At 37.4% G+C, this 144,179-nt stretch overlaps 6 protein-coding genes across 7 annotated transcripts; 1 reads left to right on the forward strand and 5 right to left on the reverse strand.

The window, feature by feature from the left end:
• Positions 1 to 14,325: 14,325 nt before the first annotated feature.
• LOC138335671 (protein lifeguard 1-like) lies at positions 14,326 to 18,260 on the reverse strand. Its single transcript, XM_069284832.1, has 2 exons — positions 18,242 to 18,260; positions 14,326 to 14,651 (listed from the first exon to the last, which is right to left on the reverse strand). The coding sequence occupies exons 1-2, from the start codon at positions 18,258 to 18,260 to the stop codon at positions 14,326 to 14,328; spliced, it is 345 nt and encodes a 114-aa protein (XP_069140933.1).
• A 21,931-nt stretch (positions 18,261 to 40,191) lies between these two features.
• On the reverse strand, positions 40,192 to 49,625 carry LOC138334301 (U4/U6.U5 small nuclear ribonucleoprotein 27 kDa protein-like). Its single transcript, XM_069282940.1, has 7 exons — positions 49,460 to 49,625; positions 44,732 to 44,758; positions 43,816 to 43,903; positions 42,773 to 42,846; positions 42,307 to 42,455; positions 41,312 to 41,373; positions 40,192 to 40,873 (listed from the first exon to the last, which is right to left on the reverse strand). Exons 1-7 carry the CDS (start codon positions 49,491 to 49,493, stop codon positions 40,819 to 40,821), a joined length of 489 nt encoding a protein of 162 aa, XP_069139041.1. The 5' UTR covers positions 49,494 to 49,625; the 3' UTR covers positions 40,192 to 40,818.
• Positions 49,626 to 51,091: 1,466 nt separating this feature from the next.
• LOC138334302 (probable ATP-dependent RNA helicase DDX41) lies at positions 51,092 to 74,084 on the reverse strand. The gene is made up of 12 exons (XM_069282941.1): positions 73,994 to 74,084; positions 71,626 to 71,715; positions 67,449 to 67,668; positions 66,507 to 66,581; positions 65,625 to 65,685; positions 63,866 to 64,075; positions 60,668 to 60,821; positions 56,659 to 56,795; positions 56,041 to 56,203; positions 55,119 to 55,322; positions 54,598 to 54,694; positions 51,092 to 52,238 (listed from the first exon to the last, which is right to left on the reverse strand). Exons 1-12 carry the CDS (start codon positions 74,012 to 74,014, stop codon positions 51,769 to 51,771), a joined length of 1,902 nt encoding a protein of 633 aa, XP_069139042.1. The 5' UTR covers positions 74,015 to 74,084; the 3' UTR covers positions 51,092 to 51,768.
• Positions 74,085 to 89,570: 15,486 nt separating this feature from the next.
• On the reverse strand, positions 89,571 to 92,747 carry LOC138334303 (fatty acid desaturase 6-like). The gene has a single exon (XM_069282942.1). It carries the CDS (start codon positions 92,066 to 92,068, stop codon positions 91,022 to 91,024), a length of 1,047 nt encoding a protein of 348 aa, XP_069139043.1. The 5' UTR covers positions 92,069 to 92,747; the 3' UTR covers positions 89,571 to 91,021.
• An 8,718-nt stretch (positions 92,748 to 101,465) lies between these two features.
• LOC138334304 (E3 ubiquitin-protein ligase RMND5A-like) lies at positions 101,466 to 121,265 on the forward strand. Of its 2 annotated transcripts, none has more exons than XM_069282943.1 (9): positions 101,466 to 101,638; positions 103,803 to 103,939; positions 105,950 to 106,087; positions 109,509 to 109,609; positions 110,738 to 110,904; positions 111,213 to 111,378; positions 116,422 to 116,524; positions 118,099 to 118,253; positions 119,182 to 121,265. In XM_069282943.1, exons 1-9 carry the CDS (start codon positions 101,503 to 101,505, stop codon positions 119,243 to 119,245), a joined length of 1,167 nt encoding a protein of 388 aa, XP_069139044.1. In that variant the 5' UTR covers positions 101,466 to 101,502; the 3' UTR covers positions 119,246 to 121,265. The 2 variants fall into 2 exon arrangements, with proteins under 2 accessions (XP_069139044.1, XP_069139045.1); XM_069282944.1 differs by lacking the exon at positions 101,466 to 101,638 and adding an exon at positions 102,751 to 102,790.
• A 640-nt stretch (positions 121,266 to 121,905) lies between these two features.
• On the reverse strand, positions 121,906 to 132,350 carry LOC138334306 (WD repeat-containing protein 54-like). The gene is made up of 9 exons (XM_069282945.1): positions 132,041 to 132,350; positions 130,071 to 130,133; positions 129,386 to 129,458; positions 128,814 to 128,870; positions 128,505 to 128,582; positions 127,783 to 127,915; positions 127,091 to 127,253; positions 125,629 to 125,694; positions 121,906 to 124,791 (listed from the first exon to the last, which is right to left on the reverse strand). Exons 1-9 carry the CDS (start codon positions 132,266 to 132,268, stop codon positions 124,660 to 124,662), a joined length of 993 nt encoding a protein of 330 aa, XP_069139046.1. The 5' UTR covers positions 132,269 to 132,350; the 3' UTR covers positions 121,906 to 124,659.
• Positions 132,351 to 144,179: the final 11,829 nt, after the last annotated feature.

Consider the following 144,179-nt stretch of genomic DNA (forward strand, 5'->3'; position numbering starts at 1 on the left):
GCATGCGAAGCAAATATGGCTTCGAAAGCTCCGCTTCGAGTGTCAACAGCACAGGGACTTGTAACGTAAGTTGTGAGAAAGTCTGTTGTGTATACATGTGTACTAGGCCTATATACTATATAAAAGGACAAGGGAACCAACGGCTCGCTTGGAAGAGGTACACCTGCCTCTACAAAAGTCGCCGGTATTCCGTCAAACATTGATAAATATGTATATATTTAATACTAATATATTCTTAAATAAATTTTCGATACGGAAAACACAACTTCAGACACGAAATAATAAATTAACATACCTTTATTTCATTATGAACGTGGAAAATGCAGTCAGATATCCTCACTGTCGTTACGATGTAACAAACCCCTGTGGTCTTAGCCATGTTCCATACCCTACAGCTATGCACGGACGCAGGTTGATAACAAAATATTAACTCGCGCACGTGCTCGTAACAGGTTAGTATTCAAATACTTTTAATTATCTGTGCTCGTGCATAGCAACGGGCAATACATTCAATGATAACCCCAATCAAACAAAGGAACTATGCCTTAAAGGGCCACTACCTTTCCGAAACGGCTTTTAATTTTTGAAATAGGAATGTAAAACGAGATCAATAATTTTGTAGAGTCGGAGGATTTATTAACTATACGTTTACTAGCACACTTATCATCACCTTCAGAACTGTTTAATTAGAATAAATAAAATGTTTATTTTCATAACGCGGGTCGTTTTATGTTTCCCGCCGTCGTCCTAAATGCCGCGCGGTAGTTGATTATCACTGCGGTAGACGGCAAAACAGCGAAATGAATCTCCACTGTTATCGTACATTAGACAGGAAATCTTGCATATGTTTCGTGTTGTAACCTCATCTTAAGCCATCGATATATATTTTCTTTTGTTATTAATGTTTTTAAGAAACCTTTAAATTTTGCCCCAATCAAACAAAGGAACTATGCCTTAAGTTCAAGTTATCGGCACCCTTGTCTAAGTGAAACCAACAAAAAACTATACAATCTCGGTCGAGACATTGGGTCTCATAACATTATATATGTAATGTTATGTAAATAGACGCCACCTATCTTATATATATGTCCTCAATTAGGACGAGGCCCTGTGGTCGGGATATGCACTCAAGCATGACACAGGTATAAAAGTCAGGCTTCACGTGCACAGAGACGGGACAGTGCTGTAGCAGACGACTATTTTGAGCTGAGAAACAGGTATATTATATCGAACATGTATAATAAACAAACTTAGTAACTCAAGAATTCAGCGTATGGAACTCTATCTTAATGCATCACACACAAACGTCGTTTATGATTTAATAAAACAGAAATCATCAAAATATATTCAGTAAGGTGAATGATCGAATTACCAGAACATTAAACTAACCAATTATGCAAAACGATAAAAACACAACATCGATTTTATGGATGATTACATTTGTTTTTTGTTTGATTGATTAAATTAATGGCTTATTAATGTTAGAGCCATGGTCATGTATGGGGTGTGTAGCGTGTATGAAGTGCGGGGGGGGGGGGGGGGGATTCCAAAAATGGAACATACAAAGTATCTGCTACAGCTAGGTTCATTGTTTGTTGGACCAAAACTAGTTTATCTTACCCATCTGTTATAATAACAGCATTAGTTCTTGTAAAATAACATGGTAGTAAAATAATAGAAAATACGAGTTTAGTAGTCAAACACTAAAATTCATCATACCAAAACTGGTGGTGTCCACCACTACGCATACCAATGATTGCGTACACCGAAATAAAACGCTCGGTTCTGTGAATTCAGTCATTTCTCACAATGGAAACAGGGCAAACATTGTTGTATAGGGTATTTTACAGGATTCTGTCTATCATACGGCTGTTCTAACGAACTACAATTTCACATTCAGCCAAAAAAAGTCCTGTACCATACCCAGGTGCTGTTTTTAGCGTGAAAATCGCGTGTTTTTTCTTCAATATATTTTTGTTTAAGTGAGGACAGTAATTATATGTTTCATTTTTAGAAACTGCAATCATTTTGTCACCGAAACACAACATCTATAAGAGTGTTGCATGAATACGGTGGCTGGGAGCGGACATGAAATAAATAAAATTATTGCGTGGGAACGAAATATTATTGCGTGGGAACGAAATACTATTGCGTTCGAACGAAATATTATTGCGTGGGAACGAAATATTATTGCGTTCGAACGAAATATTATTGCGTGGGAACGAAATACTATTGCGTTCGAACGAAATATTATTGCGTGGGAACGAAATATTATTGCGTGGGAACGAAATATTATTGCGTGGGAACGAAATACTATTGCGTTCGAACGAAATATTATTGCGTGGCGAACGAAATATTATTGCGTTCGAACGAAATATTATTGCGTTATTGCGTGGGAACGAAATATTATTGCGTTCGAACGAAATATTATTGCGTGCGAACGAAATACTATTGCGTTCGAACGAAATATTATTGCGTGGGAACGAAATATTATTGCGTTCGAACGAAAATATTATTGCGTGCGAACGAAATATATTGCGTTCGAACGAAATATTATTGCGTGCGAACGAAATAATTATTTCGTGCGAACGAAATAATTATTGCGTGGGAACGAAATATCAACGGTTTACCTTTGGCTATTTCAAATGTGGCAGTCTGCAATTTCATATCAATATTCTTTGTAATTGGTCATTTAAAGTGGTTTTGTGTAAACCTTCTTAATAAGGTATATTTTATAAAGTATATTTTGCTTCGAAACCATTAATTTAAAGTTTATTGCATGTATTATTTGGATTTGTATTCTATTTCAGTATTTGCCTTCAATGATTTGCATTAAAATTGTAGAGAAAGTCATGTAAATTCATTGTTTTACTTTTTAAAATAGTTGACTAAGTATTGATACAAAACAACGTTCGTTGTAACACAATTGCACACATTCAAATCGAAATATTGAAGCATAATGTATTAAAGTCATATACACAGTAATATAAAAGCACATATAATGCTTTTATTTACGGCAGCGTGTTAGGACCAATATATAGTTTTATTTATCATGTCCATACAGATTATTATCTTGTACGTTTAACTTAGTATCTTTTTAGTATCTATTGTTACAGTATCGTGTACATTTGTACGTACGTATGCACAAACACTTATCTTGTACGTCTGTACGTACATCGTTGTATCATGTACGTACAACATAGTATCTTGTACCAACAAATTATCATCTTGTACGTACAACTTCATATCTTACAAATTATTACAGTATCTTGTACGTACAAGTTTATGTACTAAGTTGTTCATATGTACAAGATACTATATATATAAATGCTGTACGTACAAGATAGATACAATTATAGACATGTATAGTGTCCCCTGTACGTCATCATAGGTACGTGTATTTCATTAGATATATAAAGTATAATACAATAAACAAGACTTTAAATCGTTAAAAATAAGGAAAACATCTTTTTAGATAAGGTGCCGTTTCATAAGTTGTAGGCCATATCTTAATCATATTACTACGGTGGCATGATTACTGTCATATCATCCATGTATGATAATGAGTTCAATAGTTATTTCGTTTGAACGCAATAATTATTTCGTTCGCACGCAATAATTATTTCGTTCCCACGCAATAATTATTTCGTTCGAACGCAATAATATTTCGTTCGCACGCAATAGTATTTCGTTCCCACGCAATAATATTTCGTTCCCACGCAATAGTATTTCGTTCCCACGCAATAATATTTCGTTCCCACGCAATAATATTTCGTTCGAACGCAATAGTATTTCGTTCCCACGCAATAATATTTCGTTCGAACGCAATAATATTTCGTTCGAACGCAATAGTATTTCGTTCCCACGCAATAGTATTTCGTTCGAACGCAATAATATTTCGTTCGAACGCAATAGTATTTCGTTCCCACGCAATAATATTTCGTTCGAACGCAATAATTTTATTTATTTCATGTCCGCTCCCAGCCACCGTACATGAAGCATAGAAGCGACATGAGTGATTTCCCAGTCACTGTTGACACTCGAAGCGGAGCTTTCGACGCCATATTTGCTTCGCATACCAAATTACACCTTCGCATACAAAGACACGTTCGACCCCCTGTATATATATATATAGGGAGATAGAAATACATGTATGAGCGCAGCCTAGCGGAGAGAATTGGTACTGAAGCAGGTAATCCAGTCTACTTTTCATTTCAGTCAGCCAACGAGAAAAGACGAAAAGACGAGAATTAAGATATTCAATTTTCGGGACGAAAAGACTAATTTTAAGACGAAATGGCATCCATCAGTCACCGTATGATTTATTGGGTAACTGCACTTGTATTAAACACAATGGCAGTAGTGTTGTTGATTATGTTTTAACTAGTACAAGCCTGCTTTCCTCAGTAAACTATTTCGTTGTAGAAGAACCAACTTACTTGTCAGATCATGTACAAACAGTAATTTTCTTAGATTTTGAAATAGTCAAAAATCCGAGGGTGATATTGCCTTCTTAAATCCATTGTAAAATTCTGCAAAATGGCTCTTGGTGATGGAAAGTATGCAGTGAATATAGCTTCCAGTGCTGAATTAGGACAGTTTTAAGCTATTTAAAGTGTACAAACGGAATGGTTTGGTATATAAGGCTTGATAAATGTGTCATTGTATAAAATTTAGAATGGAGAAAGTACGAGTTTCATAGCGAATACGGTATTAAAGATAATGCGACTTTTCTCTAGAACACACCTGAAGCCCCAAGCCATTGACCCCGATTCGGGACCCCTGACCTGTGACGTCACGAGGACAACGGGACCTACTCTTCTCGCATAAGATAGAGTGGCGATTTTCTGCGTCTGCAATCTAATATAAACTATCTGCTTGTAAATATCGATCTTTACAGACACAAATACATGTGTACATGTCCGCAAGGATTTATCAGTGAGACATATACGTCCTTGATGTCCAATACCTATTTAATATTATCCTCAATCACAGATATGAGTTTGGAATACGCTTGAAAATAGGGATTTATACCATGCATATATTGATGTACCTGTCGTAGATAAATGAACATTTCTGCGCGATTTCTGCACAATTATACACAATATAATGTGTATAATAATCCACGTACGTTGTAAATCTACGGTATTTTGAACCACATATACATGAATATTATGTAAAGGATTCTTGACTATGTTATCCAAAACCCGACTCGGGTCGTTGTACTGGTCAAACCCGCTTTACAAATTTCTGACTTTTTCATATAACCTACCCATACGAATTAAATTATGATTCTAAGCAGAATTTTTTGCATATATGTAAATGCATCTACTAATTGCGTTATATCTCAAATCGATCCATTTTTCATATAATACAGTACATCCGACGACTTGTTGATATTTCGCTCAATTTCATTTATTAGTGTCTTTAATTGAAAAAATAAATCATGCACGAGTCAGACGAAAAAATGAATGAAGATGTCTATGTCTAATCCAAGTTACAGATATCAAGTACAGAACAAAATCAGAACTGTACTTCCGAATAGCCAATGTCGTGCTGCGTTTATCTCTTTACCTGTATACTGCAGTAACTAAAACGCGTGGTCAACCGAGATTAATGAGGGGGCTAATAACCAGATTACGTAAGAAAGGCGTTTAGTGACCTGTCACGCTTCGTTGATTAGCTCACGTCAGGTGTCAAAAGTAAGATCACAGGTAAGTTAGCGATGGACCATCATTTTATTGATGTATAATGTCATATTTGTTTACACTTATAAATACTTGGTTTACAGTAAAATATACCGTTCGAACATAACTTATAACAAGTGTTTAAATCACTAGATGTATACATAATTGTATATTTCAGAATGACCAATGTATACATTTGTCTCGTATATATATTTCTAGTTATATGTATATGTATTTTTATAACAGAGACTACAAAATTATTTATAAATGGCATGTCGAGAAAGAACAATGCAAATATGATGCACAATGTCATAATTTTGATATTTCTGGTAGTTGCTAGATTTTGGATATCCAATTCTTTGTGAATTTTGGTCAATATCGATCATTATATAATACTAATAATGATAATCTATATGACCAATAAATGTACTGTTGAATATTGTTAAAATAACACATGTTCTCATACATGTTCATGTACAAGAATGTACATGTAGCTATAAAAGGAAGATAGACTTGTTACATCTATAAATGAATTATGTATTTTAAATTCAATTTCTCAAGTGGTTTATTATTTTTTTACCCCCCTCCCAATTTATGTCTATGATATTTGCGTGTATTGAACTATGAAATACATTTAACACCTTTTCTTTTTGTTATGATGATTCTTGAAATCCATAGGCCAAGTGAATTTTTATTTATTCAGAAACATATTCAAATGGATAATTATATGAACATCATTTTTCGAATTCGTCTCTTTTTAAATGACATTATTAAAATTGAATATTCCCCAGGTTTGATAATTTAGTAAGCTGTTTAAAACAGAGATAAGATCTCTACTTAAAAGTTTTTACACAAGGTACACCTGGCTTATACCAGAAACATAAATAACTTATAATTTCCGCTAATCTACTTATGTATTTAGCATGATTTCAGTTGCAATATTTCCTATTTTATATATAATTAAATCGTCACCATAACTGTATACTGTATATATATCTGTAAAATTCTCGTAACCCCATTTTAGGAGTACATATATGTCCACCTTTGTGCTATAACCCCACTACCAAACACCTCACTGCCGTTGTCCTCGTGACGTCACATCCGGTTATTCCCCAAATCAGCATGAGCGGCCGATTCCCTGATTAGCAGTTGATATACAGGTAAAAATCGAGCACTTCGGAAGGCAGTATCTCGGTACTGAAGCGGCCGATTTTGATGCGGTTTTCAACATTCTTGTCAGGAGATCAAACAGAATAACATATCTAAATATCATTTTCCATTCCGTGTACACTTTAAGAAGGATTTCACAAAAAGACATCAATGTCCTACCGACTGCCAGTAAAAATATACATGCAAATGGAACGTATTCTTGGTTTTTTATGTTTCGAATATTGTAAAGGAAAATAAATTTTATTATAACTTTGAAAATGACATATTACCTGGACACGATGTCCATCTGCAGTGGACACCGTGTTCACACGTAGTGCACTCCATGACTACCTGTAGTCTAAACCTCGTGCACTCCGTGTCCACTCGTACTTTAAGTCTACTACCAACTGTACGTGCTTTGTGCATCAGTCACTTTCCTCCGTAACCGACTCAATCCAATTAAAATTAGAACCTCTATGTCGCTCTGCGTACCGGCCGCTCGTAGCGACGGTACGGATAGCGACATAGAGGTTCTAAATTTAATTAGATTGTAACCTACTGGACGGAGCTACGTCTTATAGCGATCTAAAATGACTCATATTCATGCGCTAAATGTGCGACCACGTTGCATCACTCATGCCCATCAAGCCTTCCCTTCCGATAGCAAAATTAACCAATATAATGGTTCATGTCTTCATAAGTGACATTAAAACTAGTTTTAGATACGCTATTCGTACGCAATACATGCTTATTCGCCGATATCCGCAACTGACATGGTATTACGGCTTGTACAATGTGTAAAATATATACCGTACCTATAACATAATGAATTATGGTAATTTGTAGCGAATGCAAACTGAACAAAGAGATTGTGTTACGTCTGTTTTGCATTTGCTTTGCGAATAAATTAGGAATGTATAACAAACACGTCACGTAAACAAAAACTTCTCTATATGAATGGCAGAAATCGACATCTCTGTCTGTCATTTTCAGCCTGTCGAGAAGTACAAATACATATGCACTTATACCAATGGTATGCAACAATAGTCCAATCAACTTGACCAAGTCATGCCATTGTTCCAGAGACAGAGAAGAACGCAGAAACCTGCCTGTTTGAGATCACGGAATTGTAGAAGATTCATGTGCCTTTCAAATCTTCATAAGAATGCTTCACCCATCTGACTTCCTCCCATCCAAGCTGACCGAAGATCAAACCTAATTCAGAATAACACGAAGCCTTGTTTCTAGGTCTCAGTAACTCTGCGCCACTGAACCCCGGTACAAATACAGAATATAGTATGCATGGATGGAGGACGCCATTCAGCAAATTGTCATAGTATAGTAAGAGTAAGATGATGAGCAGGTGACTTGTCTTGCTACTGAAGGATGACAGCAAATTGCCGATGACTGGTTGTTAGGTTCATTGCAACTTGCCTAGACCTTATGCAGCTTCACATACCAAGTATAAACACTCTCCGTCTGACTTGTAGAAGATTCCAGCTTCCACCCATTCTCTTTTCATGAGGCTTTCTTACTGTTCTTAAACAGTGTGTGATAGTTTCTCCATCATTTCCCTTTAGTCATCCGAACGCATCGTTCTTTGGTGCTCGTAGGAAAGTTTCTTCATGGGATAATCTCTATTGTTGGTTTATTTCGTTCTCTTTGCACTTCCCTCTCCCTTTCTTAATAGCAGAAAGTGTTTCCGGTCCAGTGGCGGTGTCACTTGGACCAGAAATGACCTCCATTTCCTCCTCTTCGACAACAATAGCTTCAGGTGGTGGAATGAGCGAACTGGCGACAACGATTTGGGTCGGCAGCAGACCTGAAGTCTGTATCTGGAGAAGGTAGGATGGGGGATGCATTGCGGTCGTAAAAGAAGCGCGCTCGAGCTTTTCAGTGTCACTATTCACAACAACACCACAGCAACAACATGTCAAAGAAGCAGCAGAAGAAAGGTGATTACTGATGTTGATGCAGAAGAGCGGGCTGTATCTACCATATCTTTCCGTTGTTACTGCTACACATGCGCAATGTGTTCTCAATACATCGGTAACGTTCCACGTAACATTCTCAATGCTTCTGATCTGTTTCCTCAATACATACATGTATGTTTTATCCGCAATGTTGGATAGTTTCACCGATTGAACCTCTCACGCCAGGGAACCCGTTATCGAATTAGCTTTTATTCGTGAAATATCCGCCTTTGTTTGTAATTAATTGATAGATACTTTATAAATATATCCGTAATTCATACTGAAATTTTGTTTTATTTTTTTGGTTAATTTTGTTGCGGATGACAACGAATGGCCGAAAATTGTAAACTTAATTAATCCGCTCTTCAGTGGGACCGGACTTTAACAGCACATTACATTAAATGCTGACAATACAAGTTAAAAGGCATGCATTTAAGATTGAAAAAAATGAGACAACCCCCAATTATGACTTTCGTTTCGAAAGAAGGTAGCCATTTTTCCTCTGCTCTGGTTGGTTACCTTCCGGTCGGGTACTAAATGGAGCCTATGTCCTAGTGGATCACTGCCTCAGAAAATCACAGGGACACAGTTTTCTGTTTTTGTAGATTTCCAATTATTTTATAATACATGCATTTAGATATATTTTTGTCCAAAACAAACATAACGACCATTCTTCTACCTACCGTACCGCTCAGAAGACGTCAAATTCACAATATGTAGACTTGCCGTAAAAGACCTTCATACAGTGTTTATATGTGAAAAATAATGTCTCGCTATGAATTTGATATTTTATATGGTTCAGTTTTATTGCCTAGTAGGTACGAGATATAAAACAAGTAAGATGAAATGCCAGCAAATGTATTAATGATAGTTTCCATAATCATTACCTTGATCAATTAGCAGTAATAGGCACCAAATGTAGCTCTAAAGACGACACCAATATCTGTCTAATCTGTTGGGGAAAACCACTAACTTGCGTATTATACGCAAATGTTTTTACAAATCGCATTTATTTAACTATGAAACAGTACACAAATGCAAAAATTAGATTCATTTGCATGTCGGAAAGTATTGAAAATAGATACAATACTTTGAGAAAAGTTGTATCAAGTTCCTAAGTAACAAACACAGCGAGTTTGGCTATTTTTAGTGACAAACCCATACTCAAATACGCTAGTTGGTGGTTTCCCCGACCTGCTTATAGTCTTTTTAGCTACAGATATTGCAGCTAGGTTACCTTACGGGCCAGCCCCCTTTGATAAAGCACGGGACTTGGCACACGTGCGTCTTGTCTCTGTTCGCATTCCAGTGCTATTGCAAATAACATTGTCAAACTGAAAACAAAAACTGCACTCACCTGACAAGGTTTCATTGAAGTGTTATTGTCAGCTAAATCCCAAAATACGTCAAATACGAGCTAATAAAACGCTTCTATATACACTAGGTTCTTCACGTACATATCATGTACACGTGTGTGCCCTTGGCAGAGTCGCTCGTTCGGAACAGGTGGTCACGTGCACGTGGCCAGTCGAGTGCATATCGAGTACGATGATATACATGGTGATATGTAGACGGATTATTATTTGTATTTCTATTCACTTGTGCGTACATTTTATTTTGAGAAACATCCAAATCATATCTTAGAGAAATTGACATGTTCTTTGTTTGTTTTTTTGTTTTGTTTTACGGCCCATCGACAACTAAGGTCATTTAGGGCCAATTGACTACAGAGATCTAAGAATTAGTTACAGAATATATAATCATGAACCCACCAGATTGCCCTAAGACTACTTTTAGACGTTGTTGAGGTGGGGCTTCAAAGTCTCACATACAGGAGGAAATAAAAAAAGAACACTGGTGTCTTGTGATAAGGAAATCACGTCATCTTGAAGTGCAATAGGTGACTATGTACAATGTTGTCGTCAGTGGACATTGATTTAGGTAAGTAGATAATTTGCATAGAACATGTCTTCAATTTATTGTCTTTTTATTTTAGAAAACACGCAACAACCCCAGCTAACCATAATCATTTGTACGTCAATCTCGGTAGGAAATATTGGCTCAGTGAAACACGAGATACCGAGATAAGGTAGATACGTATACAGATATACCCTTTTATAGCTTTTCGAGATTATGAGCACGTTATGGGTGGCGGCAGTTCCATATATATAAGTAACTTTTTGGCGCTCTTTAGGCCGCAACTTCACTCAAAAATTCTTTTCGATAAATAATTTGGGTAAAGTCAAAATAAATATTTTCGGCCGCCTTCATAAAAGGTATGCCAGTTATCTGCCAAAAATCCTTGTTGCGTTGTTTATTCTTGATTATTCATTTTGAGTAAACAGAGCTTGCTGCTTTAATAATAGAGCATACATAATTGAGGGATACAAAGAAGTGGTCTTTCGATGTTTGTATACGAATAAGGGGAAAAATCAAAAGTCTATGCAATTGACGACTTTTTTCACAATTCGTATTTCCCGCTTTAGGTTTTATGCTTTGGTTATTTCATTGGTCAGTTTATATCACGTGATCGTCATATACGTAACGGTCGTGCGCATATATCATTCTTCGCTGACAGAGAAAATTGTAAGACGCCATTTTGTAAGACAAGAAATTTGGGAATTTCCCACCCTAATCCACTTCCCTGTTGCTCGATATGTTATGTACCAATAAACTATGTTCTAATGATAGCCATTTGAATGTGTGCCAACTTTAAAATATCTTTTTTTTTTACATTATGGTCCATCCTTGCTCATTATGTTATGTGCCAATACACTATGTTCTACTAATAGCCATATGAGTGTGTGCCAACTTTAAAGTATCTTTTTTGCATTATTGTCCTACCTTGCTCAATATGTTATGTAAACATATGTACTATTTGCGGCGCTTTTTAGGGCGCACCTTCACTCAAAATTCTTTTCGATGAATAATTTGGGTTAAGTCAAAATAAATATTTTCGGCCGCCTTCATAAAAGGTGAGCCAGTTTTCTACCAAAAATCCTTGTTGCGTTGTTTATTCTTGATTATTCATTTTGAGTAAACAGAGCTTGCTGCTTTAAAAATAAAGCATACATAATTGAGGGATACAAAGAAGTGGTTTTTAGATGTTTGTATACGAATAAGGGGGAAAATAATGATTGCGAGGAAGAAAGAACCTTATCAGCATACTCTTGGATGACCATGTCGCTCGAAATTGTATGCTAATAGTATTAGCAATATCAAATAGTGATAATGTATGTGTTTTGACTGTAGTCTTAGATACAGTCGAATGTCGAAGATAATAAATATTGCGTTAATGTCAAATACAGATTAAGGTTTTGTTGAAATTGAAGCGTTGTCAGTTACAGAAATATCGGTACACGGAAACAGATTCCGTCTGGCCAAGGTAAACAAACTTATAGATCAACAGGTAAATACAATTAACTAAGTATTAACAATTACTTAATTGGTGGACCAAGTGGAAGTGGGTGAACCGTTGGGACGCATGGTCTTATCCTGTTTTACTTACTGTCATTGTTCTTCCGTAAATGACCATTCTAATGGCGTTCAACACGGATAAACCCAATCAGTAATGATTCTTGGTTATACAAAGCTTTGGCTCGAATTCTTTGGTCGTCATTATCGTAATATCCGCTCTTTGGATATGTCAATTTGTTTTTGTATAGTGGCCAATAATTTGTTGTGTCATTTTTCAGCTTTCTGTCATTGAAATAGGCTTTAGCATTGAACATACAAAGGTAAGTGAAAACATATCTGTTCACTTTATTGTCTCACCAAGAAACAACCCGAACTACATAACTCTAAGAAAATATTTAATAGCTATAATATAAAAAGTTCAAGTTTTTTTTAAAAGAATGTATTGCTTAATATAAAATAAGGTAAAAACCATATATACATTTGTATGGTACATATTTGTGTATTCTGATATACAGCCGTTAAGCCCCCTTATAAACACAGTGTGTTTGCATGGCACAGTTAGAAAATACTTCTCGACAATACATCGGTTGCATACATTCAAATTATAATAATAAAAAATTCGTTTTACAGGTTTGCATATCATAGAGTTATCTGCCCTTTAGAGCAGGTATGGAGTTATCTGCCCTTTGGAACATGTATAGATTGAGACGAAACTCTGGTTTTCTCGACCACTCATTTGAGATGTCAGCAATAAAGAGATTAGAAGAGATTGGATATATCATCTGACGAAATATGATCCTATGCTGACACACACGCATGACATCAAAATATACCCCTACCCAAAAGGGCAGATAACTCTCCATTATGCTATTCTGTCATTGTTTGAAATGGTTTCATCTTCCAAGATTTACTGTCAGTGATCCAAGTTGAAAATTCTTTGATATCGACGTCAGTGTAATAGAGTGGTAAGATAAAGAGGCTTTACTATAGGGCGTAACATAAGGAAAGTAGTAATAAAAACAATTGAGAAGGTTAGTGAAACATTGATGGACTACACAACATCTAAAAAGATATATGAAAATAAAAACATGATAGTAAATATAAATTTCAGTAAAAACGTTACAGTTTTGCCAGTTATTTTTTGGGTTTATAATTTAAAGATGACAATGTCAGATTTTAACGATTTTTTTGCGTCTCAAATTTTCTAAATCATATCATGATCAATGTACCAAAAAATAAAAAAAAATGTGCATACGATAACAAACGGTTGCATGACAAATTAAGAAATATAATGTTACGTAAAACCAAGATTACATTCACAAATATTTTGTTACATGATGTTAAACATTTTCAGATATATTATCATTTGAAAAAATGTAAACAATTTTCAGATAGCAAAATAGAAAATTAATGTTTCAGGAACCATATCATATTTTGTTTAACGTACGACAATAAAAGATTGTGCATTGTAATTTTAACAGGAAAACAAATGTAGATCTATATACTATGAGGTAAAAAGAAAAAAAAAAACACCTTACATTAGTAGTAGCATTCTGTATACGGTCGCGTTATATTTGATGGTTTCTGGTTATTAAGGTTCTGAATTCTCTTGTGGTGTGTTATCCTTGATATTAGGCTATTTTATAGAAGGCCATGATAAATAGGTAAAGTTTGAATCGCTGGTAACTAGGTAACCTACGTAAACAACGTACACAGACCTTCTTAGTAACATTGTCCATGTGAAGGGGCCATAGGAAACCATTTGAAAAATAAAAAAAATAACCGACAAGAATGTTTTGTCAGCATTATCAGCCTAAAGTTTGTTACTACTGAATATTGGTAAGTTTTGAAAGTCTTAAATAACAATATACAAAGGGGCATACATAATTTAGTTGTCTTTTTTTCATTGATAAAATATTAGCACATTTTTTAAGGTTAAGCTATAGCATTTCGGGGCTCATATCGATTTTGCGAAAGTCGTATATATATGTCATATACTCTATGCTAAGAGTTACAAGAGCACTCCGGTAAAGTCCACTGGAACCCCATTCACGGCTCTTGTCATACGAAATATGGTTATAACAAAATTCTTTCTTCTTCTATTGTTTTTCTGGGTTGAGAGACTCATAGGAAGGAGGGGGCTGGAAGCCTGGATTCACCGTACCACCGCCTGCCATCGGGGCCGTGTTAGGGTCATAGGCTGGGGACTGTTGGGGGAACGGCTGTGTTCCCGTGGGGTAGGGCTGTGGCGCAGTGGGGTAGGGCTGCTGAGGCTGAGTTGGGTAGGATCCGGCGGGATATTGTGCCGTGGCTATGGTAGGGTAACCCGCCTGCCCTGCCGCAGGGTAACCGTTCTGTCCAACTGGGGGCTGAGGGTAGCCTGCCTGTCCGGCAGGGTACGTTGTAGTTCCATTCTGTTGGGTGACTGAACACAGAAATAAGATCAATATATGGTCAGGTTCATGTCAATAAAGGCCATATAACATTTGTAGATAGAACCACTGGTCAGTCAGTCTAAACCAAGCCAGGTGATCAGAACAAATAAGAACAAAATCTGTAACATAAGGAAGCTTTTTTAGATTTCCTTATAGCAACCACCATGGTGGTTAATAATATGAATTAGCCTAAATAATAACAGGAGGTAAAAATAAGCATGGATGCCACTATTTTTAACATCGCCGGGTTAATCAAAAACCTTTCCTTCGCAAACGTTTGTAAGAATTATCTCTTTAATAATATTAAGCATCCTATTTTTGATAAGAAACTTTCTTCAGGAAAACATGAAGGAATATGATGTAAATAAACTGTGTGTCTGCGTACAGTATGACGTAAATAAACTGTGTGTCTGCGTACAGTATGACGTAAATAAACTGTGTGTCTGCGTACAGTATGACGTAAATAAACTGTGTGTCTGCGTACAGTATGACGTAAATAAACTGTGTGTCTGCGTACAGTATGACGTAAATAAACTGTGTGTCTGCGTACAGTATGACGTAAATACACTGCGTGTCTGCGTACAGTATGACGTAAATACACTGCGTGTCTGCGTACAGTATGACGTAAATACACTGTGTATCTGCGGACAGTATGACGTAAATAAACTGTGTGTCTGCGGATAGTATCACGTAAATAAACTGTGTATCTGCGTACAGTATCACGTAAATAAACTGTGTATCTGCGTACAGTATGACGTAAATAAACTGTGTCTGCGTACAGTATGACGTAAATAACTGTGTGTCTGCGTACAGTATGACGTAAATAAACTGTGTGTCTGCGTACAGTATGACGTACAAACTAAATACACTGCGTGTCTGCGTACAGTATGACGTAAATACACTGTGTGTCTGCGTACAGTATGACGTAAATAAACTGTGTGTCTGCGTACAGTATGACGTAAATACACTGTGTGTCTGCGTACAGTATGACGTAAATACACTGTGTGTCTGCGTACAGTATGACGTAAATAAACTGTGTGTCTGCGTACAGTATGACGTAAATAAACTGTGTGTCTGCGTACAGTATGACGTAAATAAACTGTGTGTCTGCGTACAGTATGACGTAAATAAACTGTGTGTCTGCGTACAGTATGACGTAAATACACTGTGTGTCTGCGTACAGTATGACGTAAATAAACTGTGTGTCTGCGTACAGTATGACGTAAATAAACTGTGTGTCTGCGTACAGTATGACGTAAATAAACTGTGTGTCTGCGTACAGTATGACGTAAATAAACTGTGTGTCTGCGTACAGTATGACGTAAATACACTTGTGTGTCTGCGTACAGTATGACGTAAAATAAACTGTGTGTCTGCGTACAGTATGACGTAAATAAACTGTGTGTCTGCGTACAGTATGACGTAAATAAACTGTGTGTCTGCGTACAGTATGACGTAAATAAACTGTGTGTCTGCGTACAGTATGACGTAAATACACTGTGTGTCTGCGTACAGTATGACGTAAATAACACTGTGTGTCTGCGTACAGTATGACGTAAATAAACTGTGTGTCTGCGTACAGTATGACGTAAATAAACTGTGTGTCTGCGTACAGTATGACGTAAATAACACTGTGTGTCTGCGTACAGTATGACGTAAATACACTGTGTGTCTGCGTACAGTATGACGTAAATAAACTGTGTGTCTGCGTACAGTATGACGTAAATAAACTGTGTGTCTGCGTACAGTATACGTAAATAAACTGTGTGTCTGCGTACAGTACACGTAAATAAACTGTGTGTCTGCGTACAGTAGCACTATACCACCACTGTCATAGCTGTAACAAAAGGACAGGTAATTCAAAGGACGTGTCACGTGTATGTCTCAGTCTGTCCTCCACAACCCCGCCTACTATACCACCACTGTCATAGCTGTAACAAAAGGACAGGTAATTCACGTGTATGTCTCAGTCTGTCCTCTCACAACCCCACCTACTATACCACCACTGTCATAGCTGTAACAAAAGGACAGGTAATTCACGTGTATGTCTCAGTCTGTCCTCCCACAACCCCGCCTACTATACCACCACTGTCATAGCTGTAACAAAAGGACAGGTAATTCACGTGTATGTCTCAGTCTGTCCTCCCACAACCCCGCCTACTATACCACCACTGTCATAGCTGTAACAAAAGGACAGGTAATTCACGTGTATGTCTCAGTCTGTCCTCCCACAACCCCACCTACATGTACTATACCACCACTGTCATAGCTGTAACAAAAGGACAGGTAATTCACGTGTATGTCTCAGTCTGTCCTCTCACAACCCCACCTACTATACCACCACTGTCATAGCTGTAACAAAAGGACAGGTAATTCACGTGTATGTCTCAGTCTGTCCTCTCACAACCCCACCTACTATACCACCACTGTCATAGCTGTAACAAAAGGACAGGTAATTCACGTGTATGTCTCAGTCTGTCCTACCACAACCCCACCTACTATACCACCACTGTCATAGCTGTAACAAAAGGACAGGTAATTCACGTGTATGTCTCAGTCTGTCCTCCCACAACCCCACCTACTATACCACCACTGTCATAGCTGTAACAAAAGGACAGGTAATTCACGTGTATGTCTCAGTCTGTCCTCTCACAACCCCACCTACTATACCACCACTGTCATAGCTGTAACAAAAGGACAGGTAATTCACGTGTATGTCTCAGTCTGTCCTCCCACAACCCCACCTACTATACCACCACTGTCATAGCTGTAACAAAAGGACAGGTAATTCACGTGTATGTCTCAGTCTGTCCTCTCACAACCCCGCCTACTATACCACCACTGTCATAGCTGTAACAAAAGGACAGGTAATTCACGTGTATGTCTCAGTCTGTCCTCTCACAACCCCACCTACTATACCACCACTGTCATAGCTGTAACAAAAGGACAGGTAATTCACGTGTATGTCTCAGTCTGTCCTCCCACAACCCCACCTACTATACCACCACTGTCATAGCTGTAACAAAAGGACAGGTAATTCACGTGTATGTCTCAGTCTGTCCTCCACAACCCCACCTACTATACCACCACTGTCATAGCTGTAACAAAAGGACAGGTAATTCACGTGTATGTCTCAGTCTGTCCTCCCACAACCCCACCTACTATACCACCACTGTCATAGCTGTAACAAAAGGACAGGTAATTCACGTGTATGTCTCAGTCTGTCCTCCCACAACCCCACCTACTATACCACCACTGTCATAGCTGTAACAAAAGGACAGGTAATTCACGTGTATGTCTCAGTCTGTCCTCTCACAACCCCACCTACTACTATACCACCACTGTCATAGCTGTAACAAAAGGACAGGTAATTCACGTGTATGTCTCAGTCTGTCCTCCCACAACCCCACCTACTATACCACCACTGTCATAGCTGTAACAAAAGGACAGGTAATTCACGTGTATGTCTCAGTCTGTCCTCCCACAACCCCACCTACTATACCACCACTGTCATAGCTGTAACAAAAGGACAGGTAATTCACGTGTATGTCTCAGTCTGTCCTCTCACAACCCCACCTACTATATACCACCACTGTCATAGCTGTAACAAAAGGACAGGTAATTCACGTGTATGTCTCAGTCTGTCCTCTCACAACCCACCTACTATACCACCACTGTCATAGCTGTAACAAAAGGACAGGTAATTCACGTGTATGTCTCAGTCTGTCCTCTCACAACCCCACCTACTATACCACCACTGTCATAGCTGTAACAAAAGGACAGGTAATTCACGTGTATGTCTCAGTCTGTCCTCCCACAACCCCACCTACTATACCACCACTGTCATAGCTGTAACAAAAGGACAGGTAATTCACGTGTATGTCTCAGTCTGTCCTCCACAACCCCACCTACTATACCACCACTGTCATAGCTGTAACAAAAGGACAGGTAATTCACGTGTATGTCTCCGTCTGTCCTCTCACAACCCCGCCTACTATACCACCACTGTCATAGCTGTAACAAAAGGACAGGTAATTCACGTGTATGTCTCAGTCTGTCCTCTCACAACCCCGCCTACTATACCACCACTGTCATAGCTGTAACAAAAGGACAGGTAATTCACGTGTATGTCTCAGTCTGTCCTCCCACAACCCAACCTACTATACCACCACTGTCATAGCTGTAACAAAAGGACAGGTAATTCACGTGTATGTCTCAGTCTGTCCTCCACAACAACCCCACCTACTATACCACCACTGTCATAGCTGTAACAAAAGGACAGGTAATTCACGTGTATGTCTCAGTCTGTCCTCCACAACCCCACCTACTATACCACCACTGTCATAGCTGTAACAAAAGGACAGGTAATTCACGTGTATGTCTCAGTCTGTCCCTCACAACCCCGCCTACTATACCACCACTGTCATAGCTGTAACAAAAGGACAGGTAATTCACGTGTATGTCTCAGTCTGTCCTCCCACAACCCCACCTACTATACCACCACTGTCATAGCTGTAAAAAAAGGACAGGTAATTCACGTGTATGTCTCAGTCTGTCCTCACAACCCCGCACACTATACCACCGCTGTCATAGCTGTAGCAAAAGGACGGGTAATTCACGTGTATGTCTCAGTCTGTCCTCCCACAACCCCACCTACTATACCACCACTGTCATAGCTGTAACAAAAGGACAGGTAATTCACGTGTATGTCTCAGTCTGTCCTCCACAACCCCACCTACTATACCACCACTGTCATAGCTGTAACAAAAGGACAGGTAATTCACGTGTATGTCTCAGTCTGTCTGTCCTCCCACAACCCCACCTACTATACCACCACTGTCATAGCTGTAACAAAAGGACAGGTAATTCACGTGTATGTCTCAGTCTGTCCTCTCACAACCCCACCCTACTATACCACCACTGTCATAGCTGTAACAAAAGGACAGGTAATTCACGTGTATGTCTCAGTCTGTCCTCTCACAACCCCACCTACTATACCACCACTGTCATAGCTGTAACAAAAGGACAGGTAATTCACGTGTATGTCTCAGTCTGTCCTCTCACAACCCCGCCTACTATACCACCACTGTCATAGCTGTAACAAAAGGACAGGTAATTCACGTGTATGTCTCAGTCTGTCCTCTCACAACCCCCCACCTACTATACCACCACTGTCATAGCTGTAACAAAAGGACAGGTAATTCACGTGTATGTCTCCGTCTGTCCTCTCACAACCCCGCCTACTATACCACCACTGTCATAGCTGTAACAAAAGGACAGGTAATTCACGTGTATGTCTCAGTCTGTCCTCTCACAACCCCTACTACTATACCACCACTTTCATATAGTTGTAACAAAAGGACAGGTAATTCACGTGTATGTCTCAGTCTGTCCTCTCACAACCCCACCTACATGTACTATACCACCACTGTTATAGTTGTAACAAAAGGACAGGTAATTCACGTGTATGTCTCAGTCTGTCCTCTCACAACCCCGCCTACTATACCACCACTGTCATAGCTGTAACAAAAGGACAGGTAATTCACGTGTATGTCTCAGTCTGTCCTCTCACAACCCCACCTACTATACCACCACTGTCATAGCTGTAACAAAAGGACAGGTAATTCACGTGTATGTCTCAGTCTGTCCTCTCACAACCCCACCTACTATACCACCACTGTCATAGCTGTAACAAAAGGACAGGTAATTCACGTGTATGTCTCAGTCTGTCCTCTCACAACCCCGCCTACTATACCACCACTGTCATAGCTGTAACAAAAGGACAGGTAATTCACGTGTATGTCTCAGTCTGTCCTCCCACAACCCCACCTACTATACCACCACTGTCATAGCTGTAACAAAAGGACAGGTAATTCACGTGTATGTCTCAGTCTGTCCTATCACAACCCCACCTACATGTACTATACCACCACTGTCATAGCTGTAACAAAAGGACAGGTAATTCACGTGTATGTCTCAGTCTGTCCTCTCACAACCCCGCCCACTATACCACCACTGTCATAGCTGTAACAAAAGGACAGGTAATTCACGTGTATGTCTCAGTCTGTCCTCTCACAACCCCCACCTACTATACCACCACTGTCATAGCTGTAACAAAAGGACAGGTAATTCACGTGTATGTCTCAGTCTGTCCTCTCACAACCCCACCTACTATACCACCACTGTCATAGCTGTAACAAAAGGACAGGTAATTCACGTGTATGTCTCAGTCTGTCCTCCACAACCCCCCCTACTATACCACCACTGTCATAGCTGTAACAAAAGGACAGGTAATTCACGTGTATGTCTCAGTCTGTCCTCCTCACAACCCCACCTACTATACCACCACTGTCATAGCTGTAACAAAAGGACAGGTAATTCACGTGTATGTCTCAGTCTGTCCTCTCACAACCCCCACCTACTATACCACCACTGTCATAGCTGTAACAAAAGGACAGGTAATTCACGTGTATGTCTCAGTCTGTCCTCCACAACCCCACCACCTACTATACCACCACTGTCATAGCTGTAACAAAAGGACAGGTAATTCACGTGTATGTCTCAGTCTGTCCTCTCACAACCCCACCCCACCTACTATACCACCACTGTCATAGCTGTAACAAAAGGACAGGTAATTCACGTGTATGTCTCAGTCTGTCCTCTCACAACCCCACCTACTATACCACCACTGTCATAGCTGTAACAAAAGGACAGGTAATTCACGTGTATGTCTCAGTCTGTCCTCCACAACCCCACCTACTATACCACCACTGTCATAGCTGTAACAAAAGGACAGGTAATTCACGTGTATGTCTCAGTCTGTCTCCTCTCACAACCCCACCTACTATACCACCACTGTCATAGCTGTAACAAAAGGACAGGTAATTCACGTGTATGTCTCAGTCTGTCCTCCCACAACCCCACCTACTATACCACCACTGTCATAGCTGTAACAAAAGGACAGGTAATTCACGTGTATGTCTCAGTCTGTCCTCTCACAACCCCCCACCTACTATACCACCACTGTCATAGCTGTAACAAAAGGACAGGTAATTCACGTGTATGTCTCAGTCTGTCCTCTCACAACCCCACCTACTATACCACCACTGTCATAGCTGTAACAAAAGGACAGGTAATTCACGTGTATGTCTCAGTCTGTCCTCCCACAACCCCCCACCTACTATACCACCACTGTCATAGCTGTAACAAAAGGACAGGTAATTCACGTGTATGTCTCAGTCTGTCCTCCCACAACCCCACCTACTATACCACCACTGTCATAGCTGTAACAAAAGGACAGGTAATTCACGTGTATGTCTCAGTCTGTCCTCCCACAACCCCACCTACTATACCACCACTGTCATAGCTGTAACAAAAGGACAGGTAATTCACGTGTATGTCTCAGTCTGTCCTCTCACAACCCCGCCTACTATACCACCACTGTCATAGCTGTAACAAAAGGACAGGTAATTCACGTGTATGTCTCAGTCTGTCCTCCCACAACCCCACCTACTATACCACCACTGTCATAGCTGTAACAAAAGGACAGGTAATTCACGTGTATGTCTCAGTCTGTCCTCTCACAACCCCACCTACTATACCACCACTGTCATAGCTGTAACAAAAGGACAGGTAATTCACGTGTATGTCTCAGTCTGTCCTCTCACAACCCCACCCTACTATACCACCACTGTCATAGCTGTAACAAAAGGACAGGTAATTCACGTGTATGTCTCAGTCTGTCCTCTCACAACCCCACCTACTATACCACCACTGTCATAGCTGTAACAAAAGGACAGGTAATTCACGTGTATGTCTCAGTCTGTCCTCTCACAACCCCACCTACTATACCACCACTGTCATAGCTGTAACAAAAGGACAGGTAATTCACGTGTATGTCTCAGTCTGTCCTCCCACAACCCCACCTACTATACCACCACTGTCATAGCTGTAACAAAAGGACAGGTAATTCACGTGTATGTCTCAGTCTGTCCTCCACAACCCCACCTACTATACCACCACTGTCATAGCTGTAACAAAAGGACAGGTAATTCACGTGTATGTCTCAGTCTGTCCTCTCACAACCCCACCTACTATACCACCACTGTCATAGCTGTAACAAAAGGACAGGTAATTCACGTGTATGTCTCAGTCTGTCCTCTCACAACCCCCCACCTACTATACCACCACTGTCATAGCTGTAACAAAAGGACAGGTAATTCACGTGTATGTCTCAGTCTGTCCTCTCACAACCCCACCTACTATACCACCACTGTCATAGCTGTAACAAAAGGACAGGTAATTCACGTGTATGTCTCAGTCTGTCCTCCCACAACCCCACCTACTATACCACCACTGTCATAGCTGTAACAAAAGGACAGGTAATTCACGTGTATGTCTCAGTCTGTCCTCTCACAACCCCACCTACTATACCACCACTGTCATAGCTGTAACAAAAGGACAGGTAATTCACGTGTATGTCTCAGTCTGTCCTCTCACAAACCCCACCTACTATACCACCACTGTCATAGCTGTAACAAAAGGACAGGTAATTCACGTGTATGTCTCAGTCTGTCCTCCCACAACCCCACCCATGTACTATACCACCACTGTCATAGCTGTAACAAAAGGACAGGTAATTCACGTGTATGTCTCAGTCTGTCCTCCCACAACCCCACCTACTATACCACCACTGTCATAGCTGTAACAAAAGGACAGGTAATTCACGTGTATGTCTCAGTCTGTCCTCCCACAACCCCGCCCACTATACCACCACTGTCATAGCTGTAACAAAAGGACAGGTAATTCACGTGTATGTCTCAGTCTGTCCTCTCACAACCCCACCTACTATACCACCACTGTCATAGCTGTAACAAAAGGACAGGTAATTCACGTGTATGTCTCAGTCTGTCCTCCACAACCCCACCTACTATACCACCACTGTCATAGCTGTAACAAAAGGACAGGTAATTCACGTGTATGTCTCAGTCTGTCCTCTCACAACCCCGCCTACTATACCACCACTGTCATAGCTGTAACAAAAGGACAGGTAATTCACGTGTATGTCTCAGTCTGTCCTCCCACAACCCCGCCCACTATACCACCACTGTCATAGCTGTAACAAAAGGACAGGTAATTCACGTGTATGTCTCAGTCTGTCCTCTCACAACCAACCCCACCTACTATACCACCACTGTCATAGCTGTAACAAAAGGACAGGTAATTCACGTGTATGTCTCAGTCTGTCCTCTCACAACCCCACCTACTATACCACCACTGTCATAGCTGTAACAAAAGGACAGGTAATTCACGTGTATGTCTCAGTCTGTCCTCCCACAACCCCACCTACTATACCACCACTGTCATAGCTGTAACAAAAGGACAGGTAATTCACGTGTATGTCTCAGTCTGTCCTCTCACAACCCCACCTACTATACCACCACTGTCATAGCTGTAACAAAAGGACAGGTAATTCACGTGTATGTCTCAGTCTGTCCTCTCACAACCCCGCCTACTATACCACCACTGTCATAGCTGTAACAAAAGGACAGGTAATTCACGTGTATGTCTCAGTCTGTCCTCTCACAACCCCACCTACTATACCACCACTGTCATAGCTGTAACAAAAGGACAGGTAATTCACGTGTATGTCTCAGTCTGTCCTCTCACAACCCCACCTACTATACCACCACTGTCATAGCTGTAACAAAAGGACAGGTAATTCACGTGTATGTCTCCGTCTGTCCTCTCACAACCCCACCTACTATACCACCACTGTCATAGCTGTAACAAAAGGACAGGTAATTCACGTGTATGTCTCAGTCTGTCCTCTCACAACCCCACCTACTATACCACCACTGTCATAGCTGTAACAAAAGGACAGGTAATTCACGTGTATGTCTCAGTCTGTCCTCTCACAACCCCACCTACTATACCACCACTGTCATAGCTGTAACAAAAGGACAGGTAATTCACGTGTATGTCTCAGTCTGTCCTCTCACAACCCCACCTACTATACCACCACTGTCATAGCTGTAACAAAAGGACAGGTAATTCACGTGTATGTCTCAGTCTGTCCTCTCACAACCCCACCTACTATACCACCACTGTCATAGCTGTAACAAAAGGACAGGTAATTCACGTGTATGTCTCAGTCTGTCCTCCAACAACCCCACCTACTATACCACCACTGTCATAGCTGTAACAAAAGGACAGGTAATTCACGTGTATGTCTCAGTCTGTCCTCTCACAACCCACCTACTATACCACCACTGTCATAGCTGTAACAAAAGGACAGGTAATTCACGTGTATGTCTGTTATAATAGTCAGTGTACTTACTAATAGTAGTTATAATAGTCGGTTTACTTACTAATAGTAGTATAATAGTCGGTGTACTTACTAATAGTAGTTATAATAGTCGGTTTACTAACTAATAGTAGTTATAATAGTCGGTTTACTTACTAATAGTAGTTATAATAGTCGGTTTACTTACTAATAGTAGTTATAATAGTCGGTTTACTAACTAATAGTAGTTATAATAGTCGGTTTACTTACTAATAGTAGTTATAATAGTCGGTTTACTTACTAATAGTAGTTATAATAGTCGGTTTACTTACTAATAGTAGTTATAATAGTCGGTTTACTTACTAATAGTAGTTATAATAGTCGGTTTACTTACTAATAGTAGTTATAATAGTCGGTTTACTTACTAATAGTAGTTATAATAGTCGGTTTACTTACTAATAGTAGTTATAATAGTCGGTTTACTTACTAATAGTAGTTATAATAGTCGGTTTACTTACTAATAGTACTTACTAATAGTAATAGTCGGTTACTTACTAATAGTAGTTATAATAGTCGGTTTACTTACTAATAGTAGTTATAATAGTCGGTGTACTTACTAATAGTAGTTATAATAGTCGGTTTACTTATTAATAGTAGTTATAATAGTCAGTTTACTTACTAATAGTAGTTATAATAGTCGGTTTACTTACTAATAGTAGTTATAATAGTCGGTTTACTATACTAATAGTAATAGTTATAATAGTCGGTTTACTTACTAATAGTAGTTATAATAGTCGGTTTACTTACTAATAGTAGTTATAATAGTCGGTTTACTTACTAATAGTAGTTATAATAGTCGGTTTACTTACTAATAGTAGTTATAATAGTCGGTGTACTTACTAATAGTAGTTATAATAGTCGGTTTACTTACTAATAGTAGTTATAATAGTCGGTTTACTTACTAATAGTAGTTATAATAGTCGGTTTACTTACTAATAGTAGTTATAATAGTCGGTTTACTTACTAATAGTAGTTATAATAGTCGGTTTACTTACTAATAGTAGTTATAATAGTCGGTTTACTTACTAATAGTAGTTATAATAGTCGGTTTACTTACTAATAGTAGTTTATAATAGTCGGTTTACTTACTAATAGTAGTTATAATAGTCGGTTTACTTACTAATAGTAGTTATAATAGTCGGTTTACTTACTAATAGTAGTTATAATAGTCGGTTTACTTACTAATAGTAGTTATAATAGTCGGTTTACTTACTAATAGTAGTTATATTAGTCGGTTTACTTACTAATAGTAGTTTATAATAGTCGGTTTTACTTACTAATAGTAGTTATAATAGTCGGTTTACTTACTAATAGTAGTTATAATAGTCGGTTTACTTACTAATAGTAGTTATAATAGTCGGTTTACTTACTAATAGTAGTTATAATAGTCGGTTTACTTACTAATAGTAGTTATAATAGTCGGTTTACTTACTAATAGTAGTTATAATAGTCGGTTTACTTACTAATAGTAGTTATAATAGTCGGTTTACTTACTAATAGTAGTTATAATAGTCGGTTTACTTACTAATAGTAGTTATAATAGTCGGTTTACTTACTAATAGTAGTTATAATAGTCGGTTTACTTACTAATAGTAGTTATAATAGTCGGTTTACTTACTAATAGTAGTTATAATAGTCGGTTTACTTACTAATAGTAGTTATAATAGTCGGTTACTTACTAATAGTAGTTATAATAGTCGGTTTACTTACTAAAGTAGTTATAATAGTCGGTTTACTTACTAATAGTAGTTATAATAGTCGGTTTACTAACTAATAGTAGTTTATAATAGTCGGTTTACTTACTAATAGTAGTTATAATAGTCGGTTTACTTACTAATAGTAGTTATAATAGTCGGTTTACTTACTAATAGTAGTTATAATAGTCGGTTTACTTACTAATAGTAGTTATAATAGTCGGTTTACTTACTAATAGTAGTTATAATAGTCGGTTTACTTACTAATAGTAGTTATAATAGTCGGTTTACTTACTAATAGTAGTTATAATAGTCGGTTTACTTACTAATAGTAGTTATAATAGTCGGTTTACTTACTTACTAATAGTAGTTATAATAGTCGGTTTACTTACTAATAGTAGTTATAATAGTCGGTTTACTTACTAATAGTAGTTATAATAGTCGGTTTACTTACTAATAGTAGTTATAATAGTCGGTTTACTTATATAATAGTAGTTATAATAGTCGGTTTACTTACTAATAGTAGTTATAATAGTCGGTTACTTACTAATAGTAGTTATAATAGTCGTTTACTTACTAATAGTAGTTATAATAGTCGGTTTACTTATTAATAGTAGTTATAATAGTCGGTTTACTTACTAATAGTAGTTATAATAGTCGGTTTACTTACTAATAGTAGTTATAATAGTCGGTTTACTTACTAATAGTAGTTATAATAGTCGGTTTACTTACTAATAGTAGTTATAATAGTCGGTTTACTTACTAATAGTAGTTATAATAGTCGGTTTACTTACTAATAGTAGTTATAATAGTCGGTTTACTTACTAATAGTAGTTATAATAGTCTTACTAATAGTAGTTATAATAGTCGGTTTACTTACTAATAGTAGTTATAATAGTCGGTTTACTTACTAATAGTAGTTATAATAGTCGGTTTACTTACTAATAGTAGTTATAATAGTCGGTGTACTTACTAATAGTAGTTATAATAGTCGGTTTACTTACTAATAGTTATAATAGTCGGTTACTTACTAATAGTAGTTATAATAGTCGGTTTACTTACTAATAGTAGTTATAATAGTCGGTGTTCTTACTAATAGTAGCTATAATAGTCGGTTTACTTACTAATAGTAGTTATAATAGTCGGTTTACTTACTAATAGTAGTTATAATAGTCAGTGTACTTACTAATAGTAGTTATAATAATCGGTTTACTTACTTAGAGTAGTTATAATAGTCGGTTTACTTACTAATAGTAGTTATAATAGTCGGTTTACTTATTAATAGTAGTTATAATAGTCGGTTGACTTACTAATAGTAGTTATAATAGTCGGTTTACTTACTAATAGTAGTTATAATAGTCGGTTTACTTACTAATAGTAGTTATAATAGTCGGTTTTCTTACTAATAGTAGCTATTATAGTAGGTTTAGTTACTAATAGTAGTTATAATAGTCGGTGTACTTACCAGTAGTATTATAATAGTTGGCTTCTTACTAGAGTATTATAATAAACGGTTTACTTACTAGTAGTAGTTATAGTAACTGTAATAGTCCGAGCAGTAGTAGTAGATTTCGTAGTAGTAGTTGTAACACGTGTCAGCCTCGGCACCTATAACAACAAAGCATCTCAACAGATTACTCCTAGATAAACGTACTATTAAACAATTATACTATATTACAGTATAATTAATGTTCTACTATTCTAACATCGTAGCTGGGATCCTGGATTATCCTAGCACTAGACCCGAACTAACAATATCCACCAAACCAATACCCGCCATCCAGATTCACCCCTCCCGCGTGCACTACCGGCTCTTGTGCATCAGGCCTATTCTCTTTCTACTACGTAGGGAAAAAATCGGACTTAATACCCTTGGCTAGCGAAGTTGGTGCATCTGTTCTCGGCTTCATTCATAGGCTATCGTCAAAATCACATATGCCTTATAGTCTCTTTAATAAAGTGATTTTCGTCATTGTTCAATGTCTGAATATTTTACAGCACCCGTTTCGTTTTGTCTTGAAAAAAAAATAAATATGAAGACAACTGCGTTACTGAGTCAACTATATGTAATGGTAGCTTTATAATACGGTGTCCCCTTCCCTATACTAATGTGTATTTACGGTAGTGTTACCTGTCGTGATAATTACAGGTACTGTAGCATGACGACATACCGGACGGATCTAATGATCTAGCTATATATACCTGTCGTGATATTACAGGTACTGTAGCATGACGACATACCGGACGGATCTAATGATCTAGCTATATATACCTGTCATGATAATTACAGGTACTGTAGCATGACGACATACCGGACGGATCTAATGATCTAGCTATATATACCTGTCGTGATAATTACAGGTACTGTAGCATGACGACATACCGGACGGATCTAATGATCTAGCTATATGTACCTGTCGTGATAATTACAGGTACTGTAGCATGACGACATACCGGACGGATCTAATGATCTATATATACCTGTATCATGATAATTACAGGTACTGACATGACGACATACCGGACGGATCTAATGATCTAGCTATATATACCTGTCGTGATAATTACAGGTACTGTAGCATGACGACATACCGGACGGATCTAATGATCTAGCTATATATACCTGTCATGATAATTACAGGTACTGTACATGACGACATACCGGAGATCTAATGATCTAGCTATATATACCTGTCATGATAATTACAGGTACTGTAGCATGACGACATACCGGACGGATCTAATGATCTAGCTATATATACCTGTCATGATAATTACAGGTACTGTAGCATGACGACATACCGGACGGATCTAATGATCTAGCTATATATACCTGTCATGATAATTACAGGTAACGTGTAACTATGACGACATACCGGACGGATCTAATGATCTAGCTATATATACCTGTCATGATAATTACAGGTACTGTAACATGACGACATACCGGACGGATCTAATGATAGCTATATTACCTGTCATGATATACAGTACTGTAACATGACGACATACCGGACGGATCTAATGATCTACTATATACCTGTCATGATAATTACAGGTACTGTAACATGACGACATACCGGACGGATCTAATGATCTAGCTATATTACCTGTCATGATAATTACAGGTACTGTAACATGACGACTACCGACGGATCTAATGATCTAGCTATATGTACCTGTCATGATAATTACAGGTACTGTACATGACGACATACCGGACGGATCTAATGATCTAGCTATATATACCTGTCGTGATAATTACAGGTACTGTAGCATGACGACATACCGGATGAATCTAATGATCTTCCAGCCATAGCAATACCGCACCCGTGTATGAGTCATGGCAATACGTACTCTTTCTTTCTCACATGCAAACTGTACTACGTTCCGGTATCATCAATTCAGACAAATAGAATATCAAACATAAAAGCTGTTATCCTTTTTAAGAATCTCCGTGACAACCGACTAGTACAGTTCTAGCGTATGTTTCGTTCCTTAAAGCATAAACAATATTTTATTGTATATTGATAATTTACTAACACACGTAAATATTCCGCAAGTTTTGTTATATGATTATATAAGATTCCTCAATTTTAACGTTAATATTTAATATGGTAATATGGAAAGTTGACGGACGGGTATTCCTGAGTGTCCAGTACTCAATGTGTTCTGTACAGAGTCTAGGGCCTAAGTGATTTACGATAAAACATTTCATGGTTAAATACATATACATAGAGTATAAATCGCTTATTGTGAGATTAATGAGTCTATCTCAATGCTATACAATTAGGATGGCTGTGACGCAATGGAATGGACAATACAATCTTTCATCAAAGGTATATTGTACATTAATTGTATCGGTAAAATACCAGAGGATATACACAATTTCACACATGAGATTTTATCTCAAACGTTTGTTTGTTTGTTTTAGTTTTACGGCCCATCGACAACTAAGGTCATTTAGGGCCATATCTCAAACGTCACACGTCACAAAGTATGTATATGTGGAATATATATAACCAAATCAAAGGAATGACGAATTTTCTCAAAATAAAGAGGCAATAAATTAAAATTTGTTTAATGGACACTAGTTCAAAGCATCACAAAATTGTTTGCGATACATAAATACTTCTTAATGTCTTAATTCTGATTTGCGGAGAAAAGCGTGCGTCGAGTTTTAAAACGCATGTAATGTAATTAAATTTGCAGGAGCAAAATAATCCATATATCTATCGATTCCCAACACATGGAGAGCTGGCAACACGTGTTTATTTTATAGCATAGGGACAGGCAGGAAACTTCTGGTTATAATCGAGGCATTATATTTGCGTCGTTTTGGTGTCAGTACATTTAATGAAAAATCTTATACTTAATGACCAAAACATGAATGATTCTTGCAAAATTATAATCAGGCCTTAAAACGATTCAAATACATCTATCAATATATATAAGCACTTAATATGGTAGGGTATGTTACATATGGACACTGACATAGTCTCGGGTCCCTGTGAATGATATTACATCACGTTCTATATTGCCCCTGTAAACGGTGTTACGGTGACACTCAACTGTAAGGTAAACATATATATATATAGTTGGCCATGTAACACTTTGAATAGTAGAGCATGTTTAGTAGAAATTTGAATAATACAGTACCACCTTGATCATTCGGTCAAAACACAGACAATTCATAAGTTCTTCAATTAAATCTTAACAAAATGTCGAAAAGAAGCAAATGAAAAATTCATATCATTGTAGTGAAATACTTGATTCCAGTAGTATTTTGAACCTAAATAAGTCGGGTTTCTTTCGTCCCGAGGCCGGTAACCAGTGCGATGGTAAACTTGATACACTACCTATATAATCAAGGTGTTCTAATGTCTTTATACTTACCGACAAACAGTGTAGCCAAAAGTAAAACTGCACTGAACACCGCCATTTTAATGTCCACCAGGAAGTTTCTTCAAATAAACACACCACACCTGGGTATAGGTTATATTTAGTAACCGTCTTGCTTGACTAGGTTATGTAGCCATTGTGTTCTCCTGTCTTTCATAACTACAAACTGCGTCGCTCAAATGGTATTTAACGTATTGATGTAGTGGTTTGTCGAGTAAACACAGTAGTATGCACAATGTTGTCCAATGTTCCGCCTTGTTCTGAGATGTTGGTACTTATATATGTACATTTGTTTGTGGTACATTGTATCATCGGTCTGTTTCTTCCTTTCGCTGAATTTTTGGAGCAACAGACAAAGCTGGAATTCTAGCTGTATTTTGGAACGTCTTGGAAATCTGTCGATTGTTTTCTAGTAAGGATTTCCCTTCCGATTTCTCCCGAAGTATCATCATATTGACGCATTATAAAATTGGTGATGATATTAAACTCTTTGGCAAATAAGCCTCTTGTGGGTTTTGAAATTCCTGTCAATGGTGTTTTGAGCTATTTTCCCTTGATATTTCTATATCCGTGTCTTGGTATCAGATCAATCTGAAGTGAGTGTAATATTGTCATGCAGGGAGATTTCTATACCATCTCTCATCATAGATGAATAAATAAATAATAATCCAGTTAAGGAAACAATTCCACATCTTATCGTTACCGTTTTATGGACAAACCATGCATGACCACCATCAAATAAAAGTAGCTACTGTTGTAGCGGAAAAGATATCACCTTCTGACTGACTTTTCCAGGTAAGGTAACATCTTTTCCGCGTCAACAGTAGCTACAGACAAAAGAAGCGTGTAGCTTCACAGTATTTCAACCTTTCCGAAACGGCTTTTAATTTTTAAAATGGGAATGTAAAACAAGATCGATATTTTTGTAGAGTCTTAAAAATTATTAACTTACCGTTAATACTACATTTATCATCACCTTCTGAACGATTTGATTAAAATAAATAAAATGTTAATTTTCATAACGCGGGTCGTATTATGTTTCCCGTCGTCGTCCTAAATACCGCGTGGTAGTTGACTATCACTACGCCAGACGGCAAAACAGCGAATTGTCTCTCCACTGTTTTCATTTACGCAGGAAATCTTGCATATGTTTGGTGTCGTAACCTTATTTTAGGTCATCAATATGCATTTTCTGATGTTATTAATGTTTTTAAGAAACCTTTATATTTTGCTCCGGAAAGGTAATGGGCCTTTAAACCTTTTTATAACCAGCACCGTTATGTAGAACGCTTCATGAGACAAGAATGGTAATTTGTTAATAAACGGATTTCAAATTCGTTTTTCAGTGGACCTTAACTATAACTGTTTGTAAGACGAAAATGTCCCAGTATCTGTATTTCAAAACGGGGGAACAAGATATGACACGACAGAGCAAGGCACATTGGGTAGTACTACTCCAACAATGTTAGAGGTAAAGCACGACGTTGGGTAGTACTACTCCAACAATGTTAGAGGTAAAGCACGACGTTGGGTAGTAGTACTACTCCAACAATGTTAGAGGTAAAGCACGACGTTGGGTAGTACTACTCCAACAATGTTAGAGGTAAAGCACGACGTTGGGTAGTACTACTCCAACAATGTTAGAGGTAAAGCACGACGTTGGGTAGTACTACTCCAACAATGTTAGAGGTAAAGCACGACGTTGGGGTAGTACTACTCCAACAATGTTAGAGGTAAAGCACGACGTTGGAAGTAGTACTACTCCAACAATGTTAGAGGTAAAGCACGACGTTGGGTAGTACTACTCCAACAATGTTAGAGGTAAAGCACGACGTTGGGAAGTAGTACTACTCCAACAATGTTAGAGGTAAAGCACGACGTTGGGTAGTACTACTCCAACAATGTTAGAGGTAAAGCACGACGTTGGGTAGTGTACTACTCCAACAATGTTAGAGGTAAAGCACGACGTTGGAGTAGTACTACTCCAACAATGTTAGAGGTAAAGCACGACGTTGGGTAGTACTACTCCAACAATGTTAGAGGTAAAGCACGACGTTGGGTAGTAGTACTACTCCAACAATGTTAGAGGTAAAGCACGACGTTGGGTAGTAGTACTACTCCAACAATGTTAGAGGTAAAGCACGACGTTGGGTAGTACTACTCCAACAATGTTAGAGGTAAAGCACGACGTTGGGTAGTACTACTCCAACAATGTTAGAGGTAAAGCACGACGTTGGGTAGTACTACTCCAACAATGTTAGAGGTAAAGCACGACGTTGGGTAGTACTACTCCAACAATGTTAGAGGTAAAGCACGACGTTGGGAAGTAGTACTACTCCAACAATGTTAGAGGTAAAGCACGACGTTGGGTAGTACTACTCCAACAATGTTAGAGGTAAAGCACGACGTTGGGTAGTACTACTCCAACAATGTTAGAGGTAAAGCACGACGTTGGGTAGTAGTACTACTCCAACAATGTTAGAGGTAAAGCACGACGTTGGGTAGTACTACTCCAACAATGTTAGAGGTAAAGCACGACGTTGGGAAGTAGTACTACTCCAACAATGTTAGAGGTAAAGCACGACGTTGGAAGTAGTACTACTCCAACAATGTTAGAGGTAAAGCACGACGTTGGGAAGTAGTACTACTCCAACAATGTTAGAGGTAAAGCACGACGTTGGGAAGTAGTACTACTCCAACAATGTTAGAGGTAAAGCACGACGTTGGGTAGTAGTACTACTCCAACAATGTTAGAGGTAAAGCACGACGTTGGGAAGTAGTACTACTCCAACAATGTTAGAGGTAAAGCACGACGTTGGGAGTAGTACTACTCCAACAATGTTAGAGGTAAAGCACGACGTTGGAGTAGTACTACTCCAACAATGTTAGAGGTAAAGCACGACGTTGGAGTAGTACTACTCCAACAATGTTAGAGGTAAAGCACGACGTTGGGTAGTACTACTCCAACAATGTTAGAGGTAAAGCACGACGTTGGAGTAGTACTACTCCAACAATGTTAGAGGTAAAGCACGACGTTGGGTAGTACTACTCCAACAATGTTAGAGGTAAAGCACGACGTTGGGTAGTACTACTCCAACAATGTTAGAGGTAAAGCACGACGTTGGGTAGTACTACTCCAACAATGTTAGAGGTAAAGCACGACGTTGGGTAGTACTACTCCAACAATGTTAGAGGTAAAGCACGACGTTGGGTAGTACTACTCCAACAATGTTAGAGGTAAAGCACGACGTTGGGTAGTACTACTCCAACAATGTTAGAGGTAAAGCACGACGTTGGGTTAGTACTACTCCAACAATGTTAGAGGTAAAGCACGACGTTGGGTAGTACTACTCCAACAATGTTAGAGGTAAAGCACGACGTTGGGGGTAGTACTACTCCAACAATGTTAGAGGTAAAGCACGACGTTGGGTAGTACTACTCCAACAATGTTAGAGGTAAAGCACGACGTTGGGGTAGTACTACTCCAACAATGTTAGAGGTAAAGCACGACGTTGGGTAGTACTACTCCAACAATGTTAGAGGTAAAGCACGACGTTGGGTAGTACTACTCCAACAATGTTAGAGGTAAAGCACGACGTTGGGTAGTACTACTCCAACAATGTTAGAGGTAAAGCACGACGTTGGGTAGTACTACTCCAACAATGTTAGAGGTAAAGCACGACGTTGGGGTAGTACTACTCCAACAATGTTAGAGGTAAAGCACGACGTTGGGTAGTACTACTCCAACAATGTTAGAGGTAAAGCACGACGTTGGGTAGTACTACTCCAACAATGTTAGAGGTAAAGCACGACGTTGGGTAGTACTACTCCAACAATGTTAGAGGTAAAGCACGACGTTGGGTAGTACTACTCCAACAATGTTAGAGGTAAAGCACGACGTTGGGTAGTACTACTCCAACAATGTTAGAGGTAAAGCACGACGTTGGGTAGTACTACTCCAACAATGTTAGAGGTAAAGCACGACGTTGGGTAGTACTACTCCAACAATGTTAGAGGTAAAGCACGACGTTGGGTAGTACTACTCCAACAATGTTAGAGGTAAAGCACGACGTTGGGTAGTACTACTCCAACAATGTTAGAGGTAAAGCACGACGTTTGGGTAGTACTACTCCAACAATGTTAGAGGTAAAGCACGACGTTGGGTAGTACTACTCCAACAATGTTAGAGGTAAAGCACGACGTTGGGTAGTACTACTCCAACAATGTTAGAGGTAAAGCACGACGTTGGGTAGTACTACTCCAACAATGTTAGAGGTAAAGCACGACGTTGGGTAGTACTACTCCAACAATGTTAGAGGTAAAGCACGACGTTGGGTAGTACTACTCCAACAATGTTAGAGGTATAGCACGACGTTGGGTAGTAGTACTACTCCAACAATGTTAGAGGTAAAGCACGACGTTGGGTAGTACTACTCCAACAATGTTAGAGGTAAAGCACGACGTTGGGTAGTACTACTCCAACAATGTTAGAGGTAAAGCACGACGTTGGGTAGTACTACTCCAACAATGTTAGAGGTAAAGCACGACGTTGGGTAGTACTACTCCAACAATGTTAGAGGTAAAGCACGACGTTGGGTAGTACTACTCCAACAATGTTAGAGGTAAAGCACGACGTTGGGTAGTACTACTCCAACAATGTTAGAGGTAAAGCACGACGTTGGGTAGTACTACTCCAACAATGTTAGAGGTAAAGCACGACGTTGGGTAGTACTACTCCAACAATGTTAGAGGTAAAGCACGACGTTGGGTAGTACTACTCCAACAATGTTAGAGGTAAAGCACGACGTTGGGTAGTACTACTCCAACAATGTTAGAGGTAAAGCACGACGTTGGGTAGTACTACTCCAACAATGTTAGAGGTAAAGCACGACGTTGGGTAGTACTACTCCAACAATGTTAGAGGTAAAGCACGACGTTGGTAGTACTACTACTCCAACAATGTTAGAGGTAAAGCACGACGTTGGGTAGTACTACTCCAACAATGTTAGAGGTAAAGCACGACGTTGGGGTAGTACTACTCCAACAATGTTAGAGGTAAAGCACGACGTTGGGTAGTACTACTCCAACAATGTTAGAGGTAAAGCACGACGTTGGGAGTAGTACTACTCCAACAATGTTAGAGGTAAAGCACGACGTTGGGTAGTACTACTCCAACAATGTTAGAGGTAAAGCACGACGTTGGGTAGTACTACTCCAACAATGTTAGAGGTAAAGCACGACGTTGGGTAGTACTACTCCAACAATGTTAGAGGTAAAGCACGACGTTGGGTAGTACTACTCCAACAATGTTAGAGGTAAAGCACGACGTTGGGTAGTACTACTCCAACAATGTTAGAGGTAAAGCACGACGTTGGGAAGTACTACTCCAACAATGTTAGAGGTAAAGCAGCACGACGTTGGGTAGTACTACTCCAACAATGTTAGAGGTAAAGCACGACGTTGGGTAGTACTACTCCAACAATGTTAGAGGTAAAGCACGACGTTGGGTAGTACTACTCCAACAATGTTAGAGGTAAAGCACGACGTTGGGTAGTACTACTCCAACAATGTTAGAGGTAAAGCACGACGTTGGGTAGTACTACTCCAACAATGTTAGAGGTAAAGCACGACGTTGGGTAGTACTACTCCAACAATGTTAGAGGTAAGCACGACGTTGGGTAGTACTACTCCAACAATGTTAGAGGTAAAGCACGACGTTGGGTAGTACTACTCCAACAATGTTAGAGGTAAAGCACGACGTTGGGTAGTACTACTCCAACAATGTTAGAGGTAAAGCACGACGTTGGGTAGTACTACTCCAACAATGTTAGAGGTAAAGCACGACGTTGGGGTAGTACTACTCCAACAATGTTAGAGGTAAAGCACGACGTTGGGTAGTACTACTCCAACAATGTTAGAGGTAAAGCACGACGTTGGGTAGTACTACTCCAACAATGTTAGAGGTAAAGCACGACGTTGGGTAGTACTACTCCAACAATGTTAGAGGTAAAGCACGACGTTGGGTAGTACTACTCCAACAATGTTAGAGGTAAAGCACGACGTTGGGTAGTACTACTCCAACAATGTTAGAGGTAAAGCACGACGTTGGGTAGTACTACTCCAACAATGTTAGAGGTAAAGCACGACGTTGGGTAGTACTACTCCAACAATGTTAGAGGTAAAGCACGACGTTGGGTAGTACTACTCCAACAATGTTAGAGGTAAAGCACGACGTTGGGTAGTACTACTCCAACAATGTTAGAGGTAAAGCACGACGTTGGGTAGTACTACTCCAACAATGTTAGAGGTAAAGCACGACGTTGGGTAGTAGTACTCCAACAATGTTAGAGGTAAAGCACGACGTTGGGTAGTACTACTCCAACAATGTTAGAGGTAAAGCACGACGTTGGGTAGTACTACTCCAACAATGTTAGAGGTAAAGCACGACGTTGGGTAGTACTACTCCAACAATGTTAGAGGTAAAGCACGACGTTGGGTAGTACTACTCCAACAATGTTAGAGGTAAAGCACGACGTTGGGAAGTAGTACTACTCCAACAATGTTAGAGGTAAAGCACGACGTTGGGTAGTACTACTCCAACAATGTTAGAGGTAAAGCACGACGTTGGGTAGTACTACTCCAACAATGTTAGAGGTAAAGCACGACGTTGGGTAGTACTACTCCAACAATGTTAGAGGTAAAGCACGACGTTGGGTAGTACTACTCCAACAATGTTAGAGGTAAAGCACGATGAGACACCTTTGATCATTACGTCGTATTGCACATCAAAAGTTTCTCAATATGGAGATCTAATATTATTGGATTAGGTAGTACCAACCATTTTACGGTTGGTAAAAAGAAAGCATACAAATATCGTCCAAACAGTTTGATATCTGTCGCGAGTAAAATTCTACCACCGACATGGACAGAGATGGTCTACAAGTATATGATCGACGTCATTTAGTTTGGATATAGATCTACAATAGTGAGACAGATACCTATACCTAACATTCAAACTTATAACGTAGAATTACCGAGACACGTTTTGTGTATTGTCTCGTTAGTAGGAAAGATTAAGTAATGCAAGATTATTCGTATTTACCGCATAGTGTAGAGTAGGTAATCTTATTCCATCACCTTCGCTCTGACCGAAAATGATACAACACATGAATCAACAAGAGATCCCAGACGGATCTTGGCGCCCACCGAAGAATGATCTACGGCTGACAATGGAAAGGGGATATTTTCTCTGCTTTTCAAACTTTTACCACATATTACTACATATGAAATTTGAGAAAGATCCTTTCAGTACTCTCCGAGTTATATAACACTATCAAACTTCAATTGTCAAAATCCAAGATGGCGACCTGTCGACCATCTTGTTTACCGGTCAGTTCCAAAATGCAATATGCACAACTAAGGCCCTAGGAAAACCTACATGTGAAATTTGAGCGAAATCCCTTCGGTACTTTCATAGAAATAGCAGTAACAAACTTAAAACTATCAAAATGCCAGATGACTACCTTGTGGCCATCTTGTTGACCGATCGGTCCCAAAATGCAAATGCACAACTAGGGCCCTAGGGGAACCTACATGTGAAATTTGAGAGATATCCCTTCAGTATTTTCGAAGAAATAGCGGTAACAAATTTTAACTATCAATATCCAAGAGCGCGGCCTGGCGGTCATCCTGTTGACCAAACGGTCCCAAAATGCAATATGCACAACTAGGGTCCTTGGGGAACCTACATATGAAATTTGAGAGATATCCCTTCAGTATTTTCGATGAAATAGCGGTAACAAACTTTAACAATCAAAATCCAAGCTTGCTGCCTGGCGGCCTACTTGTCGACCAATCGGTCCCAAAATGCAATATGCACAACTAGGGCCCTAGGGGATCCTACATGTGAAATTTGATAGAGATCCCTTCAGTACTTTTGGTGGAATAACGTAACAAACTTAACTATCAAAATCCAAGATGGCTGCCTGGCGGCCATCTTGTTTACCGGTCAATCCCAAAATGCAATATGCACAACTAGGGCCCTAGGGGAACCTACATATGTAATTTGAGAAAGATCCCTCAGCCCTTTTTGTGAAATAGCGGTAACAAGAATGTTAACGGACAGAAGGACGGACTACGGACGAAAAGCGATTTGAATTGCCCACAATCTAATTCAACCTCCTACAGATATAACCTTTTAGGTAATGCCCATCCCTCAACACCGCCTAGTCAACCAAGAGAAACTGCTGGTTGTCAATGACTTTTCTCCACAAACCTCAGTCTTCATGTGCCATCAATGTCAATTGCTATGGATAACGGTTTTTTCAACTTTTGAACCAAAACCTTAAGCTTAGATTTAATTGGGTCTCTTGAAATTTTCAATATCCAGCATATTTTTCTTTAAAATGATAGTTCATATCCATCACAACACTTGTAATCCTGCATTAATAAAGAAATAAATGATAACAGTTTTTTAACACTTGCACCAAACCTTAATCTGTGATATCCAACACTGACGCCAATGCCAGAGTGATTCCATAAGCCCCCTCTCTTCAAGAGGCAAGCTAAAAATGATCAAGTACACCAGACTTGTTTTCAATGCCAAATTTTATTTCTTACTATTACATTTAAACAAAGATTGCACTTTCAAAACATCCTATGAAGAGAAACACTATATTTGTATTTGTTTCTTTTTTTTTTAGCCAAACAAATCGTATCTATATTCCTATTGACATCTGATGATTTTTTTTTAATATACACATGTAATGTAGTAGGATATACAAAGTACAATCAAAAAGATGGAATTATACAAACAATGTTACATTAATTTTAAATACAGACATTCAGAGAGGCATTAGACTTTCGCTTTTTTAATACTGTAACTTTCAGATACAAGAGATATTGTTTATGTTTGATAACCAGATCTCACATAATTCTTCAAATGTTTAAAAAAAAACCAACAACATCTGCTCACTACTTCATCACAATTCTTATCATTGAGGTACAGTTCCAGTTTAACATATCTTTTTATGTCAAAAACTGAGTTAAACAATTTGTAAAATCTCTAAAACTCACAAAAGGACACTGAATCTGTTTGTTTGTAAAACAAAGAATTAGGTGGATGATTATACCACCAGAATGTTGAATCTCTGCCACACGACCTCACACAAAACCTTCCATACTGATGTACACACAAACTAAACACGTCTGTATAAATCATGCAATAAAATCCAGCGGCCTATTGAATCCTCCTCGTCTGTTCATGTATTGTCTGTAAAAGAAAGAAACTCAAACCTCAAATATGCTTTCACAAAAAATAACAAAACTAGAGAACATCCTTAACCATTCATATGGTGTTTACCAGAGCAAAAAATAACTGATATTTCTGTTATATCAAGGGGAAGATAATGTGCTTTTGAGGTGATTGTAACACCATTCATACTTTTTTTAATGTACAGTAAAAATGCTTTGATTCTACGAAAGAAGTAATTTTTGTATTTAATGTCTATCAATATTGTCTAGGTCTCTTAAGTTTGTCTCATTGCATGTTAGGAGAGGACTTTTTCAAGTTGAAATAACCTTTGGTCTATCCCTTTGTCTTTTGTTTGACATTGAAATATGTAAAAAATTTAAACAAATTTAGAAGAACTATACGTAAAATAGCAGTACAATGCGACGTTAATATAAGAAACATTCTGTATGAACAAACCTGTATCGTCGTTTTCTCGCCGTGTTTGCTACGTATATGTCATTGCCTTGGACTTTCTTCCCCTGCAGGAAAAAAATCAAATTTTATTATCTGACTGGTGCTTTTGCTGTATTTTGATTGGCCAATAAGTTTCTCAGAAGTAATCATCAACTGCGATATCAACCCCAAAATCGGCAGCAAAAAGCACGCGAGGTAACTGGACTCAGTCCAGATACCTCTCGCGAGTCCAGTAACCTGTGTCAAAAATAGATCGAGGAAAACTCCCTTGAAATGTGACGTCATAATCACTTTTGACGTCAAGTCGTACCCAAATATAGCATAACAGGAGTTTCCCTCATTCAATGACGTCGGGATAATCTATTGTGACGTTAATATTATAGTCGGCAACATACATGGCGGAAGGCAGCAAGTTCACTGCGATCAACGGTGACAACTGCAAACTTCAATTTATGGAAAACGTTCAAGAATGCCAGACGGGCTGCAGTTGATACAATATTCCAGTTCTACCAGTCTAAACCGTTAGCAAGAAGCATTTGGATATTTACCATATACTACATGTAATTGCTTTTGTAAACAGAAAGTTTGCAAATATCATCTTGTTTTTTGTAGTTTTAAAAGTCTTTTTGAAGAGCCGGCTTAATATCATGTAAGTGTCATATAATAAAACAGTTATCGACCTATTTTCAGGTGGATACGGTGAGTTATCAACCCTCGAAAATGATATAACCCTCGGCCTCCGGCCTCGGGATATATCACTTACTCGGGTTGATAACTCACCGTATCCATCTGAAAATAGGTCGATAATTGTATAATATCTACCAGTTAAAAAATAATCATAAAATTGGCAATACTTTTTTACATCTGTTTGATGTATAAAATCTAAGTCACCTAAATTAAAGGCAAGAACACTATATCTAATGAATTATATTTTCGTTGTAATTCTGTCTAGCAATACGAAACTGATGACAAAGACTGATATTTATCGTTATATTGACCTTTGTGGTATCAAATGAAACAAAGCCCATCGCTTTCATCATGGCCGCCTCGGACTTGACAATGGCAGCTTCTGCTGGTTCTTCTACCACTTCCACGTCATCGTCATCTTCTATTTCATACACCTCGTGGTCAGAAGTATAATCGACCACTACAAAAGATCAACAGGCGACTGAAAGTGACTACAGTGTATAACTATTTGTACAGTACAGATCACTGGGAATCTGGTGGTCATTATTGTTAACAGGCGACTGACTGTAAACGATAAAGTGACTACAGTGTATAACTATTTGTACAGTACAGATCACTTGGAATTTTAGGGTTATTATCGTTAACAAGTGACTGTAAACGATAAGGTGGCTACAGTGTATAACTATTTGTACAGTACAGATCACTGGTGGGAATCTGAGAGTTATTATTGTTGACAGGCGACTGTAAACGATAAAGTGACAATTGTTATTTTACTACCTGGTGGTTTGACTTGATACTGGTCATGTTCTGTGGACTTGCGTCTGTCTGATGTATCTCTACTTTTTCTTTCCCTGAAACAAGAAATGATACAAAATTATTTGAGGAGATGAAACTTGATTGAGTAGTTGTGAAGTAGAAAGAAAACTTAATTTTCCTTCAATTGTTACAAGTTTGGCATATTTAACTTTAAATACATATGTGTATCAGTAGAGGAACAGGGTAAATATATAATACTACAGGTAGATATAAAGTAGAGTTGTTACAGTTGTACTGTAGTATCAGACAAGGACATTAAGCCCTAGTAATTTATGTAGGATTTTTTCTCTGGAGTCCTGGACTCTTCACCTTTGAAAATGGTGAGTCAAAGACAAAATCATCAGTGAGTCCCAATTAAAATGTATGCAAGACTTTGGTACGATTTATATCAATTGTATCATTCTATTAGAAAAAACATGTTTTAAATTTTGACAATTAACCTTTATAATACACATCATATAGATTTCATAAAAATCGTTTACTTTAAATATGTCATCTAAGTCTTAACCAGTTGCACATTTGCAGACATTGCGAAATTTGCCGGCCCGACGAACATGTCCGGCAAAATTTGACTCGGACCGCCTATTTTAAAATTCACATTTATGTTCCGTCCGGCAAAATCTTGTTCGGTCCTGCTTACTCACAGTCCTTGCCAGTCCGAATGTCCGCCCATTTTTTTCAACTTTCACAATGTCTGCATTTGTGTTTAAAACATTTTGCTTATTTATTAGTTGCTCCCACTTAAAATGTCTTGAGTCTTAATTGACTTCATCAATGAAATCAGGACACATCAACGGACACAAACTATTAGAAAACGATACGTCTCAACTGAAGTGGAGACTTACAGGATGTGTCTGATAAAGAAATAGCTGAAGCCCCATCAAACAATCAATCAACTGTAATATCAGAGTTTCATGAAAGTTTACTTTTTTCGTTGATATGTTTTTTAATAATTTTAATAAATCTTTCCATATGATACTCATGATAAAAAAATGCAAAATTACCTGTGTCTGTGACTAGGTGACCTTGACCTGTAACGATCTCTTGATCTGCGCCTTGGTGACCTTGACCTTGATCTGCTTTTACGATGACCTAACAAATAGATAGGTGTCAATCAATATTAAAGTAACCTTTTTTTTTTTATCAAATCCATTCATTCCATACTGGGCATATCTTATATACATATAAGTCATTAAAGTGTACGAAAAATACCAGGTAGAGAAGGAATTGCATTTTAATCAAAATATTTGGATAGAATCAACTGACCAATTTTCGATTTAAATGAGATAAGAGTACTAGTTTTTTTCTTCTTTTTGACAGTCTTACTTTTTTTTTAAATCACTGTCTTTATTTCCTGTTGATGGTAAAATGACCTGCAAAGTGCTTTGGTCATGTCAAAATTTGGCTCAACTGTTGGACCTATAAATATAAGGTTTGATTTATACACCTGAAGAAGGGCCAAAGGTTCTTATAGTTCTCCCGTGGTTTTCTATTTTAAACTTTCAGGAAGGTTAAGAAAACCAGATCAGTAAATCAGGAAATTGATTTTTCTAATTTCACAATTGATTATCCCTGATTTTTTTTCTAATTTATCTATCAATTTTTGATTATAATTGATAATGGGCCCATGCCAAAACCAATGATCAACTTTGCATTTTGCTAAACCAAACTCCACAAATTTCCAAATCATTTAATTTTGTAAACAGTGATAAGAGAATCATACTTCATCATGACAGTGATTCAGCAATAATTAAGCTGCCACCTGGATATTTCTAGATCAAGTTCAGATGTTGAAGAAGAAATTAATTGTTTTAAATATTAAACTAGATTAAAAGTCAACATATACATGTATATATATGGATAAAGAAACATACTGTGTATGAATTTTTAATGTATGATATTTGTTTATGTTTTACTTACGCCTCCTTTCTCTTGAACGCCTTCTCTCTGGAAACAAATTTAACAGGTTTAAGGATAAGTCAAGAATATCAATTGTTTTTAATTTCATTATAAAACACTGTCACTGATATAGATTCATCGTATCTGGTTAATTTGTAGATATGTGTAAATTAAGCACAAGTGCATACATGTATGTAACAGGAGAAAAGAAAATGTAGCGGCCAGACAGGGATTTGAACCCAGGACCCTCCAAATGCTAGCTGAGTGCTCTATCGGCTGAGCTACCTGCAGCTGGTCACCGACGTTCGACCCAGTCCAATCCCGCTACATCTATATCTCATATATTGTAACTCAGATTCTTATTATAATTATATTCCTAGCCTAGGTAAATAGCTCTTTCATCCCTTCTTTTTATTTTCTAGTAATTATTTAGTGCTATACTGCAGTACACAATGTATATCTGTACATTATGGACAGTAATTTTAACCTTGATAAATGATTTGTTGTTGATTAGAGTGGGGGTACGTAATTTCGCACACTTTCGGCATTGATTTTAATGAATTTCAAATACTTTCATTCCAAACAAAAAAGGCTGGACTTACATCGGCAGATGTACAAGTGCTTCACAACACACGAGTATGTAACGGGATATGCGCAGACGTATCACTGCGCACGGGAGCTGTTATTAACTTGAGGTTAACCTGTAGTTGAACAGGTTTGAGGGACGTAATTTCGCACACCCCTCAAACTTTCTTGTTTTTGGAGAAAATAATTATTTTCAAACATTTCATGGACCAACAACATCGTTTACAAAGATTAAGTACAGTTCCAATCTTGAAATGACATCAAAACACAATTATATTTCTAAATGAAAAAGTGACATTTCGCTGCCATTTTCATTACGAAAAATGACCGCTCCCCATAGTAAACAATGTAAACGAAGTCAAGAAAGTCATAGGGTGTCCGCAGAAAATATCTGTTTTCCGCTTATATTTGATGGATTTTCATACGGGTTTTGATATATTCTAAAAAAGGATAGTTTCTCTACATATTTGTACGTGAGTCAGTCATTTATCACCCAGAATTATTTTATGTCAAGTGGTTTATTTTCTATAATTTTTTTTACTGAGATGGGCCGTATTAGATCTATTCCGATTTCGTTTTTTCAAAACAAACTTATCCTGAAAAGTTTAACTAAATATGACAAAATCACAGTGAGAGGCCTCCTTTAGTCACAACATAAACAACAGAGCAAATCTTTCTGACATTTAAAGGAAGATCAGGAAAAATCGTCAGGTGTGCGAAATTACGTACTGTGCGAAATTACGTACCCACACTCTAAACGTCAAATCATATTTGGTCAGAAACATATGTAAATCACTATTTTTGTCAAGTAGGGGTGATAATTTAGTCGCCATTACACTTATCGGTGTCTAAATTAGCATTTACAGAGTGCAGTCTAAGGCTAATTAAGATAAACATTACTTATAACAAGAGATCCCAGAGGGATCTTGGCGCCCACCAAAGAATGATCTATATCTGACAAAGGAAAGATGGATCTTTTCTCTACTTTTTAAACTTTTTCAAACATACTATGGTACATATAAAATTTGAGACAGATCGCTTCAATACCTTTTGAGAAATAGCGATAACAAACTTTGAATATAAAAATCCAAGATGGCTGCCTGGCAGCAATCTTGTTGACCGATCTGTCCCAAATCACAATATGCACAACTAGCGCCCTAGGGGAACCTACATATGAATTTTGAGACAGATCCCTTCAGTACTTTCTGAGAAATAGAGATAACAAACTTTGAATAACAAAATCCAAGATGGCTGCCTGGCGGCCACCTTGTTGACCGATCGGTCCCAAAATGCAATATGCACAACTAGGTCCCTAGGGGAACCTACATATGAAATTTGAGACAGATCCCTTCTGTACTATCTGAGAAATAGCCATAACAAACTTTAACTATCAAAATCCAAGATGGCGGCCTGGCGGCCATCTTGTTCACCGATTGGTCCAAAAATGCAATATGCACAACAAGGGCCCTAGGGGAACCTACATATTAAATTTGAGAAAGATCCCTTCAGCACTTTTTGAGAAATAGGGATATCAAACCTTAACTATCAAAATCCAAGATGGCCGCCTGGCGGCCATCTTGTTTTTCCTATCAGCCTCATAATCTGTATGGCACAACTAGGGACCAAGGGTAACCTCCATGTGAAGTTTGAACAAAATTCCTTCAGTAGTTCTCAAGAAATATCAATAATAACAAGGACATAGTCATTCAGATCCCCCGCCAATAGAGATATCAAAGCTGAAGTAAGTTTGATTGTGGAGACTTATGTGTATGAAAAAAAACAGGAAAAAGGAAGTTGAGCTAAAGAAAGATGGAGTATAATTCAAGTAGAGCGGGGCTGCAATTGTTGAATCAGGTATACAGCCTTGACATTTATATTAGACTATATACACAAAGATGGGTGGAGTTTTGCAAAGTAACATTTACCATTTACCATGATATTTTCAGCAATGTTTCCATGGTAGCGGAAAAAGTGCAAAAAATGAAAACCTAAAAATAGCAAAAGGTACTACTAGACCATAAAAAGAATGTGTCTATGAAGTTTCGTGGAAATATCTCTGCTGGTTTTAGAGTTATGCTCCGGAAATGAACCTGCTACAAAAATATGATATTTTCAGCAATGTTTCTATGGTTACAGAAAAAAGCACAAAAAGTGAAAACCTAAAAATAGCAAAAGGCACTACTAGACCATAATAACAATGTGTCTATGGAGTTTCATGGAAATATCTCTCCTGGTTTTAGAGTTGTGCTCCGGAAACGATTCTTACACAAAAATCTGCCATTTTCAGCAATGTTTCCATGGTTACAGAAAAAAATACAAAAAGTGAAAACCTTAAAATAGCAAAAGGCACTACTAGAAAATAAGACTAATGTGCCTATGGAGTTCTGTGCATATATCTCAACCGGTTTTCCAGTTATGCTGCGGAAACGAACCTAGTACAAAAATATGATATTATCAGCTATGTTTCCATGGTTACGGAAAAAGTGCAAAAAATAAAAACCTAAATATAGCAAAAGGCACTACTAGACCATAAGAACAATGTGTCTATGAAGTTTCATGGAAATATCTCAGCTGGTTTTAGAGTTGTGCTCCGGAAACGATTCTTACACAAAAATCTGCCATTTTCAGCAATGTTTCCATGGTTACAGAAAAAAGCACAAAAAGTGAAAACCTTAAAATAGCAAAAGGCACTACAAGACCATAAGACTAATGTGCCTATGGAGTTCCGTGCATGAATCTCAACCGGTTTTCCAGTTATGCTGCACTTAGCAGAAACGAACCTGGTACAAAAATATGATATTTTCAGCAATCTTTCCATGGTTACGGAAAAAGTGCAAAAACTGAAAACCTAAAAATAGCAAAAGGCACTACTAGACCATAAGAACAATGTGTGTATGAAGTTTCGTGGAAATATCTCTACTGGTTTTAGAGTTATGTTCCGGAAACCATTCGTACGGACGGATGGGAGATAATAACGAACTTCAACTGCCAAAATCAAAGATGGCTGTCTGGCGGCCATCTTGTTTTTCCGATCAGTCTCAAAATCTGTATGGCACAACTAGGGACCAAGGGTACCCTCCATGTGAAGTTTGAACAAAATCCCTTCAGTAGTTCTCAAGAAATATCGATAACAAACTTCAACTGCCAAAATCAAAGATGGCTGCCTGGCGGCCATCTTGTTTTTCCGATCAGCCTCAAAATCTGTATGGCACAACTAGGGACCAAGGGTACCCTCCATGTGAAGTTTGAACAAAATCCCTTTAGTAGTTCTCAAGAAATATTGATAACAAACTTCAACTGCCAAAATCAAAGATGGTTGCCTGGTGGCCATCTTGTTTTTCCGATCAGCCTCAAAATCTGTATGGCACAAATATGGACCAATTTTTCAAGGGGACCCTCCATGTGAAGTTTGAACAAAATCCCTGCAGCAGTTTTTAAGAAATAGTGATAACAAGCATTGTTTACGGACGGACGGCGGACGCAGGGCGATTTGAATAGCCCACCATCTGATGATGGTGTGCTAAAAAGTAATATCATTTGACTGAACTTAAATATAATACATAGATCTATTAGATTACAGTTACAGAACACTGGTAGGCCTAGGACGTTTTACTTTATTCGGGAACCTGTTCTACCGTTTTTAAAAGTCTTTATTTCATGTAGGCCTGTGAGGGCTTTGTTAAGGCTCGTCTGAAAACAATATAAAATCACCAAGTCCGTCTTTAATTCATAATCATATTCATAGGTCCAACCAATCGAAAACGGTCCAATACTACAGTCGGCATTTTAGATTTGTCTGATCTGTCTGTGACACAAAGGCCGTTTTCGATTATACGGTTTGACTGGTTGGACCTAGTTGTTCGTAGTAATTAAAGACGGACCTGGTGATTTTATATTGTTTTCAGACGAGCCTTGACAAAGCCCTCGCAGGCCTGTATCAAAAACTGCAGGTCCGTCAGGTTTTATACTTGAAATAATGACTTTAACCAACGGTCGAACCGGTTGTTCCGAATAAACGAAAACGGCCCTAGTTTTCCACTGGTGGGATAATTTTCTGTTACTTGATTGAATTTAAACACATCATATTGGCTCTATAACATCTTCAAAGTAAAAGTTGTCTGACTTAATATTACAACAATTAAGACTAAATATTGCTGTATTTACCTCTCCTTGGGGACCGTGATCTGCTTCTAGGCATCTTGTTTTCGTCGAGAAAACGAAAATGACGCTTGTGTCATTCACAAAAAAGGTAGCTTCCGTCATTCAAAATTAATATTTAAAAGCTAAACAGTCAAGTGATATATTCATAACATCCACTTAATGATAATGTAAAGTGTTTCAATAATTTTAAACCTTTACTTCATGTTACGAACTCCTTTATATTTTTCTTAAAAAAAAAAGAATGAGAAACAAAAAACAAAACAATCATGGGAGATAACTGCGTTTTAGTAGGTCCCACCACACTATTTCCAAAAGCCTCAACCAGTATTGTATAACTCCCTACATATGCACTTTAAACATGACAGAAAATATCATGTTAAGCAGAACTCTTTTTGAAATAAATGTTTAGTATTTCTTGTTGCATTTTGTTAACTTAAATACATGTAATTGGAAGTATTTAATTGAAAATATTTATGTCTCACATATACATTTATGGTCTATCAAGCTCCATGAAAGGGTGTGAAGATTAAATGTTAAAAGATTCTGATAATTAAAGGTCACAGATACATGAAGCTACACTTTACTGGTGTTAATCTGGTGTTTAATTTCAAGTTCCTAAATCAAACACATGTTTACAGACTGTACATGTAATTCAATTGCATGCTGCGCTCCAGTCATTGCAATCAGAAACATATGTACATATATGTACAATAGAACATCAATTGCAACTGTATGCACTGCATAATGTAGCTATGGGGACTGAAATCCTAGAGCTTGATCCATATATGTGGAAAACTTTTGTAAACTTTCATACTTATTTTTTTCAATTATAAATTACATGTATACTAAAATATGTTGGGGTAATCCTTCACTGTCAATCCGGAGTTGTAACAGCTAGCATCCATCATAGCTGAGAACTAACTACAGAGTACAACTTGTAGAGTTTATATATATATATACAATGTATATCTACTGTAAACTACAGAGTACAACTTGTAGAGTTTATATATATTTACAATGTATATCTACTGTAAACTACAGAGTACAACTTGTAGAGTTTATATATATTTACAATGTATATCTACTGTAAACTGAGAACTAACTACAGAGTACAACTTGTAGAGTTTATATATATATTTACAATGTATATCTACTGTAAACTACAGAGTACAACTTGTAGAGTTTATATATATTTACAATGTATATCTACTGTAAACTACAGAGTACAACTTGTAGAGTTTATATATATATACAATGTATATCTACTGTAAAGTACAGAGTACAACTTGTAGAGTTTATATATATATACAATGTATATCGACTGTAAACAAACTTTCTTAATTCGCAAAGAAAGTGAATGTATTGAAATTCCTAATAACTATGTAAATGATGTAAATATCAATTTTCACAGATATAAACTTTCATGAATGTAATTTGATTGCAAAATTAGAGAAAAATATAATTAGCATGCAAAAGGAATTTGGTTTACAGTAAATAAATTATGTATAGCTGTACAGAACTATTTCAATCTGCACTTAGACAACAAAAGCTGTAAACAGAAGCTGTGTTCTTCAACTTAAAATGTAGTGATTGGCACAGGATAATATATAACAAAGAAACAAGAACAGTTTGTAGTATGTATATCAGCATTTATTATGACAAACTTTACAACATTATGGTATTTTCAATGATAATGACAAAACATCAATTACATGATCAACGATTTATATCCAGTTTGGGATGAATTCTGATCCAAGATTTTAGAAACATTTTGAGAAACAATCATAAAGATTGAGAAATATATTTTTTAATTAATGAATAAATTCACACCAACCTTTCAGTAATTTCATCCATACTTTCACATTTAAACATTCTTCCCATCTGTTCTCAAAACTAAATAACTTCAAGTACTTTGACACCTTTCATCTACACACATACAATGAATTACCAGACATTTCCACTAGGATATTTATGTCAATGACAAAACTCCAGCAATCAATTTTCAATTTTTGTTGTTACAATCCCATGTGAACAAAACAAGCGTCTTTTGTGTTCTAACAGTGGTACTGATGAAAATATCTATTTGTTATAACATGGTAAATTGCATCAAGTATTTTTTTAAATGCTTTATAATGTGTCTTTTTAAAATATATAATAATTTGTATCACTGATTGAACCTATTATATATTCTCACCGTTAATTCTGAATTTTAGCCTATATTTCCACTGATAATTTTAAGATGTCTTTCTAATGTCAGTAATTTTTTATAAATTCATCATTTCACATTGTTAATTCTGAATCTAGCCTAAATTCTACCAATCAGCACTATTATTTGCCAAATAGTCTCTGCGACCGATGTTCTGTGCCTGTTTAGTTTGGAGAGCTTCTAGTTTGGGACAGTCCGAGATACGATGACCAAGACCACCACAATACGAACATCCAATTTCTCCTCCAATGTCCAGATATTTCTCACTCTCAGATGTCATGCCGGCCAAGAAAGGCGGACAGTTTTGTTTGGCCTCAATCAAGAGATGTTTCAGATCCAAAAGAATGCTCTCTTCCACAGTCTTATTAATAAAGGTGGTGGCAATACCCGTTTTACCACACCGACCGGTACGTCCGATTCTGTGGACGTAGTTTTCTATATCCTCGGGCATGTCATAGTTGATGACGTGTTGGATATCAGGGAAATCCAGACCTTTGGAGGCTACATCTGTTGCTACTAATACATCCTTCTTGGCATGCTTAAATTGGTCAATGGATCTTGTTCTCTCTTCTTGATCTGTTATATACAATAAATTCTATCAAGTTTCTTCTTGATCTGTTATATACAAAACAATAAATTCTATCAAGTTTCATTTGATCATTTTTTTAAGCATCAGTTCTTGTGAGTCATCAAATATAGATGCTTCATAGATTACAAGAGGCCCAAGGGCCTTAACGGTCATCTGACTATCTTGGCAATAGCTGTATAGGAAAATAATTAGATATGGTGTCATGGTAGCCATCTTCAATATGGGATCAACCAGAGATATAACAATACTTTGACAAGATTATATCATCCCAGCATGCCACCAGCAAAATATGAGTATCCTGGACTTTTGGGTTAGTTAACAAAAATTGTTCAAAGAATTTAGCCTATTTGACCCCTCTGACCTTGAAAGAACGTCAAGGTCATCAATTTTCACACCTTTGGTAGCCCTTCATTCCAGCATGCTACAGGCCAAATATGAGTACCCTGGACCTTTTGGTTAGTTAGAAGAAGTCGTTCAAAGATTTTAGCCTATTTGACCCCTGTGACCTTGAAAGTAGGTCAAGGTCATTTATTTTCACAACTTCATTGATTTTCACAACTTTAGTAGCCCTTCATCCCAGCATGCTACAGGCCAAATATGAGTATCCTGGACCTTTTGGTTAGTTAGAAGATGTTGTTCAAAGATTTTAGCTTAATTGACCCCTGTGACCTTGAAAGTAGGTCAAGGTCATTTATTTTCACAACTTTGATAGCCCTTCATCCCAGCATACTGCAGGCCAAATATGAGTACCCTGGACCTTTTGGTTAGTTAGAAGAAGTTGTTCAAAGATTTTAGCCTATTCGACCCCTGTGACCATGAAAGAACGTCAAGGTCATCAATGTTCACACCTTTGGTAGCCCTTCATCCCAGCATGCTACAGGCCAAATATGAGTACCCTGGACCTTTTGGTTAGTTAGAAGAAGTCGTTCAAAGATTTTAGCCTATTTGACCCCTGTGACCTTCAAAGTAGGTCAAGGTCATTTATTTTCACAAGGTCATTAAGTTTCACAACTTTTGTAGCCCTTCATGCCAGCATGCTACAGGCCAAATATGAGTACCCTGGACCTTTTGGTTAGTTAGAAGATGTTGTTCAAAGATTTTAGCTTAATTGACCCCTGTGACCTTGAAAGTAGGTCAAGGTCATTTATTTTCACAACTTTGATAGCCCTTCATCCCAGCATGCTACAGGCGAAATATGAGTACCCTGGGTCTTTCGGTTAGTTAGAAGATGTTGTTCAAAGATTTTAGCTCAATTGACCCCCGGTGACCTTGACAATACGTCAAGGTCATTAAGTTTCACAACTTTTGTAGCCCTTCATCCCAGCATGCTACAGGCAAAATATGAGTACCCTGGACCTTTTGGTTAGTTAGAAGATGTTGTTCAAAGATTTTAGCTTAATTGACCCCTGTAACCTTGAAAGTAGGTCAAGGTCATTTATTTTCACAACTTTGATAGCCCTTCATCCCAGCATGCTGCAGGCCAAATATGAGTACCCTGGACCTTTTGGCTAGTTAGAAGAAATTGTTCAAAGATATTAGCCTATTTGACCCCTGTGACCTTGAAAGTAGGTCAAGGTCATTTATTTTCACACCTTTGGTAGCCCTTCATCCCAGTATGCTACAGGCCAAATATGAGTACTTTGGGCCTTACGGTTATATTGAAGAAGTTGTTTGAATGAAAAGTTTATGCACGGCGGAAGGCGCACGGCGGACGGCGCACGGCAGACGACGACGGACGGTGCATGATGACTATAGGTCATCCTGACCCATTGGGTCAGATGACCTAAAAATCATACAAATTATAACTACAGTCAAACCTCCTTAAAGTGAACAGTCGGGCAGGGATGGCTAAAGTCGGTAAAAATGGTGTGAATGTATCCAGTATAATTTCTTATGAAATGGAAAAATAAAATCTCTCGTCAAAATCTGTCTGCGTACGAAGAAATTAATTTAAAGTATGGGAATTCTAAAACGTCCTCCTGGCTCACTATGTCCGTGGTTACATTTCCACACAGCCTCGCTTTCAATGCTTTCAACTTTTCTTTACTTTAATGGTCAGAACTGGGAAACTAAGCAGAACTTGACCGTCGTATTAATATGTGAGAACTTTTGGAAGGCCAATGAACGCATTTAGACTGGTTTTCTTTGCCCGACTATTCACTTTAACTAAAGTTGACTGGACAAGGTATTCAAGTGAAACTTTAGTAAGGCCCAAGAAAATACTTTAAATAGAACAGGGTTATAAAAATGGAGTCACAAAGTTCAACTGTTCATCTATGTGAAAAACAATTCAAGGAAAGAAACCCACTTTAAATAGATAAAACATTTGAAGGGGAGATAATTCACCTTTTCCACCATGAACAGCCACGGCTTCCACTCCCTTCAACAGGAGATACTCGTGGATAGCATCTACATCTTGTTTCTTCTCAGCAAATATCAATACCTGTTATATAAAACAAAATCAGAATATAATCAACTGTATACAGTATTTATGTGTGTATTAAATCAGATCAGTTACTCTTTGACATGTATGGGGACTACAAGGATGTGATCGATCCTATCAGCAAAGGGAGGGAATCTCTTCACTATTGAGGGGAACCCGTCCATTAGTAGGTCATTTTATAATGTTTTAGATCTCATTTGACATGATTTGTTTCTCATAAATATTGTTCAATCACAGGACAACCTGAAAAGAGGAAGAATACATCCCTGTATTACAGTAAATATCCTTTTATAATACAGACAAAATGGGTAGTCTCATATATCTTAAGGCCACTACACTGTAATTTATACATAACATTTACAGTTATAAAGTATGGTATACCTACAGTATTGGATTACCATGGACAATATAGATGAACACTTACAGGTGGTGCTGTTTTCTGTAAACACTCCAACAGGTACATCATTTTGGCCTCCTGTTTGACGTATTCCACCTCCTGAATGACGTCCAGACTAGCAGCACCTGCTCGCCCCACATTCACCGTCACAGGTTTGACCAAGGCACTGCGAGCAAAGTTCTGGATTTTCTTAGGCATGGTAGCTGAAAACAGTAGAGTCTGTCTTTGGCTCTGAAAGGAGGAAAAGCATACGGTAAATTGACAATACATTTATGTAATGAACAACAAGATCTGCCTAATCATTTGTACATGTTTTAATTCCCACTCGAGTTAGAATATGTTACCAAGCAATATGAGTGCTATCAAATGCTTAGTGTTGAATTTGTGCAATTTTGAATTCTCATCCTATAGCCTAGTTTCAGAAAAGTTGTTTCAATATTTAAGGATTAACTTGAATCGATTATTATGTTATGGAGATATAACACAAAAATCTGAGTGTACTCTAAATAAACCGCGAAGTGGTTTATGGTGAGAGTAAACTAAGATTTTTATGTTATATCTCCATAAAATAAAAAATCTATTCAAATTAATCCTTATAATTCAATTTACTAAAGATAATCTCTTCAATATTCAAAATTCATTTTGGGACTCTTTTGTCTATGAAATCATTACGCCGTCATCTAAGCCAATCAGAAGCAATGTTACAAACGGTGACGCCATTTTTTCCTTTATGACAATGCTTGTAACAAGCAAAATTGAATTATAAGAAAATAGCCAAATTGACGCTTTCTGGCCTTGCCAATCGCACCTCTAGAGGATTAGCCTTAACACTTATACAATTTTCTGATGATGCACATTTTCTATACACCAGTTGAATTTCAGCAACCATTAACGACTGCCACAGAATACCTATATGTTTGAAGATACTTATGACAGGACTTTGTCTTACCTTAAAGTAGGAGAAGATGGTCCTGACATCCTCCTCAAACCCCATATCTATCATGCGATCAGCCTCGTCCATAGCCAGATAGCGACACACGTCTAGTGTGATCATCTTCTTATTCAGCATGTCCATCAATCGGCCTGTAGTAGCAACAAGAATATGGATCCCCCTGGAACGAAAAACATTGACACAATATTAGAATATATATAAGTATATGCCTTATCATGCAAATGGCTATAAAAAGGAACTTATCAGATATTATCAATGTTGGAAGAAAGCCAAAGTATCAGGAGAAATACTGCTGACCTACAGTCATAACAAGGCAAGCTGCCTAGAGTTTGTATCTAAGAGAAGGAATGGCACCACTCAGCTAGAGTGGCTGCTTCTTCAATGTGACCAATGAGATTCAAGTTTTCTAATAAGTTATTTTTAGCATTGTCTGTAAGATATAAAAGATTGGAATTGAATGATCACCAGGTCTTATATTGCTACGCCCTGTACTCCGATATGCACACTCATCCATTCAATGTCAGAGCAAACATCAAAGTAACATGCGGTACCCGGTGGTTTGATCAGACAACTGGCATAGAAGGGCATTACTAATCTCTAAGTAGTACTACTCACGCCTTGATGACCTCAAGCTGTTCCTTGACCGATACGCCCCCAATACACAGGCCACACCTTAACATGGGGAAGCCATCGTCTGCCAAACACTGACTGTAGTACTGAATGATCTCGTGGGTTTGTCTGGCCAACTCTCTCTGTAAATCAAACATCACAATACACAATATAGCTATCATCAGACACTGACTGTAGTACTGTATGATCTCATGGGTTTGTCTGGCCAACTCTCTCTGTAAATCAAACATCACAATACACTATATAGATATCATCAGACACTGAATGTAGTACTGTATGATCTCATGGGTTGGTCTGACCAACTCTCTCTGTAAATCAATCATCACAATACACTATAACAATATAGATATCATCAGACACTGACTGTAGTACTGCATGATCTCATGGGTTTGTCTGACCAACTCTCTCTGTAAATCAATCATCACAATACACTATATATAGATATCATCAGACACTGACTGTAGTACTGTATGATCTCATGGGTTTGTCTGACCAACTCTCTCTGTAAATCAATCATCACACAATACACTATAACAATATAGATATCATCAGACACTGACTGTAGTACTGTATGATCTCATGGGTTTGTCTGACCAACTCTCTCTGTAAATCAATCATCACAATACACTATATAGATATCATCAGACACTGACTGTAGTACTGTATGATCTCATGGGTTTGTCTGACCAACTCTCTCTGTAAATCAATCATCACAATACACTATAACAATATAGATATCATCAGACACTGACTGTAGTACTGTATGATCTCATGGGTTTGTCTGACCAACTCTCTCTGTAAATCAATCATCACAATACACTATACACAATATAGATATCATCAGACACTGACTGTAGTACTGTATGATCTCATGGGTTTGTCTGACCAACTCTCTCTGTAAATCAATCATCACAATACACAAACAAATATAGATATCATCAGACACTGACTGTAGTACTGTATGATCTCATGGGTTTGTCTGACCAACTCTCTCTGTAAATCAATCATCACAATACACTATAACAATATAGATATCATCAGACACTGACTGTAGTACTGTATGATCTCATGGGTTTGTCTGACCAACTCTCTCTGTAAATCAATCATCACAATACACTATAACAATATAGATATCATCAGACACTGACTGTAGTACTGTATGATCTCATGGGTTTGTCTGACCAACTCTCTCTGTAAATCAATCATCACAATACACTATAACAATATAGATATCATCAGACACTGACTGTAGTACTGTATGATCTCATGGGTTGGTCTGACCAACTCTCTCTGTAAATCAATCATCACAATACACTATAACAATATAGATATCATCAGACACTGACTGTAGTACTGTATGATCTCATGGGTTGGTCTGACCAACTCTCTCTGTAAATCAATCATCACAATACACTATATAGATATCATCAGACACTGACTGTAGTACTGTATGATCTCATGGGTTTGTCTGACCAACTCTCTCTGTAAATCAATCATCACAATACACTATAACAATATAGATATCATCAGACACTGACTGTAGTACTGTATGATCTCATGGGTTGGTCTGACCAACTCTCTCTGTAAATCAATCATCACAATACACACACATAACAATATAGATATCATCAGACACTGACTGTAGTACTGTATGATCTCATGGGTTGGTCTGACCAACTCTCTCTGTAAATCAATCATCACAATACACTATAACAATATAGATATCATCAGACACTGACTGTAGTACTGTATGATCTCATGGGTTTGTCTGACCAACTCTCTCTGTAAATCAATCATCACAATACACTATAACAATATAGATACCATCAGACACTGACTGTAGTACTGTATGATCTCATGGGTTTGTCTGACCAACTCTCTCTGTAAATCAATCATCACAATACACTATAACAATATAGATATCATCAGACACTGACTGTAGTACTGTATGATCTCATGGGTTTGTCTGACCAACTCTCTCTGTAAATCAATCATCACAATACACAATACACAATATAGATATCATCAGACACTGACTGTAGTACTGTATGATCTCATGGGTTGGTCTGACCAACTCTCTCTGTAAATCAATCATCACAATACACTATAACAATATAGATATCATCAGACACTGACTGTAGTACTGTATGATCTCATGGGTTGGTCTGACCAACTCTCTCTGTAAATCAATCATCACAATACACTATAACAATATAGATATCATCAGACACTGACTGTTGTACTGTATGATCTCATGGGTTTGTCTGACCAACTCTCTCTGTAAATCAATCATCACAATACACTATATACACTATATAGATATCATCAGACACTGACTGTAGTACTGTATGATCTCATGGGTTTGTCTGACCAACTCTCTCTGTAAATCAATCATCACAATACACTATAACAATATAGATATCATCAGACACTGACTGTAGTACTGTATGATCTCATGGGTTTGTCTGACCAACTCTCTCTGTAAATCAATCATCACAATACACTATAACAATATAGATATCATCAGACACTGACTGTAGTACTGTATGATCTCATGGGTTTGTCTGACCAACTCTCTCTGTAAATCAATCATCACAATACACTATACAATATAGATATCATCAGACACTGACTGTAGTACTGTATGATCTCATGGGTTTGTCTGACCAACTCTCTCTGTAAATCAATCATCACAATACACTAACAATATAGATATCATCAGACACTGACTGTAGTACTGTATGATCTCATGGGTTTGTCTGACCAACTCTCTCTGTAAATCAATCATCACAATACACTATAACAATATAGATATCATCAGACACTGACTGTAGTACTGTATGATCTCATGGGTTTGTCTGGCCAACTCTCTCTGTAAATCAATCATCACAATACACTATAACAATATAGATATCATCAGACACTGACTGTAGTACTGTATGATCTCATGGGTTTGGTCTGACCAACTCTCTCTGTAAATCAATCATCACAATACACTATAACAATATAGATATCATCAGACACTGACTGTAGTACTGTATGATCTCATGGGTTTGTCTGGCCAACTCTCTCTGTAAATCAATCATCACAATACACTATAACAATATAGATATCATCAGACACTGACTGTAGTACTGTATGATCTCATGGGTTTGTCTGACCAACTCTCTCTGTAAATCAATCATCACAATACACTATATATAGATATCATCAGACACTGACTGTAGTACTGTATGATCTCATGGGTTTGTCTGACCAACTCTCTCTGTAAATCAATCATCACAATACACTATAATATAGATATCATCAGACACTGACTGTAGTACTGTATGATCTCATGGGTTTGTCTGACCAACTCTCTCTGTAAATCAATCATCACAATACACTATAACAATACAGATATCATCAGACACTGACTGTAGTACTGTATGATCTCATGGGATGGTCTGACCAACTCTCTCTGTAAATCAATCATCACAATATACTATATAGATATCATCTGTCATACAGTTTCATATTCAGAAATGAGTGGTTTTAAAAACCCTTGCACATCAGATTATGACAAAGGATTTTTCAACAAAATTGAAATGAACTGTCTCTGTAAAAAGACATTCTGAGTTTTAATCCCTGATGATAACAACTAAACAAATTAAACATTCACAACTGCTTCTTTCTAACAACTTGAAATGTCTGCAGAACACCTGCATATCAAATTAGAACAGGATGAACTGAAGAGAAAGCACCATTGATGCCCCACTACATGGCATTGATTAAATGAAAACGCTGACCACACATCAGACGTTGATAGAATTAATTAAAAACCACTAAAACATGATTTTCAAAATACTGTAAACCAACTTTCACATGGTACAATTTATTTTACAACTTAAGTAAATCTGTGAAGGTTTAATACCTTCTTTATAGTTAAAGACATTTGGTTTACCGTACATACTACAATAGTTCCAGGATTACAGCACGGTACACGAGATCTTACCGATGGACAGATGATGAGACCGTAGGGGCCTTCTCCTTTGATGAACGGCAGGCGTTTCTCTTGTTCCAGGGAAAACATTATAATCGGTAAAGTAAACACAAGTGTTTTTCCTGATCCTGTGAATGCTATACCAATCATGTCTCGACCAAGCAACCTGTGAAATCATAGGAAATCATGATTAAATATCTTATCATGTCTGAAGTAAAATAATCTTCCGTTAAAATATTTTCATAATTCTTGTATAATTAATGGCTATTGGGGGGGACCTGAGAAGTGCAGAGTCTTTTGACATGTGACATATTGATATCTGTGACCTATTGATACATGTGACCTATTGATACATGTGACCTATTGATAACTGTGACCTACCAGCCCTGTGATTGTGACCTTTGACCTATGGAGACCTGTGACCTATTGATACCTTTGACCTATCCAGCCCTGTGACCTATTGATACCTGTGACCTATCCAGCCCTGTGATTGTGACCTGTGACCTATGGAGACCTGTGACCTATGAACTCCTGTGACCTATTGATACCTGTGACCTATGCAGCCCTGTGAGTGTGACCTGTGACCTATGCAGCCCTGTGATTGTGACATGTGACCTATGGTAGTGTTTCCCACAGGAAAAAAAAGGCATGGTGCTGGGTTTTGAAAAGGGCACTTTGATCGCGATAAATAACCATCAGGGTGCACAAAGGTTATAACGACAACTTCCAATACAAGGGAAAATCTTTTAAACTGTCTTGTTGTTTATTTAATTCTGGTTCAACTTAATATCATTTAAATGCTTTAAACTCTATGAGTTGCTAAGTAATATCAGGACATCTATTTAATTATTCTGAGTGAAAAGTGAAAAAAATTTTTTTTTTTGAAAATTGTTATCTGCCGATCATATGATCATGACTTTAATTGATTAACAAGAAAGATCTAAATTTCATTTATATTAATTAAAAGAATGGGAAAAATGCAAAATATATTCCTTTATTTCAATCAATTAACCTTTAGTTTAATATATATCTTTATTTAAATATTAAAAATACTGTATTGATTTGAATAAGATAACATGTTTCATAATAATGGGCAATTAATTAAAATAATGTTCTAAATTTACAAGCATTAAATTAAGAAAATACAGATAATTGTTAGAGTAGTATTCAAAATATTTCAATTTAATCTGGTAGAGAAAAAAGTTAATTTCTTTTTAATTTGATTTATTTTAATTACTTTGCTATTAATAATTTTATCATTATTAATATATCTTTTCTAAAAATAAATTCACACCAAAATTCTAAAAAAATAATAATATCGTTTTCATTTTTAAAAACGTGAATATTAGTAAAATCCTGAAATTCAATACCTCCGGATCTACTATTACAATACACCCAAAATGGCGGCCATTACGATTGCAAAGCTTGTGACATCCATCAAATAATGTTCTAAATTTACAAGCATTAAATTAAGAAAATACAGATAATTGTTAGAGTAGTATTCAAAAATATTTCAATTTAATCTGGTAGAGAAAAAAGTTAATTTCTTTTTAATTTGATTTATTTTAATTACTTTGTTATTAATAATTTTATCATTATTAATATATCTTTTCTAAAAATAAATTCACACCAAAATTCTAAAAAATAATACCGTTTTCATTTTTAAAAACGTGAATATTAGTAAAATCCTGAAATTCAATACCTCCGGATCTACTATTACAATACACCCAAAATGGCGGCCATTACGATTGCAAAGCTTGTGACATCCATCAGTAATACAGATAGGCCTATTTAACATTAAAAACGTGAGTAAATCATTCACAGTTGTAAGCAGTATTTGTTTTGTTGTAATGCTCACTATCTGTAGTCATAAAACTTATTGAAAGGCCAGCTGATCGTTTTCTAGGCTGCAGATCGGCTGCTTGACTTCAGCTTACGTAATACACAGACCTGAAAGTGACACCACAAGCCAAGGTGGAAATTAGGGCCACTGGGGTGTTGGTCAGGGGGTCAGGGAGTGGTCACACCTCTTTTGTTTACATAATTATCAAGCCACTGCCTGGTATTTTAGTAGTTTAGTAAAAGTGTTCTGGGGACAAACAGGGCACAGCGTTAGGTTATAGGGACATGGCGTCAGGTAAAAAGGGCACGGCACGGCGCCATGCTAATCGGGGCTGTGGGAAACTCTATATGGAGACCTGTTACCTATTGATACCTGTGATCTATGCAGCCCTGTGATCTATAAAGACCTGTGACCTATGCAGCCCTGTGATTTTGACCTGTGACCTATTGATAGCTGTGACCTATTGATACCTATGAACTCCTGTGACCTATGAAGACCTGTGACCTATTGATACCTGTGACCTATTGACACCTGTGACCTATGAACTCCTCTGACCTATTGATACCTGTGACCTATTGATACGTGTGACCTATTGATACCTGTGACCTATTAATACCTGTGACCTATTAATACCTGTGACCTATCCAGCCCTGTGATTGTGACCTGTGACCTATGAAGACCTGTGACCTATTGATACCTGTGACCTATAGATACATGTGACCTATTGATATCTGTGACCTATTGATACCTGTGACCTATTGATACCTGTGACCTATCCAGCCCTGTGATTGTGACCTGTGACCTATTGAGACCTGTGACCTATTGATACCTGTGAACTATTGATACCTGTGACCTATGAAGACCTGTGACCTATTGATACCTGTGACATATTGATACATGTGACCTATAGATACATGTGACCTATTGATATCTGTGACCTATTGATACCTGTGACCTATCCAGCCCTGTGATTGTGACCTGTGACCTATGAAGACCTGTGACCTATTGAGACCTGTGACCTATTGATACCTGTGACCTACCTATAGATACATGTGACCTATTGATATCTGTGACCTATTGATACCTGTGACCTATTGATACCTGTGACCTATCCAGCCCTGTGATTGTGACCTGTGACCTATGAAGACCTGTGACCTATTGATACCTGTGACCTATTGATACCTGTGAACTATTGATATCTGTGACCTATGGAGACCTGTGACCTATGCAGCCCTGTGACCTATGAAGACATGTAACCTGTTGATACTTGTGACCTATCCAGCCCTGTGATTGTGACCTGTGACCTATTGAGACATTTGATCTATTGAGACCTTTGATCTACAGAGACCTGTGACCTATGACCTTACACTGCTGGTATTCCTTGAATCTGTATAGGGGTTGGCTTTGTGATGCCTTTCTTCTTGAGTCCATTCAGAATGGCCTTTGGGAACTTCATCTCCTTGAAGTTGGCTATAGGTGGGGGCAAGTCATGACCTTCGACTAAAATATGCATCTTTTTACGAAGACGTGCATGTCGTGCTTCGCTCAACTCTCGAATGCAGCGTGGTGGCAGCCATCTGGAATATCATAAGATGATAGATATTGACTTGTATGATCCTGATCTTGAAAAGAGGACACATAGCATTAAATCCATCAACTTGCTACAAGTTAATTAGAAAACATTGAGTGAATCAGTGTAATGTTTTATTTGGTAAATAATACTGTGATTGTGTGTGGCTCTATGTGTGCTATATAGAGTGTGGATGGTAGTTATATAGAGTGTGGATGGTAGTTATATAGAGTGTGGATTGTAGTTATATAGAGTGTGGATGGTAGTTATATAGAGTGTGGATGGTAGTTATATAGAGTGTGGATGGTAGTTATATAGAGTGTGGATGGTAGTTATATAGAGTGTGGATTGTACTTATATAGAGTGTGGATTGTACTTATATAGAGTGTGGATTGTACTTATATAGAGTGTGGATTGTACTTATATAGAGTGTTGATTGTACTTATATAGAGTGTGGATTGTACTTCTATAGTGTGGATGGTAGTTATATTGTAGAGTGAGGATTGTAGTTATATAGAGTGTGGATGGTAGTTATATAGAGTGTGGATGGTAGTTATATAGAGTGTGGATTGTACTTCTAATGTGATGGTGTGGATGGTTGTAGTTATATAGAGTGTGGATGGTAGTTATATAGAGTAGGATGATTATATAGAGTGTGGATTGTAGTTATATAGAGTGGGATGTAGTTATATTGTAGAGTAGATGTATTATAGAGTTGGATGAGTTATATAGAGTGTGATTGTATTATATAGAGTGTGGATGTAGTTATATTGTAATGAGGATTGTAGTTATATAGAGTGTGGATTGTAGTTATTAGAGTGTGATGGATGTGTAGTTATATAGAGTGTGGATGTAGTTATATAGGTGTGGATGGTAGTATATAGAGTGTGGATTGTAGTTATATAGAGTGTGGATGGTAGTTATATAGAGTGTGGATTGTAGTTATATAGAGTGTGGATGGTAGTTATATAGAGTGTGGATGGTAGTTATATAGAGTGTGGATTGTAGTTATATAGAGTGTGGATGGTAGTTATATAGAGTGTGGATGGTAGTTATATAGAGTGTGGATTGTAGTTATATAGAGTGTGGATGGTAGTTATATAGAGTGTGGATTGTAGTTATATAGAGTGTGGATTGTAGTTATATAGAGTGTGGATGGTAGTTATATAGAGTGTGGATTGTAGTTATATAGAGTGTGGATGGTAGTTATATAGAGTGTGGATTGTAGTTTATATAGAGTGTGGATGGTAGTTATTGATGTTATATAGAGGTGGTGTGTTATAAGGGTTAATAGAGTGGATGAGTTATAAGTGTGATTGTATTATATAGAGATGTATTATAAGAGTGTGGATGGTAGTTATTTAAGTGTGATTGCGTATATATAGTGTGGATGGTAGTTATATAGAGTGTGGATTGTAGTTATATAGAGTGTGGATTGTAGTTATATAGAGTGTGGATGGTAGTTATATAGAGTGTGGATTGTACTTCTATAGAGTGTGGATGGTAGTTATATTGTAGAGTGAGGATTGTTATCACAGAAAATCTCCGGTACTTACCCCGTCTTAATGGCTTCCTGGTACTGTATACCCTTAGCTAACTCAGCCACACCCATCAACGCTGATGACAGAAAAAAAGATTGAATTCACCGTATAGAAAGTATATTAAGCTTGCTAGCTGTTTGTGGTATCTATTTTAGTATTAATTTCAGGACTATCAGCAATGGTCATGAAATTAACAACATCAAGCAAAGTTAACAAGTCAACATACAGAGCAAACATTAAATTAACAACATCAAGCAAAGTTAACAGGTCCATCATACAGAGCAAACATTAAATTAACAACATCAAGCAAAGTTAACTTAACAAGTCCAACATACAGAGCAAACATTAAATTAACAACATCAAGCAAAGTTAACAAGTCCAACATACAGAGCAAACATTAAATTAACAACATCAAGCAAAGTTAACAAGTCCAACATACAGAGCAAACATTAAATTAACAACATCAAGCAAAGTTAACAAGTCCAACATACAGAGCAAACATTAAATTAACAACATCAAGCAAAGTTACCAAGTCCAACATACAGAGCAAACATTAAATTAACAACATCAAGCAAAGTTAACAAGTCCAACATACAGAGCAAACATTAAATTAACAACATCAAGCAAAGTTAACAAGTCCAACATACAGAGCAAACATTAAATTAACAACATCAAGCAAAGTTTACAGGTCCAACATACAGAGCAAACATTAAATTTCCATTTGAAAATTAACACATGTATGATGGTGTTTATTTGTCTAAATATCTTTTTAATTTTTTTAACATAATATGCATACCATAAAATTTGTTAAGTGAATTTGAAATATATACTGTATTAACTAGATTTCACACCAATGGAAATTTGATCTAACCCTTTAACTGTTGCAATAACCATTACCTGTTTTCTCAGCAACACTTTCTAAAATCCTTTCTTCCTCTTTGAGTAGTTTTTCTCGAGCTGTTTCTTTTTTAGCTGCATAAAAATCAGAGGAGCTGTTTCTTTTTTAGCTGCATAAAAATCAGAGGAAAAAAAAATATAAAATGAATCAAAGTGAGAATACACCTTACTATAGGTCAGGCATAATTTTACTGTAAAGAAAAAAAAAGAAAAATAATTGAAAAATGGTTGAACCCTTGAATATTGATTGACTTTTAAATATTTCTTGATTTATTTCAATATAAAAATAGCTGATTTTAGCAAAACAACTCAAAAGGTCATGTGTACAAAATAATTACAAAGATCGGTAATGGAGACCATGAAAACATCCCAAAGACGTAGATTACCGTAAGTTAAAGATAAGACCCCAATTACTTGAAACAAAAAGCACCAACTTCAGTTAAAATTGATTTTTTTTCTCCAAATATTAAAGATGCTCCACCGCTGACAAATGGTATTTTTTCACTACAAAAACAGGAGCAGACGATTAAGTATTTTTCTTCAGTTACAAAAGTTACTTACTTTACACCATTACCACCATTGAGCTTCTAATTTTACTTATTAAGTTAAAAATATGAAAAATAATTAATTGCATCCCGAAAAAATTCCATGACAATATCCTATATGGAATGAAGTACTGATTGCGCATGCACCAAAGGCGAAATAAATTATTTTACATTATTTTTTGTGTTAATTAGGCATATATATACACGATTAAACACCAATTATTGTTCAACTGATGAATATTATTTATGTCTGTCGGCGGTGGAGCATCTTTAAATGTAACCTATGTAAAATTATTTTTACTTTTATTTTTAAAGTTTGCCTTTGATTGATGTTTGTTCCGAGAAACTGGGGTCAGATAAAAGTTTAAAAGCATAAAATGCATGCCTCATGACCTACCTTCAGCTTTCTTTTTCAGCTCACTATGCTGATCGAGAAGACTAATGTGGGACCTCTCCCCTACCCCCTGAGTTTCCTCTTCCTCCTCATCTTCTTCGCTGTCCTCTCCATCTTCCCTGTCGGAAGCCTCTGATCCTTCAGACGTACTTTGCTTTATTGCCTCTTCTTCCTCTTTAATCAGCGCAGCAGCTCGCCCGAGACGCAGCTCAACATTCTGAAGCTATAAAACAATGTGTTATATATATATAATAAACATTGACTGAAATGATTTACATTCCCATTTCATATTTGGTCACTCAACTCCTTCTTCACTTGGAAACAAAATTTGACTTTTCATACCGGTAATGATGGTGGATAGGTCGGTACAAAGACAAAGCTCAAATTTGACTCTGCATACATGTTTGATTTTTAACCTTTCATATCTTCATCCATGGGTATTATGATTTTGAAAAGTTCACATGAGAGTATCGAGTTAAATGCAATGTCATATATCTGACCTTCAAATTGCATTTTTTTAAACATAGCTCGATTTTATAACCATAGATAGTTACATGTTTGTAACTCTATTGTAGTCCACCAGCTAATGTCTAGTCTAAAAGGGTTAAACCTGTCCACCAGGTAACACATGCTCAAGTCTAGTCTAAAAGGGTTCAACCTGTCCACCAGGTAACACATGCTCAAGTCTAGTCTAAAAGGGTTCAACCTGTCCACCAGGTAACACATGCTCAAGTCTAGTCTAAAAGGGTTCAACCTGTCCACCAGGTAACACATGCTCAAGTCTAGTCTAAAAGGGTTCAACCTGTCCACCAGGTAACACATGCTCAAGTCTAGTCTAAAAGGGTTCAACCTGTCCACCAGGTAACACATGCTCAAGTCTAGTCTAAAAGGGTTCCACCTGTCCACCAGGTAACACATGCTCAAGTCTAGTCTAAAAGGGTTCAACCTGTCCACCAGCTAACACATGCTCAAGTCTAGTCTAAAAGGGTTCCACCTGTCCACCAGGTAACACATGCTTAAGTCTAGTCTAAAAGGGTTCAACCTGTCCACCAGGTAACACATGCTCAAGTCTAGTCTAAAGGGTTCAACCTGTCCACCAGCTAACACATGCTCAAGTCTAGTCTAAAAGGGTTCCACCTGTCCACCAGGTAACACATGCTCAAGTCTAGTCTAAAAGGGTTCAACCTGTCCACCAGCTAACACATGCTCAAGTCTAGTCTAAAAGGGTTCAACCTGTCCACCAGCTAACACATGCTCAAGTCTAGTCTAAAAGGGTTCCACCTGTCCACCAGGTAACACATGCTCAAGTCTAGTCTAATGGGGTTCCACCTGTCCACCAGGTAACACATGGTCAAGTCTAGTCTAAAAGGGTTCAACCTGTCCACCAGGTAACACATGCTCAAGTCTAGTCTAAAAGGGTTCAACCTGTCCACCAGGTAACACATGCTCAAGTCTAGTCTAATGGGGTTCCACCTGTCCACCAGGTAACACATGGTCAAGTCTAGTCTAAAAGGGTTCCACCTGTCCACCAGGTAACACATGCTCAAGTCTAGTCTAATGGGGTTCCACCTGTCCACCAGGTAACACATGGTCAAGTCTAGTCTAAAAGGGTTCAACCTGTCCACCAGGTAACACATGCTCAAGTCTAGTCTAAAAGGGTTCAACCTGTCCACCAGGTAACACATGCTCAAGTCTAGTCTAAAAGGGTTCAACCTGTCCACCAGGTAACACATGCTCAAGTCTAGTCTAAAAGGGTTCAACCTGTCCACCAGGTAACACATGCTCAAGTCTAGTCTAAAAGGGTTCAACCTGTCCACCAGGTAACACATGCTCAAGTCTAGTCTAAAAGGGTTCAACCTGTCCACCAGGTAACACATGCTCAAGTCTAGTCTAAAAGGGTTCAACCTGTCCACCAGGTAACACATGCTCAAGTCTAGTCTAAAAGGGTTCAACCTGTCCACCAGCTAATACATGCTCAAGTCTAGTCTAAAAGGGTTCAACCTGTCCACCAGGTAACACATGCTCAAGTCTAGTCTAAAAGGGTTCAACCTGTCCACCAGGTAACACATGCTCAAGTCTAGTCTAAAAGGGTTCAACCTGTCCACCAGCTAACACATGCTCAAGTCTAGTCTAAAAGGGTTCAACCTGTCCACCAGCTAACACATGCTCAAGTCTAGTCTAAAAGGGTTCAACCTGTCCACCATGTAACACATGCTCAAGTCTAGTCTAAAAGGGTTCAACCTGTCCACCAGGTAACACATGCTCAAGTCTAGTCTAAAAGGGTTCAACCTGTCCACCAGCTAACACATGCTCAAGTCTAGTCTAAAAGGGTTCAACCTGTCCACCAGCTAACACATGCTCAAGTCTAGTCTAAAAGGGTTCAACCTGTCCACCACGTAACAACATGCTCAAGTCTAGTCTAAAAGGGTTCAACCTGTCCACCAGCTAACACATGCTCAAGTCTAGTCTAAAAGGGTTCAACCTGTCCACCAGCTCATGCTCAAGTCTAGTCTAAAAGGGTTCAACCTGTCCACCAGGTAACACATGCTCAAGTCTAGTCTAAAAGGGTTCAACCTGTCCACCAGCTAACACATGCTCAAGTCTAGTCTAAAAGGGTTCAACCTGTCCACCAGCTAACACATGCTCAAGTCTAGTCTAAAAGGGTTCAACCTGTCCACCAGGTAACACATGCTCAAGTCTAGTCTAAAAGGGTTCAACCTGTCCACCAGCTAACACATGCTCAAGTCTAGTCTAAAAGGGTTCAACCTGTCCACCAGGTAACACATGCTCAAGTCTAGTCTAAAAGGGTTCCACCTGTCCACCAGGTAACACATGCTCAAGTCTAGTCTAAAAGGGTTCAACCTGTCCACCAGGTAACACATGCTCAAGTCTAGTCTAAAAGGGTTCCACCTGTCCACCAGGTAACACATGCTTAAGTCTAGTCTAAAAGGGTTCAACCTGTCCACCAGGTCACACATGCTCAAGTCTAGTCTAAAAGGGTTCAACCTGTCCACCAGCTAACACATGCTCAAGTCTAGTCTAAAAGGGTTCAACCTGTCCACCAGGTAACACATGCTCAAGTCTAGTCTAAAAGGGTTCAACCTGTCCACCAGGTAACACATGCTCAAGTCTAGTCTAAAAGGGTTCAACCTGTCCACCAGGTAACACATGCTCAAGTCTAGTCTAAAAGGGTTCAACCTGTCCACCAGCTAACACATGCTCAAGTCTAGTCTAAAAGGGTTCAACCTGTCCACCAGCTAACACATGCTCAAGTCTAGTCTAAAAGGGTTCAACCTGTCCACCAGGTAACACATGCTCAAGTCTAGTCTAAAAGGGTTCAACCTGTCCACCAGCTAACACATGCTCAAGTCTAGTCTAAAAGGGTTCAACCTGTCCACCAGCTAACACATGCTCAAGTCTAGTCTAAAAGGGTTCAACCTGTCCACCAGGTAACACATGCTCAAGTCTAGTCTAAAAGGGTTCAACCTGTCCACCAGCTAACACATGCTCAAGTCTAGTCTAAAAGGGTTCAACCTGTCCACCAGGTAACACATGCTAAAGTCTAGTCTAAAAGGGTTCAACCTGTCCACCAGGTAACACATGTTCAAGTCTAGTCTAAAAGGGTTCAACCTGTCCACCAGGTAACACATGCTCAAGTCTAGTCTAAAAGGGTTCAACCTGTCCACCAGCTAACACATGCTCAAGTCTAGTCTAAAAGGGTTCAACCTGTCCACCAGGTAACACATGCTCAAGTCTAGTCTAAAAGGGTTCAACCTGTCCACCAGGTAACACATGCTCAAGTCTAGTCTTAAAGGGTTCAACCTGTCCACCAGCTAACACTTGCTCAAGTCTAGTCTAAAAGGGTTCAACCTGTCCACCAGGTAACACATGCTCAAGTCTAGTCTAAAAGGGTTCAACCTGTCCACCAGGTAACACATGCTCAAGTCTAGTCTAAAAGGGTTCAACCTGTCCACCAGGTAACACATGCTCAAGTCTAGTCTAAAAGGGTTCAACCTGTCCACCAGGTAACACATGCTCAAGTCTAGTCTAAAAGGGTTCAACCTGTCCAACAGGTAACACATGCTCAAGTCTAGTCTAAAAGGGTTCAAACTATCTGATCCCCTATATGTAATATACATGACTATATAGATTAAGTCTAGCATACATTTTATTACTTTACCTGTGCCTTTTTACGCTGTTTAATGGGTATATAAGGGACATAGTTCTCATCGTCAGAAGATTCTTCAGACTGTTTCTCTGATATTTTCCTCTGAAAGTAAACAGATTTGTAAACATACATAAACAGAAAAAATCTAATTTGTTAATATTTGTTATAGCAATATTTCCAAATGTGGTACAGGAGTCAGTTATTTAATTTGTTTCATAGTCCAGAGATAAAGAAGGCGGGGATATTCCTCTACATAACATAACCTGTGTCCAGTTTTGGTAGAGAGAAGACCAGAGCATACTTGAAAGTCTCCAATGTTGGGGCATATACTCTAAGAGATTCCAGTCAATGACTATACACAGTACACACAGATATAATATAACAATACATTTTATTGTGTCACTTTAGATACACATCATATCAAATAAATACCACACATAAAGCAGTTATGTAATTAAGTTGTACATGTACAGTAGCCTAAATGGATGCATCCTCGATACTCCAGGAGGTTACTATGCATTTATGTTCCAGTGACGTGTGATTTTATACAAACATCGATCTGCTTTCAGGTGGATACAGTGTTTTATCAACTCGAGGCAGTGATATTACCCGAGGCCGAAGGCCGAGGTTTATATCACTTTCGAGAGTTGATAAATCACTGTATCCACCTGAAAACAGGTCGATACCTGTTTTATTATATGGTATTTACATGATGTAAACCATTTGACTAGGCCCTACATGTATATGTACATATATTTCCTCTTCGTGATATTGAGAAGCCCCTCTTCCCGATACTCAATAGTCCTGTTGAATAATTTCGAAGAGAAAGGCTGATAATATCAATAAAACACAGAAAACATCACTTAATTAATTTTACTTGTTATTTGAAAAGTTTGACAAAAATGCTCATACAAATATTGGCAGGGTCCCATTGATTCCAGTAAACCAGCTGCTGCTCTCTGTCACATTTCGCTGAATGATCCCTTTACGCTATATTTGGGTACGACCTGGACCCAATGGAATCTTATATCAACCTGTGAAGTGATTGTGACGTCATTTTACATAACGTCACAATGCAAGATTTCTATATTTGGGTACGACCTGGGGGTTTTGGAATCTTGCAGTGATGTCACAATGCATAGTTCGGAATTTTCAGGTGGATATCGTGTTGTATTGTGGTGGGAAAATGTAGTTTTAGCCAATCAGGAGCGAGCAAAACACACAGCCATATAATAAGAAGGTTTATTAACCCAAAGGTGCGATATATCCAGAGGGATTCTCTCCTCTGACAGTAAATATAAATTATATTCGCGAAGGGTAAATCCGGTAAATGAAAATAGTCACTCTTGGCCACATAAGTATCTTTTAAGCATGAAAATCTTTTGCAAATGTAAATATACACATTTTAACTAATACTTATATTTGCTTCAGTTCAAACGCCAGGATCATTGTAAAATCATACATGTCTGTATATAAATCGTTTGATATGAAATTTAGCATTTGAAGTATCTTACATCGATGTCTCTGATGTTTACATGAATAGAATCGAAATTATGACGCATATGGGATAATGCATGTTTTTCACATTGCCATGAAAACTGGTGATGTCACATACACATATGGGAGATTGACCTCGATATGCAAATGGTTGTCTATTTACAACCTGACGTAAACAACGATGGCTGTTTTATATAAAATTAAATAGGCAAGTCAACTTAAGTCATATACAAATGTTTTTCGTCCAGGTTTTCTTCTTATCTCGGAAATATTATGTGTTAATGTCGTAATACAATGAAAACTGGGGACGGACCGGTACACTGTTATAAACATGGGGTATAATAATATCATTGATGTTATATTCATAACGCAAGTGATAGTAACCCCTGGAGTATAGAGATTTGACAGCTCAACCAAGAAGAATGAAGCAGATGTATATAAGGTACAGCAGGCTAATTCAATGAGAATGGACTTTGTCATACATATTTCGTATTGTTAGATGGACTCCTGAATATACTTTTATGTGATCTTTTTTTAATTAATTACTTTTATTAGTAAAGAGACTTGAATTTCTACCCCGATTTTATAAACTATTATTTCAAATCACTTTACAGTATTTTTCCGAAAAAAATATTGCAGGACTGTTAAGTATATTCAACAGTCTATCAAGTGGATGAAAGAATTTATTTTCATCGAATAAGCCTGGATGTCTGACAGAGAAATCACCAAACTTTTATACAGTAGGCTAACTGTTAGACATCTGTTGCGATTTCTCAAGTCAGAATTTTATGATCAGTGCATGTTCATCAGGTGCTCGATCGTAAGGCGTTCTTTTCAATCTCCTATCGATAAACACCCAGTAATTAACAAACTGTTAACTTACACGTCGACTATGTGTGGACATCGTGATGATGTCTACATTATCTGCACACCATAACCAAAACTGTAAACACGCGTACTTTAGACGCTTGAAACGTTTCTGTGACCAAGACGAGTAAGACAGGATAGGCCTAATACGCGGAAAAAATAGCAGATACAACGAATCGATTCATTGAATTAGCAAATAACTCTTTCAAGGATAATGGAAATTTGCCCGCGAACGAATCTTATTACAACTGAATGTTATATGTAGAACCATTTTAAATCAATCATTGAAATACATTAAAAAGAATGAAAAGGTCCCAGGGCCTGTGCTATGGCCAAATTAAAGTTGTCAAGTCTAAGAGGTACATTATAACGTTACATTTGCATATATTATGTAATAAGGTTAACATAACTTATCTTTTTGAGAGACAAGTTGTTATATTCATCATATATGGATATATCCCTAATAAGAAAGTTGATAAAAGTGGACATATCTACATTTATATCGATTATCAAAAATGGAATTTAAAAACTAACAAGGACGTGTTTGAAATGATTGTAATAGGACGGAGAGTTATCTCGTCACGTTAAGTAGTTTCCGGATCTGAGGTTCCGTGTTGGTTTACATACCTTGCAAATACGACAAAAACGCTAAGATATAAACGTAATATAATTTATTCAAGATACAAACAATATCGGCACAGTTAACAAATAACAGCTTTTAAATGCCGGAGAACGTTAATTTACAATATATTTATTCTAAATTCCACCCTCCATTCCCGCTAGTTATAATTTATACTTTTCCCATAGATATTTATCTTGATATATATGATATGGCTACGAGGCCCGATGTCCTAAAAAGTAAGGAGTTACCTACTCCATTCAGGAGGTGACCCGGCTGACAATATGTTGTCTAGATGCCAAAGTGACAGAGATAGCCAGCGCACGCCCTTATATACCCGTAATAGTAACACAAAAGATTAACGGCATCAAATCAGGTTACATCAGACGTAACTGCTTCAACGGAAGTAGTATTGACTTGATACCCGTATGTAATAACATAAATACACATGTATAGCAATAACAATGACCCCACAATTACGTAAGTATAAACATATAAATTCACTCCTGTCACACTCCTCCCCTCTTAAAAACAAATAGACCTGAGTATTTGTTTAAAAAGCAAAACAATAACTATCTGACTGGAGTGTGCACCCTAGCAAAATATTAAAGGTTGGTAAATGAATTCCATAACAGCATTATACTCTTAACATATATACAAAATACTGACCAGATTTGAGAAAATGAAATAAGCATAACGCTAACAAGATCAATGACTTAACAATTGTAAAACATTGTATAAAAATAAGTTATAACAGATAACAACAAAACAAAAATGGTAAATAGTTCCAAAAAAATGTGGAAAAACTTGAGTAACAAATAATAAAGTTGTACCATTATCAGGCTTATCAACCAAACAGTGTTGAATCAATAACAACTAAATGTCAACAATTTGCAGAAAGCATCAATAATATCACAACTGTCTTTGTTCATAATCGCGTCCCGCGTATATTTAAAATAAAGATAAAGATATTTTATATACACCCTCCTGAATATATAGAACGGTATACTCCCTATTCAAAATCTTTAAATGTACGTTCCTCTAACACGAAAGGTTGGCACTCAGGGGATTTCCCGCTTCCTGCGATTGGCCTCAACATTTCAGTGGCTCCTCCGTCCTCGCGAAACTGGATATACACATCGCGACACTGAAAAATGTCCTTTACCAGAATACTTGTCCTTGGTTGACTTTCCTGGGCCTCTCCCCTTCTCCTCTGTTCCTCCATCCTCTTCCTCCGGGCAACATCAACGAATCCAGGAGCAGGTGGCATCCTTGCCCCGATGGGGTTTATGTAATTTGTGTTTGGCTCCTCCACCTTTCCAGTCCTGTTTGCCAAATCTTCTCCGTTGTCCGAAGTTCCATGTACACGGCAGAGGTGCTGTCTAAGCTTTGCACATCTTACGAAGGAAGCTGTACATCCCGTTTGGTAACATAGGTGCTTTCGAAAGGTGGGATGATGCACCTTCCACCAATGGGCCTGGAGGGCCGCATAGCGAGTATAAAGCGGTCCCCTACATCTCGCAACCGGACACGACATTCCTTCCTCCCACTTATCGTTAACATCACTGTCTAATGATTTGGCCTCTTCCGTGTCCACCCAGACATCAAGCACGTCCATAATTCTGGGGAAATCAAATAAACCAGGTCAGAAATCTATATTACCCCAGTCAAAGATGCTGCCGAATGAAACAGATTATCTCTGTACATGTATACATGGTTTACGTTTTCTATTTTGGCATAGACTTGACATGGTTTTATCGTTCCCCTCTTGTCTTTAAGCAATATTGTGCCATGACAAGACATTATCTTCCATAAATTGAAAACTATGGTGAGTAGATTAGTGGAGGTTTGACAGTTCTTCCTGTTCTAGTTTTTACAGGAGATAAAGCTGGAGAAGGCGGTGTAACAGGAAGGGAAGTTTGTGGAGATAAGACAGGAAGTGGAGTAGAAGACTGAGGAGAAACAGAAAGTGGTCTACGCGTCCAGTCTTCTGGTGAATTGCAACCCTGGTATGGTTTGAGGTGATCCACATGGACATTGATCGGCTTCGTATCCTGTTGTTTCTGTATCCGATATGTAACATCGGTGATGCGCTTAAGGATCAAGTATGGCCCTGTCCATCCTTGTCCTAGCTTACCCCGGACAGCAGGTAGATACCATCTCCATACCCAATCGCCTTCTACAAAGCTTCTCGGCCGTAGACCACGGTCGTAGTAGTTTTTCTGTCTGGATGCTGCTACCCCAAGGGACTTGTGTGCGAATTCAAAAGAATTTCTCATGGCGTTTTGAATCCAATTTACGTAGAGGTTCGGACAGAGACCTGGTGTTTTTTCCTTTGGCAACCCTACCATAATATCCAATGGACACGATGTCTCTCTCCCTAGCATCAACAAGTTTGGAGAACAGTTGGTGCTACTGTGAGTGGACGCTCGGTATGCCATCATTAGATATGGCAGATGATCGTCCCAGTCATCTTGATTCTCGTTAACAAAAGCGGACAGCATGGCAACTAGCGTACGATTGAAGCGTTCGACCATACCATCAGATTGTGGACGATACGGTGCTGTTCGGGTCTTTTCAATCCCTAATTTTCCACAGAGCTGGGTGAAAACCTCCCCCTCAAACTCTGGACCTTGATCTGTATGGATCTGCTTGGGTACTCCAAACCTACTGATGAATTCCACAATCATTGTATCGACGACAACAGCGGCTGTGTGATTCGGTACGGGATAGGCTTCCTTCCATTTCGAGAAATAGTCCCCTAGGACAATGATAACTTTGTTCCCTTTTCTTGTTTCAGATAATCCACCAAGAATGTCTAGGGCAATGCGATCCATTGGTTGACTGACTTCCTGCAAAGAGCTACAGAGAGGAGATTTCCCAAGACCTGGTCCAGGTTTCCTTTTGGCGCACTGGTCGCAAGTACGACACCACTGCCGGATATCTCCTGACATACCGGGCCAGTAGAACCTTTGCCTGACAGCTTCAGAAGTTTTGTCACGCCCGAGATGTCCAGATGTTCTATCATTGTGAAGAGCGTGTAGTATTTTATCCCTGATGACTTGTGGTGCAACAATTCTTCGGCTGCTCTGTCCCTGGGGGTCAGTTCCACTGCAATGGTACAGTATCCCACTGTCATCTATAGAGAAACTTTCCCACAGCTGACACATTACCCGCACAGCTGCCGGAAAACCTTTTTGTGCTGCTCGGCTCGGTTTGCCTGTGGTCTGGGATTTCAGTTCCATGAATTTCCCGATGTCTAGGTCATTTTTCTGCCATGTTTCGATTTGCGTAGGACCCCAAGACTGTACCCAATTGGAAAGATTATCATCCTCTGTGGATGTATGGACCGCGGAATTCACACAGGCACATCCGTCTCCGTCACACTCATTCTTTTCGGTTACAGGGGGTTCCTTAGCCTGACAGTCCATACACTCATCCCGCTTACATTTCCTAGGTGTACGTCGAGATAACCCATCTGCATTCTGGTGTAAATTTCCTTTGCGGTGGCGGATTTCAAAATCGAACATGTCGATAACGCTGAGCCATCTGGCCAACATCCCTTCTGGACCTTTGAAATTCTTCAACCACAGAAGCGAAGCATGGTCTGTCCTAATAAGGAACTTCCTTCCCCAGAGATAATGCTTGAAGAACTTCAGAAACGTGACGATTGCTAATAGCTCTCGGTAGGTAGTACAATAGTTTCGCTGTGACTGAGTAAGAGTGCGGCTAGCATACGCAATGACATGCTCCTCTCCTCCTTGTATTTGTGCTAAAACGGCGCCTAGACCTGTGCTGCTGGCATCCGTATCCAGAACAAATGGATCTTCCTCTGTTGGGTATGATAGAACTGGAGCACTGCAAAGGAGATCTTTAAGCTTCTCAAATGCTGTCTCACATTCATGACCCCAGCAAAACCGTTTGCCTTTTCGGGTAAGATGTGTTAATGGTGCAGAAATAGTGGAGAAATCTGGGATGAATTTCCGATAATAGCTGGCTAAGCCCAGGAATGATCTAACATCACCCACGCAGGAAGGAGTAGGCCATTCACGTACAGCTTGGACTTTCTGAGGATCACAACTCACTCCTTCTTCGGACACCACATGGCCCAAATAGTTGACTTCATGTTGGAACAGACTGCACTTCTTCGGTTTCAATTTCAGATTGGCATCTCGGAAGCATTGGAACACTGCTCGCAAATTGTCCAAAGCCATTGTGAAAGTACTGCCGAAAACGATTACATCGTCTAGGTAGCATAAGCATTTGGTCCAAGTGAGACCACCTAAAACCATCTGCATGAGTCGAGAAAACGTCGCTGGTGCGTTGCACAACCCAAATGGCATAACGTTGAATTCGTATAAGCCTTTATGGGTGGTGAAAGCCGTTTTGAGTTTGTCTCCTGGACTCATACCACACTGCCAATAGCCACTGGCTAGGTCGAGGGTAGAGAACCAACAGGCTCCATTGAGAGAGTTGAGGGCGTCGTCGATCACTGGAAGTGGATATGCATCCTTTTTGGTCACAGCATTAAGTTTACGATAATCGATACAAAATCGGGTGGAGCCGTCCTTTTTCTTAACGAGTACCACTGGAGAAGCCCAAGGACTATTACTGGGTTTTACGACATTGTCTTCTAGCATACGTCCCAATTCAGTCTCCACGATTTCTTTCTGTGCGGAGCCCAGCCTTCGAGGGGGTTGCTTTATAGGATTGGAATTTCCAGTTTCTATGGAGTGTTGTACCTTGTCACTGTGCCCTAATTTACCATCGGGGCCCTGAAAGATGTCCACAAATTCCGTTAACAACCTGCTAACTTCTCCCTTCTCTGTTTCAGACAACCTGGGGGAAACACTGGCTAGCAGAGGTTCTAGATGGCGTGGAAGATAGTGTAGCTCTTCCGAGCTATCAGAAGCCTGCACCCTGTCAACAGCCTGAAGACCTGCAACTATAGTTCCCTCATTTAATCGGACCCTCCTAGGGGATAAATTCAATACAGAGAGAGTGAGCTCCGAGGTGTTAGAATCCACCATAGACTTTGCCATTAACAGGCCTTTATTCTTGACTATCTTGTAGGGTTCTACAATTCCATCAAGAGAATTTAGGAAACCCTCTTGATATCCTTTAAAGAAGAATTCGGAATATGGGGGAACAGTCACCGATTCTGTAACTCTTACACGAGCACATTGTGTCGCCGGCTTAAGGCTTAGCTTGAGAGACTCCCTTCCCAACTTAAGGACATTTTTACCGAAGTTTATTTCCCCATCAAACTTAGTTAGGAAATCTAGTCCTAAGAAGCAAAAGGTTCCCTCCGTTTTGGCTATTATGACTTCATGCCTATAACTAGACTTCCCAAATTTCAGGTCAAACATAGCCCTACCCTTAATAGGAATGCTTTCTCCTGTAGCCGACAACAACTTAAGTCGTGCTTCACCAAGCACTGGCTTACATTGCTCTGGTAACCTATTGTATACCTCTTCATTCAAAAGAGTCACAGAAGACCCAGAATCTACTAAGAACTGAGTTTTATTTCCCCCCAAATAGCCTGTCAACCACAAAGAACTATAACGGATTGAATGTATACAAACTTTTGGCCCTTCATTATCACTAGTGTCCCCCACCAGATTATTTTGAGGGGCTGAACCTCTGGCCTCGAGATCAGCCCTATCTAGTTTTCCTGATTAGGTTTAGTCTGATTCTTATTGGAAGAAGTATTAGCTTGCCCTTGACCTTGACCTGAGACAGCCTCTGGACATCTACTAGCAGGGTGCCCTTTCCTACCACAATTAAAACATGGTTTATAGTTTTTTTTTTAAATTTACCCGCTTTTTGTACTTGAGTGGACAATTCAGATACTGTTTGTTGTAGCTTTTCTATTTCCTTAGACAGAGTGACAACTGATTCATTCTCTAAAGTTGGAGAGCCAGGGGAACTGGCTTTCCTAACCGCTGACACTGAAACCCTATCATCCTCCATATATGGTTTCCTCAACATCCCTTGTGGCCCATCAAAAGCTTCGTACTCTAGCGCCAATGTTATTGCTTGTTCCAAGGACTGAGGATGAGCAAACTGAACATGTTTCTTCATTTCGCGGGACTCCAATCCATCTACGAACTGATCTATTACGTACGTCTCTCTAGAGGATCTCGTGATATTTGGATACGCCAGGGTAGCGAGTCTCCTAAGACCATAGCCATAGTCTGACAATTTTTCATTGCTTTGCCTATGTCTGTGTTTAAATTCACACCGGTGTGCAGCCTCACGCCCAGGGGGTTGAAATTTCTGCATAAGGGTTTCTTTCATAGATGTATATTCCCCTAACTGACCTAAGGTAAGATCACTTAACACTTTTTGAGCCTCCCCTCTTAAACTCATCAGCAATTGTTGGGCTTTTTCACAACTATTCCACCTATTCCATTGAGCAACCTGCTCAAAATGTATAATATAATCATGAAAATCTGACCTGCCATCAAACACCTGGGGTTCTTTCTCTTTTCTTTTACTAGTCCTATTATAGCTACCATCGGACCCACCAATAAGAAAACTAGGGGGCGCCTGGGTACTTTCCCTAGAATCACCACCCCTTTCCCTTGCATTGTGATTTTCACTATCGGTAACTTGTGAACTGGACATCTCCGGCATTACCATGCCTGGATCCCCACCAACCACATTTATATTGGGACCACTATAAATAGGTGTAAGATTTCTGACTGTAGAGAAATGAACTCTGTGTGATTTGTTATCAGGGATAGGTGTACTAGTCTTTCTCTGTGAGTTAACCGAGATACCGGGATTTTGAGGATTAGACTGATTAAGACTTGTCATATTTGCTTGAGTTTCATTTACTAGTGAGAGATCTGAGGAAACAAAATTGTTTGCCCTACTTATATTTTCAGGAGTATTTTCTACATAGTAAACGTCTCCTGGACCTGCTGAACCATTTTCTGCAAAATAGGTATCGCTTCTGTTCTGATCAGCGATATTAACACCAGATTCCGGATATATAGTACCAACATGATGGCCGCCGCTTAGACTCGCCTCGTTCGCTTCCGGTACAGCACGTGCGCGGGACCCCGCGTCTCTGTGTGTATTTTCAAAACCGGTGTAGTTTGGATCTGTCTGTACACTCTCATGTCGTTTGGATTTAGCTGACATATTTGTCGGGGCATGTGTTTGACTGACAAATCCTTGTCCAAAATGCTGACTTGGAGATTGTGTGTGTTTTGACCACTGCGGAATATATTTTGCATCAATAGTAGAGGGGTTCGTGTTGTGTTTTTGTTCACCGGAGTAATGTGCTTGGGAATTATTCGTATTAGCAAGTAAGTCACCAGAAGGATTAGTATCATACATGCTGTTATCTGCCAGACTTGTTAATACATCCCTAAATTCTGACTGAGGCTCATCTTCACTCTCCCACCCATCATTAGACCAATTATCAAGCGTTGCCATAATAATTGTATACAGTAGTCGAATTAGAAAGGTAAAACAACGAAACGGATTACTCAGATCCCATCCTCGTCGCCAATTTGTAATAGGACGGAGAGTTATCTCGTCACGTTAAGTAGTTTCCGGATCTGAGGTTCCGTGTTGGTTTACATACCTTGCAAATACGACAAAAACGCTAAGATATAAACGTAATATAATTTATTCAAGATACAAACAATATCGGCACAGTTAACAAATAACAGCTTTTAAATGCCGGAGAACGTTAATTTACAATATATTTATTCTAAATTCCACCCTCCATTCCCGCTAGTTATAATTTATACTTTTCCCATAGATATTTATCTTGATATATATGATATGGCTACGAGGCCCGATGTCCTAAAAAGTAAGGAGTTACCTACTCCATTCAGGAGGTGACCCGGCTGACAATATGTTGTCTAGATGCCAAAGTGACAGAGATAGCCAGCGCACGCCCTTATATACCCGTAATAGTAACACAAAAGATTAACGGCATCAAATCAGGTTACATCAGACGTAACTGCTTCAACGGAAGTAGTATTGACTTGATACCCGTATGTAATAACATAAATACACATGTATAGCAATAACAATGACCCCACAATTACGTAAGTATAAACATATAAATTCACTCCTGTCACACTCCTGGTATACAGTTTCCACATTAAAAGTTTTTTTGATAGTTCTTTGACGTGTTGAATTATTTTTGGTTACATCTGTTTAAGTGATTATATCAATTTGGGTCATAAAAATTTCTTTATGTCTTTTGCATTCAAATCATCTATGAATTATGTTGTTACATCTGTACATCGAATATAAAATCATATTGGTAACGAAACAGTATGATTAATGGTCATGGCGTGTGTGCATGGCATATAGATCGACCAAATGGAATACCAGAAACATATATTTACATAGAGATTAGCAACTCCGCCATTTTCACGATCGGCAGATGTACATGTACCTCTGTATGCATGTGCTTAGTTTTTTTTTAGATAAACTCTTAAATAGTTATATTAAATATGTGTACAGCAGAATAACTTTGATACTTTTATAGTTCAGTAATTTTCAGATGGTTTGAGTTCGATTTTGGATAGAAAAAATAAATATTTTAACTTATATATTGATAAAACAAAATGCGCGTCCGGTTTTGAATGATTGCTCATTATAACATCAATCAGGAAAACTGGTCACATCAAACCATGATATAATGTTAAGAATAAAAACATTTACAGGATCTTAAATGACCTTTAATTCACGAGAAAATCGTGAATAGAGTATAAAGTTTTTATTTTTGCGAGCCATGGCCTTACTTATAGAATGTCTGAAACTAATCTGGGGTTTCTTGTGTCACAAAACGTGTGTTTTACATGCATATCTAGAGACGAGTAAGATCTGCATTAGGGCAAGAGGAGTGCTACGTTTAATAAGCAGTCTGTTCCAAAAGGAGGAACGATCGACTCTCTGGCGAAGAGGGATCAATTTCATGTACACTGAGTAGAGCTCAGGGTATTTAAATCAATGTTAAGCCTTTCAAATGTCCTCAAAGGCGATGTTTTGATCATCTGCCCTAACGGCATATCCAAACTTATTCTGCTGAAAACTACTAGTTCTCCAACTTCAACACATAAATTGGTGATGCTCTGACTGAACTTAAACATCTACCAACTCTCTTTCCATAAATACACATGCTTGTTAAACGCACGGTGTACATGGTATTATTATACTTTTGATAAAATCTCTTCATAGATCTGCTAACTTTTGCATTTGTACTTGAATATACAGTCTGTCAGAAAGGGTGACCATGGGTTCATCCTAAGATATGATGGCTCACACATCTGAATTGCTTGTTGACTTCATTTGATTGGGATTTCACAATATGCGTAAATACTCGGACATTCAGATACAGGAACCATGTTGTGAAGAGCTCCGCTTGCAAACTGTTCAAAAACATATTGTCAAATGTTCATCATGATCTGAGTGCAGCACCATGAAACTTTTCTCAGACAGATTTTTTTTTAACTCGTGTCTATATAAAATCATATACTTGAGTAAAACATCTGTCTGAGAAAGTTTTATGGTGCCGGGCCCTGGTGTTCACTGTTGAGTGGTCTAGTCTAGTTTGCGAGATGTTCGCAAGTCAATCATATCTTTCTTGTCCGGATAAACTACATATCATTGCAAATTGTTTTTAGGTAGAAACAAATCATTTCTTTGTTTATGAAATTGGGGCATGTTGCAAAAAAGGACATCGAGTATGTTATTGTACACTGAAGATAAACATTTCTACTATTGCAATTATTGTAAGTACATTGTATATCTGTGTGAGTGTTTTCATGTTCTCGTGTATGTTGTAACTAGGGACAGAAAATAATCTTACTGTACTCGCGCATGTGTTATCAAGAGAATGTAAATCAATAGGAACGCTCACGTATTTAAAGCTAAGCATAAGACGACGTCAAGGCAGACATGAGTATATGAAAAGTGGTTTAATAGTGGGAAATAAAGTCTTATTTAACATTTTATTCTTACACTGTAGGGCATGTAATTCTTAAACTAGAAAACCAAAATTGTCCTTGTTCCAACCAAGCAAATAACGTGTACATTCTAAAAACATATAAACTATATGATTGGTCGGTGTCACAGGTATTTGTATGGTCTACACCTCAGTGTAATTCATAGCAGTGCGTCTGGACCAATCCAGGTATAGGGCAAAGTCGAAACTCCTTAAATACCCGAAAGGCCTAACCGGAATATATCTGTAGTGCAAAGTCACCAGTATGGCGTAAATTGAACGTGTACTCAACTAAGTACTACATCACTAGAATCGCTGTAAGCTATTGCGTGCTTTACAGCCGATAACGATGGATTCGCATATAGTCAATGTATAATTACATATTCTTATCTGCATCAGCGAGCCATCTTCAACACTGGCTGAATTGCACATGGAAGTGCATTTCATTAAAATCCTTGATCTAGTGAGATCTACGTGATCAACTTAACCTTACTAACCCTGGCCACAACTCATACCGACTTGTATTTATATATCTGCCTTTCTTAATAATCCGATGACAAAATAGCGACATTTTCTCCGTACCTGCTTTGTGTAAAGACACCCTGTTGGTTTCTTAATAAAATCCATAAGTTGTTGGTTTTGTTGATTTCACTTCACACAGTAATATTTTCTTATTACCTCTTATGGATATTATCCAAATCTTTCTTGTCTTGAAATATTTTCCTAGACATGTAACAGGGTGCCGTAAGAGGACGGAAAGATCTATTCCCCCAAAATGACTTTTCGAATGGATTGCTATAACCGGGCTGTAAAAGTTGCCTTTTGCATTTTTTTCGTCTAACAATTATAATCAATCCACTCCATATGCAAGTATTCTATCTAAACCTGAAACATGAAAACATATGTACCTTTTTCTTCACTTGTGGTCGTCACATATTTTTAGATGTCATTTTTGATCATATATATTTGAATGGCGGTAGTACCAGATAAAGCTTCAGTATACATTGTACATGGATGGCCACACGTGTGTCTGAAAATGTGTAGTTTTTCTCACGTTGCGTGAGATGTTTTTTTTATGTGAGACAGGTAATGAAAATCACGAAGCTATAACATGAGAGTTGGAGACCTTGATGTACAATACCATAAAGACATCAAACAAATGATTTTCCTCAGCCTTCTAGGAATAAAATGAGCTAAGTATACTGGAAATATAAGCCACTATCTAACTGATATCCCCAGTTTTCCTATTTGTGACCATGACAACCAAATTTTCAAATTCAAATTACAGACATCTACACGTTACAACAAGTGACCAAGTTTGAAAAAAATATATTCCAAAGCTATAATTATCAATTAGCCATTTTCAAAACCATGAAAGCCAATGTGGACAAAAGGAAACATACATGTACATCTACAGTTTTTCTCCATCATTGTTGGGAATTTCATTAAAATTGACCCAGTAGTTTAGGAGGAGTTGTCCAAACACATTTCCTCCATAGCTAAGTATAAGTGAATAACGCAGAAATAAAATAAATTAGAAGAAAAGAACATATGTACTGTGACATGGTCACCAAGGCAAGCAGTCAACAATTTGTTGAAAAAGGCTGCATACACATCTACACAAGGGCTGCAACCTTGTTGTCAAGTTTCATTCAAATTGGTCTAGTAGTTTAGGAGTTGTTTAGACATTTTGCTATGAATAGACAGACAGACATACTGATACCAGTATATGGGGATATACTTATAGTAAATGTTGTACCGTGCCTGCCTGGGCTTGCTGAATGTATCGATGATAAATCTCGGTCATAGTAACGCTCTATGAGCCACTCTAGATAATGAGTAAGACAAATGCAATTATGTTATATGCTACCGGTAGATTGTGGCTGGTTTCTTTGTGCAATTGGTGTATCTGCCTATCTGTGCATATTTCATCTTCCATGTGTAGGGTAATGCAATTTATAAACAGGGTAGTAATACTTTCTTACCGGCATCAATGTAGTGTATTTCCTAGTTTTATGGTTTAGAGATATTACAGGTGTACCAAATGTATTTTTTCATGAGTAGTTTATTTTAAAACAATCATAATAAAAATAGAACTGGAACAGTTTTATCAATATGACCTTGACAGAAAGCTAGTTATGTTATAATGACCTTGGTATCATGAGCTAGTAGAGATGAGTTGCCAACTAACTTCGGTACAGTTGTGTCAGGGTTACAAGTGAAATTATATATCATACATGGATATCGAAATGTATTATCGTATGATTTATTTGTGAAATACGGATATCAGCACATGGTCAACCTTGACTTCTAGTGACAGTCAGTCTGTTGCACCCAGTACTATCTATAACGGGCGTTTATCAGTCAATGTGGTTATATATCGCTCTTTTATTGGACCTGGACAGAGACAAATATTCTCTTTCTGTCAAGGACACTGGTGCTGCATCACTAATATTTATTGCACACGACTAAGGTCATATACAGGTCTAGTATTGGATTCGTGAGGTTTCTCTGTTTGAGGCTAAGTTGTTTTACACTTTTCGTGTACAAGTTGGTGATACATCTGTACTCGTAGCTAGTGTAAAACAGGGCTATTAGGAGGAAAGTCAATCGGTTTGCCAAATGTTCACCAGGGAAAAAATGTATTGAACACAAGAGTTGTGGACTGGCTTTCGCAGAAGACTTTTCACGCGTTCTCTCTCCAGTTGAATGTTCCAGAGCTAAACGCGTGTATGGTAATCAAATTGTCAGAGTATAACAGCAGATTATCTTCATAGGCTCTTCTGCGTAGTTTACGTGTACCTTGAGTATAGTTGTCTAGGGGCGAAAACAGATAGAAACAAAACGAGCCGATCAGTATACTAAACTTAATACCGATAAAAGCTACAAATATAAACAAACACTGGTTATAAACAGGTATTACATCCGCCGATCAAATCTGGGTCAACGTACATGTAAAAAACTAATGTATCAAATTCGATAAGGCTTATCTAATTGATGTTAGTGAACATATCAAATGGAAATTGAAAACAAAATCATGACGATGCACAGTAACTAGGGCGTTTGAATGGCCGCTGATCATTGTATGATGAAGAAAGGCGACTGATTTTTGGATTTTACGGTTTCTTTTCTTAATCTCTGAGCTTTATACTCAAATACAGACTCTCATATGTAAACGATTTTATATTGCATCTTTATTGTATTTAACTTTATAATCACAAGTCTGTGTACTAACCAACTAAGTATCCTGAAACGATGATTTTATTCAAACTCTGTCATAGCCCGAGATACTCTGGCCCTGACACCAGACTTAGACATTATGACAGATAGATGTCTGGTTTTGGGCCAGAGAGCAGTAGTACTCGAAAACCTGGAATAAGCCGACACCGTTTGGTATCGGGCCAGGTACTCTCCGATTCAGACTACTTACAAAATATTACCACTGAGAATCGCCACTTACCGTGGTCTTTTCAACAAATGAATAATTTATCTACTCATAGCCATCCATTTCATCACGCATGCACGTTCTATTGTGTCAACACAATAGTTTCTTTTCCGCAATTTTAAATTTCCCTCGTCGTCGTCGCCATTTTCTCGTAGTATGCAAATCATCTTTAATCTCGACGGATTGCTATATTTGGGTAGATATAATATTCATTTGTTGTATAGACTAAGGTTAGTGGTGTTTCACGGTGGTCAGTCTGAATCGGAGATGACCTGGCCCGATACCAAACGGTGTCAGTATTTTAACAGATATGCGACTTCATTGAACAAATCATGCAAGTATTTAGGCGTTAGATCGTAAAAGGTGACTAATTTTGGGATTTTATCTTTTCTCTTCTTTGTAACTGACTTTCTCTTTGACCTTGTGATGAGCGGCCCGTTGTGAGGAAGTAAGCTGTTGGTTCTGTCCCGTGGCCGAGACACACTATAGTCTATAAAACTGGTGGTTTCTGCTTATAATCAATCGGTATGAATGGAAAAGGACGACTGGTTAGTCCGTTGTCAATATGTTCGTTATCATTGGCGGTGTACTTCAGTGGGATAATATTACACGTATAAAACGTAAAAAACATCACTATTATAAAGCGACACCATATGAATATACCGCATCCTTCCAAAACAAAGACACCCACCTTAGATGTTAGAAGAAAGTTAAGCCAAACGAAACAACGCCTACAAATGTATCTATAAATAAACAAGAGGCCCAAGGGGCCTTGACGGTCACCTGAATATTGATTTACCTTAGTATTATATAATGTCAGTCAGGACCATCATGAACATTTAATATCTAATTGCTATTCAATAAATTACACATTTCTGAAGAGTATTTGATTCTATCATTTCTGGAATTTCAGAAGATTTTTGAAGTGTTTGCCTATTTGACCCCTTTTGGCCCCTCTCAGTCATGAGGAAATTGTTAATACAACAAAAACGTGTAAGATTCAATGGCCATCTCATACTGATAATTGCGACAGTTTTGACTCATTTCCTATTACAAAAGACCAAATAATGCTCAAAAATGTGTTTTCTCTATATAAACTATGGTAACTTTTACCCTCCTCACGGGGAAACGCGATAAACCAGGGACATCAAATTCACAATTTTCGTAACGGATCTTAAGATCTTACATCTATGAAGAGTATTTGATTCTATCACTTCTAGAATTTCATAAGATGATTTTTGAAGTTTTAGCCTATTTGACTACTTTTGGTCCCTCCCCTCAGGCCCCTAGGGACTATATAATTAATAATAGGGAACCATAAAATTCACAATTTTGGTTGACCCTTGTTCATGGAGAGTTTCTGCAAATTTCTGCACGGTTTTGTTCCAGTGGGTTTGGATAAGAAAACGAAAATGTAAATTGTTTATCGCTAAACGACGGACGACGCATGACGACGGACAAAAGGCGATTAGAATAGGTCACTGAGACTTCGTCATACATAACCACTGCTAATATTGCAATTGGGTAGGATAAAACAATACCAAAAAAAGAACGATCAAGAATTAATTTTATTTGACGTACAATCAATAACAAAATATAACAACGACACTGTAAACTAAAACCTCCATTGATACTAAGCATTCTACTGTAGCCAAAATGTAATATACAGTCACCATGGATATCTAGCTTACTTCGATATCGACTATATACTAGACTTTAGTTACAGCGTTAATATTTGCATTGTGCTTGATTGCATAGAGCGAAATACACAAAGACTCTGCAAATTAAATGTAACAAAATATTCATATCAGCAAGTTTGAATTTGCACATTCATGTCATTTCCTGAACACGCCAATATAATATGTGTTGAACACAGACACGTCATTTTTTTAAGTACTAAATATTTGATTTGCTCATGCAAGTATACATGTTTTGATAGATAGATCATCAATGCAAATTGTAAGTAACTTTCGATTGCTAGGCTATTGTTAATATCATAGTATATGATAAACTATGTAATTTAACAATCTAAGGTAATTTAGATAATGGGCATCAGTTGCTATGGTGAGGATTTTGTAAATAAAAACATTTTGTGCTCAGTGGACACTGATATTAGAAACACATAAATGCCGTACTGTCATTTAACCTTGCCTATCTCTATACGGTGATCTTTATAGAACACTAGATAGTATTAGTCTAGCATTTGTTTATATAGAATTCAGTTGGATCTTGTTACACCTTCAACCATAGCTCACACACCTGAAACATGGATACCGATCTATCTCTAAAACTGTTTACAGCAGAAGACATGGATTTCGGTCTCTACAAACGTTTATATATTAATAAATGAATCACAGTCCCTAAACTGCTGTTTGAATTATTATAAATAATCACAGTCGCGCGTTTATACCAAAATACTGTACATGAATCACAGTCGATGCAGCCTTGTAACCTTAATCCATGGATCACAGATCATCAAGATTTTATTCAAGATTATAATTTATAATCCATCACACACATAAATTAATCTCTTTACCTAAAACGTGTGTAGTCTATGAGTCATAACAATGAATGGATAAAGGCAACTCTCCAACACCAAGACGGGAACTCCGTGCGTTTGTAGACGATGTGTACAACATGTGCAATGGTAAAAAGCGTTGATGTCAAATTAAACAGAAGTTTGTAGCTGAAGCAGCGAAGTCACAATAATAGCCAATGTCACCATCTCAGGATAGTCATACCGACTGTGTTCTGTTTTTACTAATTATTCATTAATTCACATTATACTGTGAAACATGAAATTCCAACTGTGTAGAACTTTTTCGTGGTTGCAATATGGAACCACGAATATCAAATTTGTTTATTGGAATAGTCGAATCATTGTACATAGATGAAACACGAGCATTTTACTCACGAAGGAATTCGAAAGTTCCAAGCCAAAAACAAAGTGTTAGCCATGAACAGTTCCTGTTTTACAGTATCCGTAGTGTATACATCAGCATCACTGAATACCGACGAAATGAGTGATTGGCGGGGCATTAACCATCAGTTTCTGATACTTTTTCGTGAAGATGTCAAGCCGACTTCGGTAAGTGTCCTCGTTATAAGGTAGTCCGTTTTTCCTAAGGAATCGGGACACCGTCGGCTGGATCTTCAGACACATATTGTCGGACAGGGTCGGGAATAAGTGATGCTCTATGTGGCAGCTGACGATAGAGTGTCCAAAACTATAGTCGAGGATAGGGTTCCGGGGAAGGTTTAGCACTCCAGTGGACATCTGATAAATCCTCACGGGACGACTTTTCTGGGAGTACATCGGGAGCCCAATGTGCTGGAAAATATTCACGTGGATATATGGAATGATTAGCATCGCACGTGCCGCCCATGTCACTAAGAGAGCCTGTGTGAATGAAAATCCGGATAGATTCATTAACAGAAAGAAGTTGACTGAAAGTCCAATGCCAGCCAATGTTATATACTTTATCAGTTTCAGCCAACTGCCCCATACTTCTGATATAGATATTGGTATCGTTATAATCGGGACGAGCAGGGGCGCCACATACATATACAGGTATGCGGGTAGAAATGGAATCTTCCAGGTACTGGAGTCTCCAAGTCCGATAATATTGGTATGTGGATGATGTGTCTTTATATGGATATCATACGCCGCATCCGCTGGAAATGTTCCCGCGACATCAGAAAATATGTACATCCAAAACCGATTCCATGTGGCGGAGGCACACATTGACCCGTGAGCCACGGCATGCGCGCCTTTAACGGCGATGGAGCTGTGACAGTATCCATATATCATCAGTCCTAATGCCACGGCCAGCAGACTATCACAGGACATCAGGTAAACTCCAACTAACACCATCCCAAACACTGTCACCATTATCGCCCAGTCAACACCGTACAGGTCCCACCAAGAGGCCTTATGAAGGATGGCGTTCACCTCCTCGCGTAAATCGCCCATTTTAGGGATGTCCTTTAATTTAACATTATCGTAAACCTCCTCTGGTTCACCACGGTTAGGTCCGAAGTAGCCCATTCTGTCGTTAATGTTTAATCAGGAAGAGTTGTAAATATCTACGGAGATGTACACAACACCCGCACTGGTCGAGTATCACAGCTAACCTCCGATGATCTCTGTACGGCAGGATCGTTTTACGCGCCCGCTGATTAGCGTGTATTGATGCTAATTTATAAATGGATCAACTTTACATTACGCAATATCCCGAATATGTATATCATATCAATATGTCCTCGCGATTGGTCTGATCACATATATATGAATACCCATGCAGGTCAAGAGATATGAAGTGACCTTTGGAACCTCAGGCTATATAGGGTATATGGAGTATTGTGTCCACAATTGATGTCACTTTTTGGTCGGTGAAGTGAATTTTATCCCCATGCAATACAGGTAAAGGCGGGATGAACCTGCCAGACTCGTGGTGTGATCGATCACAGCTCGCCGCAGTCCACCGGCAACACTAATACCGCTATAGTGTATCAACACATGCACAGCTACTGCGTGGTATACACACGTGTAGTGTGTCACGTAATTATACTCAGATAACGTCAGAGCGAATAGCTTTTTAAATATTAACTAATATCTCTGTTGAACATACAACACAATAAATGAACATTTATATCACAGGGTTGTATATTACAATATGCATCAAGTTGCTAGGCATAGTTTGACACTTCGCCATGCGGAGTGCTTACATGCACTTTGACCCCATATTGCTGTGGTAGATACTACTCTCCGGATCGAGAATCCGGACAGCTCTGGTTACGATACAACATCAGTGTATCATTTAGATTGTTAAGGTCCGTTCGCTCCTGGGCTCATGGGTCCCAATGAGTTAACTATGGAGGTCTAAGGGATCCAACATTTGCTAGCGAAGAGAAAGCTTTCGTTTCAGAATATTTCATTGTCATATGTTAAGACAATTGAATAAGACAATTGCCAACACGCATAAAAAGACAAGCTCTATGCCTAAGGGGAAGGGTGTATTGAGGTTGTGTTGTGATAAGTACACTCCCATTAACTTTCTTCCATATATGTTACATTGAATAACTCTTGAACTATGTCAAGCCTCACAAATATATAGAATCAATAGATCTATATAAAATATAGCCATAACATTAAGTATGTCACAGTAAATAGTTACAAACTGATGAGACCAATGCAAGCAGATGGAATTGAAATGAAAATACAGTATTTCAAATTCGCCTATGATCAGGATTCTTCTTAAGAATGGAAAAGAAAGAAACGTGAATTTTGCAAATAACGAACTCTCGACCCACCATTCTAACAATTAGTGTAAGAAAAACATAACTCTACAGTCATAGACATTGAGGTTCAATGAAGCCAATCTCTTAGAAAATGGAAAATCTCATTGGAAGTTATAGTCTGATATTGTATCATTCATCACTAGCCTCAAAGACAAAACGCAACATACAACAAGAAAACACAGGAACGGGTTCTATACAAGACAACTATGCCAATTGAAACCTACGTGTAAATAGCACTGTTTTAAATACTAAGGAAGACGGTTTACTAAATAAGATGGGTGAACTAGAGAATGTAATCAACATAGTTACGATATCGTCGTCGCAATAACTGAAATACTTCCAGAACACTAGGAATAATATTCAAATTCCGCAGGTCGAAACCAAGCTACCAACTGAAAATCGTCAAGGATTTTATTAGGTTTAGGTTACCGCAAAATACTAGCCTAGATCAAATCTGATTGGCATTTAATCCTGTTAAAAACCCAATACAGAATATAGAAAATTTGAAAGCAGTACTGGATCTACTTTTATTTTGTATACGTTATATTTTAGTGCGCGTTCGCGTATGGTCCGTGTAGCGATAGTCGCGGGTCGCGGATACGCAATGCGACAAGATCGTTGGCGCGCGCGCGGAAAAGGCACGTGTAAGTGAGAGCGATGAGTTATGTGAATGTGACGTAATGTGTATGTCAATCATATTTGTGTCCTTATATGGTATTAGTCTATTGTCTACGTCGAGTGAATGTTGGGTAGTTTATCTGGGGTATTGGTCACTTGGGGTTTGGATGACCAAGAGGCAACATCGATCTCTAGTAGATGAACTGATTGCAGACTCATAGGAAATTAGCCCAATACATAATTTATAAAACGAGTGGTTTGAGCTCGTCGGACGACGGTCCGGTGAAACCCTCTTCACACTGAAGAGGGTATTATTTTAATGAATAAATGAAGTGAACCCGACAACAGCATTGGTGTCTTCCTTGAAACCATAGCTACTACATTGGCGCCCATGTATCGTTGGATTGATGACCTTTGTGTACTGCCAGTCGACACGCATGACGGGATACGTTGTGATTCCTACCAAGTAGAATAGCGACCTTGAAGGCCCGACAGGTAAAGTCACCTGTGTATACCTATCGACGATTCACCTGGTGAATGAATGAATGGATTTCCATTGTGTATGTTTGTGTATCGGAAAGACACGCGTCTACGTTTGAACGACCTACAGATGACCTTGACCAGCGAGTGCGCGTGTACGGCACGTTTCCTATATGTGCGTATCTATAGTGAATTCTAAAGCTGAAAGTGAATGGATAAGAACTGGACGAAGGAATATCCGGAGGAGACCGTACACGGTAAATGACATTTGTGTACCACTGACTTTTCATATATCTTGCTATAAATCTTGTGCTTCTTCTGTGATCTTCAGTTAAAAAGTGTAAATTGACATTCTGTATTTCACAAAAGTTTTTTTTTCTCTTGATAACGTTGTTCTAAAATTTGTGAATATTTACTTGATTTCAACTACCGATTCAGTATTTTTATTATTTTCGTTCGTTGTCATAAGATGTGTATTTTCTAAATTTGTATTTCCGGTTGTGAACTTCCTGTTTATGTACTTCCGGTTATTCTGTACTTGTGGCATATTAGTTCCGGTAACTTTTTGACATTTTTTTTTAGATATAAAAAATACTTGCTTTCAGAATCTTGTTTATTTTCACGATAGTATATTAGTATGGAGTAATTGATTATTTTTTTTTGCTGTTACACGAGTTTATTGGATACTTATTTAATTTAGATTTTTGTTTGCTACAATTACTTGGTTTTGTTTGCGAGCGAATTAATTATTTTTTTTTTGCATTGAAGTTTAGATACTTTTGTTTTGTTGGTACATTTATATTTTGGTTGTCGCTGTGTACTTTGCTAAAAATCACTCGTCTCTGATATTTGTTTTTTTTCTTTTTGCCGCATTTTTTTTTTTTACTTTAACATTTGTTAGGATTGTTTGCTTCTAAACTTAGTTTTTTTTATTTTAATCTTTTCGGACCATTTGTGCCATAGGTGTACTTGTTTTTTTTTCTCTGCCGCTTTTCGCTAGTTTATTTTTTTTTACACTTAGGAGTTAGCATGTAGGATAGTTTGTTGTTGTTTTTTTTTTCAGTGGAATTTATAATTTTTTTTTTCTTTTGTGGGAACTTACTGGGTCAATGTTGGTGTGTTCTATGTTATATGTACGGAGTGAATCTTTCTGCATTTATGTTGAGTATATGAGTGTGCGTTAGGTGCTATTTTTGCTATTTTGGATTGACGCTTCGGTCTCGTACGCGTGTTGCATATATATTGACTGCGCGCGATCGTGTATATATGTTTTTTTTTAGTTGCTTTGGATGTTGCTGACTTGGCTGGATATATTCAGTAAGTGTTTACATCTATGAGGACAAGAGTAGAATACTTGTTCCGTGTTTGGTAAGGACACGTAGATGATACTGGTGTTTGTTTGCTTTAGCATTTTATTATTTTGTTTATGTTGTAACCCTTGCTTTGTTATGTCGGATTCAAAAGAGAAACTCGCTCCAGGCTACTGCATTTCAGAGTCTGAAGGATGCACTGTGCAACCCACCTGTCCTTGGTTATGCTAATTACAGCCGGCCGTTTGAGCTGCACACGGATGCGAGTACCCAGGGACTAGGAGCTGTTCTTTATCAAGAGCAGGATGGACATTTGAGACCTATTTGCTACGCCAGCCGAGGATTAGGTAAATCGGAAAGGAATTACCCAGCTCATAAACTGGAGTTCTTGGCGTTGAAATGGGCTATTACGGAGAAGTTTCATGATCATTTATATGGACAGAAATTTACAGTTTTAACGGACAACAACCCTTTGACCTACGTCCTATCTAAGGCTAAGCTTGATGCGACGGGGCATAGATGGCTGTCCGCTTTATCAGCATACAACTTCGAGATAAAGTATCGACCAGGAAGGAACAATGCCGATGCGGATGCTTTGTCACGACTTCCGGGATGTAGCATTTCGGCAGAGTCTGTGCAAGCAGTGTGTAAGGGAGCAGTTACCTGTAGTGGACCCTTGGTAGAATGTTTGAGTTTGTCAGCAGAGGCATTGGATACATTTGAAGTTGAAGACGAACATGGTTTCCGCACGATGACAGCACGTGAATGGAGAAAGTTACAGGCAGATGATGATGTCATTGGGGAATGGTTGCCAGTCATAAGGCAGAACCTGAAGCCGTCACGAAAGAGGTTATCCGCTATTCCAGAGAGCGCCACCCTTAAGAGATGCTGGGATAGCTGGAAATTGAAACGTGGTGTGCTGTATAGACACATGTCTGATGAAGAGGGCGAAGTAGACCAACTTGTACTGCCGGCTTCCATGCGCGAGCAAGTGTTGACGTCGTTACATAATGATACGGGCCACCCAGGACGCGATAGAACGTTATCATTGCTGCGGGATAGATTTTTTTGGCCTGGCATGACCAAAGACGTGGAGAAGTGGCTAAAGGAATGTCAAAGATGTCTCTTCAGGAAGTCTAAGATTGATGTCAAGGCACCGTTGGTAAGCATTGTCACCACCCAGCCCATGGACTTGGTGTGTATGGATTTCTTGAAATTGGAAGTTTCCAAAGGCGGGTTCCAGGATGTGTTGGTAATTACTGATCACTTCACGCGGTACGCTAAAGCGATACCTACCCGTAGCCAGTCTGCTAAAGCGACTGCTGAGGCGCTTCAAGGATTTATTGAGCATTACGGAATTCCACGGAGGTTACATTCCGACCAAGGCGCTAACTTTGAGGGGAAGGTAATCGAGAGCTTATGTGACACACTACACATCGCCAAATCAAGGACGACGCCATACCACCCTAGTGGGAATGGGATGTGTGAGCGATTTAATCGGACCCTTATTGACATGTTGGGAACACTGGAGCCTCATCAAAAAAAGGATTGGAAAAGCTACGTAGGATCTCTAACGTTAGCTTATAACTGCACAAGGCACAAGACTACTGGATATTCGCCATTCCATCTAATGTTCGGACGACAACCGCGTTTACCAGTTGATCTTTTGTGTGGATTTGTTGAGGAACCTACTTCACGTTCTTTACCGGATTATATTAAGAATTTAAGGAACAGGATGTCTCATTCGTTTAGCTTGGCAAGTAAGAAGGCTCGGGAATCGCAGAGTCGACAGAAGGCAGACTACGATCTTCGTAGTAGGGAAGCCGTTTTGGAACCGGGAGACCGAGTTCTTGTCAAAGTACTGGCCTTTGAGGGACGACATAAGCTAGCGGATCGATGGGAACCTGACGTGTACATCGTAAAAGAGTCAGCCCAATGGAGACATTCCTGTATACACAATACAGAGGGAAGACGGGAAGGGGAAATCAAAAACCCTCCATCGGAACCATCTACTTCCCATTGGAGCGATACCTGTGGAAATAGATAAGGAACCACTTCCTGAACTTCCACCTCGACCAGTTCCACGTATAAGGAGGTCGAGGCTGGAACGTGAACCACTTCGAAAGGAATCTGTGGCGGAACTCGTCGAACCACTGTCCGGGAACGATAGTAGCGACAGTTCCGATGAGGATGTTGTGGGCATGGATATTAATTCCGATGTTCAGCGGCCACCCACGCAGGATAGTATCCGGTCGAGCAATGACACGGTACATATTCCTGGACCTCGCACTGGTTTCGTTGATGTGGAAACGTCGGAATCTGAACCGGAGAATGCAGCTGCTGATGCAGTACAGGGAAATGTTAATTTGCCTGAACCGGAGATTCTAGTGCCAAGGAGATCGACAAGGAACAGACGACCGCCTAATTGGATGACCTCTGGCGAGTTTGTATGTTCACAGCAACCTGTTGAAACGGTGCCGGACTGGAAATTGAAGGCTTTATTTCTGGTGGACATGGTATCTTCAGCGTCCTTTCGGGATATGCCTTCGGCTGCTCAACAGGCAATGCTAAAAATTTTAAGCACTTAGTTTTTTTTTTTCTTTTGTCATTGGATACTTGTAACCATGTTGTAATGTTATTTTGGAAACCCTTGCGGAAGATGAGGGCATCTTCTTTACGAGCGGGGGAGTACGGGATGAATTTTGTGGCTGAAATTAAGATTTTTGTTGTATATTCTTTTATCGTATTGTAATTTCATTTATTTTTTGTTTATAGTTTGTCCTTGACATATAGATGGGGACAGCTTCCATCTAAGGAGGGGAGAATGTAGTAGTGTTATTTTACTACTTTTATTTTGTATACGTTATATTTTAGTGCGCGTTCGCGTATGGTCCGTGTAGCGATAGTCGCGGGTCGCGGATACGCAATGCGACAAGATCGTTGGCGCGCGCGCGGAAAAGGCACGTGTAAGTGAGAGCGATGAGTTATGTGAATGTGACGTAATGTGTATGTCAATCATATTTGTGTCCTTATATGGTATTAGTCTATTGTCTACGTCGAGTGAATGTTGGGTAGTTTATCTGGGGTATTGGTCACTTGGGGTTTGGATGACCAAGAGGCAACATCGATCTCTAGTAGATGAACTGATTGCAGACTCATAGGAAATTAGCCCAATACATAATTTATAAAACGAGTGGTTTGAGCTCGTCGGACGACGGTCCGGTGAAACCCTCTTCACACTGAAGAGGGTATTATTTTAATGAATAAATGAAGTGAACCCGACAACAGCATTGGTGTCTTCCTTGAAACCATAGCTACTACAATATAGAAAATTTGAAAGCAGTACTGGATCTAGGACAACTATAAAGAAATACCATGATACATTGAGAACTATCTTGAGTGACTTTACTCTTAAGGTTTTTAACTAGGGGAACATTACTGCCGATACTATACTGGAGAAACTCATCTAGCATCCAAATTCTTAGAACCCGTGAAAGATAATAACCGATCCCAACATATAAGAGAGTTTACAAGAATGAAAAGCAATGATCGACTATATTAGATCTAGTCCTGTCCAACGAAGAAAACCTCATCAGTGAAATCAACACATCAAGTCCCTTGGGCAATAGCGATCATATTTGTATTGATTACAACATTGATCTGGATAATACCACAAGTAACAATAAACCTACCTTGATCAACCCGATATCAGAGAAAACATTGGTGCAGTTGGCTGGAGTTCGCTTCTTAGCAACAAACCCATAATACACGTGATGCATGGGGAGATTACACTGAAATGTTTAACAAAGAAATAGAAGAAAATGTACCAGAATGTAAACAGTCTAAACAATCGGAAACCCCAAGAGTCACCGCTCTACGATTGTCACGCTGACTCGTGGGTTTCCGACGATCATGCATCAAAGAGTAAATAACTTATCGATGTAGAAGTCATGAATGCAAAGACAGCATTTGAGCAGGAAGTGGCTGACATAACTCACATCTCAGCAAACATAAAAAGTATGGAAAAAAATATGAGAGATGCCATAGTGATTCTGAACACATGGAAACCAACAATCTTTCCAGCACAGAAAAGTTACAACATTAACATTAATATTGCTATCATTTACTTATGACTTTCAAAAGACTTTCGATACTTCCCTTCATCAGAGATTACTCCAGACATTATCTGGATATGAAATCACGAGAAAGTATTAAATTGGATTCGGGATATTTTAACCTTGAGGAAGCAAAGGGTAGTCCTAAATGGAGAGAAATCCGACCGATTATCAGTTACAAGTGGTATCGGTCGAGCCGATTATATTTTAGTGTGACCTACAGGGTACCAAAAGAAGTTCCAAATGCTGTTAGATGTTTCGCCGACAAAACTTTTCTCCGTAGTTAACAATACCAAACAATCAGCAGAAATTACAACATGACATCAACAACCAAATGAAATGGTCCCCGACTGGCAATTAAAATTAAATTCCAAGCAATGAAAACATCTATGTTTAGGAAATGTAAAAGAAACGCAATTTAACAAAACATGACAATTTATTGACTCTTGCCCATTCCGTGCGTCGAACTCATCGAGAACAATAGAATGAAGGATACTTCAATCCAATATGTCACTAAAGAGAAAGTCCTATGCGTCATCATCGACCAAAACGTGCTTGAACAGGTATTTTAAAAACTATAGAAATTATAAAGAGGAAAGTAAATCTTGGCTAGTTGTGATAACGTTGAACTGTGGCGTGGAACGTAATCCGAGGTCTTGGTAGCGAAACCATGACCGGATGATTAAAAGCTATTACTTACTTGTGGGGCTATGTGCTATTCCTTGTTGAAAAAGTGCTTGATTTAATATCGATGGCTTCTGTGCGTTGTCTCATCCAAAATCCAAAAAGTGACTTGGGGGTAAAACTTGAACCATTGTTAACAAATCGCCAAGTCACTGCGTTGTGTGATGGTGAAGTGAACTTAAAAACATTCCGACGCCTTGATCAGCAGCTGTCTCTGTTTGTCGAGATTCTTTTCAAATGTATGGTATATATTCTTCAGTCGGAACATATCCTGTACCGGGAAAAACCGTATGTTTATCTGAATCCATATTGTGAAAAGGTGCAACTGAATCTAGTTACGTGCGACAGTTCCAGGGACAGCCCTCCATACTCCATTAGCTAGTGAATCCGTTTTGTGTGTTGCTGAAAAAATACAGTGCTATCAACTGCCATAGTTGTTCATGAAGTTTCTGGGGGATGTTCAATTGTGGTCAGCGAGTCTCGCTTTGCGACCACGTGCAAAATTGAAAACGAGACGTCAACTTTTTAAGACGGAGCTAGACCTATCAAAAAACCATCATTGCCATTGTGAATTATTATTTCCCCTGCAAAAGTTATTCTAATGCATCGATTTGCTTTAGATATCATATGTTAGATCACATTTGGCCGCACCAAGAACTCGTCGGGGAATAGATATCCGCATGAATACCCAAAGAGTCCAGGATGACTTGGTCCGTAAAGATCCGGTCAATCATTTCCCGATTTTAGTCCTTTAATGTAGGCCTACTTCCGGTCTTTGACTTCCGGGGGGGAAAATGAAATTATTTTAAACAGGCGTTACATTTTGCCCTTTTCAAAGTAATTTAGTCACGCTTCTGTCTATGTTTTCTATGGAAATAATTCGCATTACTTAAAATGCGAAAAATAAATGTATGATTTTTTTTGTGAAAAAAAGAACGGAAATTCACAACAAAAGGTCAAGGTTGAAAAACAAAATGGAGTCTTGTAGCGCAGTTGAGAGAGAAGTTGAGAAAGTGTTTAGCAAATTCAATGGTTTGAAAGATCACTCGAGTAAAAACCTAGAAGAATTATGTAATTCAATTCAAAGTATACAGCGGGAGCTTCGTGATGGTAATCATATATTCCTCGGACGGGTTTCATGGAACATTTCTTTTGTTTGTTTTGACTTTGTCAGCTGTTTGTTTTTGTTTTCTTTAAGGTTCATGTAATGGCTTTAAACAGTGATATTTTGCAAGCCTAAAACGCATAACTGTGCTGCAATTGAACAGAACTAATTTCATTAATTGTTGGTATATACCCTGGCTAACTGTCAGTCTTACTGTTGATATGTAATTTGTGGAGCTGCGTGTAAAACACAGTAAAATATGAGAAAAATGTATAGTTCTGGAGAAGACATAGAACTCGTGTGAATTGCATTGATGGAACCAAATAATTATGCCATCGTGTTCAGTTGTGAATATGCCAGGTACTCCAACAGTTTGTTTGGCAAAATCGGACCAGCAAATAGCGCAGGAGCCTAGTGTAGTAAATGCAAATGGCTGCTATAAATGGCGGATCGAAAATATCGCATATAAGAAGCCATCTCAATTGATACAAATGTTTTTATAGACACCAAAAGGTACTCTGAACATAACAAGAAGACTCTTCACGAAAAAAATAGTTCAAACAATCTGTTTGGGGCGAAAAATGCTAATTTCCGGAAAGAGCCTCAAAGTTTAACATTTTAACTATTTTTTTTTTCGCAAATATTCTTCTTGTCATGTTCAGAGTACCTTATAGTGTATATAAGAGCACTTGTATCAATTAAAATGTCTTTTTATATGCTATATTTGTGATCCGCCATTTAAAGCAGCCATTTGCATTTACAACAATAGGCTCCTGCGCTATTCGCTGGTCAGATTTTGCCAAACAAACTGTTGGAGTACCTGGCATAGTCACTACTGAACACGATAGCATGTTTATTTGGTTCCATCAATGCAATTCACAAGAGTTCTATGTCTTCTCCAGAAATATACATTTTTCTCTTATTTTACTGAAATTTACAAGCAGCTTCACAAATTACTTATCAACAGTAAGACTGACAGTTAGCCAGGGTATATACCAACAATTAATGAAATTAGTTCTGTTCAATTGCAGCACAGTAATGCGTTTTAGGCTTGCAAAATATCACTGGTTAAAGCCATTACATGAACCTTAAGCTGCCAGACTACTGAAGTTGTACATTACCAATTTGGCTTATGGCATTTGCACTATCAAATATACGTAAGCTGTGAGCTTTGAGATCAATCTTTTTATCATCTGGTTGCGAGTTCATCTTTCCGATGTGAAATGATAAATTCATGATAATGCACACGTGCACTGCAACCCACTTTATTAAGTGTTCATCGTGACTGCACTTGATAATGTATTACGTGATCACTTAAACCCGAGTCTAAAATTATTCAATACTTATTAAAGAGGAGAAACTGTAGCAGCCAGACCGGGATTGAGGTGGGACCAGCTAGCGTGCACTAACGATTTAGCTACCTATAGTCAATTATGAAATCGAACAACCCAGTCTAATTCCTCTACATTCATTTGTCCAAGTCTTTGTCCTCAAAGACACAACAACTCACAAGTTCACATACATGTAACTCTGCTACGGATATTTCCAACGCTCGAATCAGAGGTTTACACAAAATAGATGCTCTATCAGTTGAGCTGCCTGGACACACTGATGTCGACCGAGTCTAATATATTCCACTACACTTAGAAATTATTTTCATATTGACTATATGACACATGTATATATTATGTAACAGGAGAGGAGAAAATGTAGCGGCCAGACCGGGATTCGAACCCGGAACCCTCAGAACACTAGCCGAGTGCTCTACCGACTGAGCTACCTGGTCACCGATGATCGACCCAGTCCAATCCCGCTACACTCCTCCCTCCTTTCTCGAAGTCTTCGCCCTCGAAGACATACGAGACCCTTCCAAATACCACCACCGTGGGTTATTCAGTTGGGCGCCAATTTTGTAACAGGAGAGGAGAAAATGTAGCGGCCAGACCGGGATTCAAACCCGGGACCCTCAGAACACTAGCCGAGTGCTCTACCGACTGAGCTACCTGGTCACCGATGATCGACCCAGTCCAATCCCGCTACAATTATATGCATATGATTATCATATATCAGGATTAATTAAAGCTAAGCATGGGTCTAAATCAGTATGTTCTGTTTTGTTTTCCATGTTAATTATGTTAAATGTGAGTCTATTGCTCTTATCTTTTACAGATGACAAGCTCACTGCGACACAAACCCTGATATTAACACAGACTGTCCGTAGGATCAAGGAGGCTGTTTCACGCTTAGGGCAGGAACACAAAGAGCTACATAGCACCGTGTCAAAAGTTGGAAAATCCATTGATAGGGTATGAATCATAATCTGATTGTAGTTTAAATGTTTTCATTTTCGTAACATTTGGTTGCTACAGTCTGCGACTTTAAGCACTAGTCTGATGCCCATCATGACTAGTAATTTTACAGCCGGACTAGTGCAAATATTGTAATGAACTAGTCCAATTGGACTAGTACGTGCCCCCCCCCCCCCCCATTCGATAAATAACATTAATTGTTACATTTACAAGAGCGGTGGTCAATTGCATTTTTCAACACATTTTGAGTGCATTCTTTATGCGATTATTTCAGTCTGGATGCATCATTTCGTGAGACTTTGTGTTCATGAAAGCATCCAGACTGCAATCTGGGTGAAAAGTTGTAAACTGATTATGACTGAATTTGAAGTGACTGTACTGAAGCAAAACAGGCTGCATATTTAAATTGGACTAGTGATAAAATAGTCTGACTAGAAAAAAAATGGGGTTTACTTGTCCAAATGACCAGCAGCAAAAAAATTAGCGTCACAGAATGTCGGTACGGAGTATAACATGTTCCCGATTATTTAGGTTTTAATTACTAAAATTAATAATGAAAAATGCCATACAATTAAAGGGAAAATTCAATGAGGCTAATTCTGTTACATAACCAAGAAGTATAATTGAAAGTCCAATTGTTGATCAATACGATTAAGCTTGATCAATACGATTAAGCAGGTATAACATGTATGCTGTACCCATATACCCGAGCCAAAGTCATGTATGTTAATCAAATGCAATACATAACAACTGAATATGCAATACATAACAACTGAATATGCAATACATAACAACTGAATATGCAATACATAACAACTGAATATGCAATACATAACAACTGAATATGCAATACATAACAACTGAATATGCAATACATAACAACTGAATATGCAATACATAACAACTGAATATGCAATACATAACAACTGAATATGCAATACATAACAACTGAATATGCAATACATAACAACTGAATATGCAATACATAACAACTGAATATGCAATACATAACAACTGAATATGCAATACATAACCACTGAGGAGTTGGTGAAATTGCATTTAGACAAGAACATGCACCTTATAATATAAACACTACTGTAAGAGCCGTTTGAGTAGTTTTAGACAAAAATTTCTTCACTACACTGGCCATTCAATGGCTAGGGTTCGACATGCAAGACGTCAGACCACTATGTGTTATGATGGACAGCAAGCGAGTTTGAACATTGCACATACGTTTCACCACAGTGGGCTTTCCCAGCATATTACAATAAAACCAACTAATCTAATTTCCATTAGAACTGGTTTGTTTCCGATATATATGCAAATTTTAATGTACTCTTAGACTGAATTGTCCCTTTAATATTGAATAGACAGGGGTTCGGGTAAGACAAGGACCATTTTAGGCCCAAGATTGAATAGACAGGGGTTCGGGTAAGACAAGGACCATTTTAGGCCCACCATCATCAGATGTACATGTGAAACATCTATTTCTCAGAAAGTACCCAAAAGATCTGTCTCCTATTTCTTACGTAGGTTCCCCAAGGATCATTGTTGTACATGTTCATATTGCATTTTTGCATATGGCCAAGCGGTTGCCATTTTGGATTTTGATGGTTGTTACCGCTATTTCTTATAATGTACCTAGGGGCTCATTCTCAAATTTCATACATGTATGTATAGTGTCCACATATGATAGGCCGTTGCTTTGTATAATGCAGTTTGGAAACGATTGGTTAAACAGATATATATATATATAGTTGACAGGCGGCCATATGCATCTTGGATTTTGATAGCTGAAGCAGAGAAAAGATCCTTCTTTCAATTGTCAGAGTTAGATCATTCTTTGGTGGTTACGAAGATGCCACTGATCTTGTTGACAGATTACACGGTGATAAGCTTAGTCTGTATTAAGTTGGACCAAATGACTTAGGTAGTGATCAGTATATGTTGACAAGTACATAACATGCTATTTTGTGTTCCTGTAATTAGTATTCTTTTGATTTTCAGAATTTTGTGAATGATTTAACATCTATAGCAACAGATGGTGCATTTGAAGGAGTTGAAAAAACTGACCTTTTAAATGAAGTGGTCTGTGAACACTTCATGCGACAGGGGATGCTGGACATTGCAGATGCGCTCATCACGGTATATTTACATTTTCACTGCAATTCCACTAGGGCTGGGATGAATCACATTTTTTCGAATCAAGCGAGCTCCATTTTTAGTCCCCCGGTTAGAATATTTTTGAATTGGATATAAATTATTATTAGTAAACTGTTTGTAGTACTTATCATTTAGGAATTTTTTCACTTTGAATTATTTTATTACCCAGTCATTGATAACAACTTCCATAAGAATAAGATGATACACCTTTACTTCAGGGTCAACAAAAGAAAAAATTAAATAAATAATTGATAAAAAATTTAACATGAAGTTAGGAACCATTTCAAATAGTGAATATATATTGTATATTTGAGGAATTGGCAAAGTCAGGAGTTCTATTACTTAATATTTACAGTCAGTGGTGAATTAATAGTATAAACCCCATTGATTTCAACCAAAGGCTACTCAACTTTATTTCTCGATAAATCGAGTATATCACGCGCAATTTGGAGCCGCGCGGATGAATTTATGATGGTCCAAATCAGAAATATTTGGTGTTTTCAGTACCGAACGTACAGACTGTACGTTCGATGAACATGTACATGTACATGTATCAAGTAGGTTTGAACACATATATACATGTACGTGTGTAAATACAAAATGTAGAAAAGCTACATTGTTTATGTTACTACCGTACCTCTTTGAGCAATGCTTCCGTGCGTATGATAAATAAACAATGTTGTACAATGCACAGTTTTGCACATTCCAATGACGTCGCAATGTTTACATATTGTGTGTCGGTGAGTCTGTGTTGTTCGCTACAACATGTAGATCTACATCCTATTTGTATTTTTAACATCTTTGGTTGTACGCAAATGGAGAAGATATGTCAGGACAACATCAGTCTTTGAGTTGCATAAGTTTAACCAAAACGACCTAGCACGACAATATGCATTTTTGTTCACCTCGGCGGACAGACAAGTCCTGTCGTAATCTACTGTGAATCGGCCAGAGTACAGTAGGCCTTACATACACAATGTACGTTTGGGTGTTTCGAAATATTGAAACGGACTCCTACAATTGTAGCTTTACAATACTTGTAATAGATATCTCTAATATTTATTGAAGTGTTTGAAACAACAATATAAATATAAGCTAAAATTTTGAGAGCGGTAAACGTTTACAGTACAGTACTTAGTTGGCCTACCTGTGTTTGTACATGTTCCTCGAAACGACGTCCGATACATTTGAAAATCTCCAAGTTCCGGAAATAATGACATGGAACTATGTAAACACTCGTGTATTCAAGTAATTTTAAACGTGAACTGATTAAGTAGAACTCAAGTGATCACAAAATTGAAGAAACTCTCTGTTTGTCACACCTCCTTGACACAGGCGGTTTGAATCGGACGCCGCGTCACAACTACGTTAAATATCCTGCCACGTTATGAATTGTGTAAGCGTGTGTAATCATACGAAGTAAAAGATTAAACCTAAGTGCTTTGCACCATGGTGTTTTTAACAACAGATAAATAGAACGATTTATAGTTTCATACAGGGAAAACCTCAGATATATGCTTCATCAGACGGAACTCATTTTATTTGTATGTTCATTGATAAATTGGCGGGAATTTCCGCCACTTCGAGTGGCTGTTCCAAATGCCTGTCGGAACCAAACGATATAATTCAATTTTAGTCATATAAATGCCAGAAACACTATTAAGGGTACATTTTGAGCTATGAAAATAAAAGGTAAGACTGTAAATATAAGGATTAAAGTCTCTTTCTGGTGGTTCTATCGAAGAATAAAGTTGAGTAGGGTATCGATATTTGTTTCATGGACCGCTTCGCGGTCCATTCCAAATATCGATACCCTACTCAACTTTATCCTTCGATAGAACCACCAGAAAGAGACTTTAATCCTTAAATACTTATATTGGCAACACTGTGGATGAACACTAACTGGCATCAACATTTTAGCGATCTGAGTGTTCATACAAGTTTTATGAATACTTACTATATATCTATGATATAGGGCGCCTAAATAAAAGAAATGTTATCAAGTGAGTGTTTATACAGGTTTTATGAATACTTACTATATATCTATGATATAGGCTCCTAAATAACAGAAATGTTATCAAGTGAGTGTTTATACAGGTTTTATGAATACTTACTATATATCTATGATATAGGCTCCTAAATAACAGAAATGTTATCAAGTGAGTGTTTATACAGGTTTTATGAATACTTACTATATATCTATGATATAGGTTCCTAAATAACAGAAATGTTATCAAGTGAGTGTTTATACAGGTTTTATGAATACTTACTATATATCTATGATATAGGCTCCTAAATAACAGAAATGTTATCAAGTGAGTGTTTATACAGGTTTTATGAATACTTACTATATATCTATGATATAGGCTCCTAAATAACAGAAATGTTATCAAGTGAGTGTTTATACAGGTTTTATGAATACTTACTATATATCTATGATATAGGGCTCCTAAATAACAGAAATGTTATCAAGTGTTTTTAAAACTTAAGTTTTATTGTGTACTCTTGTGATACTACAGTATTTCCCATCTGCCACAAAATAAAAATAGCGATCGAAAGCGCTGTCTGCCATTTTGTGTACGGATGGTAATCAAACAGGCTAGAATGAAACGCCAGGAAACAGACACATTTAACCAATGTTAAATACTTCTGGTGCATACATTTCTTAAAATTATGTTCTATTTTGTTTCCCATCTTGATGGAAGATTTCAAATAATCCCAGATTTTAAATCGCTTAGAAGCTGCCATTTTTTCTCCCTAATTTTCGGAGGTTATTTTAAAATCAGGTCCGCCTCGAAACTGATTGCTGGAATTGATGATTCGAAATTTGATTCACAATTACTGACTCGTGATGCACCAAAAGTTTCGGTGCACTGCACAGGGCTAAACTCCACTATGTTACCTTACTAAATGCTTTTGGCTTTCATCATTGCATGAACTACCATGCAATTGCTTTGACGGTATCATAATTGTCATGCCAGCAATCACAGAATACTCATTATAGATGCAAAATATCTAGAGATTTTATCAAAAAAGTGTATGCAAATGTAAATATAAGCAATGAACTGCATTCAGTTGACAAATATGCATAAATCAAGTAAACTCAAAGAAAATGCTGGTGACTAATTTTTTAATTTTGTAAATATTTATTTTGTATTATCATTAAAAGTAACTTCATAAACCTCATTTTCAATATCTTGTTTTGATAATGGCTAGTTGCGGAACTCTGAGACAACTATATATGTACATCACCATATGACACTGTCTATTAGCATTTATTTTCTTTTAGTCTTTGATTTCAGATTAATTCCGAAAATTTAGCTTTGTATCCTCTATTCCCCCCCCCCCCATACACACAAAAATAAAGTTAATTTACACTCAAATCTCTGTTTCATGCTTACAGGAGGCAAATTTAGAAATAGCTGAAGAGAAAAAAGAGCCGTTTTTAGAATTACATAGGATTCTTGGAGCTTTGAAACAAAAAGATTTGGAGCCAGCATTAAGGTAAGCTATTTACAGGTGTATTTACAGGTGTATTAAGGTAAGCTTAGATTGCTGGTATTTACAAGTGTATTAAGGTAAGCATAGATTGCTGCCTGGTATTTACAGGTGTATTAAGAAATATTGTCTCAAAGCAACCATGGTTGCAATTGTAATTATATAAGGTATATATTTCGATGTTTTATGCCAACAATTGACTTAAATTCATGTTAAAAAATTCAATTTATAATTACAATGAAATATAAGGACCTTCTACAAACACTGAGATTCTAATTGTTTTAGTGCTTTCTGTTTGTCTCTCATCTAACTTTTCAGATTCTAATTGTTTTAGTTCTTTCTGTTTGTCTCTCATCTAACTTTTCAGATTCTAATTGTTTTAGTTCTTTCTGTTTGTCTCTCAATCTCATCCAACTTTTCAGATTCTAATTGTTTTAGTTCTTTCTGTTAATCTCTCATCTAACTCTTCAGATTCTAATTGTTTTACTTCTTTCTGTTTGTCTCTCATCTAACTCTTCAGATTCTAATTGTTTTAGTTCTTTCTGTTTGTCTCTCATCTAACTTTTCAGATTCTAATTGTTTTAGTTCTTTCTGTTTGTCTCTCATCTAACTTTTCAGATTCTAATTGTTTTAGTTCTTTCTGTTTGTCTCTCATTTAACTTTTCAGATTCTAATTGTTTTAGTTCTTTCTGTTTGTCTCTCATCTAACTTTTTCAGATTCTAATTGTTTTAGTTCTTTCTGTTTGTCTCTCATCTAACTTTTCAGATTCTAATTGTTTTAGTTCTTTCTGTTTGTCTCTCATTTAACTCTTCAGATTCTAATTGTTTTAGTTCTTTCTGTTTGTCTCTCATTTAACTCTTCAGATTCTAATTGTTTAGTTCTTTCTGTTTGTCTCTCATCTAACTTTTCAGATTCTAATTGTTTTAGTACTTTCTGTTTGTCTCTCATTGAACTTTTCACATTTACTTCCATACTGAAATCTAGAATGATGAGACAGTCATTAATTATGTATTAGGCCCTGGTGTGTTCTTAAATTTATTGTCGAGAATTATCCATTGGCTTTGAAAATGCCTCATGTTTGCTGAAGAATTTTAAGATTGTAAATTAAAATGATTATTGTTTCTTATCTGTAGTTGGGCGACATCAAATAAAGACAGATTACGAGAAATCAACAGTTGTCTAGAGTTTAAGCTTCACCGGTTAAAGTTCATTGACCTGTTACGTCAGGGTCGAATGTCACAAACCGAGGCTCTGTATTACTCTAGACACTTGTCTCAGTTCGCCACCCAGTATCCCAGAGGTAGGTCTGATACAAGACAGGGCCAGTATCAAATATTCTAACTAGAAATGTCATTTCATTTATTCACTAATGAAAAAGCATGTTTGAAAGATTAATGTTAATTAGTCTGTATTAAAACATTCGATGCACATGTATATAAAACTGCCTTTTATAGATGACAGTTGCACAAACAGTGAAAAATTAGTGTTCTTATTACAAGGTATGACGTAGAAATTTATAGACTCCCTCATCTCCATTTATCACTTCACTATTATATGATATCTGGATGATTACAGTTTTACAGGTATAGATCTTCTGTCTATTTGCAGACCTTCAGGTTTTGATGGGAAGTATGCTGTATCTAAGACAGGGAATAGAGAATTCTCCCTACGCCCATCTAGTCGCTCCTATCTACTGGGACGAAATCTGTGATGTGTTTACAAGAGATGCCTGCTGTCTACTGGGCATGTCTGTGGAGAGTCCCCTCAGTGTCAGGTAGATATCTATGGTGTAATACAATACAGACCATCAGGTAGATATCTGTAGTGTAATACAATACAGACCATCAGGTAGATATCTGTTGTGTAATACAATACAGACCATCAGGTAGATATCTGTTGTGTATTACAATACAGACCATCAGGTAGATATCTGTTGTGTAATACAATACAGACCATCAGGTAGATATCTGTTGTGTGATACAGACCATCAGGTAGATATCTAGTGTAATACAATACAGACCATCAGGTAGATATCTGTTGTGTAATACAATACAGACCATCAGGTAGATATCTGTTGTGTAATACAATACAGACCATCAGGTAGATATCTGTTGTGTGATAAAGACCATCAGGTAGATATCTGTTGTGTGATAAAGACCATCAGGTAGATATCTGTTGTGTAATACAATACAGACCATCAGGTAGATATCTGTTGTGTAATACAATACAGACCATCAGGTAGATATCTGTTGTGTAATACAATACAGACCATCAGGTAGATATCTGTTGTGTAATACAATACAGACCATCAGGTAGATATCTGTTGTGTAATACAATACAGACCATCAGGTAGATATCTGTTGTGTAATACAATACAGACCATCAGGTAGATATCTGTTGTGTAATACAATACAGACCATCAGGTAGATATCTGTTGTGTAATACAATACAGACCATCAGGTAGATATCTGTTGTGTAATACAATACAGACCATCAGGTAGATATCTGTTGTGTAATACAATACAGACCATCAGGTAGATATCTGTTGTGTAATACAATACAGACCATCAGGTAGATATCTGTTGTGTATTACAATACAGACCATCAGGTAGATATCTGTTGTGTAATACAATACAGACCATCAGGTAGATATCTGTTGTGTAATACAATACAGACCATCAGGTAGATATCTGTTGTGTATTACAATACAGACCATCAGGTAGATATCTGTTGTGTATTACAATACAGACCATCAGGTAGATATCTGTTGTGTATTACAATACAGACCATCAGGTAGATATCTGTTGTGTAATACAATACAGACATCAGGTAGATATCTGTTGTGTATTACAATACAGACCATCAGGTAGATATCTGTTGTGTATTACAATACAGACCATCAGGTAGATATCTGTTGTGTAATACAATACAGACCATCAGGTAGATATCTGTTGTGTATAATACAATACAGACCATCAGGTAGATATCTGTTGTGTAATACAATACAGACCATCAGGTAGATATCTGTTGTGTAATACAATACAGACCATCAGGTAGATATCTGTTGTGTGATACAGACCATCAGGTAGATATATGTTGTGTAATACAATACAGACCATCAGGTAGATATCTGTTGTGTAATACAATACAGACCATCAGGTAGATATCTGTTGTGTAATACAATACAGACCATCAGGTAGATATCTGTTGTGTAATACAATACAGACCATCAGGTAGATATCTGTTGTGTAATACAATACAGACCATCAGGTAGATATCTGTTGTGTAATACAATACAGACCATCAGGTAGATATCATCTGTTGTGTAATACAATACAGACCATCAGGTAGATATCTGTTGTGTAATACAATACAGACCATCAGGTAGATATCTGTTGTGTAATACAATACAGACCATCAGGTAGATATCTGTTGTGTAATACAATACAGACCATCAGGTAGATATCTGTTGTGTACAATACAGACCATCAGGTAGATATCTGTTGTGTAATACAATACAGACCATCAGGTAGATATCTGTTGTGTAATACAATACAGACCATCAGGTAGATATCTGTTGTGTAATACAATACAGACCATCAGGTAGATATCTGTTGTGTAATACAATACAGACCATCAGGTAGATATCTGTTGTGTAATACAATACAGACCATCAGGTAGATATCTGTTGTGTGATACAATACAGACCATCAGGTAGATATCTGTTGTGTAATACAATACAGACCATCAGGTAGATATCTGTTGTGTAATACAATACAGACCATCAGGTAGATATCTGTTGTGTAATACAATACAGACCATCAGGTAGATATCTGTTGTGTAATACAATACAGACCATCAGGTAGATATCTGTTGTGTAATACAATACAGACCATCAGGTAGATATCTGTTGTGTAATACAATACAGACCATCAGGTAGATATCTGTTGTGTAATACAATACAGACCATCAGGTAGATATCTGTTGTGTAATACAATACAGACCATCAGGTAGATATCTGTTGTGTATTACAATACAGACCATCAGGTAGATATCTGTTGTGTATTACAATACAGACCATCAGGTAGATATCTGTTGTGTATTACAATACAGACCATCAGGTAGATATCTGTTGTGTATACAATACAGACCATCAGGTAGATATCTGTTGTGTATTACAATACAGACCATCAGGTAGATATCTGTTGTGTATTACAATACAGACCATCAGGTAGATATCTGTTGTGTACAATACAGACCATCAGGTAGATATCTGTTGTGTATTACAATACAGACCATCAGGTAGATATCTGTTGTGTAATACAATACAGACCATCAGGTAGATATCTGTTGTGAATACACAATACAGACCATCAGGTAGATATCTGTTGTGTATTACAATACAGACCATCAGGTAGATATCTGTTGTGTAATACAATACAGACCATCAGGTAGATATCTGTTGTGTAATACAATACAGACCATCAGGTAGATATCTGTTGTGTAATACAATACAGACCATCAGGTAGATATCTGTTGTGTAATACAATACAGACCATCAGGTAGATATCTGTTGTGTAATACAATACAGACCATCAGGTAGATATCTGTTGTGTAATACAATACAGACCATCAGGTAGATATCTGTTGTGTAATACAATACAGACCATCAGGTAGATATCTGTTGTGTATACAATACAGACCATCAGGTAGATATCTGTTGTGTAATACAATACAACCATCAGTAGATTGTTGTGTAATAAACAGACCATCAGGTAGATATCTGTTGTGTAATACAATACAGACCATCAGGTAGTTAAGGTGTAATACAATACAGACCATCAGGTAGATATCTGTTGTGTAATACAATACAAACCATCAGGTAGATATCTGTTGTGTAATACAATACAGACCATCAGGTAGATATCTGTTGTGTAATACAATACAGACCATCAGGTAGATATCTAGTGTAATACAATACAGACCATCAGGTAGATATCTGTTGTGTAATACAATACAGACCATCAGGTAGATATCTGTTGTGTAATACAATACAGACCATCAGGTAGATATCTGTTGTGTAATACAATACAGACCATCAGGTAGATATCTGTTGTGTAATACAATACAGACCATCAGGTAGATATCTGTTGTGTATTACAATACAGACCATCAGGTAGATATCTGTTGTGTATTACAATACAGACCATCAGGTAGATATCTGTTGTGTATTACAATACAGACCATCAGGTAGATATCTGTTGTGTATTACAATACAGACCATCAGGTAGATATCTGTTGTGTAATACAATACAGACCATCAGGTAGATATCTGTTGTGTAATACAATACAGACCATCAGGTAGATATCTAGTGTAATACAGACCATCAGGTAGATATCTGTAGTGTATTACAATACAGACCATCGGCTAGATATCTGTAGTGTATTACAATACAGACCATCGGGTAGATATCTGTTGTGTGATACAATACAGACCATCAGGTAGATATCTGTTGTGTAATACAATACAGACCATCAGGTAGATATCTGTTGTGTAATACAATACAGACCATCAGGTAGATATCTGTAGTGTGATACAATACAGACCATCAGGTAGATGTCTGTTGTGTGATACAGACCATCAGGTAGATATCTGTTGTGTAATACAATACAGACCATTAGGTAGATATCTAGTGTAATACAATACAGACCATCAGGTAGATATCTGTAGTGTATTACAATACAGAACATCAGGTAGATATCTGTAGTGTATTACAATACAGAACATCAGGTAGATATCTGTTGTGTAATACAATACAGACCATCAGGTAGATATCTGTTGTGTAATACAATACAGACCATCAGGTAGATATCTGTTGTGTAATACAATACAGACCATCAGGTAGATATCTGTTGTGTAATACAATACAGACCATCAGGTAGATATCTGTAGTGTATACAATACAGACCATCAGGTAGATATCTGTAGTGTATTACAATACAGACCATCAGGTAGATATCTGTTGTGTAATACAATACAGACATCAATATCTGTGTGTATACAATACAGACATCAGGTAGATATCTGTTGTGTAATACAATACAGACCATCAGGTAGATATCTGTTGTGTAATACAATACAGACATCAGTAGATATCTGTTGTGTAATACAATACAGACCATCAGGTAGATATCTGTTGTGTAATACAATACAGACCATCAGGTAGATATCTGTTGTGTATACAATACAGACACAGGTAGATATCTGTTGTGTAATACAATACAGACCATCAGGTAGATATCTGTTGTGTAATACAATACAGAACATCAGGTAGATATCTGTAGTGTATTACAATACAGAACATCAGGTAGATATCTGTTGTGTAATACAATACAGAACATCAGGTAGATATCTGTTGTGTGATACAGACCATCAGGTAGATATCTGTTGTATAATACAATACAGACCATCAGGTAGATATCTGTTGTGTGATACAATACAGACCATCAGGTAGATATCTGTAGTGTATTACAATACAGAACATCAGGTAGATATCTGTTGTGTAATACAATACAGACCATCAGGTAGATATCTGTTGTGTAATACAATACAGACCATCAGGTAGATATCTAATGGATAATTTACAGAAAAAATTGCAAAACTGGACAGTTTATTTCCAGACTACAATACAGTATGATTTACCCAACATGCATTAGTAGGCAGCTATGAGAAAATAGTGTAAATTTGATGAATGATAATATCTTTGTTTGATCTTTGCTGAACTGTAAATATTATAATATACCCTTATAATTACAGTATCCGGGCAGGTTGTCTAGCTCTACCACCCCTACTCAACATCAGACAAGTGATGCAGCAGCGACAGGTATCAGGTGTCTGGACTAACAAGGATGAGTTGCCGGTATGTCTTATTAAGTAGATGTCTGAACAGTAGACACAGGCTGTGGGGGAAAAAATAAAAAAATACTTTTCTAATGTATCTCTGAATATGGAGGCAAAACAGTATTGATCTCTTTGTTCTGAGGTGTGTCTGTATCTGGACTAACAATACCTAATATGAAAATTTATTATCCCCCGCCCAACGAAGTTGGTGGGGGATATACAAATGGGTTTCGTCCGTCCATCCGTCTGTCCGTCCGTCTGTCCGTCCGTACGAATGGTTTCCGGAGCAAAACTCTAAAACCAGTAGAGATATTTCCACGAAACTTTATACACACATTGGTGTAATGGTCTAGTAGTGCCTTTTGCTATTTTTAGGTTTTCACTTTTTGTGCTTTTTTCTGTAACCATGGAAACATTGCTGAAAATGGCAGATTTTTGTGTAAGAATCGTTTCCGGAGCACAACTCTAAAACCAGCAGAGATATTTCCATGAAACTTCATAGACACATTGTTCTTATGGTCTAGAAGTGCCTTTTGCTATTTTTAGGTTTTCACTTTTTGTGCTTTTTTCTGTAACCATAGAAACATTGCTGAAAATATCATATTTTTGTAGCAGGTTCATTTCCGGAGCATAACTCTAAAACCAGCAGAGATATTTCCACGAAACTTCATAGACACATTCTTTTATGGTCTAGTAGTACCTTTTGCTATTTTTAGGTTTTCATTTTTTGCACTTTTACCATGGAAACATTGCTGAAAATATCATGGTAAATGGTAAATGTTACTTTGCAAACCTCCACCCATCTTTGTGTATATAGTCTAATATAAATATGTCAAGGCTGTATACCTGATTCAACAATTGCAGCCCCGCTCTACTTGAATTATACTCCATCTTTCTTTAGCTCAACTTCCTTTTTCCTGTTTTTTTTCCATACACATAAGTCTCCACAATCAAACTTACTTCAGCTTTGATATCTCCATTGGCGGGGGATCTGAATGACTATGTCCTTGTTGTAGTTAAAATGATCCATCTAATTGGTAAGCATAAGTCACTGTAACATAATCTGTGAAATTAGTCAGCTTGTTGGTGAGTCACACAAAACACACAGGATGTATGAGTAAGATATTAATGGACCAATACAGGGAGGTGTAAAATATTGGTAAGATACTCATTTGGACAAAAGTCTGCAAAAGTTTTATTCTATCAATTATCTGTGCTTCTATTTCTCCATGCATGCAGTATGAAAGGAAATGCAACCGATTACCCTGTTGCATCTTTTGACCCAAAAACAGCAAACTATCAATTTGTTGGCTAGTAATTGGTTTTTTTGAAAACTGTGAATTGCTGAGAAATGATTTTGTGGATTATATGAAGATAAAAAATAGCCATATTTTGTTGTGATGATAAAATTGAAATCAAACTAACTTATTGGCATAAGGACAGGACGGAAGTAAGATGCCAGTTTCCCCGACTTAGATCATTTCCATCAGACTAAATATTTTAGTTACCAGTTACTGTGTTTGTTTGACAGGTGGAGATAGACTTGGGTAAATACTACAGGTACCACTCTACATTTTTTTTTGTGTTTGACAGGTGGAGATAGACTTGGGTAAAGACTACAGGTACCACTCCACATTCGCCTGTCCCATCCTTCGCCAACAGACAACGGACACCAACCCTCCCATGAGGCTAATTTGTGGTCATGTGATTTCAAAGGATGCCCTGACAAAACTCTCCAATGGAACAAAGTAAGTCTAATCTCCACAATGTCAATGCACTGAATAGATAATACATGTTTCACTTAGATATCATATTTTACACTATTTTTAGCTTGCCTCTCAAAGTGAGGGGGCTTATGGAATCACTTTGGTGTCGGTGTTAGAAATCCCGACTGTTATCTGTCACAACTGACCTTGATTTCTACGATGGTTTTGGATTATAATTGTTGTTATTGGTGTGGGCAACCATTTAAAGGTGCCAAATGCTGGATTTTGAGAATTTCAAGAGGCCCAATGGGCCGAAATAGCCAGGTTAAGGTTTAAGTATAAGTGTTGTAATACTGTTATCTGTCAAAACTGACCTTGATTTCTACTATGATTTTGGATTATAATTGTTATTATGGGATTGGACAATCATTTAAAGGAGACAAATGATGGATTTTAAGAATTTCAAGAGGCCCAATAGGCTGAAAAGTAAAGTTGTGTAATGACATTACTATATTTCATAATACTGGTAATTACAAGGAATCTGAATGAAATGAACAAAATTCCAGAGGCGAGCTTTGCTGTTCTCAAACAGCTCTTGTTAATATTAATTCTTCCTTGGATTTTACAATCTTATGTCATATATTATAATTCCAGTAAGATATGTTGCTATATGGCACAAAGTTGTGTATGCCGCTCATATATTGATATATTGCTTATTTCCCAATAATATTTGATAAGTAGAGATACTTCATTTACTTGTTTGTAGCATCATGTTAAAACATACATTGTTTTTATTCACAACATTATTGATTCAGGAGAGATACTTGTTATACTTGTTGTAATGCTTATTTAACAATAACATTGATTCAGTAGAGGTACTTGTTATAATGCTTATTTAACAATAACATAAATTCAGTAGAGGTACTTGCCTCACTTGCCTGTGACGTTCTGTAACATCTTTGTATTCCAGAGTGAAGTGTCCTTACTGTCCTATTGAACAGCTACCAATGGAGGCCAAGCAGATTTTCTTCTGAACCGACATGTCAGAGAGGCCTTTTAAATGGACATACTTAGCAATGTATTCTGCACAAGCTTGCTTCCAAATCAAAAATTTAATTTACATTTTTGTTTTGAGGATAAGCTGCAAACCTGTGTAAAATTCAGTAAAATGTTTCTTACCAGAATTTCTCAGAATACATCTAAAAGCTCAGCAACCTCTGAAGAATTACAACCCACTGAAGGTCAGAGGTCACCTTAGACAAATTTAAGGTCACAGTTTGACACAGTGAACTGAAATACATTTGAAATCTCAGGTCAGAAAATGGACAATCTGAAGATGACCGGTCAGAAGTGATGGATGTTAGTGGGTCAGCAGTGATGGAGTTCACAGGTCATCACATACTGAAGGTCAAGGTCAATATCGTGACATTCTGGATTCTGCCTAGTAAGAAGAACATCATATAAAATTGTAATGTGCTGGCACTTTACATATTTGTTGACAAGTTGCCTTACACCATGGGCATTTTAAAAGTTAATTTCAATAAGAAACTTCATCAATGATGTATAATATTATTTTGTATGTTGAAATGTGCAGCTTCTATAGAATCTTGAATTTTGACATTGAACTTCAATAAAAGTTTTTGGTACATAGATCCCAATATTGTAACTCTCTCGCCCCATTGATGTGTTTGTGACTTACATGTGGCCTGCTTCTCATATGTATTTGTGGCATTTATAAATATGATGTCTGTTTACGATGTATTTGTAGCCTACGTGTATATCATATATGTTGGCCGTGTTTGTTATATGTACAGCGATGGAATGACGTCAAACCAATGTACAGATGAGGATACATGCTACATCTCGTACGTAAATGGACAATGTACGGACAATGTAATTCTGTAATCATGCTAATTGTAAATGTGATAAAAAGCATTATTGTACAGTGTAAATGTTTACTGTGACACATACGACATACACTGTTGTACATGCTGTACTGGTGTGATAGTTATTGTTGGCTTAATCTGGGTAGATCTGTGACATTTTCAGCTTTGTGTCTTTGTCGATAGTCATAGGACTGTAAAATGTCTCTGCTTTAATGCTAATATCTACCCTTCTGTTGATACTTTTGGATATTTAGTTAAGATTTGAGTAATACAATGTACATAGGGTGTATATACTCTTTGTACATATATGTGATATGAGATTGTTTCTATTTATTTTCTGTGTCATTGTGTTTTGGTGAGGCTGATCAGTCAGGAATGGGACTCATTCACGTACCACTTGATACCTGATAACGTTTGTGCGGGACTATTGTTTCTATTGGTGATGGAATGACATCAAAAGATGATATCCGGTGTTAACGTCATTTCAGCGGGAAGATTACAAAGAGTTACGTTCCATCACCACTGGAGATACTGATCCCACACAAACGTTATCAGGTATCATGTGGTACCTGGATGAGTTCCATTGATCATCATTCTTTAAATCAAAGGCCAGACAACTACATGTGCAGCATGAGTAAAGACCTTTCTTATTTAAATAACATGATTTTGGTTCCACTTATTTTCTGTGTCTTTGAACATTGGTGAAATGAAACTGAACAGTGTATCACCATTCTTTACACCAGATGCCAGGCAGCATGACAGGACTTGTGTCGCTTGTTCTAGGGCCTCTGTTATTTTCAGGATGTCTGACGGTTCTTTAATCAGCAATTCCAGTGATTGGTTAGTCATGAAGTTATCAATAAATCGGGTACACTAGATCCAGGCCCTTTCTGATTATGTGTTAAAGAGGAAAATTGATAGGATTGGAGGTGGTATAGTCAATCATTACATCATCATGTGTAGAACAATTGAGGTATAATTAATTAAAGTCCACATGGATCTGTGTTGGTGTTCGGACCACTAGCTAGTGGGAGGAGAATCAGCTGTTTGACTGCCTGTCACGTTGGATAATGGAGTTTAGTTAATGTTGATACGCTTGGTACAAACTTGTTACTTAATTGACATTAATTTAATTATTTTGCCCTTGAAAATAAATTGTTGATTTTTAGCCTTATTTGAAGTTTTTTCTTTGTAACACAGTATTAATTTCTGGATGCAGAGAAGCCATCCATACAGTATCAACCTTTCTTGCTGGAAAATGAAAAGCCTGATACTTAGATTTTGTTATCTTACCAATTTGTTCAAATGAATGTTCTTGACATTCAAGTTTGTTTCAGTTGAGGTCTCGTTGGAGTAAGATCATCTGGAGGCCAGAATTCAGGCATATTGATTGCTTGAGTGAAGAGAAACAACGTTTGTTTAAATGAATGACCTTGATCATCATTCAATTACAAAGGGTTCTAATTGTATGAAAAAAATCTTCTCAATAAACAAGATACTCTGAAGCATGCTGGAATAAAGCTCTGCATAATTTGCCCAAAGGAATACATGTACACTATACCTTGGCCGTCCTTCAACAGTTACAGAGTTAAGTAAGGTGTAATTATAAGTATTAACTAAGAGGTCTATATTCCATCTTTGCATATTACAGAGTTAGCTCACTGGCGGGTAGGTATCTATTGTGAAATCATTATTTTGTACGCGCAATTCACGTTGTTTTCTCTGAAAATTATGACATCACAATCAATACCTACCCTCAGGGGCAGATAATTGAAATATGCAACAAATTAACAAATGAACACTCTGAACAGGTTATTACAGCTTTATTTGAACAATGATGTAAGAGCTCAGAACTCGTGTAACACCTGATAGACATATCAAAATACCTCACAAGTATAGTGCTACACAAGAAGTCCTCTCTTAATTAAATATAGAAATCCAGTAAATTTACAGTTCTCATTAAGGAAATTTTCAGAATGGTAATTCTGAAAATATTAGAATTAAAATTTATTTTATGATAGAGCTTAGATATTTTGGTCATCTCTACATGTACATGTTTTTTTGTTGATAATGTCTTATTAAAAAATGCAGTACATAATATAAATATACTGTACATGGATATGCATACGGTATTCCCTGTAATTAGCGCTTAAATAATTGTTACAAAGGGAGGTGCTTATTAATGAACCGAAAGTTATGGGCAGAAAAAGTCGGCCATTTTTTAAACTTTCCTGTACTCATGGTACATTGTACATTAATCTGTTACAGTAAACATGCATATGCATTTTATCGTTTAGAGGCATCATATGTTGTAAAACATTGTAAATCCATGGAATTGGGGTGTTTATACACTGTACTTCAACTTTTCTCCAGAAAAGGGGAGGGGAACTAATTACGGCGAATACAGTTTCTACTTGATACAGTTATAACTATTGCCACAGTGTTTATAAGAAATGAATTTCAATATCATACATTGTATATACCAACCAATTTACAGAAATATCACATGAATTCATTCACAAAATACAACAACCATATATACCTGTGTCTATGTAAACATATACACAATTAGTCCTGTACTCTTGTAAGGCAAACATGTCTGACTTTAAAATATCAAATTCATACATGTGTAATTGTAATAATCTCATTTACAAAAGACTGTATAACATTGAGATATATTTTTCTGGTATTTGGCAAAGTTTTTAGTAAAATCCAGAAAACGGTGAGTTTGCTACAGGATATAACTATGTTTTCAGCCAATGAGAAGCAGTGACGGCCATCTTGGATGCTGAATCCAGATGCACAGCAAGATATCACGCTTGTAACAGGACAGGAGAAAAGACAAGATCTAGTTCCAAACACTTACTAGCTGGATATTCTACCGACTGATCATGATCGAGTCATCAATGATCGACCCAGCTGAGTCCCATTACATGAACAGGACGGGAAGAGAAGAATGAGTAATACTACACACTATATTATCCCATATAGTGTACAAAACTTCATAAAAGGTGCATTGATATGAGAATAAGTGTTTACCTATTTTTTCAGGATCTTAAGTAGCACATATAAGTTTCAGTTTTTTTAATAAAAATTAGGCTTTTTCATTGAAAATTTGGATGGTTTTGTGAGGTGTATTTAGTCCCATTAACAGACAAGGGTTATATAAGGACATGTCCCATGCAGGTTAAGTGATTGTAGGGACGTATCTTATCCAACTGGCTACCATGACTCTCTACTAGTTGGACGGATTCTCAGAATTATTCTTTATAAAACTGTTTTCAATATTTGATATGTTTAGCAAAATAAAATATCTTCAGAGTTATACACATTAGATGATACAAATTTATAAACAAAGCACTTTTCACTTATTCACTACATTAGGCACAAATACAACAATAATGTTTTATTTAGAAACAAGATCAATATCTAGAGATTTACTCTTCTCAGATCTTTCTAGTCATGGGTAAATGCAAGTTTCTCCCTACTGTAGGAAATGATACCTTAACTACTGTATTATACACTGGGAGTTCTCAAAATTAAAGTCCCCATATAATCAGTACATGTACATGATTTCTGTGAAAACATGGAAATATATATCTCTGAAGACCAACGACAGGCTATAGGCCCTGTGAACACACAAATAAAACATCCACAATTCATTGTTTGTAGTAAAAGCATGTCATTATATAAATACAAATTGCACATAGTTTAACATGAAAATCACAGCTATCCAAAGCAACAAGATACATGTTCTTCATATAATAGATACAATATGTATATCACATGTCCGTTCTTATAAAAATACCAACCTCCATCAGCAACACTTGTATATTGCATCTATTCTAACATAAACAAAGGAAATTAATCAACCTCTCATATCATTAATTCAAAACCTTTTTTCTATGATGAACAAAGTATAGTCTTACCTCTAATCATAATAGAAAATTCTGATTTTCAACTCTTAACGTTCATTACTAAGTTTTGTTCAATTTAAGGAAAGAGAGTAAAAGAACAGCCTTTGATTTTCAAAAACTTATCTATAGATTAGAATTTCCGAGGTGTGATTATAGGAAATCAATAGTGCAAGTATCTGAATACAGACATATGGTGATTGATTAATTCCATTAAGGGAGAGCTACAGAACTCCATAGTAAAAGTTAAAACAATAATTGTCAATATACATGGTTGTTATAGAAATATCAATTCTTTATATCTCCAAGAATTTGATTTTACGTATATCATGACAATTCACAAGAAAATAAAGCCTGTGTTTCTATAAATTAACAAAATCACAAGTTTTGTCCCTAAAATGGAGAGAAATAATACAGGAATTTGGGGTTTCTTTGTTGATAAATGAAATATGTGGTCACGGTAAATTATGTGCGCTACTGGGCTCATGAAACTGACACCATTTTACTAGTGAGTTCTGTAGCTCTCCCTAACACACAGCGAACTATCACATTTGATTCTTAATTCAACACAACAAAACAATTCTGCACTCACTAAAAGCATACAAGTAACATTATCATTAAACTTTGGTCCGTGTTAAGCTATGAAGGTTAGTTTTTGAGGTAGAAGACCAGGTCGGAATTGTCGTAACCAGTAACACAAAATCCCATGCCTGATTTATGTACAAACTGTCCTCCACAGAGCTGCATGTCAGTCACACTCTCGCCAAAACAATGCTCAATCTGGAACAAAAGTCTGTGACTGATTAAACCATACATAAAGAAATCTTGTTCATCTAGTAATAAAGGACTACTCCTGTGGGGCAGTGATTCAAATAATGTATAAAACATAAGTTTGTTGTTACATGTATTATAAAAATGAAAGAAAAACCTAGCTGTTAATACACATAGTTTACCTACCATATTTGACTTAATAAGCGCCCATGTCCCTTTAAGTGCCCCTCCCCCTTTTGAAGTTTTATAGGTTTGCAATAATTTCGTCTTATTAAGCACCTTTTGTTAAATGCCCTGGGCGCTTATAAAGTCCAATACGGTAACTATTATCAAACTTTACATTTCTTTTAGACAGAAGGCCAATTCAATTACTAAAGATATAATGATTGAGGAAACGATGCAAACTTTTCATTTTACATAAATTATGAGATTAGTTTTACCAATTGAGTTATACACAATTTTAACGATGGCTATCATTCACATTTTAAAAAGAAAAAAAATATTATTCACCATGTTCAAATTCAATCGCTTTGTGTTCAACTAGCAGTTTTAAGTAAACTAAAATCAATTACATCAATCTCAAGATGTATCATTTAGACATCAGTCAAGGGGAGGTAATTCATTCCGTTGTAAACCCCATCATTCTGGTTTTTTAAATGAGTATGAAATCAGTTCACTTTTGACACCGTCATGATATCCATTTTTACCCAGTGGTTTTAGCCGAAAAGTGTTTTTTTTTAATTTAAATCAAAGCTGAGATTATGTTTGGAGATGTTAGATGTTATTACTACTAACAATAAAGAACTTCTTAACTTTAAAATTAAGGAACAGGGTATGTAAATGTACCTCAGGACTGTCTCCTGGCTTCAGTTTCCAGATCCTGGCAAACGTGTCGTCACTCACAGACAGCAACTGAAATAGGGAGTCATGTTTATATTCAGTATTGTATTTGTTTGTACTCACATGAAGGGAAAGGGAAAATTGAATTAAAACAAATAAAGTAAACAAATGACTATGTTAAACTTACAAACAACTATTTTGCTATCTTTAGTTTTTTCAAGTGCATTAACCCTGCTGATATAGAAGCTACTTTCAGGGCAATCATCCATTGTACATGGGCGTAACTTACCAGAACGTTGCCCTTTGCTACATCCAGTGCATTAATCCAGCGTACATGGGCGTGACTTACCAGACCGCTGCCCTTTGCTACACCCAGTGCATTAATCCAGCATACATGGGCGTGACTTACCAGACTGCTGCCCTTTGCTACACCCAGTGCATTAATCCAGCATACATGGGCGTGACTTACCAGACCGCTGCCCTTTGCTACACCCAGTGCATTAATCCAGCATACATGGGCGTGACTTACCAGACCGCAATCCTTTGCTACATCCAGTGCATTAATCCAGCGTATATGGGCGTGACTTACAAGGCCACATGAGGGAAAATGGCCTAATGTTTTTATGATCTATTCCAAGAAACCCATATTTCATTCATCAAAATCTCTTCATCTAATGATTGGTTTTCTTGATTTTTTGTCCATTATAAAGAATAATTATGATCATATTAATGTTATGATCAAAATGATTTTGAATTAGATTAACATTATAACAAATAAAGTAAACAAATGACTATATTAAACTTACAAACAACTACTTTGCTATACAAACAACTATTTTCTATCCTAAATTTTTTAAAGTGCATTAACCCTGCTGATATTGGAGCTATACTTTCAGGGCGATCATCCATTGTACATGGGCATTACTCAACAGTCCACTATACTTCGCTACATCCAGTACATTAACCCAGCGTACATGGGCATTGCTCACCAGTCCACTATACTTCGCTACATCCAGTACATTAACCCAGCGTACATGGGCATTGCTCACCAGTCCACAATACTTCGCAACATCCAGTACATTAACCCAGCGTACACGGGCATTGCTCACCAGTCCACTATACTACGCTACATCCAGTACATTAACCCAGAGTACATGGGCATTGCTCACCAGTCCACAATACTTCGCTACATCCAGTACATTAACCAGCATACATGGGCATTGCTCACCAGTCCACTATACTTCGCTACATCCAGTACATTAACCCAGCGTACATGGGCATTGCTCACCAGTTCACTATACTTAGCTACATCCAGTGCATTAACCCAGAGTACATGGGCATTGCTCACCAGTCCACTATACTTCGCTACATCCAGTACATTAACCCAGCGTACATGGGCATTACTTACCAGTCCGCTATACTTTGCTACATCCAGTGCATTAACCCAGCATATATGTGCAATACTTACCAGTCCGCTGTCCTTTGCTACATCCAGTGCATTAACCCAGCGTACGTGGGCGTTGACAGCAGCTGCCAGTTTCCCTGTGTTAGCGCTGTATAATCTCAGCTGACCGTTACAGAATCCTCCAATTACTATGTTTTTCCAGATACTCAGACAGCTGCAGGGATCTCTGTAAACGTCAGGAGTAAACGTGAGTAGTTAACAACAACAGCAAACATCAGAAGTAAATGACAGTAGTAAACAACACTCATTTAACATCAACGTCCTTCCCTGTAGTAAATATTAGCAGCAAACATCAGGGTTTCTTATCCATGGTTACAAGTAAACATCTTACCGTATAATTAACATCAGGAGTAAACATCAGGTTCCATATCTATATTACAGGTAAACATCCTACCATATAATTAACATCAGGAGTAAACATCAGGTTTGATATCTATATTACAGGTAAACATCCTACCCTATAATTAACATCAGGAGTAAACATCAGGTTCCATATCTATATTACAGGTAAACATCCTACCCTATAATTAACATCAGGAGTAAACATCAGGTTTGATATCTATATTACAGGTAAACATCCTACCCTATAATTAACATCAGGAGTAAACATCAGGTTCCATATCTATATTACAGGTAAACATTCTACCCTATAATTAACATCAGGAGTAAACATTAGGTATAAGTCAATGTCCTACCCAGTTCCCTTGATGAGCTGAGTCTGCCTGATACTCGTGTCGCGGAGTGTCCACACAATGATACTGCCCTGTTCATCACAACTGACCATCGTATTGTCTTCTGAGGCAAGGTCACATACTGGCTGTTTATGACCTGAAATGGACAAAAACTTTGTCTCAAAGGGGATTATTCTTAGGTAACAAAATACAAGATCTGGATAAAAGATGTTTTGTCTATAGTCAACAAGTACAATATATACCGATGACTAAAATATAGAGAATACATGGCCGGTGTCTTAAAGTTATATGTGCTGTAATTTTCATACTCACAAATCAAGAAGAGCTTTGAATATTTTATTCACAACCAAATGTTACCAACATTTTGGGAATTCCAATACTTACAATTGCATATGTTTTAATTCTTCAAGCAAAAATGTTAGAGCTGAAAATGATTCTTTTTTTGGTACCTGTACTGCCAATATTCATTATATTTATAGCTAGTCAGTGAAGTGAACCATTTATACAGCTTAATTCATCATTGAATCTGATAGTTTTTAATAGTTTATTGAAGAAAAAATAATATGTCAAAATTTTCGCTAAGTTATGGCGCATATAACTTTAAAATATAAGCTGTTTTTTGTCAACGAAGGTTAAGAAAGACAAAAATGGAAAGTCTGATCTTGAATTTCATCTCAGTTGAAAGAAAGTCTCGGAGATAATTGATTCCCAGTCTACAGACTTACCTGTTAAACTTTCCTTCATAGTAACATTGGTTCCTTTGGCAGGAATATCAAACACTGCTATTTCTCCCAGCTGTGTCCCTGTGAAAAGTCATTCAAGGGTGTTCAGGACAAAGGCATGCATGTTGTAGATTAAGAAAGCATATTGATAATCAGTTTCTTACAGTATTCAAACAAATATACCAAAATAGTAAAAATATGACACATTGAAATCATTTACATACAAAGTACATATGCATAAAGCCATACAAGAATGTTTTGATACACTGAATTAAGCATATACCAATAAGAATTGATTTTGTAAGAACTCACCGACACATAAGTAATTTTCTCCAACACAAGCTATTCCTCTTCCAAAATTTCCATACTCTGAGATAAAAACAAAATCAAAATGGATAAAATATGTCCAATATACTCAAATGTAACATGTAAGTGAGTTTGATCAGTACTGATGACTAATTTCTGGTTGAAGATGGGCCAAATATAAAATCATGTTTGTTTAGAATAGATCAAAATACTTTGGAAATGTTGAACTTAATATAGTCACACAACTTTTTTGATATCTTTCCAGACATTTTATTTGGAAACATCAAGAAAAAAGAATCAATCAAAAATTTGGCTGGTCTCTAAAATGCTTGTTGTTACAGAGGCAGTTGAGAGTGTAACGGGGTTATGGACTTCCTCTACCTACCTCGTACATATATATTTTCTATAAATCTTTTTTTTTTTAAATTCCCTTCCTATGAACCCAATTTTAAACTAATAGTTTAGTTAATCCCAAACAGAGAATAATTTAAGGACAGCCTAGAGTATACATTAAACTCACTGTGTCGCAATACGGTTTACTTTCATTTCATAGAAACCATACACTGCACCCAACTTACCTGATGCGTCTGAACTGTGAACATTGCCCAAGGCATGGAAATACATCATAGCTGATCCATCATATTCATATATCTGCAACATCATGTATAATATCCTCTGATTATCAACAGCTTTCAATACCAACAGGCCACCAACATAGTTAAGACATTGTAGTTTGCTTAACATGTAACACAATATAATAATTCTACCATTTTATAAATGAAATGACATTATCAACTTTTAAACAACCCAATTTTGATCTAAATAATGATATTCAAACCAATAATTTCTGTACTTTATGGTTTACCCTATAGCAGCGTGTTTTGGCAATTTAAAGTGAATAGTCGGGCAAAGAAAACCAGTCTAAATGCGTTCATTGACCTTCCAAAAGTTCTCACATATTAATACGACGGTCAAGTTCTGCTTAGTTTCCCAGTTCTGACCATTAAAGTAAAGAAAAATTGAAAGCATTGAAAGCGAGGCTGCGTGGAAATGTAACCACGGACATAGTGAGCCGGGAGGACGTTTTAGAATTTCCATACTTTAAATCAATTTCTTCGTACGCAGACAGATTTTGACGAGAGATTTTATTTTTCCATTTCATAAGAAATTATACTGGATACATTCACACCATTTTTACCGACTTTAGCTATCCTTGCCCGACTGTTCACTTTAACGTCATAGGGCTGTTTATGTGAAACTTACCTGTATACCTCGGAGTGTGGTTAGGACTAACACCGTTCTCACAGGCAACTGTACCCATTTACACTGTAAATACAAAAATAAACGATAAATGAAAGTAAATTTAACTAGGGATATAGAAAGCACTTAATGAATTTTGCTCAAATTTAATTTCATATCACCATTTTATTTTATAGTATCATGAGAGTCACTGAATGTAGTATCTAAAGACTGGTTCCTGAATATTGAATATAAAGTTGGTATGGAATCTCTACTAACACATAACACAAATTTGAATTCCAGAATTTGAGACTAAAGCTGTTGTTGGTAAAGCATTCCAGAGGTTAATGACAGAGCTACATTAGCACAGCAAGTGTAAAAGGATCAATTTGTCCTAATAATGGCTTTATTTCATTTGTGTTAAATACTGTGTCTATCACTCAGAGCAGCAATGCTTCTGTGATGGTTTATATATTGTGTTAAATACTGTGTCTATCACTCAGAGCAGCAATGCTTCTGTGATGGTTTATATATTGTGTTAAATACTGTGTCTATCACTCAGAGCAGCAATGCTTCTGTGATGGTTTATATTGTGTTAAATACTGTGTCTATCACTCAGATGATGGAGCAGCAATGCTTCTGTGATGGTTTATATATTGTGTTAAATACTGTGTCTATCACTCAGATGATGGAGCAGCAATGCTTCCGTGATGGTTTATATATTGTGTTAAATGCTGTGTCTATCACTCAGATGATGGAGCTGCAATGCTTCTGTGATGATTTATAAGGTCATATTAAATTGGCATTTCAGCTATTTAGTTTAGTGTTGGTGGTTGTGAGGACGTGCACATGGGTCAGTGATGTCGAGCAATGTCTGCTGTTTGGTGGGTGACCTCTCTATTGGTGCATAACTCTGACTTTGTATTGGGGGGGGGGGGGGGGGTCTAGTCATGAGGGGGCAGTTCTATAATAACAGCAGACATTTAGTTGTATATGCTGAAGATGTCAGATTAATTCAGGCAACCTTAGCGCACACATAGGCAAAACCTTGTCTGTCAGCAATGAGGATCGAGGATGCAGTGATTTTCTTACTCAATAATTTCAGGGGCCTGTACTTTTTCACTTGGGAAAAATTTACATAGTATTTTCTTAAAATATGTATATTTTCGAAAGTTTTTCTTTATTTGGGAAAATATGGCAAAATTTCTCTAGGGGAAGGGCCTTTATTCTGCCCCAAATGTACCTAAAAAAATCACTGGGATGAGGCAGATTAGTGTATTCATTTAAGTTTTACTCCTGGGTAGGTGATTGCTATGTAGCAGGTTTTGTAATAGTATAGGACAAACTACTTTGTATTTGCATATCTGCCCATGTAGGTAGGTATTGATTGTGCTGTTATGTGATTTAGTAGTTAACGTTATACTTTTCACAGAAAAGATGTGAGTTGCGCTCATGAAATATTTGACATCACAACGGATACCTACCCAAAAGGAAGGTAACTCTGTACTATGCAAAGACGGAATACGTATGATTGACCCAGTCCAATCACATTAACACTCCTCCCTCCCTTGTTCTCTCTCTAAGACATACAATGCTTTTATATGAATCACTGTTTAGTTGGCCCAATAGTACCCAGTTTTTAAGAGGACGGGAGAATGTTTAGTGCCATTCGAACCCAAGACTTCTGAACACAAATAGCATACAGACTGATCGAGCTACCAGTTGCTAGTCACTGATGTCAGATCGATCCAGTACAATCCTGCTATAGCTTCATACCCCATCCTCTTCACGATATGCCTATTTGAATCAGTTGGTAGAGTCGTTGGTGTAATATGCAAGAAAATGGATTCGAGTCGTGGTACTGTATTTTCCCTTTTTCAACAGCTATTAGGCCTAGTGACTAAGTGTATTTCAGATTACCATTAATTTTTAAAATCAGAAAGAAGTAGATCCGATTTAATTAATACAATAAATGACTAGGCATGTTTACATACCTGTAAAATCATTGGTGTTGTCTGATGTGTTGCGGAAGGTTCTTTACAGATCACCTGCTTGTTAGTAACTGACGAACCGTCAGTGGTCGAGGAGATAATGTTTACAACAGATTTATGTACAACTGCATAATTCAGGGAATCCTTCTCTGGTGTTATCAATGCCGATAGATTGTTAGCTAACGCTGATGCGCTGCTTTTAAGAGCAAGAGGCTTCTCACGGCGATACATTTTAACTAAAAGTGAAACTCCAAACTTTCCCTGTTGCTCGGTACGCTAAATTCTTGCACACGCGCTTACAGCGTTTCCGTTAGACAACTTCCGGTGCAAAACGAAAGTAGATATGTCTATAAATACATCGAAACAAGGTTAATGGGAAATGACAACAGTAAATAAAGGATGACATAATATTTTGTTTATTTTCGATCAAATTTACTTACATGGCGGATTCTTCTCATAAGACAGATCATGATTAATTGCCGTCTACCAGATGATAATAAGTATAGTGTCACAAAATAGCGTTAATTCACAGGGACCTGACACGAATTTCTAACCAACAGTATATATATATATATATATAATATATATATATATATATTATTCTATAAAAAATAAAACACAACGACATTCCTCTCGTACTTTCGCCATTTCTTGATGGTTTGATGGATCTTATTAGACTATACTATTCGGCTGTCACTTGCCGAAGGGTTAATTGCGCTCCATTGTGCTCTTAAGTATTTGTCTTCTTTCATTGTCCCGTTTTACTGTTCGTGTCATATTATGTGTTCGTTTTCTGTGTCTTGATAAAGCGGCAGATCGCCTTGGAAATTTGACATTTTTAAAATACTGTTGCCAACTCGGTTAGAAATTCGTGCCAGGTCCCTGTGACGTTGAAAAATGACCCCGAAAATCGTTGAAAACTGAACTTTCAGCGCACTTTTTACACCGACCCGTTGAAAATTGACCCCGTTGAAAAGTGACCCCATAAGAACTCGTTTTTACACAACAACACAACACGACACCACAACACCACGAAACCACACAGCATCACACAACACAGCAACACACCAACAACACAACAACACTACACAACACAACACCACACAACAACACATCATATCACACAACAAAACACAACAAAATAACACAACATCACACAACAAAACATCAAACAACGTAACATCACACAACATAACATCAAACAACACAACAACGCATCACACTAAACACAACATCACAAAACACACAACACAACAACGCATTACACAACAATACGACACAACATCACAACAAAACATCACACAACATAACATCACACAACACAACAACACACAACCACGCAACAACAATACAACAGCATCCAACAACAACACTACACAACACAACATCACACAACACAACATCACACAACACAACATCACACAACACAACATAACACAAATACACATCACGCAAACACGCAACAACAACCCAACAATACCCAACAACAACACACAACACCACAAAAATACAACACACCTCACAACACATTACAACATAACAACAAAACATCACACAACAACACATAACACACAACAACATCACACAACACAACACAACATCACACAACATAACACAACACAACATCACACAACATAACATCATACAACAACACAACACAACAACACACAACACAACCACAATACAACATACAACAACAATACAACAACACCAAACAACACAACTTTACACAAACACGGAACAACAACACAACACACAACAACACAACACAAAACACAGCCACACAGCACACAGCAACACACCAATGACACACAACACAATAACATGACACAACCTCACATAACAACACAACACAACACACAACAACACAACACCACATAACAACACAACATCACACAAAAACAATACAACACACAACAACAACAACACCACAAACAAACAACACACAACCACAAAACAACAAAACACAACCATACGCAGAACACAATATAAGTGATCCATACGCAGATATATAAAACATGCATTCTTGTATTGCAGGGAATAAATATATATTAAAAATTACTGAATATCTGACAAACGTAAAATCGTCGAAAACATAATCATAAAAAATCATTAAGAAGCAAATTAATAATATCCCATAATTATAGTTTTGTAACACTATCCACTGGTACTCGGAAGTGAACACCACATAACAATTCCTTTTTATTTACTACGTTAGCTCAGTGTCATATAGCAATTCCTCAGTCTGAGAACAATTAAATTAACATTATCTACACGGGCGAACAAAATAACTATAGAAAAAATGAAAGTTTTGTATTCTCCATAATAAACATACAAAATATTTAAATGAGGTATTTGATACGATGATAACAATACCAAATTTCAATTCAAATCGATGTGATTATGTAATTTAAATACCAGCACAGAAGGGTCGCTTATATTAGGAATAGCGATAACAGAATTCGAGAATTATGTTTGTGCAGAAACATATATACATGGAGATGGGAAACTCCTTCTTTGTCTATGTTGACAGGCAGAGGGACCTCCAGTTTATAGGCATTTTCCCTTGGCTAACTACATTTAAGTGTATTCTTTTTAACATGATACTTTTACATCAACACAAGGTTTAAACATTATATCATGGTTTGATGTGATCAGTTTTCCCAATTGATGTTATTTAATATGATTTTTGAAAGTATGAAAATGAGCAATTTTACCTGGTATTTCGAAAATCAGGCATTTAAAACCGGAAGTGCATTTTGTTTTATTAACATATAAGTTAAAATATTGTTTTTTCTTTCCAAAATCGTACTCAAACCATCTGAAAATTACTTAACTTTTATAACATATCAGAGTTATTCTGCTGTATCTAACTATTTAAGAGTTTATCTAAAAGCCCCTAGGGACATAGAGAGGTACATCTGCCTATCGTAAAATTGGCGAAGTTGCCAATCTCTATGCATATATGTTTCTGGTTTGTGTAACAGTTATATATGTGAATGTACTAGGGTCATATTTCAACAGACCATCCGTTGATACTTTGCCAAGGTCATTTTTCAACGGTCATTTTTCAACAGACCTGCCATTGAGAATTGACCCTAGACACTGTCAATTTTCAACGGCATGTTCAATTTTCAACGGCATTCGGGGTCCGTTTTCAACGTTGAAAACTGACCCGAGGTCAATTTTCAACGGAGGTCCATTTTCAACGTTACACCGGAAATCGAACTCCGGTCAATTAGGTGAAAGGAGAGTGGCTAACCACATCCAACTTACAACTGGTCTTCATTCTGTGTGGTAATATATTTGCCTACATAACACAAAGTTCTCCACAGCGAAGCATTAAAAGGAGCCGGTACCGCTGACGTACGAACGGTATTTTTACAGTGCCACTATTGAAAAAATTGAGATTCTTAATTTTTGAAAATATTAAATAAATAATTGCATCCCGAAAAAATCCATTTCATAATGAAAGCACTGATTGCACATGCACCAAAACTAATAAATTATTCTATATGTGCCACGTTTTCAATAGATAACAGGAGAAAAAGTGACATGTCAAAATTTTCGCCCAGTTATGGCACGTATCTAAGTTTAACTGACGTATGTAATGGTTTACCCATTGATTTGGATTAACATGAAACGTCACATCAGAAACACATATACATGCATCCTCGATATTCCAGGGGTTCCGATCACTTAAGATCTCTACACCCCTGAACTATCTCATAATGAAATTCACGAAGGCAGCTCAGCGGAAAACATTTGACCAATCACAGGCTAGCAAAGATTTCCTCTGAAGACTACAGAGAGAGAGACGCCTAACATCAAAGCCACACAGTCAACCACAGTGTACCGTTATACGACTCTTTTGGTGTACATCAAATGACTAAATTACCTGTTCTATTCTGTTGCCTCCAGTTTTACTATGAGAAAGTCCAGGGGTGTAGAGATCTAAAGTGATCGGAACCCCTGGAGTATCGAGGAAGATATACATGTAGATCTACATAAACACAAACTCCTTCTTTGTCTTTGCTGACGACAGAGGGGTCTCGGTTGATAATGTATTCCACTGGAAAACTACTTTTAAGTAGATTAATTTAAACATTTTTCCCCCCTCATTGACATAAAGTTTAAACATTGTTTCATGGTCTGATGTGGCCAGTTTCCCGAAATAAGATGTTGATGTATGATTTTCACAGGCAACTTTTGTTTAAGTTATTCTTCTAGCTATGTGTATTTTATTTCTGTCGGAATTCCCAATCTCTCTTATATTATTCTATGTTTCTGGTTACAGTTTGGGCTTATAAACAATTAAACAACAATCAGGTCACTTTCAAAGTAGAAAGCCCATCTAGAGCAAACGCGTAGTTTTTGGGGTTTGCATATGTTTGTGGAAATTCCATTTATTTTCTTGAGAGGTAAAACATGTGTTAGGGTATATATGTAGTACACTTCAGGTCACTCGTGATTTTTTTTGCTTAAAAAACCCCACCTTTTAAGACTTAGAAAATTATAATTTACATACAAATCAATTTCGGACAAACTAGAAAGGCTTAAAAAGTGCAGAAAATGTTTTTGCCATTATGTACATTTACCTTAAAGGCCCACTACCTTTCCGCAGCAAAACATAAAGGTTTCTTAAAAAACATAAATAACATCAGAAAATATATACCGATGGCCTAAGATGAGGTAACAACACCAAACATATGCAAGATTTCCTGCGTAATATATGATAACAGCGGAGAGTCATTTCGCCGTTTTGCCGTCTGGCGCAGAGATAGTCAACTACCGCGCGGCATTTAGGACGACGGCGGGAAACATAAAACGACCCGCGTTATGAAAATTAACATTTTATTTATTTTAATCAAATTGTTTAGAAGGTGATGATATGTGTAGTATCATCGGCAAGTTAATAACTTTTGCGACTCTACAAAATTATCGATCTCGTTTTTCATTCCCATTTTAAAAATTAAAAGCCGTTTCGGAAAGGTAGTGGCCCTTTAATTAATGCAAAAGTTTAAATAGTATTTAAATCTCTGATTAATTGAAAAAATATTTTTGCAAAAATTATTTTGCCCGTAATTTTTTTATTATTGTGTATTTTTGATATAAAAATGAATTAAATTGGAATGATTTAACTATTTTTTGCAGTTAAATTTTATGATATATTTTTGTTGTATTTCATGAATATCCATGTCAAATAGCCCATTGTACTTTTTGTATCCAGGGAAACCTGCTTTTTTTCGTTGTGTACAGTAGTGTATACAAATTTAAAAATTTATTTTTGTACATATGTAATCCGATATTATGAAAAAAATATCGGCGACTTTGATTGTCTAACTAATGCACAACTATGACGGGGTAGTCGCCCTTTGTTGTATTGACATGGTGGCGCGACTACTGAACATGTGACCAAGATTTGATGACGTAGCAGGTAAATAACAAAATATCAACAAAGTATCGTGACAGCCAGAGAAATAACTGCGCCAAATCTCCAAAGCGAATAGAAGACGGTGATTGATGGCTTCAACACAACGAGTAGATGTGTCCGAGGACCTCCACGGTATGAACTTCTTCCTTAACTTCATTTTAGAATAGCTCGCTCCAATACGGAGAGATAGCAGGTGCGAGATTTAGCCTAATAATTACCGCGGAAAGTCGGTCAGTGGATGGTTTCATTGTTTTGGCGTTGCTTTATGTGCTCCGTTATAAATATTGATCAATAGTCTCCATAATGCAAAGGGTGTAAGTATCTACGTTCATGCAGAAATGTCACGATCAGTAAGAACTAATTTGAAGAATGTTGACACATTTATACTTAAATTTTCACACAACGTAATACGTAATGTAAATTTTATTCAATGTTTACATTGGTTGTTTTGCCCTAAATCCTGTTCGCCAAAGTTGTTTCGACCTAAATATGTTTTTTTTTACTTGGCGAAACATAAAGGTTTATTTCTGTAACATTTCAGATGGCTTCGACCCTAAAATTAAATGACCCATTTTGTTAATTCACCCGAGAAAGATATATTCATTTGAAAACGGAAATTAGTGTTTGTAGCATGTTTAAATTAATTTTGCACTAGGGGAGAATTTCCCTTTAGATTGAGCTTAGTCTGTTAAGCGAAGGACCAGTAATTATATAAGTAGTGGGTCTCAGCTTTGAGCCCTGGACCATGGCCAGTAAATCCAGTGTCGTGGGTTTAAGCCCAGTTGGTGGCACACTTTACCTGTTACATTTTTCAGATTTTATTTTCCTATATCGTGTACATTGTAAAATTGAGATTCGGAGTGTAATATATACAGTAACATCATTAAGTTGTATCAAAAATGATAATGTGAGAATGATAAAGCTTATCAATATTTTCATTTCACCTTTTTGGTAAACAAGTGTCGTTGAATAAAAAAATTAAATCCACAAGAACATAATCTTGGCAAAGCTACATAGCTATAAATTATATAGATAAAGGGATCACTTTGTCTAACATGTTCAGCATCATCATCAACTTATATTAGATATCAGCATAAATTTTGATGATTGAAATTGACTGCATGCAGTTAAAATTTTACTATCGCTATTTCTCGAAAAAGTACACTGAAGGGATTAGCAGGAAATTTTATATATAATTGGTATTAAAGGGCCCTAGATGTGCCTTTGCATTTGGGACTCGGATTTGAATTCAAGATGCATGTGATCATGGTAAGCACATGCAGTCAATTTTAGCCCACGTACCATATCAGATGCTGACCTCCTTCCATTTATGTATAATGCATCTAAACAATCCCAAAGGGATCTCATTCAAATTTCACTCAAAGGTTCCTTTGGCCTAACTTATTTTATAGGTGCCTATTTATGCATAATACATTTTGGGGCCAATTAAAAAATAAGATGGCGCGTGACAGGCAGTTATACCTGGTATCTTGAATTTAGACAATTGAAGTTTGTTATCCCTATTTCTCAGAAAATACTGAAGATCTCGCTCTCAAATTTCATTTGTAGGATCCTCTTTCAAAGTTTATATGTAGTTTCGCCTAAACTGGTTGCCTTGAAATTTATTTTGATCCAGATCTAAATAGGAATTGATCCAAAAACAAGATGACTGACTATTTTACAGAAGGCATTTCCATAAAATTTTATAGAGTCCACTTGGGCTTTAGTTGTGCGTAAAGCTAATGCATCGTAAGGCAGATCCGAAAACAAAATGACCAACAGGTGACCACACATCTTTGATTGTAATAATTGAAGATTATCTTCACTATTTCTCACAAAGTATTGTAGGGATCTTCCTAAAATATGATGTGTTTTCATTAGTCTCATATGCCATTTTCAAGTCTCAGACTTTGATCTGAAAAATATACTGATAATGCAAGTACCTCTATACATGTATATGAATACAGGTACTTATATTATCAGTATTGTTTGTTCAACTATTAAATTTAATCCAGTAGTTTTAAAATTTTCAATAAAGATATATTGAATAAATGCATATGTGATTGGATTGAAATAAAGATATATTTCACGTTTTTCCCATTCTTTTAATTTATAAATGAAATTAAAATCTTTCTTGTGAATCAATTATATTCATGATCATATGATCGGCAGATTCCAATTTGCAAAATAATTTTTTTACCCAGAATAATTCAATAGATGTCCCGATATTACTTAGCAACTCATATAGTTTAAAGTATAAATAATATCAAGTTGAACCAGAATTAAGAAAACAAGATAGTTTAAAAGATTTTCCCTTGTAATGAAAGTAGTCAATATAATCTTGGTGCCCCTCTGATGGGTATTTATCGCGGTCAAGGTGCCCTTTTCGAAACCCAGCACCATGCCCATTTTTTTTTGTGGGAAACAATAGCCAATACAGGTATATATCCAGTTTTGAGCAAATTGCAACTTGTTAAGTGTCCCTGTGTAAATCAAATATTCAAAAGGAAGATTAATTAAGAGGGAATTAAAACAAAGCAGAGAATTCTCTCATTTTATGGTGGGTGTCATACAAGACTCACTGGGATCTCTTTGTTTTTTTTTTATCCAGATCTGATAAAATTCAATGTGTCATTTTAATTGGTCTGGTCACATAGATGTATAAAAATACCCTTATATAAAAACGTAATACATGAATATGATTGTATATATCGATGTTTTATACATCATTAACAGAACGTCAAACTCCTGTGGTCTGTTGAATTGTTATGTCATATAGAAGATATTGGAAAGTGTATAATATACACACAGGATCTTACCTGGATATCAGCACGTGTACAAATGTACGTGCCTGTATACTTGTGTGTATTAGCTACAACAAAGTTAATGTTGACTTTTCTTATCAGTGTAATGTGCATGTACTGGTCACATTTTAGTCTGCTGATGTTTGACCACAAAATTGACAAATATTAATAAAGAAAAGTAAAAAAAAAAAGTTTAAGGATGATATTTAAATTTTTACACCATAATGCATGCAATTGCCAAATACGTACATGACATGTATAAATCATATGTACCGTATACATAACAAACATGCAAATATATGTTAAGTAGATTATTGATACTGAGATCTGGTATTAGCTGCAATATTGTAGCTCAAAAGATGTTTTGACAGAAAATGGTGTCATCTTTAGAGCTACAATTGGTGCCTATTACTGCTAATGGAGCAAAGTAATGATTATGCAAACCATTATAAAACGTTTGTTTGCATTTTTATTGTAATTGTTTGATATCGCTTACCTTCAAGGCAATAAAACTGAACCACATAAAATATCAAATTCTCATCGAGGCATTAATTTTTTACATAATACATATGAAGGTCTTTCTGAAGGGAATTTATACGGCAAGTCCAGAAATTGTGAATTTGACGTCTTGTGAGCAGTACGGTATATATTAAGAATAGTAGTTATGTTTGTTTTGGACAAAAATTATATGTAAATGCATGTATACGCATAAAATCATTGGAAACTTACAAAAAAGTAAAGAAAACGATGCCCGAGTGATTTTCGGAGGCAGTGCTCCACTACGACACATAAGGACCAATTCGTACCCGGCCGAAAGGTATAGTTGGCCGGGTACGTTTATTCGTTCTAATCTGGTATAAGTGATCATGAGTGGGATTAGATTTAACCAACAGATAAAGATCATTATCATTATTCATATGTATTTTCTATCATATCATGATCATTGATTTGTTTACCAATGAATGATTTATATTAAGTTGATATATCGCTATACCAGTTAGCAGTATAGTAGTTAACGTTGAAGATTCATATGTTTGTATACAATTTTCAAGTATCATTTATGATTACATGATTCTGTCGCCTCCGATCATGGTACCAACCGGTACCAGACGTCGACGCACCTACATAGCTACAGAAGATAAAGTGAGCATATATATCATGTTGGTATCATTTTACTTCAATTGCTTTGAAATTCTGCTCAAGAAATAACAGTTTTCTCCGCCCTAATCCTACTGGACGGACTGCTGCAAATATAAATATTTAACTTCACTGTTATCTGATCACTAGCTATATATATAGTAGTACTCCAGAAATGTCTACAGAGGTCCTCTCTAAACAGGACATTTTATAATATACAGTGAAGGAATGGTGGATTACAATTTCCTCATATATACATCTTATCATCATGGATGCTATTTCATGATCATTATTTGTGCATGGAATGATTCTAAAAAGGGTATATAAGTAATATGCTGTGACAATTTAACATTCTGAAGAGGCTAGCTGTGATACAGTTGAGTGGTATCTTCACATTTTACCATTATAGCACTTTTTTAGGTCATCTGACCCGAAGGGTCAGGATGACCTATAGTTGTCATGTTTCGTCCGTGCGCCGTGTGTTAACTTTTCACATTTTGAACTTCTTCTCAAGATCTACCAGTGCAATTTGGCTAAAACTTGCATGAAATGATCCTGACATGGTCCCGACAAAATGTTGTTATTTTTCGGGTCGATCCGAAATCCAAGATAGCCGCCACAGCCGCCATCTTGAAAACACATTTTGAACTTCTTCTCAAGTTCTACTGGTATGATTTGGTTGAAACTTGCATGAGATGATCCTGACATGGTCCCAACAAAGTGTTGTTATTTTTCGGGTCGATCCGAAATCCAAGATAGCCGCCACAGCCGCCATCTTGAAAACACATTTTGAACTTCTTCTCAAGTTCTACCGGTGCAATTTGGTTGAAACTTGCATGAAATGATCCTGACATGGTCCCAACAAAGTGTTGTTATTTTTCGGGTCGATCCGAAATCCAAGATAGCCGCCACAGCCGCCATCTTGAAAACACATTTTGAACTTCTTCTCATGTTCTACCGGTGCAATTTGGTTGAAACTTGCATGAAATGATCCTGACATGGTCCCAACAAAGTGTTGTTATTTTTCGGGTCGATCCGAAATCCAAGATAGCCGCCACAGCCGCCATCTTGAAAACACATTTTAAATTTCTTCTCAAGTTCTACCGGTGCGATTTGGCTGAAACTTGCATGAAATGATCCTGACATGGTCCCAACAAAAGTGTTGTTATTTTTCGGGTCGATCCAAAATCGAAGATGACTACCATGACACTATATCTAATTAATTTCCTACATGTTAAGGCCCTTGATTCTGACATGGTCCTGACAAAGTGACACCATATAAAATTAATTTTACTATTGCCAAGGTCGTCAGATGACCGTTAGGCCCTTTGGGCTTCTTGTTATAGCTTGTCCTCAATATAACTGAGATGTTCATAATGTTACCTAAGTGGTTAATGCACTAATATACCGTATTTTTGTGCATATATATAGTGTGCGCTCACCTATAGTGCACAGGTACCTTTTTCAATTCTATTTTTTGGGGAAAAATTTGCAAAAAAATTTCAATCTTTGTCATGCTCCAGTATGTATAGATATATATAGTTGCTACCATTTAGGTAAGTACATGTTATTATATGTACGTCAGGTAGTTAGAACTTTCCACTGTTCCTATACTAGCTAATAGGCATTTTCATAAATAAATGGTGTATTAATCACTATGGGGAGAGGTGGGGGTTATATAATTAGTATTATTAGTGTAGGAACATCTACACATATCACATAATTCTAATTTAGGACTAGGTTACAGACAACTTATATAATTCAGTATTCCTGGACTGGTTGTGATTGCTTAATTGTTAATTGCCATGAGGATCTGACATTCTACAACAAGCCCTCAAATCTGTTTTTGTACATCACACAGTTATCAGGTAGTGGTCAGCGGTCAATGTTTTTTCTCCATGATACTTGGCACCTCCTGAAATGACCACATATAGATATATACATAGCTGTAAATCACAAACAGTCTAGGTAAATCAGTGTGGTGACAAGTTTGTGAATAATGTTTGTCATCGCACCACAAACAGTCTATCTAACGGTTATTGTGTAATAGTTGTCAACGCACCACAAACAGTCTATCTAACAGTTATTGTGTTATGGTTGTCAACGCACCACAATCAGTCTATCTAACGGTTATTGTGTAATAGTTGTCAACACACCACAAACAGTATATCTAACGGCTATTGTGTAATGGTTGTCAACGCACCACAAACAGTCTATCTAACAGTTATTGTGTTATGGTTGTCAACGCACCACAAACAGTCTATCTAACGGTTATTGTGTAATGGTTGTCAACGCACCACAAACAGTCTATCTAACGGTTATTGTGTAATGGTTGTCATCGCACCACAAACAGTCTATCTAACGGTTATTGTGTAATGGTTGTCATCGCACCACAAACAGTCTATCTAACGGTTATTGTGTAATGGTTGTCATCGCACCACAAACAGTCTATCTAACGGTTATTGTGTAATGGTTGTCAACGCACCACAAACAGTCTATCTAACGGTTATTGTGTAATGGTTGTCAACGCACCACAAACAGTCTATCTAACGGTTATTGTGTAATGGTTGTCATCACACCACAAACAGTCTATCTAACGGTTATTGTGTAATGTTTGTCAACGCACCACAAACAGTCTATCTAACGGTTATTGTGTAATGGTTGTCATCGCACCACAAACAGTCTATCTAACGGTTATTGTGTAATAGTTGTCAACGCACCACAAACAGTCTATCTAACGGTTATTGTGTAATGGTTGTCAACGCAC

The sequence above is a fragment of the Argopecten irradians genome, chromosome 11 (assembly GCF_041381155.1).
Source record: "Argopecten irradians isolate NY chromosome 11, Ai_NY, whole genome shotgun sequence".
Classification (NCBI taxonomy): domain Eukaryota; kingdom Metazoa; phylum Mollusca; class Bivalvia; order Pectinida; family Pectinidae; genus Argopecten; species Argopecten irradians.

What these genes read in the sequence shown, in the direction of transcription:
- LOC138334306 (XM_069282945.1), bottom strand. Translation starts at nt 132,268, where the DNA reads ATGTATCGCCGTGAGAAGCCTCTTGCTCTTAAAAGCAGCGCATCAGCG. An exon ending in TATGAAGGAAAGTTTAACAG is followed by an intron (nt 127,916 to 128,504) that starts GTAAGTCTGTAG and finishes TGTCCATTTCAG; the next exon opens with GTCATAAACAGCCAGTATGT. An exon ending in CAGCTCATCAAGGGAACTGG is followed by an intron (nt 127,254 to 127,782) that starts GTAGGACATTGA and finishes TGACGTTTACAG; the next exon opens with AGATCCCTGCAGCTGTCTGA.
- LOC138334303 (XM_069282942.1), bottom strand. Translation starts at nt 92,068, where the DNA reads ATGGGCTACTTCGGACCTAACCGTGGTGAACCAGAGGAGGTTTACGAT.
- LOC138334302 (XM_069282941.1), bottom strand. Translation starts at nt 74,014, where the DNA reads ATGTCCACACATAGTCGACGT. An exon ending in AACAGCGTAAAAAGGCACAG is followed by an intron (nt 67,669 to 71,625) that starts GTAAAGTAATAA and finishes ATTGTTTTATAG; the next exon opens with CTTCAGAATGTTGAGCTGCG. An exon ending in GCTGAAAAAGAAAGCTGAAG is followed by an intron (nt 66,582 to 67,448) that starts GTAGGTCATGAG and finishes ATTTTTATGCAG; the next exon opens with CTAAAAAAGAAACAGCTCGA.
- LOC138334304 (XM_069282943.1), top strand. Translation starts at nt 101,503, where the DNA reads ATGGAGTCTTGTAGCGCAGTTGAGAGAGAAGTTGAGAAAGTGTTTAGC. An exon ending in CTAACAAGGATGAGTTGCCG is followed by an intron (nt 116,525 to 118,098) that starts GTATGTCTTATT and finishes TGTGTTTGACAG; the next exon opens with GTGGAGATAGACTTGGGTAA. An exon ending in AAACTCTCCAATGGAACAAA is followed by an intron (nt 118,254 to 119,181) that starts GTAAGTCTAATC and finishes TTTGTATTCCAG; the next exon opens with AGTGAAGTGTCCTTACTGTC.
- LOC138334301 (XM_069282940.1), bottom strand. Translation starts at nt 49,493, where the DNA reads ATGCCTAGAAGCAGATCACGGTCCCCAAGGAGAG. An exon ending in GCGTTCAAGAGAAAGGAGGC is followed by an intron (nt 43,904 to 44,731) that starts GTAAGTAAAACA and finishes TCTATTTGTTAG; the next exon opens with GTCATCGTAAAAGCAGATCA. An exon ending in GTATCAAGTCAAACCACCAG is followed by an intron (nt 42,456 to 42,772) that starts GTAGTAAAATAA and finishes GATCTTTTGTAG; the next exon opens with TGGTCGATTATACTTCTGAC.